The sequence below is a fragment of the Xiphophorus maculatus genome, chromosome 12 (assembly GCF_002775205.1).
Source record: "Xiphophorus maculatus strain JP 163 A chromosome 12, X_maculatus-5.0-male, whole genome shotgun sequence".
In the NCBI taxonomy this organism is placed as follows: Eukaryota; Metazoa; Chordata; class Actinopteri; order Cyprinodontiformes; family Poeciliidae; genus Xiphophorus; species Xiphophorus maculatus.
The window spans coordinates 4403781-4547959 of NC_036454.1; the positions used below are offsets into that span (position 1 = coordinate 4403781).

General features: G+C 36.3%; 5 protein-coding genes and 2 long non-coding RNA genes across 14 annotated transcripts; 2 read left to right on the forward strand and 5 right to left on the reverse strand.

The window, feature by feature from the left end:
• Positions 1-511: 511 nt before the first annotated feature.
• ppil2 (peptidylprolyl isomerase like 2) lies at positions 512-25564 on the forward strand. The gene is made up of 20 exons (XM_023343580.1): positions 512-661; positions 824-873; positions 1421-1466; positions 1811-1873; positions 2437-2488; positions 2876-2927; positions 3211-3302; positions 3649-3738; positions 3828-3903; positions 4793-4953; positions 8107-8182; positions 10829-10935; positions 13619-13708; positions 17493-17526; positions 21032-21149; positions 22134-22190; positions 23163-23235; positions 24311-24373; positions 24444-24586; positions 25345-25564. The coding sequence occupies exons 1-20, from the start codon at positions 630-632 to the stop codon at positions 25445-25447; spliced, it is 1578 nt and encodes a 525-aa protein (XP_023199348.1). The 5' UTR covers positions 512-629; the 3' UTR covers positions 25448-25564.
• Positions 25565-30529: 4965 nt separating this feature from the next.
• LOC111610302 lies at positions 30530-32206 on the reverse strand. Its single transcript, XR_002753576.1, has 2 exons — positions 32009-32206; positions 30530-30860 (listed from the first exon to the last, which is right to left on the reverse strand). It is a non-coding gene; the product is annotated as an uncharacterized LOC111610302 (long non-coding RNA).
• Positions 32207-40649: 8443 nt separating this feature from the next.
• ypel1 (yippee like 1) lies at positions 40650-73033 on the reverse strand. 3 transcript variants are annotated; one of them, XM_005813354.2, is made up of 5 exons: positions 72487-73033; positions 62202-62486; positions 47270-47313; positions 44718-44826; positions 40650-42273 (listed from the first exon to the last, which is right to left on the reverse strand). In XM_005813354.2, the coding sequence occupies exons 2-5, from the start codon at positions 62316-62318 to the stop codon at positions 42184-42186; spliced, it is 360 nt and encodes a 119-aa protein (XP_005813411.1). In that variant the 5' UTR covers positions 62319-62486; positions 72487-73033; the 3' UTR covers positions 40650-42183. The 3 variants fall into 3 exon arrangements, with proteins under 3 accessions (XP_005813411.1, XP_023199360.1, XP_023199359.1); XM_023343592.1 differs by lacking the exon at positions 72487-73033 and adding an exon at positions 71787-72480; XM_023343591.1 differs by lacking the exon at positions 72487-73033 and adding an exon at positions 68785-69135.
• On the reverse strand, positions 50536-51431 carry LOC111610303. The gene is made up of 2 exons (XR_002753577.1): positions 51152-51431; positions 50536-50824 (listed from the first exon to the last, which is right to left on the reverse strand). It is a non-coding gene; the product is annotated as an uncharacterized LOC111610303 (long non-coding RNA).
• Positions 73034-77020: 3987 nt separating the features above from the next.
• mapk1 (mitogen-activated protein kinase 1) lies at positions 77021-110691 on the reverse strand. Its single transcript, XM_005813353.2, has 9 exons — positions 110313-110691; positions 89702-89884; positions 88197-88386; positions 86833-86949; positions 85532-85646; positions 83985-84116; positions 82647-82756; positions 82436-82562; positions 77021-81027 (listed from the first exon to the last, which is right to left on the reverse strand). The coding sequence occupies exons 1-8, from the start codon at positions 110441-110443 to the stop codon at positions 82446-82448; spliced, it is 1095 nt and encodes a 364-aa protein (XP_005813410.1). The 5' UTR covers positions 110444-110691; the 3' UTR covers positions 77021-81027; positions 82436-82445.
• A 5869-nt stretch (positions 110692-116560) lies between these two features.
• On the forward strand, positions 116561-130838 carry LOC102235518 (heterogeneous nuclear ribonucleoprotein H2-like). 3 transcript variants are annotated; one of them, XM_023343587.1, is made up of 10 exons: positions 116561-116957; positions 117446-117590; positions 118283-118438; positions 119729-119863; positions 120650-120788; positions 120926-121062; positions 121824-121909; positions 121996-122131; positions 123323-123375; positions 130752-130838. In XM_023343587.1, exons 1-9 carry the CDS (start codon positions 116745-116747, stop codon positions 123367-123369), a joined length of 1194 nt encoding a protein of 397 aa, XP_023199355.1. In that variant the 5' UTR covers positions 116561-116744; the 3' UTR covers positions 123370-123375; positions 130752-130838. The 3 variants fall into 3 exon arrangements, with proteins under 3 accessions (XP_023199355.1, XP_023199354.1, XP_005813408.1); XM_023343586.1 differs by lacking the exon at positions 130752-130838 and adding an exon at positions 123606-124130; XM_005813351.3 differs by lacking the exon at positions 130752-130838 and having other exon boundaries at positions 123323-123687.
• rufy3 (RUN and FYVE domain containing 3) lies at positions 125403-142061 on the reverse strand. Of its 4 annotated transcripts, none has more exons than XM_023343575.1 (18): positions 141541-142061; positions 136092-136265; positions 135900-136017; positions 135710-135811; positions 134746-134869; positions 132815-132879; positions 132329-132394; positions 132176-132245; positions 131992-132081; positions 131703-131774; positions 130774-130941; positions 130060-130157; positions 129039-129158; positions 128170-128281; positions 128022-128101; positions 127913-127937; positions 127675-127752; positions 125403-127466 (listed from the first exon to the last, which is right to left on the reverse strand). In XM_023343575.1, the coding sequence occupies exons 1-18, from the start codon at positions 141812-141814 to the stop codon at positions 127323-127325; spliced, it is 1980 nt and encodes a 659-aa protein (XP_023199343.1). In that variant the 5' UTR covers positions 141815-142061; the 3' UTR covers positions 125403-127322. The 4 variants fall into 4 exon arrangements, with proteins under 4 accessions (XP_023199343.1, XP_023199344.1, XP_014329718.1 ...); XM_023343576.1 differs by lacking the exon at positions 141541-142061 and adding an exon at positions 138452-139270; XM_014474232.2 differs by lacking the exons at positions 125403-127466; positions 127675-127752; positions 127913-127937; ... (1 more) ...; positions 128170-128281; positions 129039-129158 and adding an exon at positions 129293-129918 and having other exon boundaries at positions 141541-142055.
• Positions 142062-144179: the final 2118 nt, after the last annotated feature.

Sequence of the window (144179 nt, forward strand, 5' to 3'; positions counted from 1 at the left end):
TTGAGTATGGAAGACCAATCTTGCCAAAACTGACAATTACAAGATAAATAAATGAGGAAATAACTACAACATATATTAATTAGTTTTTTCCTAATATATTTATTTATCTATTTTCAATTATATTTTGTCATTAATTTATTTCCTAATTAATTAATTTATTTCAAAATATATTACCTCATTTATTTTCTATTTTATTATTGCTTTATTTATTATTATTGATTTTTCCCAATTTTGTCATGTATTTATTTTCAGATGTATTTATTTATTTAATTTTGGCTGAAATGGCTCTCTGTAGTTACTATATTTCTTTATGGGATGCAGGAAATGTGAGAATTAGAGGAGAATATTGATCATGTAGTTGCGAAGTGCTGGTTAATCGAGTTTTATTATTTCAGTTAAAATTGAAATCAGTTTTTGTAGAATAAATATCCTTTTAAGAGGCTTGTGATGAATGACTGATCCGGAAGATGGCGCTAATAAAGATGACTCAAAAATCTAAAAAGAAGAAGAAGAAGAAGAACGACACCAAACAAGAAGTACAGAGAAGGCAAAGCGCTTGTATGATATACCGTTAAAGTTTGATATTTTTTTATTGTATTTAATAGTTCAGACCTGCTCATACAGTAAAGATGGGGAAGCGACAGCACCAAAAGGACAAAATGTAAGACTAAAACCTTTATGATGTCATAAAAATACGTTTTACCTCCACCGCTAGCATGCTAGCACCCGTTAGCTTGTTTGTGGTGTTTCTTTAAGTTAAAAGCTTTGTGAGTGTTTATTCTTTATTTTTTATTAATGTTTGTGTGTTTTTACATTATTACAGGTACATCACATGTACAGAATACACCAATTTTTATGGAGGGAAACGAGCAGGTGACTTTCAATTACGTTAATCCTTTATTTTAGATAACAGTTGTGACTGTCTTGTTTGTCTTGATCATGTTTTATGAAGGGCCTTTAAGTTGTCGATTTATTAGTGGTTTTATACGTCATTGTTTTATAATATATGGAGATAGGTGTAAATCTTATTATGAGACTTCCGGAAATGGGAGAATGTGTAAAAAATAAACGATGTAATTCATCTATATCTAGAGCAGAGATGGGAAGAGTACTTAAATATTGTATACTTTAAATAAGAATAGTATTACTTGAACATATATTTACTCAAGTTAAAGTAAAAGTTAGACATGGAGTTAGAAATTAACGTAAGTCACTGTATAGTAACTGGACAGAACATCAGGTTGAAAATATATTGTTGAAACTTAAAATATGTCTTAAAGGAATAGAGTTTTTGTTTGTGACAAATTCTTAAATTAAACTTAAGACAACAACTACAAAACCTGGACTTTAGCACAGCTTTGGGCTAACATAGTTGAACCCATAAGATGGTTGGATTTTCAGTTTTGGCTCTATTTTTCAGAAATCCCCCGATCAAACTTTAAACGGCTTCCGTTTGACCACTGCAGGTAAGAAGAAATCGCTTATCCTGCAGGAGACAAAAGCTGTTTTTATTCTGTGTTTCTGTTCTTTGTTTCATTTGTTCTGCCTGTCGGTCTTTTTACTAATCCAGCACTGTGATTATTATTATTATTACTGTTAAAGATCCAAAATCTTTAGCTGTTGCATAAAATATAACATTCCTTTCTTTATCAAGATTTCATGCAACTTCCTGGAACGTCCCCTAACATTTGTTTTTCGATGTTTTGTGAGGCGTTTGTTGACAGAAAACAATAAAAGGATGAATTCATAGTTCTCCATTTTGATTTTATTTAAATAACTCTATATTCTACCTTTCTTGGCTTCTTTTCAGCTTGTCCCTGCAGCCGTTTGAGTATCCCGTCTGCACTGAGGAGGGAGTCGTGTTTGACCTGCTGTGAGTAACTTGTACTGAATTTTAACTGGATAATTAATTATCACCCCTTTAAAAAGATGCAAGAATCTAACATACATTATCATTTCAATACAGTAGCATAATATTATATTGATTTATTTTTTTAAATTTTCCAGTTAGTGTTCAGTTGTTAAAAGAAATGAGTGGCTGTGTCACGTTTTATTTCTTCTGCAGGAAAACAGGCGTTGATTAGAAAGTAGACATTAATAGAAACCTAAAAACCCAGAAGAATTATTGAACAATTAGATTTTAATGTGGTACTTTTCCCCAATGAATAATATGCTCAAATTAATTATAGGTTGAAGTTTTCTAAAAATTTCAGTGCAAAATTAACAGTGAAATATATAATTTCAAGCGTCTTTTGAGTGTGGATGAACTGATTTGTCTCCTTTAGAATAACAGCTGTGTTGGTTTAGTTTTTACACAACTGTGATGAATATTTTGATAGATTATAAAACTGTTTTTGAAATAAAACAGCAGACTGTGAGAAATATGTATTTCTGCATTTACTCTCTTTCTCAGCTTTCCTCTCTCCTCTTTTTTAGGAGCATCGTTCCGTGGATTAAGAAGTATGGAACTAATCCGATCTCTGGAGAAGTAAGAAAATTTATTTTTCAGATATTGGTCGTGTTAACCGGGACTTTGAGGAAGATATTTAAGAATTAGGTCAAAATTTTAACATTTGTGTTTCATGTTTGCATATAAAGTTTTTTTTTGTATAAAAAGACGAAAACACAGGAGTGAAGCAGAAAGTGACTGTTTAGATGAACATTTACTCATTAAGACACTTGTCATAAGTAAACCGTTTTTCTTTAGAGAGAGAAATTTAGAAATAAGATTAGACATGTAAACATTTAGGAACTGAATTTTTATGGAGTGTTCTATATTTTCCATGTGATTGTTTTATTCTATATGTATATTTAAATTTCCAGAGCTCATTTTGAAGCATTAAGCCGTTTTTTAGTGGCTTTTGTTGTTTTGCAGAAACTGGAAGCAAAGTCTCTTATTAAGCTCAACTTCGCCAAGAACAATGACGGTAATTTTGTTTTTCTTAAATTAATAACAAATGTGAACATTTCCTTCATGTGATGAGGATTAACTTACTTTGTTTTTGTGAAATAAACATGCTTTAGAGTTGCTGTTTAGCTCTAATTATTTGATATTTGGTCATCCCATGTATCCTAACACATCCAGGCAATTGAGTGTTGAAAAAATTTTCAAGTTGTTGCTGCTGATCCCCATGATAAATGATCATATTTAGAGTAAGTCTTCCTTCAGCCAACTGTTTATTTCCTTTAATGTTTTCGTTGTTGTTGCAGGAAAGTATCACTGCCCCGTTCTGTACAACGTCTTCACAAATAACTCCCACATTGTTGCCATCAAGGTCACTGGAAATGTGTTTTCCTACGAGGTTTGTGACTTTTGCTCCACACATCTTCACTGAAAATAGTTTTCAAACACAAACTGATGACATAATAAAGAGATGATATTGATTTTGGTTTCAGTTTTAAACCAAACAGGATCAGCAACAATATATTTACAAAATACTATCGTATGTCACAGGGTTTTGTGTACTAGATGTTTCATTTTCCCAAAAAAGCTTCATTTTGCTTTTAACAAACTTTTTTTGGGTTGTTTATTCACAATTAAAACTAACTAATTAAATTCAAGACATTTTACTAATAAGCAAACCAATTAGCAACAGAACATAAAATAGATTTTTTGCTTTAATTTTAATTCATTCTGTTTCCCTTCAGGCTGTTGAGCAACTAAACATCAAGACCAAAAGTTATAAAGACCTGCTGACTGATGAACCCTTCAGTAGAAAGGACATCATAATGCTTCAGGTCGGTGGCAGACTCATTCCTTTAGTTTATTTAAGTTTTTATTCTGAAAAACTGGTGACGTTTCTGTCGTTTTTGTTTCGTCTTTGAAGGACCCCACCAACCTGGATAAGTTCAATGTGTCCAGCTTTTTCCATGTGCAGAACAACCTTAAGGTGCTCGATCCAGGTTAGTGACTAACAAATCGTTTCTCATCAGAGGTTGTTAGAGTAGACTAACATTTTACCCAAGTTGGAGTAGTGTCAGTGCTACTCCCCTACTTCAACGTCTCTTTGCCCGGATTTCTAACCATACAACCAGGCAGAAGTGTAAAAAGATGCAGCAAAAGCAAACGAGGTGGATTAGCACTTCTGATGGTGACATCAAGGATATTTTACTGTGGAATATTGTCTCTGCTTCTCTGAATTTGAGCTGTTAGCATGTCATGACAGTCTTCAGACTGTCATGCAGCAACAGACTTCAGTCAGAGGTCTCTTCTGATTCACTGCAAGACTGACTGCTACTGCCATAAATTGGCCTGTCACAAAAACAACTTCTGCTGGGCGATAAATTATCCAAAAAGTCATTGCGATTAACGATAACATTTTTGTTTTGAGACCATTTTCAAGTAATATGATGGTAATAATAACGCAAGAACACATTCTCAAAGATCAATAAACTTTAAATTCTGATGAACATTTAACACTGGAACTGGAAGGCATTATAATTATTCAAAATAAATAAAGACTACAGAAACAATAAATAAAATGAATTATGAAGTTTCTGTACTATCCTTAAATAAAAAGGCTAGTTGAGACCAAAACACCAAACTGAAGAGTTTAATCACCCAGTTTTTGGTAGAAAGAATGAAAAGAGTAAAGCAATAAATCATATATATGTAATAATCAATGTGATTAATTGGTTAATTGCTTATTCCAACAGGATTAGTTGCACTCATCTCTGTGTGCAGTTGGGGGAATGAAATTGTCTCAGAAAATGTCACTCAAACCTATAAATCTGTGTGAAAAGTGTTAAATTTCTGAGCCGTTTCCTCGATTCTGTCCCTGCGCCTGTTTAGATGAGGAAAAGGCCAAACAGGATCCAGCGTACCACCTGAAGAGCACCAACCTGGAAACCAGAGAGACCTTGGCGGAGCTCTACAAAGAGTACAAAGGGGATCAGCTGTTGGCCTCCACCATGAAGGAGCCTGAAGCCAAGAAGACAGACAAAATAAACGCTGTGAGTAAACACAAAACGCTGGACAGCGTAGACGCTCCGGTAAATTCAAGAAACCAAAGCTCTCCCAGGAGTCGTTAAAAAAATATCCCCTGCTGCAGAGACTTTCTGGACAAACATGAGCTTTTTTATGCAGACATGTTGTTTTATGTTTAATAGTCTCCCAGATTTCTGCCACATTTTAGGAGTCGCCTTTTCAAGACATGTAATGTTTACTTTATACACAAGAGGGAGACAAACGGTTTATTATGCAGTGAATTTAAAACGGACAGAGACAAATAACTGGTTAGTCACTGGAAAAAAACATATTTACAGTTAAGTGAAGGTGTGAGGTTGTATTTTCTATAAAGTACAGTGTTCTTCATATTTTGTCGCTTACTTCCTTTTTACATTTGTGATTTTAGCGATTATATCTAAGTTTAACCTGAAATAAGACCACTTTTTTAAACCGTTAATCATGTACAGCTGTGAATATTCAGAAATAGTTGGACCTCGTTTTTCTGCTGCTGCCTGTTCATAAAAGGTTTTCTTCTTCAAGCCGGAGCGTTTTTGTGAGTTCGCCGTCTGGTTTATATTTGGGGTGACAGGTTGATGGTCTCTGAGAAAACAGCGAATATAGGTCAGACTAAAAAAAAGACAAGGTGAAGTCTCAGCCTTCATAAGAATTGGAGCAGAAGATTGCTCTGGCTTTTCAGATGAAATTATACCTTTGAGCTTTTTTCTCTAGTGAGCTATCCTGTTGATTTAAGCAACTTCTTCACTCTTACATAATTGTTTATTCGATTTATCTGATATAATCTCAGTAGCTGTGCTCACTAATTTAAAGATTAAATAAATCTAAGTTTAGGTGAGGTTTAGTGTTTTGGTTTAGTGTTTGAACAAACTGCAGATCCTGCCATTAAACCTGTTTGTTCACCTGGCAGGCTGAACAAACAGCAAGAGGTTTGCTCTTGCAGAAAACAACTCAAGATACAGAGCAAAGTTTTGATATTTCACAACAAATTTGATCTTTATAAAAGTCCAGTTCAATAATTTTCCAATTGTGGGTGCAATAAATATTATTAAAAAATAATAATTCTCAAATAAGCTTAAATTTAAAAAACAACACTTTTTATATATCTTAATTTTTTTTCTTAAATTGTCTTAAATGATCATATTTTAAAATATTTTCTAAGATGATCTTAAGTGATCTCTTCTTAAACTATCTTAAATTATATTTTCTTAACATAGGTTTAAGTAAGTTAATATACCTTAAATAATCTTTTCTTAAATTGTCTTAGATATTCTTCTTAAATAATCTTGAATACACATTTACTTCAAATTAATTCAGCCTCCTAACCTGATCTCAGGTTTTATACGTCACAAGTGGATTAAATGTAAAGTGAGGCTTGGAGATTATTTAAATAAAAACATGGATAAACATGACTGAAATTTAGGCAGAAACATATAAACGATTCAGCCCTCTATAGGGGGTTAATTTATTGTTTTTGGCTTTTTTCATGACCCAACTACAGAAAAATTTAACAGGTTTTCTGACTTTAATCATAATTAAATAAACATTTGATTTAAAGCCATTTTACTCTTGAAAAGTCCCATAAATGTTTGCTGTGAGTCTGTCCCTGCTGCCAACACTGAAGCACTTCAGAGTCAAAGTAGGTTTAAGGCCTAATGGAGTTGGTATGAGGTGACGTCATTGCTTGTGTTTCACAATGACGTTACTGTGCGCTGGTGCGCCACCAAGTGGCGGACGTCGCCATGACATAAACATGGCAGGCAGCTCAGAAATGATGGAGAGCTGTTGTTCACTGAAATATGCAAACAGTAAATGATTTCTTTAAAAAGTCAAGACAAAGAAACTCAAATAAATTATTGAGTATTCATTAATAGGAAACATAAATATGAGTTTAAATGAAGAATTTATAAATGTTCTGTTTTTTAGTGGTGGTGCTGCACATTGTCCTTTCATCATGGAAATGCATGTTTTGTTTAGTTTTTTTGTGGAAAGCAGAAAGTAGTCAGGATCACTACTATAACAAATGTTACTGGACGATAAATTAACCCGGAAGTTATTAGAATAAAGGATAATATTGTTATTTTGAGACCATTTTCAAGTATTATAATGGTAACGGCATAGTGATGGAAGAACACGTTCTCAAAGATCAATAAACTTTAAATTCTAATGAACATTTAACCCTGGAACTGGAAGACATTGAAAATATATTAAAAATAAATAAACAAAACAACAGAAACAACAAATACATTGAACTATAAAGTCTCTGTAAACAAAATTGTCCTTAAAAAATAAGAGCTAATTGAGATTTTCATGAAAACTCCTTTCCCAGTTTTCTCTGGGAAGTTTCAGGAATGTCATTGGAAGCCAACAGCTTTTATGTTATGATAAAATGTATTTGTTTATATTTTTTATTTCAACCAGTATGAGTTGTAACTATGCTGAATTATTTGCCACAATCTGAGGTGTGTTACTCAGAAAGTCAATGCAGCTGTGTGACATTTAGACTGGAGGTGAAATAATTCAGAAGTTGATGATTTTTACTCCAAAATTTAATTTCTAGCTACTTACAAAACTCTTTTTGTTTACAGCTAATACCATATTTTATTCTATATGTAGCTTCTCTCTCTCTCTGCCGTTGTCTCTCTCTTCCTTTCTTCCTTTGTTATTTCTTTTTTCTCTCTCATTGTTTCTTTTTCTCTCTTTGTTTTTGTTTGTTTCCTTCTTTCTTTCTATCTTTGAAATAAACATTGATTATCAATGCCTAGATTTAATGATCAAACCCATAATCAAAGCTACGTCATGTTACAAAATGACTAAAATTAGTCGATTCAAATTCAGAAATACTTTATTGATCCCAAAGGGAAATTAAATGTTCTTGTAACTCATTAATTCAGATTCTTCTAATTGTTATTGTAGATGGTGTTTGCTGTTGGCAGGAAAGATCTCCTGTAGCAGTCTGTATTACAGCGAATCTGAAGAAGGCTCTGACTGAAGACACTCTGTATCCGACTAAAATCGGCCCATATGTTAAACCAGACATATCTTTGCATTTCTAATATCAACATTTTTAGCCACAAATTAAAAGTAAAAATTGATTGACCAGGTTATTTTAAATATTTTTCCTCCATCTTGTCCTCCTCCAGGCCCATTACTCCACTGGCCGAGTCTCCGCCTCCTTCACCTCCACCGCCATGACGCCGGCAACGACGCACGAAGCAGGCAAGCGATTCGCAGCAGCAGTGAAAACGAAACTCCTCTTGTTTTGGTTCCTCCATCCAAACGCATCCAACCAACAATACATCCAACCAGCAATACATCCAACCAGCAATACATCCAACCAGCAATACAACCAACCAGCAATACGTACATCCAACCAGCAATACGTACATCCAACCAGCAATACGTACATCCATCCATCAATACGTACATCCATCAATACATCCAACCAACAATACATCAAACCAACAATACATCCAACCAACAATGCATGCAACCAGCAATACATCCAGCCACCAATACATCCAACCACTAATGCGTCCAATCACCAATACATCCATCTATCAATACATCCAACCAACTATACATCCAACCAACTATACATCCAACCAACTATACATCCATCCATCCACCAATACATCCATCCGTCAATACATCCAACAAACTATACATCCAACCAACTATACATCCATCCATCCACCAATACATCCAACCATCAATACATCCAACCAACCATCAATACATCCATCCATCAATACATCCAACCATCAATACATCCAACCATCAATACATCCAACCAACCATCCACCAATACATCCAACCATCAATACATCCAACCAACCATCAATACATCCATCCATCAATACATCCAACCATCAATACATCCAACCATCAATACATCCAACCAACCAACCATCAATACATCCAGCCATCAATACATCCAGCCATCCCTCCTTCCTCTCTCTGCATTTATAAGTGTTTTGCTCATCAGTCAATATTTTTAGTAAATCCACAGTGAAATGTTTACTTACAGTCATATTGAAAAGTAACATAAAACTCAACAATAATCCTGAACAGTTTTCCTTATAATTGACTGGAATATTGAGTCATTTATTTGTTTCATCTTTCAGTTTAAGGCTGATTTTCTCTCGCATGAGTCCTGAGTTTTGTTCCATGATTTAAACGTAATTTCTCCTCCCTCTCTCTCTCTCTCTCTCTCTGAGCCTTTTATTTCTTTATCTTCTGACTAAAACTGACCACACCTGTGATTCACCGTTACCTTTACTGCGTGACGATCGTCATAGAAACGACCCGACAACGCTGGACCTTTTTCAGTTCTGAATCATATCTGCTTGGTTAAAAATGTCATGCCACGTTTTGAAAAATCTGAATCAGCAGCAGAAATTTGAAAGGACGGAGGAAGGCAGCTCCACCACTCAGGGCAGCAGAGGCTGTCGCTCTGAAATGATGCTGCAGCGTTCAATCTCACTCTGATAAATAGACAGGCGAGCGCTCCGGACCGGCGCAGAGGGGTTATCAATCGAAATCAGGGTTTCAAATGACAGTTCAGGCAGTCAGAAACACACCGCATCTCTGAGAAAAACTGAAACTCGCCTCTGTTTCCAACAAGAGTGGATGGAGAAGGTCAGAAACTTTTCAGGAAATGTTTCGGAAAAGCCAAAAACGCCTCAAGCGAACACATTAATTTTTTTTTATTTTTGTGAAATTGAGGAAATTGTTTTGAGTCTTACCACTTATATAAATCTTTTCTAGTCTGATATTTAAAAAAACAAAAAAGGTTGATAGTAACACAATTAGTGTCAGTCGAGAAGAGGAAAAGCTAAACTTAAAGCAGAGGAGAAGGAACGGCAATAAATCAATTAATCACATGATAAATTAAAATGAGCTCAATAATTTTCAGTATAATTTTTTCTGTTTTCTTTTGTGCATATACATATTTAAGCATAAATGTGTGTATAAATGGGATAGGCAAGTATAAGCCTTGGCATCAACCTGTTTATTAGTAAATAATTTGTTTGTAAAGTAGTTTTTTTCTCTTTTTTTTTGCAATGTTGTTAATTTACCAAAATAAAGTGAATCTGAATCCGAGACGTCAGCTAAAGAAAGAAAATAGAGCATGACAGCTGACGGTAGCTGCGCTTCAATTACAAATGAACGGAAAAACTTTGTCGATATTCCACTATGTAATGTAAAAAGAAACAAAAAAAACACAATTTTATAATTGTGGTGTTTTTATTAAATTGAAAAACACAATTAAAATCATGCTTCAATAAGTTTGCTTATGTGATAAATCATTAAAAAACATGCCACTCCATCATCCTCCAACTACTTCCTGTCATCATCTTCTTCGTAGTTTCCTCCAGTAGTAACATCTGGTTGTGACTCGTGATGAGAAAAAATGTTTCCATTGCAGTTTTGTGAAATTAACCATTTTTTTACAGTATACGTCCAAAAAAAACCCTCATCCCAGCGCAGTTTTTTTTTTCAAAAAACATGTTTGTTTTTATGTTCAAAATTGTTGTTTCCTTGTAGCAGATTTTTTTTGTGATTCCAATTTGCACAATTCTATGGCGCTACTATTCTTCATCCAGTAGAGACTCTGCTAAGCAGAGAGACTATGGACCTGAAAAACTTTCTGTTGCAAAGGAAAATATTAGGATGCATTGAGCCTGGCGTAGTTAATCAGAAAAAACTGAGGGAAAGCAAAGTTATTGACAGTTTTACTCGCAAATACAGAGTAGAGCGAAAAACAGTGAGGAAAACGGTTGTAGCTGCTTAGTGTGTTTGCTCTCACTTTGGTTATAAATTACTTCAGGTTTAGTTTAAACTACTGTGTTGTTTCTGCAGATGCAATTGCAGACGACATGGTGCGTTACCAGTACGTGAAGAAAAAAGGCTACGTCCGTCTGCACACAAACAGGGGAGACCTGAACCTGGAGTTGCACTGTGATAAGGTGGAAACACATTTTATTTTTTATTTATTATATGTCACAACATAAAATAAAGTTTTGTATATTATAGTACAAAAATACAGATGTGTATTTGGTGTCAAATCCAAAATGGCTGTAATTGCCCCCCCACTGTAAGTGCAGCCATTTTGTTCTGCAGATAGTAATTTGTTCACTATTTGCATGCAGTTTCTTTTGTTCTGTTTGCACATTGTCTTTTTAAATGTTATATAATTGTAAGGTTTGTGGTTTAAATGTAAAATAAGAAGAGAAAGGTTTTACACTCTGTTTGTACGTTGCAGAAATTACAAACAGCATAAATGGAAAATATGAATTTCACCTCTGTGACATTCAGCTTTTTTCATTTTATTTATTGGACTGCAACTTTATTATTGTTTATTTTACACAATTATTACAGAAATCAATTATTCTGATTATTAATGGAATAAAAATGTGGGAATATTTTGTAAATTTTTCTGCAGCGTGTTATGCTTATTTTATTCAATATTAGGAAAATACAAATAAACAATTTGATTCATTTTTTAAATAGCAAAATTAACTATTTTTGCTTGAAATGCGATAACAGCATTCTTATAGTGAATCTTTTTGCAGCAAAGGATTCTACGGGTAAAAAAATAATTGTACCGTTGATACATGAAAAGCTTATTAGCCTTTTCTGCTTGAGTTAACATTGTAGGGTTAATATGGTGACTATTTTTTTGATTAACAAATTAATAATTGAAGGAGTTTTTGGGAAGAACATAACGGGCAATGTTTTTTTTAAATCTTATATCTACATTTGTATACTAAATCCTATCCATATATTTTTGTACAGTTTTGGCTTAGTTACTTTAACGAGGGAGTTCTTTCTGCAAATTGCCTTTTTTGAGTCTATGAGTTAACAATTATTAAATGAATCACGATTAATCATTTAATATCTAATAGGATATTACTTTATTTTATGTTACTTCTCCTTAGTAAGAAGAAGTTCCTGCTTTCAAAAGATTAAAAATATTTTACAACAAATTCTAAACAATATGATGGATACCCAAATGGGTCTGTCGCAATAAATCAATCAGTTAATTGCACAATAAATTAAAACAAGCTCAATAATTTCCACTTGCATAATTCATAGTTTTATCTTTTCTCTCTTTCTACCAAAACTGGATAATAAAAGTTTTCAGTGTTTGGCCTCTTGTTTACAGAGACTTCATAACTCATTTTATTTGTTTCTGTTGTTTTGTTTATTTATTTTGGATATTTAAAATGTCTTCCAGTTCCACTGTTAAATGTTTATTAGAATGTAAAGTTTGAAAATGTGTTCTTGCTTTATGCCATTGTTAGCATTATATATTGTTTAAAAATGATCTCAAAACAACAATATTATTGTTTATTGCTATAACTTCTGTTACAATTTATCGTCCAGCAAAATTGGACCTATCCCTAGCAAACGTCACAGTGGGAATTATTTTGATGTAGATGAAAAAATACTAGGAAAACCTTTCCACTCATTCAGAAATATTGAGTAAAAATGGGTCGGACGGGTCAAGAGCATCTGATGGTTCTTGGAAACCATCATCAGTCGCTGAGAAAAGGCAATACTGCTAATTTCTCACACAGACGGCGAAGCAGAGGAGTCTTCCTCAAGGTTGTTGATATTAATAACCGTAGATTCGCTCAACGTCAGAGTGGAAGCCGTGCCTCGTGTTCGGAGAACAAACGCTGCATCGTTTCAGAACGAGCTTCTGTCTGCGTCTGTCATGATTTAAGCAAAAGCCTGGAGGCTTTTATAACCCTGCCTCAGTGCTCCAGACATCTCTTTGTGTTTTGTACACCAGCAGAGCACAGCTTTTCACCCAGCCTTGTCACGCAGACATGTGAAGCTGCCTCAGGCGCTGCATGAACTCAACTTCATCCTAAAGGTTTATTTAATCAAAATACTGCACTTTGCAGACGTTTTAGGATGTTTTTGCACCTGATAGTCCTGTAAATTCAGTTTGATTGGGAACCAAAATCACAACATTTGTTACATTTTCAGCTGCTGCTGTTCTCTTTCACACTGCTCGGTCAAACCATCCAAACTAATTGAGAAACCTGTTCCCCTCCTTACCTGTGGTGGCGCTGCACCAAGAACTGCTGAAGGAAACGACACAAAGAAGACATGAGTCCAACTTCCTTCTTCATGAAATGCAAAGATTGTAGTGGTTGAAGGATTTCTCTTTTGTCTGGTTAAACACCACGAGGCATTTCTCTCGCTATCAGTAAACTCAAATGCTTGTTTAGGTTTTATTTACCCAGAATGCTCTGCGCTATAATCCACTTCCTGCTTTTGGAGCAGTAGTCTCCGGTCCACTTGGTGTTCGCATATGCTTTGGAACCTCACCAGAGTTCACTTCAACCGAACCGAGACCTGCGTTTGTCAAAAATAAATAGTCTACAGTTTGTGGTTTATCAATATTATCCTTCCAAGTATTCAGATCTCTATTTAAGAGCAATGAGCTTATTGGTATATATATAAAATGTTTTTGTTTTACCCTCTTTGTTCTTTTTAAATGATAGTACTCATTTAGAGTTCTTATTTTATAACTCTGAACTGAAGACGACATAAACGTTATGAAATTGCTGCCTTTATTGGTCAATTCAGGTTGAGAAATCCTGCAAATTTCACTTATGACATATTTTCTCCCAGGTGCCCAAAGCTGGGGAGAATTTCATCCGTCTGTGTAAAAAAAACTACTATGATGGGACGATCTTCCACAGGTCCATCCGCAATTTCATGGTAAGAAGAACCTGGTTTCTCTTTTACCGTATTTCACACAATCCATCAGAATTATTTTTTATTTAAAACATGTTTAATGATTTCTGGTTAGGACTGCACAATTTCCTGATATTTTTAGCTACAAATTATATATTTTTTTGAGTTATCACAGTTTCAGGACACCTTTTCTTTCTTTATTATTACATATTGTCCCGAGCAGCCTATATAAACTGTGACATTTCAGCATTCGAAATCATCATAAGCATAACTGGAGTATTGCCTTGATTCTTTCAAATCCGTTAATCTTCATGGCAACCATTCTACTGTGAAAATCGCCTGGTTGGACCTAGCCCCGCTTTCATGACACAGCTCCTCCTTGGAGATGTAGTTTACAAGTTAATGAGATTCCCTTCACAGAGCAGATTTTGCCCTACTCCTTCAGACTAGCCAGCAGCAATTAGCAAACACCTGCTGGCTCTGACTAGCTGCTGAGCTCATTATAGGAGCTACTTCTCATTGCAATGCTAGTAAAAACGTTGTTAAAGGGTTAATAGAAGAGCCATGATAGGATGAGTTCCTGAAGGCGAAGCTTCAGAAAGAGCAGGGATTTCTTAAAGAAACAGAGGCCCAATTTCAAGGCGTCAAATTACAAAGTAAAATGTTTTTTTAACTCATATTTGATATATACAGCATTTCTATACATTTCTATAACTGAAGGTAACGGTAAAATACACAATACAGCCTCTTTAAACATATTCTATGTTTCTAATGTTTGGCTTTATCCCCACTCTCCAAGTAGGTCACATTTGACCTGAAACAGATTGTTTTCACCCGCATTCAGCGTTTGGTTTTGATATAGTTTTGTGTTTTGTTGATTAGCATTGCTTTTTGTTTTGCTCATTTTTCATCTGAAGCTTCTCAACAGAAACCCAGAATGAGATTTTCTCTGATCAGCTGTTCAAAGCTGCCGCTCCCATAATTCAAATGTCTCTCAAGTGGACATCTGGTCTTTAGAGGACCCTTGTCTTTTTCTTTGTGTGGTTTTCAGTCACACCGCCAATTGTTTATTCATGAGTTCAGATCACGTAGCAGTAAACTCAAGCCTGATTGTTTCTACTAAAACAACAGTAGATGGGAATTTTTATGTGCATCAAGCTGTTTCTTTTGGGGTATTTGACAATTTAAATTCTAAATTTAAGTGTGAGAAAAACAGAAGTCCAACAAATCTATAACGGAGAAAATACCTTTTCACTGATCTGAATTGGTAAAGGGGTTAAGCAGTGGCTATACACATATACACAGCAGCCTCAGAAATCGTCTCTAGTTTGTTAGCTTCATCTGAGATCCTTATTTTAAAAGGTAGATGGCGCTGTTCTCAACAACTGGTTGCAGAAATCTTTGAAGTTCATTCCTAATACTTCTAATTACAAAGTTTGGCCTAATACGTGTTACCATTCGGTCAAAAATAAGGCTGAGGATGCAGCGATATAAAAATATGGGCCGGTATTAGGGCTGGACAATAAATCAATAGCAATAAATATCCCGATAGACACGTGATCAATATCAATAGATGATGCATCTGATAAAATATTCAAAGTATAGAATATTTGCTGATCTCTGATCTAGAACTGCACAGCATTCTGGGAGATGTAGGCAGAACAAAGACTTTAGCTTCTCAACCTCTGAGCAAGGTTGTTGGTAATTTAGTTTAATTTCCCTTTGGGATCAAAAAAGTATTTTTGAATTTGAATCAACTAACTCATTCACTCTTTGGTTACCTAGCAACAACTTGCTGAGTAACAAGCAGGTTCACATCCCCCCCTCCTCTCTGCGGTTACCTAGCAACAACCCTGTTGAGTGACTGGCGCAGCAGCAGTTTAAGGTTTCTCCACTTTGCCTGATGAATGCCTAAAAACAAAAAGCAACGGCATGCAAAACAGGGAAGGTCTCACCACCAGTTTGGTAGTATTTCAGAAATGTTAAACAAAAAACTAATCAATAATTGTCAATATCAGCTGATATGAAATGGTTATATAAGTTTTTCAGTCATATTGTTGAACCCCAGCCGGTATCTGATACTCATCCTGCGGTTATGGTTGTATTTTTACTCTGTTTTGAATGAAAGCCGTTTCATCATGTTGTTTTGAGGTTTTGGGTAATTTCCACGACAGTTTCAGTCACGACATCGTCCTGTTAAAACCTCATTAAGGCTCATTCCTAGTGCCAGGATCGCAAACAGCTCCAAACTGCCTCATCTGTAGCGTAGATATAAACACACAACAGTAAATATTATTGAAACCATTGCAGCACATGTGGCCAATAACTCCTGGTTCTGTCGAACAAAAAGTCTAGGGAAAAAACCACAGAGCTAGAAGCTCTCATAGGAAGGTAGACAAAGAACAATGGAGGCCTTTTCAGTGGAAAAGCGTCACTCTGCTATTAATGATTACATGGAACATGACTGCAGGTTAGGAGGGGGAAAAGAGTTTGTTGGTTTCTGAAACCCTGAAAAGGAAGATTATAGAAGTCAAAGCAGGTTTAAAGGAAGATTTATAATTGTAGATTAATGCTAATAGCTGTTTGATTAGCTTACAATGCTAATAGAGTTAAGCCTGTCGCAATAAGCAATTAATTAATCGCATGATAAATTAAAGTAAACTTGATCATTTCCATTCTGATGATTTGTTTTGTATTTCCGTTTTCTTTATAATTTTTGTTTGTTTTTATTTTGGGTATTTAAAATGTTTTCCAGTTCCAGTGTGGAGTGTTCGGTACAAAATTAAAGTCTTTCAGTCTTACACAGCGCAAACTTGCATTATTGCTGAAACAATTAATTGTGATTAATCGACTTTTGAAATAATCAACTAATTTAGTAATTGATTAGTTGTTAACTAGAGTATACAGCCTCAAAAAAGACCACTTGCAGACAAAAACACATATTCAGAGCAATAAAATATATATTTTGTGTTTAAGATTAAAAACCACTGTCTATGTTTACCCAAAACTTCTCATTTTTCTATATTCATCTGTTATTATTATTGTAAAATGTTATTGCATTTTAGGCAATAAAACATTTTTCTTAGTTAAGAAAACAAATAAAAGTACTTATTTCCATCTTTTACTGTATTCCTAATATTTTATAAAAAGGGCTTAAGTAATTTAATGAAAAATCAGCAGAATGTGCCAATTTTTTTATTTGCTTCATTGATTAATTATTTTAGTAATCAATTAGTCAGTTACTAAAATAATTACTAGTTGCAGCTCTATCTCCATTTTTATACTATTATCATTATATTAGTTGAAAATGGTTTCAAAAAGACATTATTATTGTTTATCATAAGGCTGGACGAAATGGCTGATTATAAATGATTAGTATCAGTCAATATCAATAATTATTTAGTTTTTTGTTTTAAAAATACTGGCCCACTGGTGGCGTGACCTTTCCTGTTTTATCCACAGTTTTTTATTTTTAAGGTGTTATGAGGCATGGTGGCAAAACCTGAAACTGCTGCTGCGCATGTTACTCAACTGGTTGTTGCTAGGTAACCAAAGAGTGAGTGAGTTGCTAGGTAACCAAAGGGTGAGTTGGGTGATTCCACCAGTGTTTCTTAGCTAGCAGTGAGAGAATGAGCAACTCAATCATTTCCTTTGCCTACTTCTCCCAGAATGCTGTGCAGTTCAGTGAATATTTTATCAGATTTATTAGCTATTTATATTGATCAGGTGTTCATCACAATATATATTGTTATTGATTTATCGTCCAGCTCTTTTTTTATCGTAATAAAACTTGTCTCTGTGTTTCCAGATTCAGGGAGGGGATCCCACCGGTACAGGCACAGGTAGGACGATCTCTCTTCTCCCAAACTAAAATTCAAAGTTACGCAACTTTTCTGCTCAATAATTAACCGTTTCTTTTTTGGGGGGGAGCATTGCATCAACGCAGCGGAGTCAAGCCGAGTGTTTTCTAAAAATAAACTCTGTGAACGAACGTGGGAGTCCGTAGCAGATGATGTGACCGCAGCGCTGGGGAGCGACCCGTCATTGGGCGTGTGGTGTAATTTTCCTGCTCTTAAAGCAAAACGCCGCCGAGTGTAATCGACTGCTGGACCACATGCGGCTCGTTTCCTGCCGCTCCGACACAGTGAGCTCTGTGTCTCTGGGTTTGCTGTGGGAGATTTATGAAGGTGCAGAATTTCTGGCCTGTGGGTAAAACTCTCCTCATCGCCTGCGCTGAACAATATGTGCTCACAACCCAACAACACGGTTTTCCCGGCTCGTTAACGGACCGATAACTGGCCCACAACAGGCCCTGCTGTGGACTTTGGCACAGACATACTGTTCCTTTATGGCTCTTAGCATAGACTTCATTCTCATGTTTTCTTATACTAAAAATGTCTTCTGTGAACTTTGTACAGATCTTATGAAGTCATTTGACGCTCTTTGATGGCTGAATAGTTGTGGTGTTGTTGGACTTCTGTTTGACGAGCGGCTGACCTTTGCGTTTCTGTCCCACCCAGAGCTGTTGAGTGATTTATTTGAGGAATTGGGCTTTTAATTTTGGGCTGCTGGTTTCTCTTTCCACTCACACACACCAGGCTTTTGATGGACTCCTGTGAAATCTGTTTTATAACAACTTTTCAAACTCACAAGTTCTCTTGTTTTTTCTAGAAAATTTCTGAGATTAACCTCAAAATTAGATTCTTTTTTTCTTGCAAATTTTTTACCTTTCAATCTTAGAAATGTCTTTGTTTACAAGATGTTTTAACACTTTGTTTAAAAACTGTTTCCCCATAATATTTTTAAAATATTTAAGAGACGAATTAAGCTTATTTTAATAAATTGGGATAGGCATAGCTATGTACAAGATTTGCTAGAAAAACAGAAATATTCTAGAAAAAACAGGACAATCTCAGATTGAGAAGTTGAAAATATTTGACTTTTGAAATTCAGAAATTTCCTCTTTGTTTTCAAGAAAATAATTTTATCTATAAATTTCTGAATATTTGATCTACCAAACATGTTTCTATTCTACAAAATTTCTGAAATTAATCTCAAAATATATATTTTTTTGCAAATCTCTGACTTCAAACTCAGAACTTTCCAAGTTTTTTCCAGAAAACATCTGAGCTTTATCTCAAAATAAAGTTTTTTTTTTCTTGCAAATTTTTGACTTTTACATCTTAGAAATTTCAATGATTTTTTTCTAGAACTTTTCTGACATTTTTGTCAACATTTCTGAGTTTTCATTCTAGCTAAGTTGACTTTTTACACTTTTTCTAGAAAATTTCTAAGATTAATCTAAAAATGTAGTTTTTTTTCTATCAAATTTTTTTACTTCACAAACAGAAATATCCATGTTTTTTCTAGCAGATTTCTGAGATTTCAATGTTTGCATGATTTCTTGCAGATTTTCGACTTTCAAAACTCAGAAATCCCCTTTATTTTTCTAGAAAATGTTAGTTTTATCATCTACAATGGCCGTAATACGACTTCGTAGTTTTATAAATAAAACTCGTCTAAGTTTAGAGCGAGAGGCTCAGGATGTAACGTCTGGATTTGTGGGATGATCAGAGTCATTTGGAGCGAGTAATTAAAGGAAGATTCTGTTTGATGGACTGTTTAACTGTTTATATTTTATTCCCTCTCCTTCGTTCACAGCGCTGTCACAGTCTGTTAAAATGTCAGTTTGTTGATTAATTATGCAGGAAGGTCACCAGCCTGATGGCTGCAGAAGTCTCCCAGCACTTGTTAATGTGTTTGTGCTGCTGCAGACATAAACAAAGCGCGTATGGATATTGTGGCTGTATATTCACATGTCGGCTGATTGCTTGTGCTCCATCTGGAGGGACGACACCTCAGGGAAACGGATCCCTTCCCCGGTCGGGAGCCAAATCTCCTGCAGCGCCTATTCCTGCACACCCATCATGGCGACCCGTAATAACCGAGTCTGGAAAAAGATTTACACCTGGAGGCTCTCAACACGAGTCTGTAGGCAACAGCAAACACCGTTTTTATTACCTAAAAACAGAAAATCACCTCTTACCTCTCGGTGGATGTAACAAATGGGGCGAATTATTACTAGGATATTGTTTTTTCAGGACAGAAAATTTAAACGGCTTGAACTTTTAACACCCGAGTCACTAAAATTATAACTGTTGGAATTTTAATTACAAATCTCTTTGCAGACACTTTTATATCTGAAGATTCATGTTTCATCATTCAGAAGCTCAATTTTCATCAAAGTTTGAACACATATTTGCCTCCTTTTTTGTACATATTTGAATGTACAAAAAATTCAAATTTTTTGTACATCCAAGCAGTTTGTATATAAACAGCATATTAGAGCCATTGTAGTAAATTTCTGCTAAAAATAATCATAATTTCAGAAATTTTCTAGAAAAGTCTTGGGTATTTCAATTCAAAAAGTCAAAAATATACTATAAAAAGCTCAGGTTTTGAGATTAATCTCAGAAATTTTCTAGAAAAGACTCAAATTTCTCAATTTGAAAAGTTTTAGATTATTGTCAAAAAGTTTCTAGGAAAAAATGTAAACATTTCTGAGCTTGAAAAGTCAAAATTTGGTAGAAGAATCTCTGAAATTTTGAAGAAAAACTTGGACATTTCTGTCTGAAAGGTGAAAATTTTGCAACAAAAAAATTTTATTTTGAGATTCATTTCAAAATTGTTGAAAAATGTTTGAGTTTCAAAAGTTTAAAATTTTCTGTTAAGAAGTGCGACCCATGGTTCCCCTGAAAACGTACATGTTGACGTGAACTCTGGTGCTGTTCAAATGGATAATGTGAACTTCAGGCGGACCAGAGCCCGCTTCAAAACCAGGAAATGGACTACAGCACAGGGCATTCTGGGTAACTATAACCAAAACAAACGCTAGCTAGCTAGCGCTAGCGGCAGAAATTGCTCATTGTTTTTTACCAAAGACAAAAGAGAAATCCTACAACCGCTAAAATCTGACACCATTTTTGTTTATATTTCGTGAAAAAGGAAGTGGCGTTCAATGTCTTCTTCAGAGTTTTCCGTGTTGTTTTTGTCAGTGGTTCTTGTTGCAGCGCCCCCGCAGGTGAGGAGGGAAACAGGTTTTGACAATTCTGTGTGAAATCAAACCGCCTCAGCTCAAAATGTAACAAATGTTGCAACTATGGCCCCAAACCGAGCCGAGGTGTGAAAGAATCACACAGCCGTTTCAGGCAAACGTCATTAATCCACTAATGAACCGTCCAGCTCAACTTTGCTCCTGACCTACAGGAGGTGTTTTATCAGCACTGTTGTAATAATCAAATAAAACTGATTTGTTTCCAAATCTCAAATCATGTTTTTGTTCTTCAGGTGGCGAGTCGTTCTGGGGAAAACCGTTCAAAGACGAGTTTCGGCCCAACTTGTCTCACACGGGCCGGGGAGTTCTGAGCATGGCCAACTCCGGCCCAAACACCAACAAATCTCAGTTGTAAGAAATCGTTTCTAAGAACTAAATGCTTCGTTTCCACTGAAGGAAATACTTAATCTTTTAACACACAAACATCCAATTATTACCAGTTACAGAACTTTGAAACAAGTTTATTTTGAAGAAGATTGAGTCGGTCACGTCAGAACTTAATAAAGTGATAATATTTTCAGATTAATGTTTAAATAATACATGAATAAAGTTATACAAGAATAATTCAAAATGTGAGAATAAATATTGAGAAAAACTCAGTATTTTTAAAGGTTGTCATAATACTGCGAGAATAACAATAATGTAAGAATTAAATATTTGTAGAATGAAGTAGTAATTTTTTAACTCCTACACAAAAAATGTAAATAGTTTTTCCACATCATTTTTTAACTTTCTTCCAGTAAAAAGCGTCTTTATTTTCCTGATGTTATTATTTAATCTCGTAATTAAGCAAAAATGTTCAGTTTTTCTCTTCCGTCTCACAGAAGGATGATTGAAAAAGCTGCTTTTGTAATTTCCTATTTTTTTTATATATTTTTTAGAAAAAAAGAAAGCAAAAAAAATTAATTGAAATCTGATCTGATTTGAGAAAAAGTGGAAATGAGTGATTATTTAGCTAAATTTCAGTCAGAACAATAATAAGCTTTTTTTTCCTACGTCTTAATTTGTTAAAACTCCTCATGTAGAGAAGATCGAGTCGCTGGACAAGATAAACAGTTTATGTTTATGTTTAAGGACTAAAGTTTTGTGAAAGTTTTAAACCATTTTCTGAGCTGCTCATTCACAAATTATGATTTATAATGATTTTGCTTATATGAATATAAATCTTATCTGCTAGATACACGTTGGATATTTTCACTTTAAAAAAATATAGAAAGTTGTTGCACCTGACCTAGCATATCTGATATAATTAAGATATTTAATAATATTTAATGATTATCTGAAACAAATAATTGTCATGTTTTAATTCTGTTTCTACCTTTATTTTTTCCTCAGCTTCATCACGTTTCGGTCGTGCGCGTACCTCGACGGGAAGCACACGGTGTTTGGAAGGTAATTTTCTGTTTTCTGACTCTAAACTCTTATTTTTCTGTTTATTTCCCAGATTTTAGCTGAGTCAGTCTTTTTGTTTCTGGCTCAAATTGCTGCTCCGTTTTCTTTCCACAAGCAGATTATCTCTAATTTATTTCCATCAACGTCTCAAAGTGTTTGAAATGATCTGCAGTTTTGTGTCAAAGTGGGAGATTAAAGTTTGAGTCGATTCGCTAAACCAAAATATTTTTGTTTGTTCTGTTATGGATTTCTTTTTTAAGAATTTCAGTAAAAAAAATTCTTGTTCAATGGTTTTGTTTAGGCCTGTCACAATAACATGTTTAAGACAAAAATAGAACACGAGCAACTGGTTTCACTACTAAACCAATAAACAATCAATTAATCGCATGATAAATTAAAACAAGCTCAGTATTTTCTACTTGCATGATTTATCGTTTTTCTTCACTCAGGCTTCAGTCTGATGCTTTGGTCTAAACTAGCATGCAACTATAGAAAAAAGGAAAAATAAAGGAAACGCTTTACAAAATATAGACAAAAAGAGAAAAATACAGAAAAAAATAATCCAGAATATAGAGAAAAAAGAGAAACTACTGCAAAAAAAAGGAAATATAGGAAAAATTGAGAAAAAAAAATACTGTCACACAATATATTATAAAAATAAAAAACAGGCCTAAAACTTTTAACCAAAACTGTATAAATATGATAAAACAGATTCTTGGTATAAATTGTGTCCTCTAGCTGAACCTCCTCTCCCTTGAGAAAAAGGTCACTTCCTGTGTGAACAGGAAGTGAGACTTAAATTGCCTCACCCTGCGTCAGCTTCAGAGTCGGCTGATGACATCACTGGGATTCAGCCTCTAATTCAACTGGTTAAACTGGGAAATGTTGCAGCAGTCAGAATATTAACGGTTGTGTTTACTTTCCTGTAGAGAGAAAACAGATTCAACAGACTTATTTTGTTTTTGTTTCTAGGGTTGTTGGTGGGTTTGAGGCGCTCACAGCCATGGAGAATGTGGAGAGTGATACCAAAACAGACAAACCAAAGGTGCAAAATTATTATTTTATAAATTGTTTTTAGCGATGGGACTTGATCAATTGCAAGGTCTGTAATGAATTAACCACATTTTAATCAAAAACCATATATATCAATAAAATAAGCAACATTTTCAACCCTAAAACCAATTTTGCTGCTAAATATGTAAAAGATATTTATTGTTTTTAATTGGTTATTCAACCATCAGATTAAATGTGCTACTATGCTCTTTCAAATTCTGGATTTTCCTTTAGAAATATGGACTGCCAATGCTAACATTAGCATTAGCCACGTCTTTAGCATTGAGAATTTAGGCTGGAATAGCTTCGCTGATATGCTAACTGCCTTTAGCACAACCTGAACACAACAACAGTCTTTTCCATCGTCCAATCAGATCGTTTGTTAAATCAGAAATTAACCCCCTGTGGGCTGAGAGAAGTGGTTTTATCCTCCATTGCTGCTGTTTGAGGTTGCTGCGTATGCGTCAGATTAATGGGCATACCAGAAACATAATACAAAGGTTCCGGTTCTGGACTTTTTCATCAGAAAACAGAAAAATGTGGTTAATTTTGTTACATTGATTTTAACATGATAAAATCAACATGTTGGGGCCAGACTTTTCATCGTACTTTATTCTTGTAATACGAGTTATTCTTGTATTATTTTTATTATGTATTTTCTCTGTATTATGAGTTTATTTTCATATTATGACTTTTTTCTCGTATTGATACAAATATTCTCATAATATTATCTCACAATATCGTACGACTTTGTTCCTGTAATATTACAACTTTATGATCGTATTACGATTTTTTGTTCTCTTAAAAAAGACCTCGTAACATTACAAGTTTATTTTTGGATTATTCCAACTTTTTTTCTTGTATTATTTCGACCTACTGTTGTATAACCTTTTGCTTGAAGTTTTATGACTTTTTCCTCAAATTTTAACTTTTTTTCTTAGCCCTTTTCTGTTTTTGTCTGTTTTATCTGGTAATTCTCCGTTGTGTGAACTGTGGCTGACTGAGAAAGATGTAGATTTAATTTCCAGATATCAGACGGTTTCAGATTCTGTTGTTTCCGTTTGCAGTCGGAGATCAAGCTGATCAGCACTACCGTGTTCGTGGATCCGTACGAAGAGGCCGACGCTCAGGTGCGACTCTTTACTTGGAGTAAATAAAATCACACTGATTACAAATAAAGGAACTAAATTTTCCGCTCAGATTGCGGCGGAGAGAGAAAAGGAGCTGCAGAAACAGGAAGAGGAGAAGCAGCAGGCCAACATGGCGCTGAAGAAGGCCAAGGAGGATCAGGCGCCAAAAACCTTTAAGGAAGGCGTGGGGAAATACATCAACCCGGCCGCAGCGTGAGCGCACACACACACACACACACACACCTCCCCAAATACACACACACACTTTTTCTTTATTTTCTTTTTCTTTTTTTTCTTCTATCCCTTATTTTATTTTTTCTTTACCTCTTTTCTCTCCTTCTTTCCCCGTTTTTTCTCTTCTTTAACTTTTTTCTCTTTTCTGCCCCTTTGTTTTATTTCTATCCCCTCTTTCTTTTTCCTTTCCTTCTTTTTTCTTCGTTTCTTCTTTCTTTGTTTTGATCGTTCATTCCTTATTTCCATCCTTCAATTTATTCCATTCTTTCTTTTGTTCTCTATTTCATTTGTTCTTTTTTTCTTATTTTCTTTATTTTTTGATTGTTTTTTCTAAATCTTTTTCTTTGTTTTCTTTCTTTTTTCTTGTTTTCTTTATTTCTATCCCCCTTTTTGTTTTTCTTCTTTCCTTTCTTTTTTATGTCATTTGTTAGTTTTTCCTGTGATTCTGTCTTCTGTTCTTTTGGTTTTTTATTACTTTCCTTTGTTCTTTCACTTGCTTCCTCAGTTACTTAATCCTTTTTTGTCGTTTTATTCTGAACAGTTAAATGTTCATCAAAGCAAATATATAAAATAAACATAAAGTCTAAAAATTGATTCGATATAAACAGATGTAAACACACCCAGTGTGACGTCTCTCCAGCTGATATTTTTACCAATGCGCTGCCATCCCTTCAGATGATTTGCTGGTTAAAGGTTTTTAAACATCTAAAATGTTTTTTTTCTCCGTTATTTTCCAGAAAACGTCCGGCTGCTGAAGACGAGAGCGGCCCGTCCACCAGCGGACAAACGGCCAAAAAGTCCAAAGGAAAGACGAGTTTTGGAGATTTCAGCTCCTGGTAGCGCCGACGCTTCCAGCATTATGTAAATAACAAATCAAAGGTCAAAGTTCAAATTTTCTCATGTTTTTATTAAGTAGAATCGAGTGTCATATATGCAATAAAGATACTTTTTCATCACTGTTGTTCTAGCTTTGTTTTTACATTTGTTAACGCTTGTTAGTCAAATGGCGCTGAAACAATAAATCAGATTAACTTTAAGGTATTTTAGATGCATCCTTTGCTACAAATAAAAAAACATTCACTACGTGTGCATTTTAGGCAGTCAAATATTTATTTATCTAATTTAAAGATGGAATTGAACTATTTGCATCTTTAATGTACTTTTATTATTGTATGAACAATTTTAAACTTTTTATTTTTGGCTTTTATAAATAGGAGGATGAATAAATTTTCTTCAACTGGATGTTAATTTTTGTGGAAAATCATATTTAAAACAGTTTTCACCCTAATTACAAGATAAATTAATGTAAAAATATGTTGCTGGTACTTTTATTGTCGCTCTGTTGTGGAAATTTACAATTATTCATAACAGGTTTTATGAATAAAACTCATAAAACCTGTTTTTATTAAATCTATACTTAGCAATATTAGCTAGTTCTTTATAGTTTTTAGCCATGGTGAATGGAGTGTCAGAGGAAAAATAAAATCAAATAAAAATAGTCGTACGAGGAAGTCGAACTAATGAGAATAAAGTAATATTTCCAGAAGCCGTATTACGAGAATAATTTTTTTCCAAGAATCGTTTTAGAATTACAGAAAAGTCTTAAGATGACGAAAATAAAAGCTTATGAGAATAAAGTAATAAAATTAGGAAGGTCGTACAATAAGTCATATTACAAGAATAAATTTGTACAACGGTACAAAAAAGTCGTAATTATGAGAATTAAATCATACAGGAAGTCACAAAATTACGAGTTGTGTGAGAATAATCATGAGAATAAAGTCGTATGAGAAAGTTTAAATAACGAGAATAAAGTCGTAACGGTACGAGAATAAAGTTCAATAAAATCATATTTTGAGAATAATTAAAATATTTCCGGAATGCTATGACTTCATTTGCGCAGTTTTGTTTGTTTTTTACTTTGCTAGTGTTGCCATAATCCTCTGTCATCGTTCTAAAAGGCCCAAAGAGTTTTTGTGGTTTAAAGTGCATTCACATGTTGTCACGGTCTAGTCAAAGCCCAGGGGAGGCAAGACTTTTTGTTTGTGCAATCTGACTAAAATTGAATATTCTGATTTTTTTTATCTGAAGATCAATTCCCAAAAGTACTGGGAAGTTTATTGTTGCAAATGGATAAAAAAAAACAAGTTTTCTAAATAATTTGTGATATTTTTGATATATTGATTTAATATGCGTTTACTCTTTGGGGGAAAATGAGCCGTCTGGTTTGTTTTTAAGTTAAAAAATCTTCATTTGTTTGAAGAATGAAATCATAAATAAGTGATGTTGAAGACCGGTGAGGAAATCTGTTGCTTCTTTCAGGAAGGAAACATTTCAAGGTTAAGCTCGCTGTTATTAATGCTTTCTGTCTGCTTCTGCTGCAACAACTCTGCTTTTTATTTTTTCCTGGAAAGCTCATTCCTCTGCAGAAATATTTCCAAAGCAAACCCGACTTCCTGTTTCTGCCCCGGTTCGTTGCGCTGCACAAATGCGCCCCAGAGTGCCGTAAAACCTAATTTATTAGCCGCTTGGTTATGGCTGCTAATGGCCTCTAATGCTGCTCATTCTTTAGCAAAACACTTTGAGCATCTCTGGCATTCACAGGAAGTTCCAAGTCTGGACTTCCTGACCGCCATGTTGATCATTTTCACACCTGGGTGCTGAAATGTTCCTTCTGTGCCTCTGGATCTCAAGAAAATTAACTGAAATTAACTGTTTTACACAAAAAGGTCACATAATGTGAATGTGTAATGGGATTCATGCTCAAAATTTTAACTTCCTCTATATGTTTTCCTACTACTCTCCAATTTTGCATTATTAGAAGCTACATTTGGTTTGCCGTTTATATTCGATGCCTTCCTGGATCTGAAATATCAACAATATTGATACCAAGTCAGTACTTCAGGTTCAAATTTCAACTACAAAAGAAAAAGTTTTAAAATTGCAATTTGAGAGCAATCTTGTATTGTAAAGCATACAAAAAAAAGACACAAATAGTTTATTTTTTATATTTCTCCCTGAAAGGGGTGGTATTATGTATTCAAGTAACTTTGTTGCTTTCAGTTATTATTACAAAGTCAAATTACAAATATATGACTTTGTAATTTTACGCGTTGAAACTGGACCTCTGTCTCTTTAAGAAGCTCCTGCTCTCTCCGACACTCCGCCTTCAGGAAGTCATCACAACATGGCTCCTCTACTAGCCCTTTAACAATGTTTTTACCAGTGTTGCTCTGAGAAGTAGCTCCTATAATGAGCTCAGCTGATGCTAATTGCTTCTGGCTAGTCTGAAGGAGCTGAGTGGTTTCTATGGAGATTAAATAATTTCTCAAATATGCATGAAAGAATAAAAGCTCCAGGTATGTCTGATATGGGAATAAGATTATAACATGATGTAAAACTAAAAAAAGCTGATTTATTTATGATACTGCCCCTTTAAAAATGTTCAGAAACCAAACAAGCCTTTTGCTTCCAGATGTCAGACCATTCAGGCCCTTAAATATTCTCCCTCTTGCTCTAAATTACAACAACCCGTGATCTGTTCACTTTCATTTCACACTGAGCGACCCTCCATTTCCCTCCATTTCACAGCATTTGGTCTGTAAAGTGGAGTAGATCATTGGTAGCTTTTAGGGCGGAGGAAATGGATCAGTCATCCTGGGAAAAGAGACGATGCGTCCGTGACTCCCTGAACTCCCGGCTTCCTCTCTACAGAACCGGCAGGATTTTTAAATCTGAAATATTCATGATGTTGCAAAGTGAAGACACTGGTGCCAAAGTAAGTTCTCCCCATTTTAGTGCTTCTATTTTTGTTGTTTTTTAACTTGGTGCCCTAAAAGAGCAGAGGCGACCCCAAAAGGGGGATAAAAGAGGGCCATGGCCCCTCTTAGAAAATACTGCCTCCCAGAAAATCACACGATGGTGTATTAAAACCACTGCAGAAAGAAAGAAAAGGAGTTAATTTCCACCCAAAAATCTAGAAAAAACAAGAAAATGTCTTAGTTTGAAAAGTTGCAAATATGCTGGAAAAAACTCTGAAACTTTTAGATTAATTCCAGACATTTTCTAGAAAAAAACCCAGGAATGTCTGATTTTCAAAAGTTAAAAAATTGCTATGAAAAATCAAAAAAATTTAGGTTGACTTTAGAGACGTTGAGATTAATGGCAGAAATTTTTGAGAGAAAAAAATGAAATTTCAGATTTTGAAGTCAAAACTATGCTAAAAAAAAACTTAATTTCTTAGAATAGGAACTTTTCTAAAAAAATAAATCAGTGACTGTTAAAAGTCAAAAAAATTGTCAGTAAAACTGAAATTTTCAAGAAAAACTTGGACTTTTCTAGCTTTTCAGTTTGAAATTTTCAAGAAAAACTTGGACTTTTCAAACTTTTCAGTTTGAAAATTTCCGAGAGGAGCTCTCTTTTTTTCACAGATATGTCTCACACTATTCTGTCACAACATTGACAATTTCAACAAATTAGTAAAACATTTTCTTTGCATAAAAGTTGCAAACAGCAGTATTGAGTGCCTATTTTTTGTAAAATAAAACTGAAAAAATGTATTTTTTAAGACTATACATTTGTTGTTTTTTTAGTCCTGTTAAGATAGTAAATAGACAATATTTTAATAAAGCAAAGTAGCCTAATTTTGGTAGAAAAGGAATTTGTAAATCAATGTTGATCCAAAATATAAACAGCGTCTTACACTGTTGCTGTATTAAAAGACAGGTAAATATTTTCCAAATCTTTTTATGGGTTTATTAACCTATTTTTTATTTTAATTTTAATTGTTTGACAACAAAGGTTGTGCAGCATTTGCTGGTTTTAGCAAAAATGTAATTAATGGGAAAAGAAACATTGTTGATGAATGAAAAATACTTTGTCCTGTGCCTGAGTCAATAAACGTATAAGAAGATTTTATTCTTTATTCTTTTAAGGTAGTGTAGCTTCTACTGGCGTCCTCCCAGATTAAGTTCATGCATCAACATTAGATCTCTGATGCTCCGTTTAAATTACGTCACTCAGCTAATCTCCCATTGGTCGCAGGTTCTGCCACTTTGACTCGCCGACCAATAAGAGGCCGCCAATTCCGGGAAGGGGCGGAGCGTGTTGGCGCAGGGTGGTTGCCATGACGACAGCGTATGCCGATCGCTGCCACGACTTTTGTGTGGGCAGAGTCTGAATGGAAGGGGGGGCTGTGGGGGGGGGGGGGTGACGTCACTCGGGAAGACGGGAGGAAAACATCTCGTCCAGTTCCTCCGTCCGTTTGTCTGCCGATTATCATAACAACAACAAATGGCGCTGGGAGGCAGATACAAATAAATAAGGCTAATAATAATAATAACTTTACCCACTAAAATAGTGGGAAATTTTTGTCTTAAAATTATATGTAAAATTAAGATATAAATAAATTTGAGAAACTTGAGTAAAAAATAATTCTAAATAACTATAATTAAAAATTCAAGTTTGATTTTTTTTTCATTCAATAATGTAATTACAAATTTTAAAAAACTAATAATAATAATAATAAACCCCCATTTAATTTTTTTTTAGATATAATTACAAATCAATACAATTAGCAATATTAATAATAAATTCAATCCCCAAAATAACATGAAACAAACGTTTTATTAATAACCAAAATAAATAAATGACACAAATATTAAAAAAATTGAAGTAAAATAAATAAATAAATTTAGTAAAGACTATAATAAAATATTTGCTAGATTTTAATATAATCATTCTTAATTCTTAGTCGTATCTAGTTCTGTATATTTAAACCTTTTAAACGCTACACAATTATGAGATAGTATTATTACTGTATCAAGATATATTAGGATATTTTATGAAAAACTGAGCACATCATGCAAGTGACTAATAGGTGAGTCATGAATCAATACTGACGACAAAGAAAACAACACTGGCTGCTTACAAACACTTTAATTCTCAGGCGTTAAAAATGAAAGATGTGGATGTCACAGAGCAAACATAAGGCCAGTTAAATGGTTATTTTGGTCACTTGAGGTTGTTTTCCCTTTTCTCCATCCCTCTGGTGGCTCAGCGCGGTGGATGTTTGGATGCGCTCCCTCCCTGAGCGGCTCTCCGGTTGTGACTCACCACTCTGGGCTGGAGGACCGGCCCCTCCTCCAGATGACATCACAGGGATGGAAATAGCAGCGGCATTAAAGCCTCCTGTTATGGGAGCCTGCTGAAAGCCCTGCGACCCCGGGCGGCCACCTCAGCCCGAAGGGGGCGGCTGGGAAGGCGGAGGAGATAATGAAGTAAAGAGAGAGCAACAAGTCGGAGGCGATGCTAACGCAGAAAAGGTGCGAAACGCCCTGAATGTGAACCAAGTCTGACTTTATTTAACGTAGTGCGATAAAAGAGCAAACAAAGTTACATACAAAGAAATTTAAAGCAGAAGCAGGCAAAAGAAGAACAGTAGTGAAGCATAACAGCCATCTTGGTTGGCAGTTGCTATGGAGTAGCTATGACAACAACAACAAAACCCCCACATCTTAGCACTAGCTCTGGCCTCGGAAATGTCTAACTTATAAACAGTATAAGTACATTAAAACTATTACTGAATCTAATTTTTGAGGTGTATTACACAGTATTACACCTCCGTGTAATATCAGTGATATTTACTGTGGTACTTACTGCCGAACTAGCTAAATTAGCTTAGCTAATGTAGCTTTTACCTGCTAGCTAAAACGGACATGTAGCCTGGCTACGTGTTTGTTACTTTTTCTTGTTATATGTTTTTTATTAAACTTCTCAGTGTTAGATTCAGAGTTGGGTCCAATTACATTTACTCAATTACGTTTACTTGAGTAACGATTTAAAAAAATAATAATAATAATAATAATTCCGAGTAATTTTACTGTGCTGTACTTTTTATTTTTACTTCAGTATCTCTACTCTTATTTTCTACCCACTTTGTTGAAGAACAAACATGTTTCAATCACAAATTCATCAGACACAGACACAAACCAGTTTTTATCAAAGTTTTATGAGTTTTTTAGTGAAAGAAACTAATTTGGAGACTTTTTTTGTTGTTGTTATTTATATACATTATTGTAATTTTGGTCCTTAAAATGACCAAATTTTCATCAGATGATGTAATTTTTAAATATAAAATTATTGATAATTAGATCAGTTACTCAGTACTTGAGCTGACTTTTTATCCAATACTGTTTTTCTCTTACTTGAGTAAAACTTTTGGGTTCTCTCTGGTTAGACTATGCTATTTCAGTTGAAGATTAATATAATTTTTGCTTATCGGAGATGTGTGAAGGGTTGCTGTGAATATTGTATGAAATGAGGCCAGTTTGCATGGAGGCCATTGTCAGTTTCTCAGTTTACCACACACTCTTCATGCTTCCCTCACACACCAACACTTACCCCTATCTGCCTGCTTCCTGCCTCGCTCTGTCAAGCTGTCTGTGTTAATAGAGTGTGAGCTAAAGAAATCAGGCAGTACGTCCGCTCCGGACACCTGAGCCAAGTCACAACCAGCATACAAGCCGAGAGACGCTCGTACTTTAGCATCTCCACAGAAGTAGGTCATCAGGAGTATTAAAATAACTGCTTCCTGTCCGTCCTCTGCAGCCATCACAACAACATCAGCTAACCTTGCCTCACTCTGCACACAAAGTAAAGGTTAGATCTCATCCACACTGAAATATGCATGTGGTAAAAGTAAAAAGCATCCACTCTGCACTCACATATCTGCACTCATCAGTTTTGGCCATCAAATGTGTCTTTAAAATAAAAAGATGTAAATAAAACTTTACGTGGCACGAAAATCCAAATATATCATTGTACAAATCTTCAAAATTTAGAATTTTGCTTGTTTTATTCCAAGCTGAGATGTTTAAATTTGACGTGTTTTCATAAGATCTTTACCTGACTAAGTATATCTTATTTTGAGCTTATATTTGTGCAATTACAGAGAAAAAAGAGAATACATTTCCACCAATGGTAGGCAAGTAAGATTTGGCGTCAGCCTATTGGTGTTTTGGTAAATTATGGGTTTGGTTGTTATTATTATTATTTTCAACTAAAAGATTTTGAGAAAAAACAAGATAATTTCTAAATTTGAAAAGCTTAAAATTTGCTAGAAAAAATCTAAAATTTTGAGACCAAATTTCTGCATTTGAACAGATGAATATTTTCAACTTTTCAAACTCAAAAATTTATAATTTCTTTCCAGAATTTTCCATTAATCTAAACATTTTTTGATTTTTTTCTAGCAAATTTTAAACTTTTCAAACTCAGAAGAGTTTAATGTCCTTGTTTTTTCTTTAAAATTTCTGATATTAAACTCAATTGATTTCTGAGTTATTTGGTGGAAATTTACTCTTCCTTTCTTCCCATCTGCAGTAGCTTCTGAATGACAAACCAAAGGGCGTTTCAGCACCGTCGTACATTGAAGTAAAGGAGTAAATTTTCACAAAAAAACTCAGAAATATTTGAGAAACAACAAGGACATTTCTGAGTTTGAAAAGTTGAACATTTGCTAGAAAAAACTAAAATTTTTAGATTATTCTCAGAAATTTTCTAGAAGAAACTTGAACATTTCTGAGTTTGAAAAGTCAAGAATTTCCTAGGAAGAATTTTGAGATTAATCATGGAATTTTTCTAGAAAGAACTTTTGAATTTCTGACTTTCAAAAATATATTTGATGTACTTTTGCTTGATAATGGAATTTGATAAAATGTTATTTTTATTGGTTGTTTCACAATTAGTTACTGTATTTTTTTATGGTGTAAAGGGCTTTTAACTTCCTTGTTGCTACATAAATAAACTTGACTTATTTTAGCGTAACAGACGAGAGGAGTACCTGTAACATATTACTCATAAAAACAAGATATTTATACTTATGTATTGGAGTGAGTGACGATTTGCTCCTTTTAGCATTGATGAGTTTCTGTCTAAATTTGATCTACCTTCAGATCATGTCCTGTCAACGATAGAGTAGGAGTTTGTCATGTCCGTGTGAAAATGTTGAAGTTTAAAAGAAAAACGAGCAAAAAAAGAAACAGAGGGAAGGAGCGTGAGATAACTGGAAGCTGGCAGATTGTTTTTGTACTTGAAGTGAAGCCAGCCACCTCAAGGACATCGAAACATGGGGCTGTGTGGGCATCAGCGTCACAAGAAAGACGGATAAGAGAAGGCAGTGGAGAGAATATATGCACTACCATAGCAACTTATGAATAATGTACATGATGTCATTTTATCAAATGTTCATATCAAACCAGCTGTGAAACTCACAGATCTATTCAGCAAATCCCTTCTGCTTTGGATTTATATCAAACATGGACCCCATCCTTTCATCTAGTCAATTGAATCTATTTATACATAGCTAGCTACATAGTGAATCAGATAGCTGTTCAATATTTAGCTAGCTAGCAATTCAAAGGGTCACATATTTTATTTTTATTTAATTTTACCCCTCCAGGGAGTCTTTTGTGGGCTCTAGTGTCCCTTATATGACAGTGGGCTGACAGGAAACGGGGAAGGAGAGGGAGGAAGACATGCGGCAAATATCGTCGGGTCCGGGAGTCGAACCCGTGACGGCCGCGTTGAGGACTCAAGGCCTCCAAATATGGGTCGCGCTAACCACTATGCCACCACGGCACGCCCCCACATATTTTATTTTGCTAGCTAGCAAAATAAATGTATGTATTAAATAAATACAGCTAAACTAATATATTTATTTATCTATAACTAGCTGGCGAGTTAACTAGTTCACTCTCTAGTTAGCTAGCTAAATAAATGTGCTTATTTAGCTAGCTAGATTTATTTTAGTGGATTATAGAATTTTTTTTTGCACTGCTGGGAGATTTTAAGGGAAAAATGGAGTTTAAAGTGGTAATCGGGTAACTAGATAGGGAACTTGTTAGCTAACTACCTACATAGCTAAATATCTAGTTAGCTAAATAGTTCTTTATCTATATGAAGAGATGAGGTACAAATTAGTTAACTAGTTCCCTATCTACCTAGCTAAATAAAATATGTGACCCTTTGAATTTCCTTTTAGGGACTTCCCAAAGCATTCGTTTATGTTTGGTTGATCACTTGCACAATTTTGGTCGACCTGTAGCCTTTAACTGTGGAGGCGCTTACATCATGATGGACAGACGAGGTCAGAACGAGGAAGGAGAAAATAACAGGATTAAGCAATCACTTTGTCTAAGAGGAACCTTTTTTCCACTTTGAGTTTCAGGCTGTTTAATTTTCAACGCTTGTAAATTCAGAATGATTAACCAGCAAGTTAAATATATACACAACAGATCGAATAAATGTCACTGTGATTAAAATGGTATGTTTAAAAAATATCTGATACTAAAATTACATTCTGAAAATAACCTCTGGGTAGATATTAAAAATATTTTTCATCAAGCCCACATTTCTGTATTAAAAGTGTTTTTCTTGAAACAGTCTGTGTGTAATTTATCTATATAATGTGTTTCACTTTGTAAATTGAGTTTCTGAAAACAATGAGCTTTTCAATAATATTCTAATTTATTTACTGGATCTGTCAGCCGTCGGGCCTGGGAACTCATTAATCAGCAGAAAATAATCAATTGCTGGATAGGATCTTAAATGTTATTCACAAATTGAAGTTATTGCTTAAGAAAAACACAAAAACCAACTGCAAGTCCACAGTTTAATGCCATTGAAAATTTATTGTGATATCTGATAGTTTACAATAGAGTGAAAACAGACATGTGAAATGGCTTCACTAAGACAGAATGCAAAGCAATGTAGTCAAATAAAAGCATATATTTGTCTTTAAATTTAGAGGAAAAAAATAAAACAGGCACGACATAAAGCCATTATAAATACAACATGCTGTAGACCTTAAGCTGGAGTTTTAACAGTCCTAAGAAAAGATCCTGTGCAGACTTTGTCCCGCCTTTGATCGACATCCTTTCAGGCTTTTGGAGCTCAAAATGCAGGCGGCCAGCGTCACAGTAAAACAGTAAACAGTTTTCAGCAGCAGAAACCTTCGACTTTCAGCGTTTGATGATGTTCAGTTCAGAGAATCTAAACATTCTGCAGGACGGAGAAAACAAAACGCTTTCCCAGCCTTTAAATTTGGTATGGAAGTTGAATCTCCTGGATCGACTTTCGCTCAACAGAACCCGGTTCTTATTTGGTACACAATGGTGACGCTGGCTGCCGCTTTTTGTTGGCTCGCCTCTACGAAGCTCTTCGTTTAGATCGACCAATGCTGGAGAATCCTTCGGACAAACTGGCAGACTCGTGTGTAAATTCAGTTACAATTTGAGCTGGCATGAACAGTGAGAGGAAGATTAGCTTCCAAATTTAGCAAACAGTTGTCAGATCAGACTAAATTTTGAGATATTAGTCTCGAACTGGGCTGCTACATTCAAAGGAAGCCAGTAGGTTAGTCTTTAATGGTGCATTCAAGTACTCAAACTCAACAAAAATGATTCCAAATGTCAAGATTTTTGGAAATGTGAAGCTCCACAGATCCCGATAATTGGTCAATTTAATCAGAGATCAGCTTTCTCCTGGAAAAGGTCATATTCAACTATTTTTGACCTGTGGTTAGGGACAAAACAAAGTCATATAAAGGGCCACAAATAGCCCCGGGGCCACACTTTGGACACCCCTGCTAAATGGCTAAAGTTAATCTTGTAAAAGTCTCCAAAAAGGGGCGGAGCTAGTGGTGTCCAGGGTCAAATGGGTATAAAAACAACTTTTTCGTCTGAAGATGAAGAAGTTGTTTCTAAAGGAAGCCATTTCTCAACTGCCACACCTGATTGGACGAAATTAATGTCCGTCAGTCGACTTTCTTGTTAATGCTAACGTACTTTTCTAGCATCAGATTTTGATTTACAAGCTGTTACAAGTTGTAACCAAGGGTATCAAAAACTTAAATAAGCACTCAGATATGGTTGTATTAGCCGGTCCGACATTGGTGGCATCTCTGTAACTTCTCTTTTCAAAATAAGAGCATCAACATAAATCACACTGTTTCAATAACCGACGGTAGTGATTTTTCAGAGACGTTTATAAATGGGGAGGCATAAATGTTGATACCTTAGCATTACGTTAAAAAATAAAATCCATTTTGGTTACTGAAATTATGTGAAACAGGCGTAAGAAGTCAAAAACAAATACAAATAAAATCATTATTCAAAAAATAATGTTGCTCAAACTGGCCTTGAGACAAAGGATTGAACCCTGAACCTTCTATCTTTTGGTTAATTTTTGCATTTCCGTCACTTTCTGTAAAATTTCTACATCTGAAACTAATCAAACAGGGTTTGCCAACAGAAACGTTTTAATCAGTTTTGTCTTTTGTGAATTATTTAGAAAATTTGGATGTTGTGCTCTGAAGTTGCTTTGGCAACAATTTCCTTTTACATGTCACTACTATGAATACTTTGATTTTACTGAAACATTTTAAGAAGTAAGCTAAGAAATAAAGGCTCAAAATATTTCACCAGGTGCAGTGAATTTATGTAAATTTACCTTTCTGAAATAAGTGAAAACGTTGAATTGCTTTTTTTGTAAGAACAAAAACAAGTTTGCATAAGATGTTAAATATTTCCATCTCTGCCAGCAAACAGACCAAAAAGGTCAGAATATTCTGTTAAATACTGTTTCCAGGATGAAGAATATTAAACCTAAATTCAGGGAAAACTGCTTGAATGCACCATAAAAGGAGTAACTTAATGCTTTAACTGGGTTTATGTGAATTTTATGACACCTTTGGAGTTCATTTCTAGATCCCAGAGACTAAATTGTGCAGAGCTGCTCAAGAACAAGTCAAGACAACTGGCGAACTGTAAGGTAAAGCGTCTCTAAAAACAGAAAACGGCGAGATTACAGTCAACCATCGACCCAACCCACATCACATTAAATAGAACACAGAAGTTAACAGGTCATTTTTGAAAAAAAAAGTAAACATGAATGTGAAATACAATCAGATAAACAGCCAGCGTCGCTGTGAAGGACCTCCAACATATCCGCCGCCTGAAAGCGCTCGAGTGTAACACTAAGTGTGGTGGCAAAAGGGTCTCGATAAAGGCTTTCCCTGCGACACGGTGGGAGATTCCAGCTCGCCCTCGACGTCTACACGGCTCAGCAGAGACCTAAACACCGGCTCTCACCACACAAGCTAAAACAAACAAGCTAACCGAAAAAAAGGGGGGATAAATCACTTCCAAAGAAACTAAACTGGCTCTTGACCTCGGATCAGCGGGAGCAGCAGTGAAACCAGAGAGCTGCGACACAAAAAGTAATAATAGAAAAGGAACAAACAGAAAGAGAGGAGGAAAAAAACCCAAAGAGAAAGTAAACATTCACTTTCATGTGCAGCCATGCACGTGGGCTGAAACACATGCAAAGTATGCACACACTCACACACACACACACATTCATGCACTCTCAGACAGAGGTACAGTGAACAAAAGTGCTTCAAGTCGGGGAAGTAAAAGAACTAACCCAGTAGAAATACGTATAAAACCTTAAATATGTTACTTTATGTACAAAAACTATCACGGGCCAATATCTCAGCGGTTTCTGTAATTAAATTTTCAAGTAGGTATCATTGCTATCTATTAAGGGTTTGCATTGTCAACGTTTTTTTTTTTTTTTTAGTTTTTTTTTTTTTTTGAATAAAAGGTCAGAGTGATCTGACTGACCTTGCCGGCAAAGTAATCAATCACTGCTGATTTTTTTAAACTGCCATCCTTCAAACCAATAACATACGGCCAGTTCTCGATGGGCACAAAGGAAAAAACAAAACAAAACAAAAGCCTCTACGTTTACTCTGAGAAATAATGTACTCAATATCCATTCATTTGTGCACGTCTAATTATTATCGTAGAAAATATATGTAGACAAAAGAAAAAGGGCAGAGTTGTCTGAGGATCTTCTAGGGCCGTGTTGAACCAGGACAAGGGAAGACACATCGGTTCACATGAAAGTTTTCCAAGTTATGCACTGCACAACAGAAAAAAAAATAAATGGGGGAGGCTGTTCATGTTTTGAAGAGGCACGAAATTCATTCGGTTTGGAGGCAAAGAAATCCAAAACACATCAGACATGTTAGGGCAAGAAAAGAACAAAAAAAGTAAATTTTTTTAAACTAAGGGCTTGTACACACGTAGCTGAGTCTTTAAGAAAAACAAATATTTAACATTTAACATCAAATCTGCCGCTGAGCGTTGTTTTAAATATGCCAAATCCACAGGGGGCAGTGTAGCGCAAAGCTAAAACCTTAGTCAGCCAATCAAGACTGCTTCAACGCAACGACGACTTCCTGTTTGGAATTAAACATGGCGGCAGGAGGTTGAACTACTAGTGATGGGATTTTCGGCTCGTTTTCGAGATGCGGCTCTATTGGCTCTTCTTACTGTGGAGAGCCGGCTCTTTCGGCTCCGAAACGGCTCCCCATATATATTTTTGACATTATTAATTAATTAATTAATTAATTAATAGCTTAAACCTAATTTTATAATATTGTGTTTCATTATTGACATTGTTAAGCACTTATGATGAGTAAAAATGCCGCATAACAATGCTATAGCAATACCGATGCGTGTGATGTCCGCATGTGCCTGTGCAGGTTGTTTGTCGAGCCTGCAGATAGAAAATGCTGACTTTGCACAGTCTGCACTCTGCCCTGGAGCTTGATGTAGCATAAAATGAGTCCAAATCTTGCTCCGTTTTCTGTCACTCATTTATTTTCACCTATTCAGTTCTCACACTGACTCCCCTTCTTTCTGTCGTGCTTCTTGACCGCTGACTGAGTGTCTGTACATAAACACCTGCCGACGAACGCTATACAGCTTGGCCAACTGCCTGCCGTTTCCACAAAAAAAAGTGGAAATAAACTTTTTTTTTCAGTGTTTTCCCGCCACATTATTAATTGAAACTATGTGTGATTGGTCAGATGTGTGGAGCACACGCTTGACATGAGGGCAGTGGACCGACCGAGGGACAAAAACTCTCCGCTCTAGCGCTGGCAGAAGAGCAAAACGCGCAAGGAGAGGGAGAAGGGGCGGAGAGACAGCGAGGCACCGCAGGACAAAAAAAACGATGTGGGGAAAAACTATCGGCTCTGGCACTTGCAGAGCACAAGCACAACGACAGGAAGGCGGAGAGACAGCGATATACCGTAGAAAAAAACCCGGCTCCCAAATAGGATCCTAAAACGGCTCCCATTGTGGAGCCGGTTCCAATCGTTCACTTCAAAGAGCCGGCTCTTAGAGCCGGATCGTTCGCGACCGACACATCACTATGAACTACTTTCAGATAGTGGACTGGGAATCGTGTCAAAGCAAGTCTGTGGGTATACTGGTGCATCATTTGTCGCAGGACCCTGAGTCTGTTTCCCTGTTTAAACATGCACACACAAATACAGAGTTTTCTCAAATCTACACATTGGTGTGAGTTTTTCAAAAGAACCGTTTCTAGGGATCTTAAATGGTGTTTTCATGTTGAGGCCAAAACGCATAAAAACGTATTTATCATCATATTCTGTTTCTCTATGATGGCGTTCGTGGGCTCTTGGAGAGGAAGGGTGCATTTCTGGCAAAAAACTCGGAAATTTTAAGATTAATAACAGAAATTTTCTAGAAAAAAAAGTGAAAGTCAAAAATTTTATAAGTTGGAAAAGTGAGATTAATCTAATTTCTGTTTTCCAGAGTACACACAAACAAAAGCTTTGGTCAGTTTTTTAAATATAAATTGTTTTTTGTCATTATGACTGCATGTTAGGGCTATTGTAGATTTTAAAAAAATTTATCAAAAGTTACAAAAAAAAAAAAGAAGTTAATTCCCACCAAAAATCTCATAAATTTTCTAGGAAAACCTGGAAATTTCTGCATTGAAAAGTCAAAAAATTGCTAAAGAAAACAGACATTTTGGAACTCAGAAATTTTCAGGTAAAAAAACTTGAAAAGGTTAAAATTTTCAACTTTCAGAAATTATCAGTTTTAGATTAATCTCAAATCTCAATGTTTTCATGTACTCACAAAACACAAGTCCTTTGATCTGAGGTTTTTTTTTTTTAAATTAGTAGTTTTTGTGCGGATTAAAGCCCAAAGAATCTATTTGGCTATGCATGGACTAGGCCTAAAATCACGTTGTCATCAAAGATGGGACCAAAAACAGGAAAAGTCAGAATCTGACATTAAATTTGAACTAAAAATCCAATAAAATTTAGTGTATAAAAAAAAGTTTTGCCTCCAAACCGAGATGAAGCACGCGCCTCAGCAACGTGCAAAGGATGTAGCGTTGTTCAAGTACGTCACTGTGTAATGCGTGACCACGCGCGCGCACACTATGCATATACACACACAGTCATATGCATATACACATATGTGCATGACAGCAAATATATATATATATCGAAACCATGTTCCAATCAATTTCTACATACTACGTACAATATCACAGTATTGATGGATATGTAATCATAGTATGTGTATTTATATTAATATGTAGCAGTGACTTTCATTGTTTCATTACTAGACAATGGGATAATACAGTGAGGACACTGACGTCAGCTTCCCCTCTCTAAAAATGATTTCTGCTCCTTTTTCATGTCTCTTTCATTCATGGTGCTGTTGCAAAATGGGACCAGCCACAATCGCCTTTAGCCTTACACTACAAATATTTATATATCTATAAATTTATATATGTATTTATATATAATTTTATACCTTTTCATGTCAAACAAAATAGTACGTGTTGCTTTTGATGCTTTTTGGGTGCTGAAAAGTACCAGAAAGGGAGAATTAACGTGAAAGATAAAACATAAGGAAACGCCAGCTATAAAATCAAACATTACTGGAATCCCAGCTAAAAAAAGAAAAGGAAAAATAAAAGCTGTTTCATGTTTGTAACTATAATAAACTCCCTTTGCCCGTTTCTTCTCAACCCATCCCTGATTGCTCATTTGGACAATAGCGAAGAAAAAGAAAGAAAAAAAAAGCACGCTCAAAAGACAAATAAACCAAACAAAACTCATGGAAATAAAATGCTAACCAGTAACATCCATCTGCCATCAAGCCAAAGCTTCACCAAACCCGAAAGTTAAAACTATGGCAAATAACAATAAAATAATAATAATGATAATAAAGTCATTGCAGATGAGTGGAATAAAGAAAAAACAAGATGTCTTTTTTCAGTGAAGTCTCTCCGTTCACATAGCGGTCGCCACAACACCACAATCACTTGTAAGCGTGTTTCGGTGGAGCCGAGGCTAGGTGCGGGGTTGGGCGGCGGCGAGGGAACCCAAACGTTGAGCGGCGACGGAGAACACACAATCTTCAAGGTGGCGTAGGTGCCGTGGGTTTTTAACTCCACTTCCTAATGCATTCGCTCTGTCCGGTTTCACGATGAACAGGTGGGTGTGTGCACGTGACGGAGGCCGGCGAGTGGAGGTCTTTTAAAGGGAAGAAGGTGTAAGTAATGGGGGAGGCAGCGGGGAGGAACGGGGGAGGGAAGATGGTCGACGCTCCACTCAGTTCAGTAATTCCAAGGTCAGAAAAACAGATTTAAGTAGATGGGACGTGGCCTCGGTGTCACTCCCATCCGTTGTCCTTAATCATGTGAGCCAGCTCGATGATGAACTTTCCCTCTTTGTATTTTTGACTGCTCTCAAACGCATGTTCCTGCGAAAAATAAGCAAAAAAGGAAGAAAAATATGCTGGTTACTGGACTGGTGGATTTAACCCAACAACAGCATGTTATTGTTTACATCCGGAAATTTCAACGCTGGAGGGCAAAAAGGTGATCCTTCTACATACCACGCAGAAAAAACGTTGAAGAACAACTCAAAACCAATGTGTCAGACCCGTTGCCATAGCAACTGACTGACAACAGCTCCACTAATGCATCGGCACCAAACCAAAAACACTCAAAACATTTGCCACACAATGAACAGAACATTCAGCCCGTTACGGTATCATTTTTTATGTTTATTTTGCAATTATTAATAAGTGATTTTCTGATCACTGCAGTGGTTGATTAGCTAATTTAAACACCTGCTCTCCTGATGGTCTGTCAGAGATGGGGTGTGGGTCGCCCCCTTTGTTCTTTTTTCAACTGAACTGAAACAGAATTCCACAGCACATCTACGTGTTAAGGTTGTCAAAGTCAAGCTAGCATAACTGTCCTACTTCCCTATATCTTGCTCTGTTTATAATTGGAACTTTTTCCTGACCTTATTTTCTAGCGGGATTTTGTACATGTGAAGTAATGTTGCAACCTGTCAATAAAATTCAATTTCATGAGATATTTTAGGGTGCATCTACACCAGCCCTTTTCTTCTCAGAAAATTGAGATAATCATGTCAATGTAAAAATCAATCTATATAACTGCACATGAAATTAAAGAAATGACATTTGTGCAGTATAATTATAAAAAATATATATATTTGACTCAGGTAAGTCGTCACCAGTAAAGCCAGTCAAGCTGAAAATCTAGTGATTACTGGTCGCTATTTAAGCTATCAGTGCATCTCTAAAACAGTGTTTGTAATTGGATTTCACTCTGAATCTGATTAGTGGTCTCAGTTGTAAATGGATTAAACTGGATTGAACCGGATTACATGTATCTGGATTTCAATTGGTTCTATTGTGTATAACTTTTATTGTGGATGTACGCTTTAAATAACTGCATGTAATGTATAAATGTACATTAGCATGGCATATTAAGGCATACGAAAGGCGTACATGAGAGTGTAGACACAATATTGTTGATTTGGATGTTTAATACACAATTTCTGCTGTTTTCGGCAATTTGAAAATAACCGTTAGCATTGTTGGCTAGTTAGCAGTGCTGTTTTGTGCAGCAGTAAGCTGGTAACTTACTGGTAGTACTCACGACTCGCGTATGGTCGTTGCAAAAAAAGCGTAGATTTCTTTTAAACATTTTGTGGATATTTTTTTAAACTGCTAACGTATTGAAGATTTTTCTTAGCTTTCCCAGTAACATACATCCCATTTAAAAAAAAATGTAGCAAAGTTTGGCGCAATTTTTGAAATCTGACATTTTTAACGGCTAAAAACTATAAAACCCACTTTGTCTTTTTTCAAAGCACAAACACGAAGAGACACGTTTTTACATGGCCAGGCCTGTCACAACAGCAAATGTTGCTGAGCGATAAACAATAATATTGTTGTTTTGAGACCATTTTCAAGTAATATTATGGTAATGGCATAATAACGCAATAACACATTCTCAAAGATCATTCAACTTTAAATTATACTGAACATTTAACACTGGACTTGGAAAATGTTTTAAACATCCAAAATAAACAAAAACAAAATAAATTAATAAAGTCTCAACAAAATTGTCCTTCAAAAAAGAGCTAGTTGAGACCAAATCACCTGAATGAAGAGTTTTGTCATCCAGTTTTTGGTAGAAAGAAAAAAACCAATAAGTCATGCAAATAGAAATTATTGAGCTTGTTTTAATTTATCATGCGATTTATTGCGACTGCGACGCGTTTTTTTACACGGCCTCATTTTTGTCTGGGAACAGATAGGGAGCTTTTTGGTGACAACATGAAAACAGAAAATAGTTTCCGACAAAAATCATCTCTCGGATGTAACATCACATCTCATTAAGGACTGTGTGATTTCTGGCGGGCGCCACGGAGAGTCTCGTGCGTCAGCATCCTCGCTCTTCGTTCTGCTTCTCCTTGTAAAGCAGCTCTCCCCTGCCGCGATCTGATCGTTTCTGTCACTGAAGGAGTCCCCGTCTTGTACTTTGCTCGCTTATTTTACACTCCTCTTTCGTCTTTTCAGACAATTACCGGAACAGAGCTCTTCAAAACGGTGTGACATTTAATCACCGCAGACTCTCTGAGGAACCAGTCTGGCTGTCTGCAAGCCAACCTTTTTTGCTGCTGTAATTATGTTGTGTGCTGGGAAACCACAAAAGTGTTCAATCGCACAAACCTGAACAAAAGTGTCAGCATGGCGTTAAAGAGTGCTGCATTAATGGAGGTTAGTTTGCTCTTTTGACCTGTAACGTCATGATATTTTCCATCCTGACATCCAGAAAAGCCACGTTGTTGCTCAACAACATGGCGCAGCGATAAGGGACTTACGTATTTCCAGCCCAGGGTGGTTTTACAGTTTTCACAGTAGATATCAGCCACAGCATGTAAACCTGTGAGGAGAACCCGCTCCTCCGCTGGCCCGCAGCCCACATTCACCCTGAAAACAGGAAGAGAAAATTCAATTAAGGCATCTACTTTAGCAGAAAAATAAATATTTTGAAAAACTAATATTTCTAAAAGAATATTAATTATCTGTCTACTCCTCTGACGTTACATGTTATTAAAAACCCAACATTACAGGTTCTTTACGAAGGTTGGGTATTTCATTATTTATATAAAATGTTCCATTACCAATTCAAACCCAACATTTAGCACAAACATCGTTTTCCAGCACAACCAAACACAACCGTTGAACCAGAAGATCCGATAATCTCAGTGAGCTGAAATCTTAATATTTTCTCTGCAGTGTAGAAGGGGTAAATAATAATTATAAAAATAAAATAAAGTGAAGCTATTCCTCATGCAACATATGTAATTATATCTACAAAGAAATATGCTAAAACACCTACAATATCTATGTAAAAATAAAATTTGCACACCCTAACGTCTTATGAAAGGTTCTTAACGAGTTAATTGGAATAAATAAATCTCAAAGTCCAAGAAATTGTTTTTTTTCCCAAGCACTTTCAAGCTCTTTATATGCGTTTTCTGGGAAATAGATTTCTACTTTACTTTAAAAAAAGAAAACAGCTGATAAATCAGGGTTGCTAAGTAACGAGGCTGGGCTTCGCTAGGGTTGCTAGGTAACAGGCAGTGGTTTTTTTGGATTTCCAGATACCAAAAACCATAAACTTACTGCAAAAAACCAGCTGGGTGGTTTTCTTTAAGTGCTTGGGCTATTTTTAGAAGCAGTAGAAACCCGAATGGAAGTATAAAACGTGCAAAATGTATATTTTGCATAACACGCCCCCTTTAACTAAAGGCAGATCTACCATATTTCAGTTTATTTATATAGTTAGGATTACCAAAGTGGTATCAAGTTTAAATGAGAAAACTTTGCTGTTTAGACGAGGTACCAGTTGAATGCAACCAACTGAGAAATCTCTTGTTTAAACGAGAAAACGGTCCTGAATTTCTTTCCCAGCTCTGGCAGTTAAACACTTCTATAAAAACCAAGTTAAAGAAACTTTCCAACTCTCCTTCAACTTGGATCTACCAGCAAGGCTTTGAGACACTATTTCACTGAGATGAAACAACAAAAGACAAACAATATTTTATAGAATTAAGAGTAATTTATATATTTGGTGTGAACTTCAAAACCACCTTAACATTTTTCACGCTGTTCACATGTTGACTTTTAAAAGTGTGAGTGTTTGAATTGAGCTATTCGTCCCGTCAGGCCTCTGGAGTGCTTCTTTCATTCAATTCATTGCACCAGGTGAGAACAATGTAACTCAGAGTCTGCAGACACAAAGCTGTTGCATGGTGACACCTAAAAATGTCTTTGGCCTTTGGGGATCGACGTCTGTGTGTTTCATTAAGACTGAAGACCCAAACAGAAGTAAACCAAGTCATAAACCACTACAGGTTTTATTATTAGGTTTAAAAAGATGGATGATGTTTCTGCAGATTGGACAGAAAATCACCCGACAGAGAGCGCAGATAAATCTGGTATGTACACACAACTACAACAGCAATCCTACTCAGTCTTCAAAAGCCTGCTGCCAGCCCCAATAAAAAAAAAAAGATAAAGAAACCCTCAAGATTTCTGGAAATAATGTGGATTTTAAACTTAAATTGCATCATTTGTCCTCCAAATCTAACAAAGTTCAAACCACAGAACAAGTCTTCAAAAATTAACATCTCTGTTTGTGCCTTATGTTGGTTTCTTTGTTGCCGAGTGGCTTAGTTGGGATGCTTTCACACCAGCCGTTTAGTTTAATTTAAGTCAACTACAGTTCATTTGCCTAGAAAGTCCGGTTCATTTGGGGAAGTGAGAATGCAACCTGATCTGGGCAAAAAAGCAAACTCTGGTCCACCTAAAAACCAGGCAGTTGAAGTAAATGTTGGTGCGGTTCATATTCATATGTGAATGCTATGCGAACCGGAGACCGCTCCAAAAGCTGGACGTGGACTTCAGCGCAAGGCATTCTGGATAAATGCAACCAAAACAAACATGTGAGTCTAGGCTAGTGGGAGAAATGACCAGTTTCCTTTGACCAAAGACAAAAGAAAAGTCTGCTAAAATCTGAAGCCACTCCATTTTTGAAGAAGGAAGTTGTGCTCAGTGTCTTCTGAGGATTTTGTGTTGCCTCCTTTCATGATTCCTGGTACAGCATGAGGGTACAGGTTTTTCAAAGGATTTGGTTCGTTTGACAGTGCAGTGTGAAAGTGAACCGCAGCAACTGAACCAAACCTACTGGACTATCAGCTGTAAAAACACCTTTAGCTCCTCTTCTAAATAACAAATCGATTAGGGAATTCAAACAACCTAAACAACAAACTCAGCTCTAAATAAACCATTTGTGAGAGCAGTCAACTTTAACTAATCACGAATAAATCTGAAGATAAGTTTTTAAAGAATAAAGACAGATACTTACACTGAATTAAACAGGTAGGCTCTTCCTTGGCTGCCTTGAAATGACTGAAACAGAAAGAAAGAGAGGAAAGTTAGTTGACATTAAGGAGCTGAGCGCAGGAATGCCAGCAGATGATGCCCCGGGGTACGTTTTGCTCCTGCTGTGCATACTTGTTCCTCCACCTTGTCAAGGTTTCCACACAGAAGGCTGGCAGCAGATAAGAAATAAAACGAAGCTCAGAAATGCTGCAGGACGAGCAGGAACACATCAGAGAGCAAGCTTGGCAGTTTTTATAACACCCGATCTTTGTTTATTGGGAACTTGTTGTACAAGCTGTTACATGAGAGCAGAAAAACACATGCGATCTTTAAAATTCGACTAATTGTATCAGAAGACGCACTTCTGTAAGAGGATGGTACAAGCAGAGCATTCGGGAGCTGTGAGGAAACAGCTGGAAGTGTGTTTTGAATGAGGTTGCTTGGCAAGAACCCATTTAAAAAACCTAATAATAAAAAAGTCACATTTCACTTTAGCAAATTTAACATCTAAAGCTTTAGAGCGAGAAAGCTGCAAAGTAGATTTATCATTAGCAAACTGTTCTCAAGGTTTAATGGGAGTTTTCTCTGACTGTATGCTACAAAGCTTAATGCAAAGACGCCCCTCCCACACATATTGCTAACTGGTTGACAACACTTCTTTGTCTCACTGCCCCCCAAAAAACAACTGAAAATATCTATTTCTTTTCTTTTTTTATATATAAATTCACCAATCAGTGCATACAAGACTAACTTATTTTGATTTTCAAACTAACCAATTAGATAAGAGCAAAACAAAAACGGAGATTCTCATTGAAATTAATATGTTTAAAACAAAAACAGAACATTAAGCGAGTGGTGTCACAACTAGGCCTGTAGCACCAACTCAATTAATCGCATGACAAATTCAAACAAACTCACTAATTTCCATTTGGATGGTTTATTGTTTTTTTTCTGCCTTTTTACAAAAAACTGGATGACAAAAGTCTGGTGCTTTGTTCTCAACTAGCTCCTTTTGCTTACAAAATAATTCATTTTTCTTGTAGTTTCAGTTGTTTTATATATTTATTTGGGACATTTAAAATGACTTCCAGTTCCAGTGTTAAATTTCCTTTAAAAATTACGGTTTATTGATCTTTGAGAGTGTTTCTTGCATTATTATTGTGCCATTATATTACTTGAAAATGAGCTCAAAACAATATTATCATTTACTGCAAGAAATTCTGTTACAATTTATAAAATTCTTATTTTGACTGCAAGATAAAGGAGCTTGTTTTGTTTTAAGTAAATAATTCCTTAATATTGGTGAAAAAGTGATTTTACTAGGAACAAAATTCTTAAAAAATGTTCATATCTTGCTGAGAAGTAAACTAGTTTTGTCTTATTTCATTTCTAACTAAGATATTTGCACTAGAAATTAGACATAAAATTACCTTGTGAAACTTGGTGTTTTTGCAGTGCAGGTGTGATTAGTTATACTCAGCTTTAATAAAAATTTTAAATATAATTTTCTGAAACATTATCTTTGGGAGAAAAAAAGCAAAAACAAGAAATATTTTTTGCAGCATTTATTCTGGATTTACAGGGAAATAATTTGTTGTTTTCTCCTTTTTTCTCTGCACTGCAGGTGTTAATGTCCTACCTGTCACATCCTAGAGTTCAGTGTTTGTGTTTTTAAGTGTAATCTGCCCAGACGCAGGCAGTTCAGAGCACCAAGGCGCGACCTTTCCGCAGCATGGGGGAACTGGGTCAGTCCCTGCGGAGTCGACAACAAGACTTCAACAGCGTTTAGGCCAGAGCGGGTTGGGGGTTAGTCCATGTGACAAGAGCTGGGTGTCGTATCTGTTTTTCAGAAGGGTTCACACATCAACCCAACCATGGGCAAAAAGAGACCGCTCCGTCTCAAGCTCCCCTTATCTGTTTCCCATTTTCTATTTTAAATTTGCTGGCATTTCCTCCCCCTCTGCTGGAACCGGAGCACACTCTGTGGCCCTTAAAATGATTCAGTTCGGCCTCTGACTTCAAGTTCAAAGAAAGGTAAAAATTTGGTCAGCACAACCGGAAAAAATACAAAGTTCTCATGTCACACTTCCATAAACTTTGTAACTGACAGCCATCTTGGTGATCTGTTGCTATGGAGTTGCTATGACAACAACAAACCAGCCACAAGCTAAGAAGTCTAACTTATAAACAATATAAACATTACAACTATTACTCGATTACAATTCTTGAGTAATCTACCCACCTCTGTGTAACACTAAGATAAATATTAGTGATATTTACTGCAGTACTTACTGCCGAACTAGCAAAATTATCTTAGCTAATGTAGCTCTTATCTGTTAGCTAAAAGGGACATGTAGCATAAATGTTTGTTACTACATGTACTCACTCTGCTAGTCACCAGAACATTGTTATTCACATGAAGAGTTTGGACGTACTTTACAAGTCTGATAAGGCTGAAAAAAGTATTATCATATAAGGGTTTCATATCGGTCGATATCGAAATTATTAATTTATTTTTTTGTTTTAAATATCTAAAATAATGCCAAAATGGTGGTGTGACCTTTCCGGTTGATCCACAGTTTTCACTTCACAACGTTTTCATTTTTAAGCAGTTATGAGGCACTGTGGCGAAACGTAAAACTGCTGCTGCGCAAAATTTCTTGTTACTCAGCGGGTTGTTGCTAGGTAACCAAAGAATGACTGAGCTAGTTAGTTGATGCCCTAACTCACTCACTCACCCTGGATTGAGCTTTGACTGGTTTTAAACCTCATTAACTGGAATTTAGCATCTTAAATTAACATTTTTATCACAATAAATGATAAACGATACACCATTAGACTGCAGGAAAACACGGTCCTGAGAAAATCTGCTCCAAAACACAATCACACATTGGTATTTAGAGGTAAAATCTGTCTTCAGACGGTGTAATTATATAAATTAAAAGCAGTTCTTTTGAAAGAAAACCTGAGCCAAAGCTATTAAGGAACCTGCTGAGGTTGATTTTTACCATCTGTCTCAACAGATGTCGGCTGCAGTAAGCGAGGGTTCATCTTCTTCTGTAAGTTAAACCCCGAGGCTTTGATTTAATTCAGTTTAAGAGATGGCTTTCAAAGATTTGCACGTCTGTAATTTCACATTACATGAAGTAAAGCGTCTCTATTTACAGGAACTATGAGGCGATACATTAACAAAATCACGTTGAGTAATAAACGTTATTACTACAAATTGATGGAAAAGCTGCTTGAAGATAACTTTGAATCAAACCTTTATTGTCAATACAAACAACCTACATAGCAAAATTAGTCATTCATTGTGATCACATGGCGCAATGAAAAATACAATTTTTGCCCCATACAATTTAATGTTTGTAATATCAATAAAAGCACCATGTATATCAACACAATTATTTTATGACAACATTCTAATTTCAAACACAACAGTAAATACATATTGAAGAATCTGTTCTCCATCTCCGATGTCCGCCGTTCATTATGGCAGCTGTTCGGTAGGATTCCCCTCTGTGCTTACTTCACCGCACTTAAATATGGAAAATAAACAGAGGTGAATAAATAAACCTATACATCAGTATCAATCTCCTTTGTCAAAAATGCTATTTCAACCTGAACAATGAGGAACATCTGGAATCAATCTCACCGTTAGCCTTCGGGTCATGGCTAACAGTTAAGTCACCTTTAATACTAAATCGTTTTCATACTAATAGTTAAAAAGGACATTTTAAAAACTATAGATGCAACAGCAGCCAAACATTGTCAGTGAATAAATTTAGTTTGTAGAAAAATTGAAATGAATAATTTATCTGGACTAAAAAATGAAAAAACCCCAAAGAAGCCATGAAAAACTTACGGTTTGAGTTCAGTTCCACGTTCAACCGGATGCTAAACAAGCCATCGGCTCGTGAGTCCGTTACTATGGAGACCAGGACCCGACAGTCAGGCTCTTGAATATCTACATCCATGATACATGGGTGGTCATGTCCATTGAAAATATTAAATTCTTTTATTTAGACATTAAAATTAAATTATTAAGGACTAAAATAACAACAAAACCATGTTTACATTCAATAATCATATATATTTTGCCTGATTTTGTTATTTTTTGTTACTTAAATTAATTATTGTCATTTTCATCCTTAAAATACCAAAATTTCCACATAACTTTATAATTTGGTCCTTCTGATGATGTAATTTTTAAATATTAAATGAATGATAATTTGATCAGTTACTCAGTACTTGAGTAGATTGTTTACCAAATACTGTTTTACTCTTACTCGAGTAATTTTTTTATGGCTACTTTTATTTTTACTTGAGTAAAAATATGTTGAAGTACCACTACTCTTTCTTGAGTAAAAAGTTTGGACATGCTACCCACCTCTATGTTCAAAACCTCCAGACTATTCCTAAAAACAATGAATGGCTTCACTTAAGTGCTTAATGTGAAATTTTTGTTTGATTTGATTTCTTTCCCCTCCAGTTTGCTAACTGGTGTATTGCTTCATTTCGAGAGTAATTAGAGACCAAGATAGCAATGAAATTACATTATAATTAATGTACTTTCAAATATTTAGTGGTTAAATGCTTCCTATCTCCCTGATAACCAAAGGCAAACCAGGCTAAAAGTTTTGTTTAATTAAGACATTAACATTAGAGAGAAACGCAGCAGAGCTATATTGATGCTTTGGGTCACGGTCAATGTCTTGGAAAACTTCCCGGAGAGGCGGGAGCCTCGGATGGAGCTGCATCCATTATTGGGGAGAAATGAAGAGTGTGATCATCCCACAAATGGGCTTCCATCAGTTAGACGACGTGGGCCGAAGCCAAGGTGCCGAATAAAAACAGGCAGCCAGCTCGTCAGTATTCAGACCGCATCGCCCCGATCCAGAACCACGTTCGCACTGCGGGCCTTCACGCTCTGCTGACAAACCGCTTCTCCGGTTTCACAACGAGGCTCGGATCTGCTGCGACAGATCTGATTTTCTGTTTTCAGAAAGTCTACATGCCAAAGTTCTAGCTTAAAATGGAAAAAAACAAAGAAACTGATTACGTTTTGTCTCGTTATACTTCATGTAAATGGAGCTGTGTTTACCACATACTGTCCTATGGAAGCTGTTGGCACAGTGGGGGTGCTAATAACGTCGAGATGACAGATGCATCCTGGGTTACCCGATCACTAGAAGACATAATTAAACACAGGTCTAAACATAAAAGGCTACCTCAATATGAATCTGTCATCCGTAGCAGCAAACCGATACCAGAACCCTAAGAGATTCTCACAGCATGATTAAAAAAGTAGAAATAAAAGTACTTACAACTAAGTTTCCACCTTCCTAAAATAATGACCTAGTTGATTTTTTCCAGAAGTATTTTTTTTATTAAATCATCATCTAGCAATAAAAAGGAATTTTTTTTTTGTTGCTAAATTATTTTTTACAAAAAACGACTCATTATTTTTAGGGAGGTGGCGATTTTCTAACAGCTGCTAAAATAAAGATCTTGATTAAAACACAAAATATTACCAAGTATTTTTGGTCTACAGCAAATATATTAGTGCACTTGAAATAAATCAAAACTAACTTACAAGTAACTTTTTTTAACAAGAAATAGGAGCTTGTTTCAGTCAATAATTCCTTAATATAGATGAAAATTTCTTGTCCTACTGGCAGATTATTTCACTTATAGCAATACAGTTTTTAAATGGTAACAAATTTTACTCAACCATAAATTGTCCCAGGACTTATTGTGATAAAAAATAATATCTATGTGAGACAATTTTCATGTAATATAATAGTAATGACATAATAATAATTATACAAATTTGAATTATTGAGCTCATTTTTAATTTATCCTGTGATAAACTGAGTTTTACTGTGACAGTAACTATAGCAGTCATAATATATATATTTTTTATTAAACTATATAAAATTTGTAAGTACTTGTCCTGCAGAATAGCTTGACTTTTTGCTGTTCTGCTTTTCATATCATGAACCTGGATATAGAAAAAGCTGATTTTAGCTGGAGAATATTAATTAGACTGCAGTCCACTGGCCTTCAATACCAGAATACTGCAAGATTTATTTATTCTCATAAAACATGCATAAAGTGAAGTAGTGCAAAATTTCACATCCTTTTTTTTATTCATATTTTGAACGTAAATAAAGCTGCTAATTTCCGACCCGGTCAGTAAAAATTCTTCATGTTTTTCTGATATTGAAATATTTTAAAATTAATAATAAGAACCAAACATGGAGAGGCAGCATTCAGCTTCTATGTGCCACAAATCTGAACAAACTTCCAGAAAACTGCAAGTCAGCTGAAACACTGAGTGCTTTTAAATATAAACCCACCTGGTTAGAGTTGCGTCTGAAACATGTTAAATGGAAAATTGACCAAAATATTTGACCTGATTTTGATGATTTTGACGATTATCAAAATCGTTTGTTACTGGTTTCTCAATTTTTGGCCTCCTATCTTCTTATTTTTGTGTTTTTAAGATGTAAAGTAATTTGAACTACCTTGTTGATGAAATGTGTCATACCAATAAACTTGATTGATTATTAAAAAAAATAAAATAAAATCATAAGTTTAGGATTACGTCTTGATATTTTTTAAAAAGCGAAACGATCATTTCGTAACCTTTCATCTCCTCTAAAGGTTTAACAGAGAAGAAACAACATTTAAGTGGTTTGTGAAAGATCTTTACAATTAAACTAAAATGCCATGTTTTCCATATTTAGTTAAACAGCCGAGTGCAGGAGGGGCTGTGTGACCAGGCCTGACCCAGGCGCTCAGGTTAATCCTCTCCTTTGGGACGCTCCATCTGCATCTTTGATTGAGAGTTGGCAACCCTGGAGGTTCCAGTACATAACCTCATTGAGAGGAAACCAGTTTCTACAAATCATGCACTCAAACTATAGACAAATCAGTCAGTAAATTCAAAGATACTCCACCTATTTCTTGTACCGTCAGCAGGAATGTCTGACAAACACTTTAAAAGTGTATAAAAACGTATTCCTGCAGGAACGGTGGCTTCAAGTCAAACAAGGGGACGGTCACTTGGCAGCCTGCAGTGGAAAACGCCAGACAGCGGTGTCATCTTCTCTTAAGTAACATAATCAGCTTAGAAGGGTTGATGCAAAGCACTGAAGATGCTGCTTAGGGCAGTGAACTCACTTCCAGGTTTGCCAGTAAGTTTTGACAGAGATGACAGTCTCTGTCAATGTTGATAGTTCACAAACTATCACCATTCAATCTTCCCAGGCGGCCATGTTTGTTTACTGTAACTCCTAAACATTTAAGTTAAAAATTGCTTTGAAATATTGCTGCATTTACATTATGAATGCAGCTTTTCTAAAATTAGTGCTTCCTTGTTCTACACAACAGTAAATTAGTGAAGACGTCATAATTATAAGAAAGTTTTAGTGCGCCAGACACATTTTTATATATTTTGTTTTTACCATTTAAAAGAAAGATTTGCTGGGAATAAAGCTGCATGAATGAACAATTGTGGTATTATTTATTGTTAATGTGAAAAATGTCTTATCGTTAAAAGAATTTTGATTTGTTGTGGCGTTGATAAATCTCAATTAATCATATCTGAAAACCCGGAAAAACTTTACGTATTGTCAGGATTTTATATTTTCTCCACTGTTGGTTCAATGAAATCGTGAAAAATGTCAATAATTTCCTAAATATGATTAAATACAGTTCTGCGTACAGTTCGTTACAGTTTTATGTTTTCAGGCTTGATGTTTATTTTGTGATTATTAAAAAGTAATCGCTGGGGCGTGCCGTGGTGGCGGATCAGATAGCACGACCCACGTTTGGAGGCCTTGAGTTCTCGACGCGGCCGTCGCGGGTTCGACTCCCGGACCCGGCGACATTTGCCGCATGTGTTTCCCCCTTTCCTGTCAGCCTACTTTCAAAAAATAAGGGACACTAGAGCCCACAAAAAAGACCCCCTGGCAGGATACAAAAAAAAAAGTAATCGCTGCTGTAGCTAATTTAGCACAGGTGTTTGATTTAAACATCTGCTCCACTTTTGATCTGTCAAAGAGTTGGTGCGGATTTTTACTGAACCAAAGAACAAAATTCTGCAGCACATCTTCATGTTAAGGTTGTCAAAGTCAAGCTAGCATAACTGCACTACTTCAGTTATGCTTTTTTAAACTCAAACATTGTTATCCAGTTGTCTCAGGTTTTGAAAATCAGTCAAGAATTTTTAATTTTGCTGTGTAAGTCAGGCTTAATGTGAACTTTCGGCCCCCTGCTTCTCAGGATAAGCTGCTGTAATAATACAAATGTTTTCTCCTCTTTTATTGCTTTTGATTAAGATTGTTAGAAAAGTTATGTGGGCATCTACTTTTTTATTTTCCAAAATCAAGCTGGGAAAATTGAAGGCAATGTAAGCAAAAAAGCCTCAAGTAATCAAACTTATGTTTGTAACGAAGTCCTCCACTGGTTTTTGTATAATTAATGAAAATGAAACAGTTGAGAACATGTTCCAGCACTTCTAGGCCATATATCAATGATGCCTGCTTTATTTAACTTAGTTTAACAAAACTTTTCCTAATATTTCTGTCACAAATGCAGCCAAATGTTTATTAATGTGTTTTAGTTATGAAGTTACTGCTTCGTGCAACAAGTTGCACAGACACTTAAAGCAGGAAGATTCAGAAATGCAAATTAATTTTTGGTTTCAAGTTGTTAAATTTATTAAAGCTGAATTTAATGCACATATTTAAGTGTGAGGAAGTTATTTTTATAGTAGTTGATCTTTTTAGCTTGCCCTTTTTCTTGTTATTCTGTAGATTTTTTCTGCAACACACTGACAGTTTGAGACCGACAGGAGAAAGACAGACTGTCCGAGGAAGAGCTCTTCGTGAAATCCAATTATTACTAAAGTGGATAGTTTAGACTAATGAGGTCATTCGTCAACAGTCACTTTAGCCCGGTAAACAAGACAACACAGTCAATAGTTCACTCTTCACTTCACTGATTTCTTACAAGTGATCCGGATGAGCTCGCTTATCCTTTCACATCGAGGTCAGAGGTGAAATCAGGGACTCAACCTGACAGCGTACAGCATAGCAAAGGAGTCAATTTCCGCCAAAAAACTCAGAAATTTGCAAGAGGAATTTTGAGATTAATTTGAGAAATTTTCTAGAAAAAAATTTGGAAAATTTCTGAGTTTCGAAAATCCCAAAATTTTCTACTTTAACATTTTTTTTAAAATATGGAAAAAAAAATTCTTCTGAAACTCAAATTACAAAAGTCAAACGTTTGACTTTTGATGCTCAGAACATTTTTAAAAAGTAGAAATTTTTCAACTTGACACTCAAAACTTTCCACTTCTTTTTTTCACAGAACATTTTTGAGATTGATCTCAAAACTTTGTTGGCAGAAATTTACTTTATATTTGTTATAAATCTGCAGAAAATTTAAGCAGTGCCATTTGAGATACTACTCAAAAATCTGACATCCATTTTTCTTTTGTTAGTTTGAATTTACTGGTGTATAATGGAAAGAAAAACCTTCTGTATTATGCAACAGCTACGCAGAGTCATGGGTTACTATGGTGATTCCCGCCTTTTCTGCTGTTCCTGGGCGTACGTGGAGAAAGGGGGAGCCGTAACAACGGTTTTATTTTTTATTAATAAAGGACATGTAACAGATTAAAGTTAAAATGGCTGTGAAATACATGTCAGTTGTGCAGACCAGTTTGCCGTCTAGTTGCACAGGCAGCATTCCAATCCAGTTTATTTACTAGTTTTAACCATACCAGTGCCACTGGTGTTACTGGTTTCCTAGCATTCCTGCTAAGGTGATGAACCACGACAAACAACGCGGTGCTACTGTAAGAAACTGGAAAGACACAAATAACATGTTCTTATAGTTCAGATTCACAAATGTGTATATAAATATATGTAAATATAAATATATATATATTGTTTTCTATATACAAGTACATAGAAAACAAAACTGAGCATAAAATACTGTGTAATATGGGCAAAATTACAACATAAAACACAGTGCAGTTGTCAAAAATAGCACACTGCGGTGCGAGGAATGGGCAACTGAGTACGATTTTTAAAAAAATTTAATTAAATTAAAAACAACACGTGGAGTTTTTTTTCCTTTAGAGTCTCAAACAGCTAAACTTCCTTTGGCAGATGACATGAAGAGGAAACTAAACAAAATAATCACAACTGCCGCATTTTACTCTAACATTTTTCTTTGCATGTTCTTGATTTAAACAACAATTCATATATCAGAAATGCCTTTCTTCCTTTTTGAAGCCCAGTCTTGTACAGCTACATAATTTAGTTGAGATTTGCTGCAGCAACAATTTAATTTACCCTGAGGGGATCCAATAAATCTGTCCCTGCATAAAGCACCCTGCTGCAGCCCTGCCTCGGCTTATAGAGCAACAATAAATCCACGTACATCTGAACCTGGACAGGTTAATTGAGGCGTTGATAAACATGGATGGTCTCTTGCTTTGGGCCAAACACACATCACACTTATGACAAACAACAGACTTTAGAGATTAAGGGTGCATTCACACCAGCCTTGTTTAAAAAGAGATTTTTTAACTCAGTGAGATTCTGTTCCTGGTTCAGTAAAGGTTACAAACAATCAAACTCTAGTTTGTGTTGAAAATCTGGTTTGTTTGGGGAGTGAATGTGTGAACATGCAATCGAACGTAGAGCAAAAAGTGAACAGTAGCTGCATTTACATTACAAATCTATGCAAAACTTTGTTGATATTCTGCTAATTTCGAAACCCCACCGCAATTTCTCAATTGCGGTATTTCTATTAAATAAGAAAAACAATTAAAGTCAATTAAAGATAATACGTTTGTTCATGCGCTAAGTCATTGAAAAAAACATGCAGCGCCATCATCCTACAACCACTTCCTGTTCGTCTTCTTCGTCTTTTCCGCCAGTAGTAACATCCTGCTGTTGATCACATTACGAAAAACCATCACTTCCTAGCTCAAAACATGACGAATGTTTTTCAAAATTGCCATGTTTCCATTAAGCTAATTTATTTTGGGAATTCCAATTTGCGCAATTATTATTCAGCTTCTGATCCAGCTAAAAATCTGGGACTGTTTGGTTGAAATGAACGCTGGTGCGGTCCGAATGCATATGTCAACGCCAATTGGACCGGAGACCGCTCCACAGACACTCCACCAGAGTTCCGCTCGTTACCTAGCAACCCCAAAGGAGCTCCAGTACGTCAGCTGGTTTTACTGCTGTACAATGGCTGCTAGAAAAGACAAGGTTGTATAATCAAAACAGATGTGTATCTGTTTGCGCATCTGCAAACGGCTAATGTTTCTGGAAAATGAGCCGTTTCGAGTCTACCAGACAACCAGGTGTAAAAATGCCCTAAAACAACAACAATGGGTTCTAAACTTAGAGAGATTAGACCTCTGATCCTGCTGGAAGGTGAGACACCGTTGGGTTTTGGATGCATTTTCCTGCCAGCACCAACAATGTCTCTGAGTTCCAGCAGGGAAATGGATTCTGACACGGAGACGGCGAGCGCGCAGATTGATCAGCGTTGTCTTTTGAATAATCAGCTTAGAGCGTGGTGAGAGAGCAGCACTGGGGGTAGCGTGCCGTCAAGTTCCTATAATAACACAAAGGTCAGTGCTGCAGCTCCGTCTCAATCTGATCACCTAGAAACTTTACTCACTTTCCCTCCCCAGCTGCAGATTCTACCATCAACATCGACTAAAGCTTTTTTGGGTTTGCGGCTCCAAATGTCAGTGAGAGACCAACATTGTTTGGCCAATGGGAAATTCAATAATTCAAACGTCTTTAATAAACCGGGACACAGCAAAGGAAATTCAAAGACGCACCAACATTTGTGGTTCTCACCAGGCTGATTGATGACTGGGCCTGACGGGGCAATTTCTGCTTGGGGAACGCTCTGCATCTTCAGCATCCTGCTGCCGTGTGACCTGAATGTTCAATTTGTTGGGTTTGTTTTTTCTCTTAGCTAGAACTGATCACCAATACAGAGGGAGCCATTAACGATTGGGAATGGAAATTAATTGGCTATTTGAGGGTTTATTTTCTTCCCAGGAGTAATGTTTCATGAAAGGCCTGCAGAAATCTTTAAGTGGTGACAATTAGGGGCTGAAACAATTTGTGATTAATTGAAACAATTGGCAACTAATTTAGTAATTGATCAGTCGTTAAAGCCAGAGAGAAACATCAGGGCTGAAATTCCCTCCATCCAGGACTTGTACAAGTTTAACTAGGGTAGGGCTGAAAAGATTAATTGAATTATTCACAATTAATTCAATTAATGACGATTAATCGATTAGTTAAATAATCAACCAATTTAGTGATCAATTAATTGTTTACTGGAATTTACAGACTCGCAAAAAGGCTCTTTGCTGAAAGAACAATCAGTAATTAAGCCAAAACTGTGCAAAAAAATTATTTTTTCACTTAGCATAAAAAATTATATACTTTTATTAATAAGTATGTTCAACCTAAAACTGCTCTAGTGGCAGTTTTAGCTTCACCTGGCTCAAATTCTGTAAATAGATCTTCTGTTAAGCACTTTCTGCTCTCCAAACAATCGGTAAATCTAAGAGAACAATAAGACTGTACATGTTAGCTTCTGCTGACGGTTCTGACTGTGCGGGTTTGGAGCATATTAACGCATACTTGATGTTTAAACTAGCAGAATAGGAAGTTATGTGTGTGTTTAGTGGGGGTATCAAATATTTGTAGACTTTAGCTATTTTAGCTGTGCACACTAACTCTTGGAAATATTGTCAATCTGGCTTCTTCTGCACTGCAAACCACAAAATCTTACCAAGTATTTTAGTCTAGTTTCTAGTGCAAATATCTTAATACACTTGAATTAAGACAAAACTAACTTAGAGTAACTTTTCAACAAGACACAGGAGCTTGATTTAAGTCAATAATTCCTTGATATTGATCAAAAGAAAAGTATTTATTCCACTGGCAAATGATTTCACTTAAAACAAGACATTTTTCCCTTAAGTTAAATAATCTGGCAATGGAATAAGTACTTTTGTAAATCAATATAAATAAATTATTGACTTAAAACAAGCTTGTATAGCTGTGCTGAAATGTTACGTGTAAGTTAGTTTCGTCTTATTTCAAGGACAGTTTGTGTTTTTGCAGTGCGGTGCAGAATTGTCTCGCATCTAAAAGTCGGATAAAATTTCACACGATTGTTCAGACAGCAGAAACTCTGAAAACAATCCGATACGCATCCAAACTAGTTCCACATATGTAAGTGACTGAAATTGGATTATTTTTTGGGAAAAAGCTCTGATGGAAAAAGTTGAATATGGTTTGCATTTAGGCTAAATAAATAAATCAGAGCTACATTATGAAGACAATGACAGGGCCTGACACGTCGTGAAGCAACGGCCCTCATCAGTTTGACTCGCCTGCTGGACTCGACCTGCTCAGGTTCATTCATCGGTCCTCACATCACCACGTTTTAAATTTTAGCGCAGATAAAAACAGCTTAGTTGTGTCACAGTAACCTACATCTCCTAAATCTGCTACATCACACTTTCTGCTGTTATGTTTAGCCCGAAGGGAAGCGCCACCACAAACAGTTGACGAGTATTTGAAGAGCGTCACATGGATGTATTGTTGTTATTCCCCAGCTGAGCGACCCGAAGGGACCAAATGTGTCTGTGGTGAGAAGCAACAGACAGCTGCAAATTCCCTCAAGCTATTTTCCGTCAGTGTAAACGTTGATAGAGCAGTGGAAGACTCGCGAGGTTCTTTTCGGGTGCTGCATTCACACCAGCTCTGTTTAGTCCACTTTAATCAAACTCGTTCGTTTGTCTAGAAAGTTTGGTTCATTCATTGAATTCACAATCACCTACAAACTTCGACTTCGGTTTGATTGGAATGAACACTGGTGCCAGAGACCGCGCCAAAAGCAGGAGGCGGACTACAGCGCAATGCATTCTGGGTAAATCCAACCAAAGAAATGTGCCAGTCTAATGCCAGCAGGAGAAATGGAAATTTTATCAAGAAAAAAGAGAAATCCTACAACTGCTTAAATCTGACGCCACTCCAGTTTTGTTTACTTTTTTTTTTTTTATACCCCTCCAGGGGGTCTTTTGTGGGCTCTAGTGTCCCTTATATGACAGTAGGCTGACAGGAAACGGGGAAGACATGCGGCAAATATTGTCAGGTCCGGGAGTCGAACCCACGACGGCCGCGTCGAGGACTGAAGGCCTCCAAATACGGGTCGCGCTAACCACTACGCCACCACGGCACGCCCCATTTTTGTTTACATTTGATGAAGAAGGAAGTTGCGCTCGGTTTCTTAATCAGCTGAAAATGTAAGAAATGTTGCAACTTTGGTCTCCAATAGAACAGAGTGGCAGATGTGAAGATACCCTTAAAGGGTGAAAAATTAACCTTTTTGCAAATTTTTTACCTCTAAAAATAACCAAAGCACTTAAAAAAAACACCCAGTCATTTTTGGGCAAAAAGTTTAATGTCTTTTTGTGTCTGTAAATTGAACCGTTTCAAAAACCTTCCGCAATGTGACAACACAAACCAGCACCTTGCAATGGCTGCTGGACATAAGAAGGTTGTATAATTGCGTAAATGTTTGCAGCCATTTTCAAATGCGAGTGGAAATGTTGAGTTGGGAGGCGTGGCCAGCAGCAGCTTATTTGGATTTAAAGTGACAGGATCCCTAAAACAGCTCAGAATAGGCAGATCTCACTATGTATAAATGATATTATGCAAAAAAAATTATAAATTTTGTATATCCCGTAACTATTCGGGTTATACAAAATCCCTGTTTAAGGAAGCGCAACAAGTCACCTTTAAGTGGGCTGTCAATGAAGACGAACGGAGCAGGGTTACCTTGGAGATGAGCTCGTCGTGGTTGGCCAGGTGCGCTCGGCAGTGGATGCAGCTGTATGTGCGGTGGCAGGATGGCAGGTAGGCCTGGAAGGTCTTTGACTTGGTCATCTTCACCATGTCAGTGGGGCAGGGCTCCTCGCTGGTGTCAGGGCTGGCACTGGAAGAGTTGCAGCTCTGCTGGACTTGCTGACAGAAGAAACACTGGAAGATGCAAGCAAAAGCCGTCGTTGTTGTGGAGTGGGTGTGTGGGACGCTCCACACAGACACCACAGGAGAAAATCGAGCCTGCGGACGAGAAGCCACAGAGGTGAAGCGGTTAGTGGCACAGTCTGCATCGGCTATTTTTAGCAAACATGATCCTGATTATATTTCCAGTACGAACACGGCTCATTAGCTGGAGCAATCATTTGATTACAATCGTCTATTACATGATTACAATCGTGGGTTGTGCACAACGAATGTGTGGCAAAGTAACAAAGTATTCCAACAATCAAAACATCTCGTAATATGATTCACTTGGTTGCAAACTCACTTATTTGCAATTTGTGAGTGTTTTGTCCCAACGGACGGATAGTTGCAGGACAAACAAGTTTTGAGATGGTTGCTTCAGAGGTGAAGAATAAAAGTGAGCATGCATCAATTAATCCCTCAGACGTTAAACAGTCGACTGGGAATGATTTGAAATATAACAACAATAGACTTTAACAACAACAAATGTTACTGGTGGATAAATAAAAGTTATTGCGATAAACGATCATATTGTTGTTTTGAGAACATTTTCTAGTAATACAACGGCATTAACACAAGAACACATTCTTAAAGATCAATAAACTTTAAACACTAATGAATATTTAACACTGGAGCTGGAAGACATTTTAAATATCCAAGATATATAAACAACAGAAACAACAAATAAAAGGAATTATGAAATTTCTGTAAACAAAACTGTCCTCCAATAAAGGGAGATAACTGAGTGGAAGAAAAAAGTGTATTCATTTGAGGTGGAAGTCGAATTTTTTTAATTGTAGGGTTTGCATTTAATTAGTCAATAGTGATTTAGCTGAAAAATATATATGGACAAAACACGCAACATTTTCAATTCAAAAACAGTTTTTGTTGATAGATTATTGAGTAAATAAACACATGAGGTTGTTTTAAATCTGTTTTTTAGATTGTTCAACCATCACAGTTCAGCTTTCCAGTGTTTCAGGAACTTCTGATCAGTCATGGAGCTTCTTTAGAAATGTGGACGCTAACATTAGCGTTAGCGTCTGTGCTGCTGCTACATGTTTTGCATTCAGATGCTAATTCAGGTTTGAATAGCTTTGCTGATAAGCTAACTTCTTTCACCGCAACTTGAACATAACAATAATCTTTTCCAGCATCCAATCAGATCGATTTAGAAGCAGAAATTAACCTCAAATGGATGAAAAGAAGCAACTTTGTTTTTTGGGGATGTAGCTTGTTCGTCGGATTTACTGAGGTACCAGAAACAGAGGGCCGGATCAAAGGTTCCGGCCGTCAAAAAAATTTCATTGCATAAAGAATACTAATGACGTAATGAGTAATTAATAAATTAATGAAATATGAAACTTAATGAATATTTTAGGAGGAATTCAGAAGAAATGCGCCGTTGATTTGCTGAGTCATGTTATCTGCTGGTGTCAGCTTCCTGCTTCTCTTTGATGACAAGATTTATGGAGAAGCTGATTTCATTTTCCAGCAGAACTTGGCAGCTGTTCACTAAAAAGTACCGATAGCTGCTTTAATGACTATAAAAATCACTGTGGCAGACTCAAATATATGTGACGGCTACATACGAGTTTTACTTTTTGAACTAAGGAAGTCTTTTAATAATAATCCAAAATTGCACACATGTGCAGCTCTACTTTAAAAACATATAAAAAAAACTTCTTTAACAAGGAACTTTTGTTCTATTTTTAGGTCTGCAGAAACAATTGCACACCAGATGACGCTTTAAACAGGACAGACCAGAATAGTCGACGCATGCAGTTGTTAACAGAAAAACCTCTGCAGGTGTTCAACAGCAGCAAATATTCACACAAAATGAAAATCTGCTCCTACTGTGCTGCGGCACAAATCAAAGATGACATTAATGCCTTTTAAAAAAAGCATCAGTCCTCGCCAACTGATACCGAAAAGGTTTGTTCCTTTTCACCCTCTGGTCTGCTGCCTTTTATCAGCCTCTCATTCATCTTGTCAATGCAATTCTCTTTATTAATTGCTCTGAATGTGTCAGTGGTTTTACAGCCAGCATCTGCTAAAAGGATCATCTGTCAAAGAAAATACTTGTTTGTGTGAGCATTGTTGTCTGTGTGCAGGGAAACCGCGGCTGGTCCGGTTCTGTTACTGCAGGCTGAGCTTCAAGCTTCCAAAGAAAAGAGATTTGAAAATATTTTTTCAACGTTCAACAATTTGCATTTCAAACAGCGCAGGAAGTTCAATCATGCAACGGTGTATTACGGCCATTGGAGAAAAAAAAAAAGTAGAAATTGTTCAGTTTGAAAAGTTTAAGAAAGTTACTAAGGAGGAAAAAAGTTTCTGAATTTCAAACGACAAAAATTCTCAATATTTGAAACTCTGAAACTTCTTAAATGTTTTAAAATCACGACATTTCTTGTACGATGAAATCTTGTTGCACTCCAACTGCAATGTGATATTTTCATTGCTACTTTAGAGAAATATGGAAACAATAAATTCTGTGCAACCTGTACCGGGAAGTTGGTTTTTTGCCATTAGCACATTTGGCAGCAAGTACAAGAGGTTGATTGACACCAGTAAGAACCGCCTCCTGTCTGATTGGTTGTTTTTGTGCATTTGTTTAGGAGGCAATAGTAGCTTTTGAGATCTCATAAATGTTCTAAAAAGGAAAAAAAAAGGAAATTTATGAGTTTCAAATGTGAAAAAATTGACAGTTGAAACTCAGAAATGTTTTTTGGAGGAGATGGATCTTTTCACAGATTATCTGTCTTGTTACAAACTGTCATGACATGGTGACAGTTTTAAGACAAATGTGTAAAAATGATGCATCTTTTATAAAAGCTTCGTACTGCACTTTTAGACATACATGCTTATTTATTTTTTGCACAAGAAACACAATCTCCAGCTCCTTTCTTGCAAAGTAAAAGGATGTCAAGAGTTCACTTTCACACTTATTGTGTGTAAATGTCAGGGGCTGCACAAAGTGGAAAGGAAAACAATAACGATGCATTTAAAACACACTTCAGCGGCTCTGGAAGTTTCCAAACGAGCTGCGACAGGAAGAGAAGCGTCGAGACAGAAGTCGGCAGCCAGACGACAAACACAAAAAAAAAAAAAAAGAAAAAGGTCTCTTCCGCAGCCCAACAGGAAGCGGGTCGTGTTGGGCGGCTCTGCAAACACGCGTTGAGACGACAACATAAACACAGCGCTGGCCTCCCAGACGAGCCGTATTTACATACACCGCGCATAATCTGCACAGGTGCTGGAGGCATAATCCCTGCATGAAAAGGGCCAAATCCCCTCTGTGAATTAGCCCAGTTTAAACCCGCTGCCACGTGCACGGGGAGAGGCAACCACACACACACACACACACACACACACACACACACACACACACACACACACACACACACACACAGAGCTTTATAAATGTCACACCTCAGCATCATCAACATCACTAAATGAGCTTTGTGCAGAAAGGAAAGGTTGTCCACTGCACACGCGAACAATAGCAGGTTGTTTTTCCCTCAACGTGACGCAAACGCTCAAATATTTATTCAATTATACCAGCAGAGAGTTAAATACCGGCCGCAGAGCAGAAATTGAGTTCCTGCGTTTGTTTTGGCTTCTTCCCCAACAACAAACATTTTAACATCCAACGAGGCGCCAAGAGGCCTGGCACGGTGCATTTTACTGGACGATAAATTGTCCCAGAAGTTATTGCGATAAACGATAATATTGTTGTTTTGAAGTAACATAACAGTAATTACAGCATAATAACACATCATCAAAGATAGATAGCCTTAAAGTTTTAAAGGAAATTTAATGCCGTAAATATATAAACTAAATAAACAAACAACAGAAACAACAAATAAAGTGAATCATAAAGTCTCTATAAATGAAATTATCCCTGAATAAAAGGGCGAGGCGAGACCAAAACACCAAACTGAAGACAACAGGCCAAGTTTTTTTAAAAGTTGTGTTTTTAATTACTTCATACTGTTAAAAGTCCTTTTAATGAGGAGCTAGAGGAAGTACAAGAATATTTTCTCCAGTTCTGCCCCTCCCCCACCTGTTCCTGCATCTACATGTTGGAAAACTCAGAGACTTTTCCCTCGTTTACAACAAAAACACCAAAGGTCACATATAGGGATGCACCGATTGCACTTTTCTGACCGATCTTTAAAAAGCCTGAATGCCGATTGCGATTTCTATGTCTGAAAAGTTTATGTCCGTTGAGTATTACGAAATGCAGATGTGACCTGGTGGGGAGTAAAATGGGACAGTGGAAGATTTTCAGACCTTTGCGGAGAAAGGAAAGATCGATCTCCAAAATGAAGGATGTGGGTCCAATTTGTTGGTGCACCCCTAGTTGGGTGACAGATTTCCATTTGCCGATTTTATGGTTTTGATTCCAAGTTAGAGTTTCCTCCTTAAAGCTGCAGCATTTAACTTTCATGAAAACATTTCATATATTTGGTTGACCGTCACCATATAACAACAGTTTAATATGAGACAGATAACCTGTGAAAAGATCGATTTCCTCTGTGAGCTGAAGAAATGCATCGCTCCCGACCAAAACCAACAAATCAGAGCCAGGAGGCGGGTCTTAGCGCTGTCAATCATCTTGATGTATTCGCTGCTAAATGTGCTAAAGTTGAAGAAACAACTTATAGTTACAGGAGAACCGTTTATTTGTTGTCATCGGTTGCTATGCTAACTAGCCTTAGCATTCACGACATGCTAATGATGCTCTGATCTGATACGGATTTCAGGATTTAGATGATAAAACAAATTATTAAGGTCTCTTCCACATAGGGAATAATTTTCAACAGGACTGTCCCTCTTTGTTCATTAAAGTGAATGCAAACTTGTTTATGTTCGTATTTGTTTTAGCTACTAAGAAAAAAAAAGGTTTATGCACTTATAGACTAAAATTTATGAGAGTTCTTTGTTTTGATGCATTTAATGAACAAGAGGAAAAAAATCTGATTTTTATTCATTTGATCACTGGTGAAGAAAAAAAATCGTCCGATTCCAATCTGTGGCTGATTGATCGGTGCGCCGTTAAACACAAACAACGGCAGCTTGTTTTAATTTCCTCCCTGACTTCACCGCAGCCTGACTGGCTGATCTTTGTTCTCTCTCCTATTGGGTTACTTTAGTTTCTAACTGGACTCGGGTCAGTTTCCAGTTTCAAGGTTTTGAAACGTTTACCGTCTGATCAAAGCAGCAAACCTCAAACGTCTGGAGCAAAGACGCATTGATCAGCAGATTTCTGGCCTTTTTCCAACTTTCGCCAACATGGATTCAGTTTTTCACGGATTTCTTTTGTCCTAATGTCAATTAATAGTTTAAATGTCTTTAACAGGAGTCCGTAGAACATGAAAAACAATTTAAAAATTTCTGTTTTCACATAACTTTACATCACTAGCATTAAGTTCATTTTTATCTAGAAAAGAAAAAAGCTCATAAAGTCAGTTCATCATCCTGCTTTATGATGCATTTACAGGCCAAACGTTATATGGCTTCTTAGCCAATCAGAAAGACGGAACAAATATCAGCCAATTCCGGTCTCTGGATGATCGATCAGTGCAAATAATAGGTCGTTTGTTTTCCCCGATGACAGCTTGATATGACGCACACTTTATTCAATAATACCCAATATGGACAAGTCGACAGGGTTTTGGTGACTTCTGCGCATGTAATAAGTATCTCCTCTTTGTTTTTATCTTATTTTAATGATAATCTATGTTTTCCTACAACAAACAGATTAAATAAAAGACCGAATAAGCTTTTTAAAAGGTGATAAACTAGTCACTTGCTGCTCATCTTTTGTTTGAATCCACTTCCTCACCTTCTTATCAGGTCCGTTTTGTCTTTATATGGCGTTTTCTTTTGCAGAATGATTAAAAACTAAAGCTGACCAGCAGATAAGCGCTGAGAGGACTGAGGGATCCCAGCAGGATCAGCTGATTATTCGAAATGAAAACAAAGAAGCGGCGCACTGTGCGTCTCCGCGAACAGGAAGAGGTGTCCAGACAAAAGACTCGCTGTCCTCTTCTGTTAAACATGAAAAATAAATAAAAACAACGCATGCATCTTTTCACCACATCTACGTGGTTTAATCTCAACATTCCGGTCGTTTCCAATCTGCTTAATTCCCTGTTTTTTCCGCCTCCAAACGTGTTTATCCCCAACAAAAGAGCTCGACGAAGCGCAACAGTGTGGCTCAGCTGCTTTCGTTGTTTCCCTTCTTCTTCTTCTTCTTGTTTTTTGTTCTGACAGTGAACCCAACGCGGCACCAGAACCGAACCTTTCCTCACAGATTCATAATGAAAACAATGTTGGATCTACTCACCACCTGAGTCAAGATCTCGGTGGGGGAAACTGCATCCAGATGGATGTTGTTGTTGTTGTTGTTATTTTATGCTAATGTTGATGTTTTTTCTTTTCAGGGGTAACCGGTGATTGTCTCCGTCCAGATTCCGGTCCACGTGTGATGCGGCCAGGTGGGAACTTATTGTTGCGTCCACAAGGTGCTGACGGATCTCATTTTCCCAACACGGGCTTTTGTTGTGCCTTTTGTGTGCGTAATGGACTGGCCTGGTTACTTTGGAGAGGGGGGACGTCACCACGTGGGAGGAGAAGCGCGTTCCGATTGACGACCGAATCGACCAATGGGCGGCCGCGTTGCCTTCACGGACCCGTAGGATAGAAGACAACCGTTTTGAAACTTAAAAAAAACCCCGGTTCTTAAAGTTAGTTTTTAAAGATTTAATACTGATTTCTAGATGAGCGCAGAGGTTTGGTACAACTGTGATGACCAAATGTATTGTAAAAATATTTTCAACCAAAATTATTTGTTAATAAACCGCCGGTATTTACAGTATAAACAACAATAAGCTAGATAACTATAGAACTAAGCTAGTTAATGGAAACACGGAGAGTTATACACAGCAAACTAGTGTGAAAACCCCAATTTTCCTTCAGGGAGCTGCTTAAACCAAGAAAAGAAACTAAATAACTATTTAACCTAAAAGTAGTCTAGTCTAGCTGCTTTAATGAATGTATAAAATTATAGTAAATAAAAAAACAGCTAGCTAGAGTCCTCGAGGCAGGGAAGTTTGGTTCCTAACTAAATAAATGTTGTTTAACCTAAAGCAGTATTTAATATAACAGTATAACAGCACTTAGTGTGTTAACATCTCAACAGTTGAGCAACAAAAATAATCCGATTTATATTTAGAATAATGTAATGTTTTTGCCCACTCTTAGTGAACTAGCTAACTTAGCTGGCTAGTAAGCTAACTAGCTGGGAAGTTGTACACCAGTGTCGTATATAAGTTAGGAAACAGTCTTTTTTGTAAAAATAAAATAAAATAAAAAAATAAATAAAAATAATAAGTCAGTAATTAACATTGTTTTGTTTGTGCTCAAATTCCGCAGTTTATGACTTGAATGATCAAATTTCTCCAAAATTCCAGGTTTAGCAGTTCTTCAATTCTAGTTTGAATAACTTTTAAACAGATTTTTTGAGTTGTGAAGTGGAGCTGTTTGCTCTGGGACATTTAGTACTGATCATAACTCAGTTCATTCCCGCCTCAGGGAAGTTTTGTACTGCCTTTGACAACCAATGCTATACTCATGCTCTTCTGTAATTAGATAAGTTTTAGATAGATGCTTGTTCTTGCTTTGAGAGACCGTCTTGAATTGTCTTAGGGTGAAAATTTGTCAATTTATCAGACTGACAGGCTCAAACTGCGATCAGAAGCTAAATAAAAGGAGATGTTCTGTAAAACCAGGTCTTAAAATAAGGGTGCACTGATTGCAGATTTTTGGCCGATCACTGATGTTTAAACAACTTGACCAGCCAATTTACATTTTGGCCAATGCCGATTTTTTTTTTTCTTTAAAGTTGCTTAAGGTTGCAACAAGATGAATTTTAAAACTTAAAACTTATTTTTTTTTACTTAAACCACAAACCTCAATTAGTTTTTTTTTTTAGAAAGACAAAACAGTACTGAATAATTGTGCAGTGGGATGACAGATATAAATGGTTTTTCTATTTTTAAACATAAAAACCTCACGTTTGTATTCCATGGAAGCCCATTTCTGCTATTAAAGTAAAAATAAAAGCCAAACAGGAAGTCATAATGATGAGTTTCAAAGTAATAACTATGAGATTAAAAGACAAAATTTCAAGAATAAAAGTCCTAAATGTGAGTTTTTGTTATCGTAAACGAGAATAAAAGTAATAATTGAGTTTTACAGTTATAATTACTAATTTTAGTCATAATACCAACAATAAAAGTCACTTGTGAGTTTAGTCAAAATTTCAGTTTTAGTCCGAGTTAAAGAGACAATGTTAATTAAAAATGGTCCTGTAGCATGATGCTGCCACTACCGTGTTTCCTCAGCATCCTCAAATCTGTATAATCTGGTCTTTGCAGAACAACTGCGTTGATGTTGCGCTTAAATTACAATAAATTACAAATGAATTAAACAATTAACAGGACAGGACTTTGCTTAGGGGTATCAAGAGTACAGGAACACAAACGCACGCCACATTTTTCACATTTTTATTTGATAAAACCTTTTAAAAATGATAATATACCAACAAGTGGAAGTAAAATGTAATTAATTACATTATATCATGATGCAAGAGGACAAAATGTGAAATTGTTTAACTTTTGGCAGATACAATAAGTATAAATAGACAAATCTAACACATCCACAAAAACAGATTTAAAAAAAAAAACCTCACTGGCAAATCTCCACATCCTTCCAGACTCTGAACAAAGGGAAAAATATAAATATATAAATAACTGAAATGGTGTCGTTATTGCAGTGAAAATAATTTCCCATGCGGCGTGAACGCGCCACCAGCAGTAGGCGGCAGCGTGCAGATACCAGGATGTGTAAATAAATACAAGAAGTTCCTCATCATTTCACTGCTCGGTGAAAACATGAATATGAATCTGCTTCCGGGCTAACTGGTTCTTTTGGTTAAACCCCCCAAAAAGAACCAGTTTCCTGGGAATTGTATTAACCAGGAAATACAATTACTCTGGTTAATTTTTACTTAATTTGTTTAAAAAAATAAATAAAAAAAAGATCAGATTTTTGTTAATTCCTGCAGGAGACAGATTCAAGAATAAATTTTAAAAATAGAAAATGAAACAGAATAATTATCAAATATTTTCTAAAACGCAACATATCGTTTTATTTCAACCTCTTGGTTGTTTACTGCAGATCAGCGACATCCTGCCGTGACAGTTTTAAAATATGTAAAATATTCAGAAATCAACATAAATAATAAATAAAACCTTAAATGAAGCATGAACGTGACAGCCGACCTACCTCGTCCTGCGGATGACGTCGAGGACGCGCGTCAGCCAAAACAACAATTCACCAACTGCTGCTATTTATTTATTTACCGATTAATTCCCATATTTCTTTATTTATTACTTGAGCTATGTTGTACTTCGATATGTAAACGTTGTAATATCGGAGGCTAGATGTACGTAAACGCAACATTTGCTGCAGCTGCACGCCGCTGTGCGCGCGTGCGTTATGAAATCTGTGTTTTTGTCGCCGTGTGCACGTGACTTTATAATCCCCTCCACGTACCCCACCCCTCATGAAAGCACACAAAAACACACCAAAAACCTGAGATTCGCGTCTGCAGGACGCGATCTCCTGAAATGAGCCGCGCACTTGAACGCAACTCCCATCTCAAATTACAAAACGTGGCTCTTGGAAAGAAAGCGACGCTGCAACTTCACCATACAAGCTGCTCAAGGCTCAAAATGACATATAACAAAGGATAGAAACTGTTCTTCCACACTTTTGGGTTGTAAATTAGCAAAGAATTTGGAGAGTTTCACGCATCCAATCGTGCAGGATGCAGAAAGTAGCGCACAAATTTAGCAACCATATGAATATTTCAGCGCATTCCTGCGTTAATGTGACGCTAAAGCTGCAAAAGTCACATTTCAAAGCGGATTTGGTGCAAATACCGCCGCGTCCTCCAGTAGGTCACCCTGCGTTTTGCACTTACCCCAAAAGCCGCTTCGCCTTCCCCCCCTCTCCTCTCCTCTCCTCAGACCAAAACAACCCGGCGGAGGACGCGCGTTTCTCGGCTCTTCACGGTTCCATGAATCCAGATCGGATCAGTTTAAAAAACAAAACCAAAAAATAAAACCCTCCTCAAACATCCGCGCGTCCCGTCCTGAAGGGCGATCCGTGGAAATCTGCGGGAATCTTCTGTCCCGGCTGAAGAGTGGAGACCCATCCGTCAGAGAGGGATCATGTTGTTTTTGTTTTTAAAATCTCCTCTGGATACTTAAGCTGCAGAAATAAATGACGGCAAGCCGAGCGGTTCCGTCTGAGGCCTTATTTATAGCGACAATCCCGATAATCTGTGAAGCTGCGCGTTTTGGTCAAAACGCGAACAGATGCGCAGCCATGAATCCAACTATCCGGTCAGAGTCTCCGGTCTGGGTGGGGAGGCAGAGAGCGAGAGGACTGCGGAGTGAAACTTGTCTGAAAAGTGCAGAAAAAGCTGCGTTTTATTTCATCAACTGATGCTGCGTTCAAGAGCTGCGGGAGATGTGAGTGACAAGAACCGCAAACAAGCTAAAAATACAACAAAAAACAAACAAACAAAAAACTGAGTACAGAACTACGGAACCACTTGACTGGAAAACAAAAATCAGGAGAAAACTTTGTTGTTAAAACGATATTTATATTTTATTAAAACTGAAATATGTTATTTTAAATGAGAGGCTGTAGTGGTGAAACAGAAACCTGATATGTCACAATCAGACAGAGGAGAACATTTTATATTTCGCTAAAACAAGAAATTTTGTTGTCACAATGAGACGAGATTTGCATTTCCTTATAACAAGAAATGTTTCTATAAATAAGAAACTGTTATAACAACTTTCATAACAAAAATCTCGTTTTCTTGACAGAACTCAACTTCTTAAACGAGAAACTCAATCATCGTAGCAAGTTTTGCATCTCCTTGTTAAAATGAGAAAGTTTCCCATTACAACAAGATCCTGAATTTATTTCCCAGTTCTGACAGTTTAGTGCTCCTGTACGGAATCCCACAAGTGCCAATAGTTATATCATCACCTTACTAAAGTGATAGCCTGAGTCATTTTTTGACAAGTGATTTTTTTTTTTTTGCCCAATTCTTTTTTTTGCAGATGTACAAACACAAAACTAGTCCAGGTGGTTAGTAGACTGCAACTAAATTTAGTTTCCCTTTTGGATCAATAAAGTTAGTTTTTTTTTCACTGAATTGAATTAAAAATCTCACCTTTAAGTTCTCAAACATACTGAAAAAACTTCACTTTTATGTAAGCTGCTGGTGGCTTTTCTCTGGAGGTAATTATTGCTAAAAGAAGAAAACAAATTGAAGCACATCTGCTGCTTTTTTATAGCAGTTGGCTAATTAGATCAAGAGGGATTTCAGTTAGACTGAGCTGATTATATGAGTGTACAGAAATAAAGTTAGCTGATTAATCTGTCACCAGCAATATGGTGAAAATGGTTTTTGTTGGAGTGTTTATGGTAATTATTAGAATGACGTTCTTACTAAGAAGGTCTTATAGTAGTAATTAGGTTTTACACAGTCACGCAAATGCAATAAATAATTTGTGGTGAAAAGTAAATGGAGATATCTCACATTAAAACCTCTAAATGGTAAAGATCACACTAGATCTAAAATTAATGTGGAATTCATGAAGTATTTCTACAGAAAATGTTTAATAAGTGTTGGAAAATAAAACCAACTGCCAACATTTCAAACTATAAGATGATAAGTGAAGATTAATTAAGCAATTCTTTGCTCCATATATCCAAATCTAAACCTTTCTTTTGAATATTTAATTAAGTGCCTTACTTCTTTCTAAACTTGCTGTCGTCAATAAAAAAAACATAAGCACAGCAAAATACATTAATAAAGTATTAATAATTCAGTCAGTCTTTGTTAAATTCAAAACGTTTACAAACAAACCCCGGGGCGACATTTAGCTGCTTCTTTTCCAACCAAAACAACGTCTTTCGCTTTAAAAAACTGCTAGTTCCGACGCAGCGCGCGTTCCGTGAAGGCGGCAGCAGCAGCACAGTAGCCTAGTTACACAGCCGAAGCCACAAATAGCGTCCAATGAGAACGAAGCAGACCGTCCGCTCGACCAGTCAGCGACCGAAGGGGGCGGGGAAAGTTAAACACAGCCAATCAGCGCGAGGGAAGACTGTAATTTGCGCGCGTCCGCTTGTTGTTTTTGGCAGTGCGCGCCGCCACCTGTGACGCGTGCCAAATGTAAATGTAGCTGTTTATGGCGCATGCGTGGCCGCATTGCAGGCACGTGGTGGAACCACAGCAAGTAAACAAACTCGTGGCTAATCAATATATTTGATTGGTTTGTTTTCTCTTACGATTTAGCTTAATTGTTCTCGTATTCTTTATTTTTTAAAGCTAATTACAGCTTATTAATGACACTTAAATTTTCGGGTTTTATCGTTAGTTGTTGAATATAAACATTTTCACTCGTTATAAATCAGAGTAACTGTAATAAATGTCAAATGTCTATAAGATTGTGAACTTATTTTGCAAATTTGAGATATGAAAAAACATGACTTCCTGCCGTGACCCACAAACATAAATATTGAGTTTATGAATCAAATCTTATGTAATAGGTCTGGCGGTGCAGAATAAGACTGCAGAGGGATTTTAACTTGTACTACAGCGACCTCCAGAGTTCGTCAGGTTAATATCACCCTGTAAATTACATAATCCGGTGCATTCAAAGCAAATACTGGCTCCTGTACGAGGTTATTATGGTTCAATTTCCGAAAGCGGTCATATTTCAAAAATTTGAGATTAAAAGCCAGAGAAAAGGTCTTGTTTGTCAGATTTTTTTTAAATAAAGGCAAATTATATCCTAAATTTTTCATCTTTTCCTGAATTTTTTAATTGAATTTTTGTCTTTTTGAACAACAAAATAGGCGTGGCCAAGCTTAACTTTTAGTAAAAGGTTTTGGATTTTTGTTGTTGTTCCTTTTACCAATAAATTAAAATTAAAAAACCTGGATGAAGTCGTGTTGAACCTTACATTTTCATACTATAATTGTATAAGTTTTGAACATCAGTTAAGATTTTTACCTTTACTAATTTTTTTTCTCTTAGCAACAGGTCTCAGAGGTTAGCAGCGTCTTCCTTGACGTTTCCAGCAGCATTCTTCTAAATTCTTGCATTTTTCCACACTTTCACGCCATTTGCATTGCCAGACAAGATGATGCAGCAACCTCTAACTTCCTCCCAAGTCTGTTTAAAATGTTTCAGAGTGAAACATCTTGTATTTTATTTCTTAAATATGTCATTTTAGTCCTTTCGGAGCTGTGAGTAGCTGAAGGTAAATTTTTTTCAGCCATGATGTCTTACAAACCTGTTTAGTCAAAGTAAACAGCTGTTCCCAATTAATCAGGGCTAACTGGGAGCAACACCTAGCATTTGGACTGAAGCAGAGCTGTGAATTTGCAATGGAAATGCTGAAGGAACATTATAGCATCATTGTTGATTAATCCCAAAACAGGAAACGTGCTGATTAAGTTCAAGCAATCATGCTAAACAAATGCGACCGCAATCAAACTTCTGTGTGAACAGTTTATGGCCCCAAAGTGAGCCGCCTGCGCAGAAGAATGTTGACGTCACAAAGTAGCGCATTGTTTACGGAAGTAAGGGCCGCCGCCGATGGATCGATTTTAAAGTTGTTGAGCAATGAGAGCCAACAGTGTCGTCATAAAAATCATAACAAGGTGAAGGAAGCTAATAAAAAAAAGAAAAGCTAATAGCAACGGCCTTTGGTGGCTGTTGCTGAACGATCATGTCGCATTACGTAATTGACGTCATAATTATGCGTCGTTATTCTGCAACTGAAGAAGTCAGACGCGGTAAATCCGGACGTAAAGAGCGACAAAATAATAATGAACTCATGAAGGAAGTCTGCATCAGTAAAGCGCATTACATCACAATCCCTCCACAAACAGACTTATTTAGTCAGTGGTTCCCAAACACCTAATAGTTGTTTTTTTTTTTAGCTTCCTTCGTCTTGCTATGACGTCAACGTTCTTAATCTGCGAATGACGGTCGCAAACCAGTCACACACTTCATTTCCTTCGTCGTCTTGTAAAATCGATCCCCAGACGGCGGCATCCATTACTTCCGTAAACACCGCGCTGCTGTGACGTCAAAACGTTCTTCTGCGCATGCGGGTCGCTCCTTCACACAGAAAATGGGAGCAAAAAGATTTGCAAGCCAACTTGGAATGAATGAAGACTTAGACACACCACTGAAGGTATAGTATTTTTAATGAACGTCTATTGAAATGTCATGGCAGAGTTGTAAAAGACATCCCCACCCCCCAAAAAACACCCCCACCCCCCAAAAACATCCTCAACCCCCAAAAACATCCCCAACCCCCAAAAACACCCCCACCCCAAAGTAGCAGTCAGTCTGTAATAATAGCAAATGCTTCGTTCAAGTCAAATCCTTCACACGGCAGCGAAATAAAACCCACCAATCAACTCCAAACGATTTAATGGCAGCTCAAACAAACCTTTAAAAATACAAACCAATGGATCTTTTTTTTCTTTATTTAGTTTTCCTTTTTTAAAACTACACAGTTAAAGATTTATACTGATCAAAACATACAGAGTGAAGAAGTTCCACTGGAGACAACTCAAACAAGATTAGTGTCTGATAGAAACATTAATTTTACAATAAAAATATCTGCACAAAAACATCCCAAAAAAAAAATTAAAAAGGAAAATAAAGGGTAACGCAAAAAAATATATCGAAATGTTTGCTTTTCGTCTTTTATTACAGTCACAGATCACACAGCTGTTGCAACAAATCTCTTAAAATTTACAGAAATGATAAGGTCGCCCCCATCCCGTTCTCACCCCCCACCCACAGAGCTGACTGTGTTCATCTTTAAGAGCGTATACTGCGATTACAACGGATTCCCGACTAAACAAAAGCTGCACATCAAAATCTTGGATATCGAGACTATCAAAAAAGGCACAAACAGACAAGGTTGCACAAAGAACTCAGCTGAAGCTTTTTTTTTTATTTATCATTTTTAATTTGTCCTCTTTTTATACAACTAATCCCACTAAAAGGTTTCCAGTGCCCTTTAAAAGTTCCCATCCCCACTCCCTGCTCCGCTTCTCAAAGAAAGAAAGAAAACTATCTACAGGCATGTCAAGTCCTGGCAGGCACCTCGGATTACAAGTCCCATCCCAACCACCGGAGAAGCAAGTGCATTTCATCATAACGGAGACGGACGCGTGTGTGCAGCGAGCGTGACGAGCGCTGGGATTAAATCTGCAAAGTGCAAAAAAAACAAAAAAAGCAACGTTTTGGTCATCGTTTCGTGTCGACAGATGGGTTAAACCTCTGCTGGAGTCGAAATGTAGACATATATTTAAACTGGGAGTGAAGAGGTGGTTCATAGCATCAACTTTAAGGTTAAAATTTTAGCTAAAATTATTTTAAAGATAAATGTGTTGCAGGTTAGGTTTTTGATCTGTGCTAAATTTTCTGTTTTATTAAACCCAATCAGGGATTTTTGCAACCATCTCAGACCATAACTATAAGTTTTAAACTGATAACGATGTAAAGAGATTGAGTTTTTCCTAAAATGGTATATTACGGAAGTCCATTTGTGCCACTATTAAATCAAAACATTGACTAAATGCGATGCAGCTAGCCAAGATTGTGATCTGTGCTGCATTTTTTGTTTCATTAAACCCAATCAACCATTTTTATTTACATTTTAAACTGAATGTGGAGTTTTCCTAATATGGTATTACGGAAGCCCATTTGTGCCACTGTAATAATTGAATTCAAAGTTTTGACTAATTTATGACATAACTAGTTAGATTTTTAATATGTGATGCTTTTCTTTTCTTAAAACAGGAATTTTTATATAAGCTTTAAACTGAATGATTTAAAGAAATCGAGCTCTAATATGGTATATTACAGAAATCCATTTGTGCCATTATTAAATCCAAATTGTGGCCATTTACAATGCGTATGGTTAGATTTTTTTTTTATCTGTGCTCCATTTTTTGTTTTATTAAACTCAATCAGGCATTTTTATATCAGTTTTAAACTTATAATGATGTAAAGAAATTATGTTTTTTATAATATGCTATTACGGAAGCCCATCTGTGCCACTGTAATAGCAATTAAATCCAAATTTATCCAAATCACAGTTTTTGATCCGTGATGCATGTTTTGTTTTATTAAACCCATCAGCCATCTTTATCCAAGTTTTAAACAGATAATGACGTAAGAAAGTGGAGATTTTGCTAATATGGCATTACGGAAGCCCATTTGTGCCACTGTAATAACAATCATATCCAAATTTTGACTAATTATGCTGTTATGGTAGCATAAACAGGTTTCCATAATTCCCTTTAGTCCAGCGCCCCTTTGCGGTCGATCTGCAGCGGTTTAATTTCCAACATGGCTACTGTGATGTAGGCGCGTCCGGACGCGATGACATCACAACCGGGTGTGGCCAGAGGTGCGGCTGACCAGCTATGGCTTGAGTGCGTCTGAGCGGCACTTTTACGTCCTCTTGTAAAGAGGAGTCACCCACAAAAATACAGTAAAAACAACCGATATACTTGACTGTAAGCTGTGTGAAGAATCCGGCGTTTATTTACGCTGAAAACGTAATTCCTCCCAACTTTAAACAAAATACAGCAGCTTGGCTTTTTTTGTTTTCTCTACTAAAGTCAAATACAACTTGTGTTTATAATGAAGAGAAAAATCTCCCAAAAAGCTGCTGAGTTTAAGCTGGGAAGAAGCAAATTATCCATATTTTTCTTCCTCTACTAGGATTTTATCCAAATATCTTACATTTTGCTGCATAATCTAAGTTTTAAATCCATCTGTGCAGTTTGGAGGTAATTTAATGACTAAAATCTCAGCTGTTATTTAAATATTTCCATAGATGCCCTAAAAGTTCTAGATAAATTGAAGCGGTGCAATAGTAACCCGTTTTTCCCCCATCAAAATATAATATGTGAAATAAAAGTATTTAATTTAACAGTCTTCAATCTGATCAAACACAAACGGTAAAGATATTCTTGACTTCCGCTGCAGTTATGCATGTTTTTCCTCAGATGCAGTTACACATGAGGTCCAACTGTTTGTAGAACTAAAATGTGCGATTTAAACGTGACGCAGGAGTAATATGTCGTCATGCTGTGCTTTAAATATTTTCCCAACATTTTAAACACAGATTTATCGTTACTGAGCATGCAGAGATTAAAATCTGCTCGTCGGACGGAGGGCGGGTACGTGGAAATAAAAACAGGGGGCGGAAAGCACCGAGTGTTTGGAAACCATTTTTACCACGAAATGATGAGGCGGCGGCGGCGAACTGGGCCGGTTTGTGTGGCACTTTTAACGTCGCTGTCTTTGTATACGGAGCTTTTTATAACAGTCATGCAAAAGGGCACAGTTTTCTTCTAACAAGGCGAGAGAGAGATCCACAAACACCGAAGAGGACAACAAAAGAATAATAATAATCATAATAATAGGAAAACAGAGGAGGGGAGAGGTGGAGGATTCTACGTGTCCCACCTCCTGGAAAATATGAAAATATCATACAAACTTGTGTGAAATCAACTTTTCCTTTATTTCCTCGTGGCTAAGGCAGAAACTTCCAATAAACCATACATATCTACACGTTTTAATGCCAATAAGAAATAAAAAAAGGGACTTTTTTCCTTTAGAAACTCATTAAATTCACTTCACCCTAAACAATAAAACATCTTAAGACTCTTCAGGCTTCATATATATATTTATATTTAGTTATATGCGGTGCCTTCTGTGTGAGTATGTTTGAGATTAAAATACAAGGTTTGATAAAATATACATCCTCGTCAAGTGATGGCTTGTGGCCAGTTAAAGTCTGGCTCATTCTGTCATAATTGCATAAATCAGGCGAGTTAAGTCGAATTTTTCTAAACGAGAGAAAGAAAAGACAAAAATCACTGCATCCTGTTGCAACAGTGAGATAAAAGGTAGGAAAACTCGTTTTGTTTTAATGATGGATGATTTTTTGTGTGCAAAGCAGCTGCACCAAAACAAAAAGTATCATTAAAAAAAGGTTTTAACTCAAATGCCATTTGAGACACACACATAAACACAAAAAAGTTGTTTATCTTGGCTTCAAAAAACAAAATTCACCCCCAAACTATGAGCTGTGATGTGACTCCCACCCCTCCGGTCCCCTTACCTCGCCTCTCCGCCGAGAGAGAGAGAAAGAAAGGAGAGACGGAGAATGACTGATTGATTCCTGACGCCGTTCCTGAGCAAAGTGGACTTGACGAAAGAAAAAGAAAACTGAAAAGAGAAACCGGAGGAATCCAGGTGGTGTGGAGAGGAGAGTTAAAAAACAATAAACAGAGCAAACCAAAACCCCAAAACAAAACAAAAAAAAATCACAGCAACAGAGTGGAGGCGGGGAGGAGCAGTGGCGACGCAGAAGCCTGTCCGCAGAATCTCCTGGAGGACGAAACAAAAACATTTTGGTTTTTTTGATGCTTCGCAGTGAAACGAGGCTGAAAACACAAAAAAATAGCAGAAAGATGGAGATCTGGAAGAAAGTCTTGATTAGCGCTGAAACGATTAATCAAATTAATCATGATTAATCGATTATTGAAATAATTAATTTTGTAACTGATTAACTGGAGTGTGCAGACTCAAAAAGTAAATTTACTGAAAGAACAAGAAACTCTGAGCCAATTTTGTACCAAAACTTACGTCTTCATTTTGCATTTAGATAAAAAAAATAACTTCTTTGTAAACATGTTTTATCCAAAACATCCAGTTTTAGCTTCACCTATTAATCATATTTTGCTGTCCAATTATTGATTAGTTAACTGAAACAACACTCAGCAGATCAGACCTACACTGCACTGACGTTAAGTGAAGCAGAAATATATTGAGTATTTATTTTGTATTGTTTTTAGCTGCAGATGCATCCTTTGTATTAATAATCAGATGCTCTCTAAAAGAATGGTGTTTAAAAAAATTATTTAATCCAATATTCTAATGCATTTTTAATTTTATATAAAATGTAACTAGAATTTTGTGCTTTTTAATCCTCATTGATCTCGAAGGCTTTACAAATAAAATAAAATGGTCTTAAATGGTTAAATAAAAAATAAGCAGAATTTTTATTTGAATCGATTAATAAAAAGGTTCTTTATAAGAATTTTTATTTAGAGACAGAATGTGAATCAGGTGACTCTAAAATGCATAATGTCTATGGTTCCTGCACAGTTTTGGCCTGATTGCTGCTCTCAGTATTTTTAGCAAACTGGCCTTTATTCTGAGTCTGTTTACTCCAGTTAACGATTAATCGATTACTAAATACTCGATCCTCTCAATAACCGATTAATCGTTTCAGCCATATTTTCAAATTGAACCGAATCTTACTTCAGAAAGTTTTCATGCTCCACAAATCTGAAACAAACTTCCAGAAAACTTAGAAACTGCTGAAACACTGAGTTCCTTAGAATCAAGGCTAACAACCCAAATACTCAATCAATACCTTTGATTAGTAGAAAATTATCCACATATCTGATATGTGAATATCTGTCAATATATACATTTTTTTAACAGAATTTGAACAGGAGAAGCTCAACTTGTGTTCTGATTAGAACATTTTTACAGACACAGAAGGGTTTTATTATTATTTTCTTAAAAAAAAGGGTTTTATTTTATTTTCTTAAATAAAAGTGTTTTATTTTATTTTTTATCTTAAATGCATAATGTTTTCAGCTTTTGCACAGTTTTAATTAACTACAGCTCTGAGTGTTTTAGCCAACTGGCCTTTATTTTGAGTCTCAAACTGAACAGGCCTTCCTCCAGAGCTCCTTTCGGAGGCAACAAACCGGGTCTGCGGTACCTGAGAGCCGTTAGGACCTGAAGCCGGGCTGGAACCGAGCCGTTTCTTCGAAGATGAGCTCCTTCAGCGTCTCTTTGGGCAGGTCGTCCAGCTCCATGTCGAACTTGAACGGAGCCTCGGCGGTGGGCTTCGCGGGACAACAGAGGGGACGGCGTTAAAACCCGCGGGCGGTAACCATAGAAACAAAAGCGGCAGGGCGAGGGCGCCTCACCTCGTCCGTCGGGTCGTAATATTGCTCCAGGTAAGGGTGGGCCAGGGCCTCCTCCACCTCGATCCTCTTGTGAGGGTTAAAGGTCAGCATTCTGTCCAGAAGGTCCAGAGCTGCAGCACAAAGTCAGCATTTAACACCACGAGTTGATGCAGGGGAACACTAGAGGGCGCCATCACATCCTCAAACTAAACCGTTTATGTCGCTCAGCAGATAAACACAGATTTTGTTTGCAGGAAGCTGATGAGAAAACTGGATTTTCCTGCTGATTAGTTACTTTCTGCATCTGGCAGGAAGAGCTTCAGAGAATAAACTGAAAAACATCACAGAAAAATAATCTGAAGCACTGAAATGGTGAGGATGCAACTTTTATAGAGTTTTTCTAAAAATAAAAAAAATACGTTTAAATTTGTTATTTTAACATCAAAATCATAAGTTTTCCATAAAGATATCTGAGATTTCCTTTCAGCTCATACAGAAAAAAAACTGAATTAACTTAAAATGTTTATTTTTTGAAACAGACATTAATGTAATGAATTACAAATGTATTTAATAACTCTGCACCAGTACATACAAACAGCTTCACAAGCTTGGTCAAACATGTAAAACAACTTTAATCTGTTCAGTCGGTGCATTTAGAAATATAAAAACTAATAATTTAAAATAATAAAGAAACTGACAAAAACAACAAAGTGACTATCAATAAACTGCAACAAATAGGCCTGTCAAAAGAAGCAATAAATCAATGAATTGCATTATAAATTAAAAAACTAAATTTTTATTGCCACAAATTCTTATTTTTTTCTCTTTCTACCAAAAAGTGGATGATAAAAGTCTTCAGTCTGCTGTTTTGGTCTCAACTAAACCTTATTTTGAAGGACAGTTTTGTTCACAGAGACTTCATAATTAATTTTATTTGTTGTTTCTGTTTTGTTTATAAATGTCTTCCAGTGCTAAATGTTCATTAGAATTTAAAGTTTACTAATCTTTGAAAATGTGTTCTTGCATTATTATGTCAATACCATCATATAACCTGGGAACGGTCTCAAAAGAACCGTTTTCAGAACCTTTATCGTGGTAAGTTCTGGGACAATTTATTGTGACCAGATGAGCAACAAATCTTCTTTCAAATGTTTCAGAAATAAATAAGAAAACATAGAATTAGACTGAATAGATCTGTCCCTATGTCACCAAAACCAGACAGATTTTTTTCAGTATCTGGACGGATAAAGATATTAACGTGGGATTGGTGCAGCTCTAGTTTTCCAGTGCCTGGTTTATTTGTCAACATTTCTGATTAATTTGTTAAAATCTTGTGGACAAAGCGGCGCGCCCTCTGACCTTTACTGTCGGCGTTGGGGAACAGGCGGTTCCACGGCACTTTGCAGCGCACCGGCAGCGACAGCAGGTAGTTCCTGGCCTTGAGGTTGATGATGCAGTTGAGGTCTTCCTGGCTGGGGGAGCCCAGGATCCCTGAACGCAAACGTTTGTTTTAAAGATGGACGCTACATCAAAGATGTCCGACTCAAACTTTTCAACTTTCTAAGAGGAGAAAAGACAGATGGCTGAAGCCGTATTTGGTCTAACACAGAGAGACTCAGAGTCTGACTGGATAAGGGCAGCATTGTCCGACCAGCTGCTCCTGGTGACAGAGTGTGAAACCCTGAATGTTGGAGCTTTTTAGAAGGATTAAAGATTAAACTATTGGATTAATTCAGCTGAAATATTCTTCATTTGCAACAAAACGAAAACACCATCACTTCTTTTCCAGTTAGAAACAAATGATCAGGTGATGGACCTGAACCTTCAGAGCCACATAAAGACAGTTACAAAATCAGCCTTCTGTCACCTGAGGAACATTTCCTGGATTAAAGATCTAGAGAAACTCATCCATGTGTTAATCTTTAAAATACTGTTAGTTTATAAATCACAGAACGGCTTAGCACTAAAAAACATAACATAAATTACAGGTAACTTTTCAGCAAAATATAGGAGCTTGTTTTAAGTCAATAATTCTTTAATATTGATACAAAAAGTCCTTGTTCCATTTGCAGATTATTTCACCTGTAACAAGACATTTTCAAAGTACTTTTTCATAAATACTAAGGAATTATTGACTTAAAGAAGCTCATATTTAAAAGTTGATTGTACGTTAGTACACTTGAAATGAGACAAAACTAAGATATTTGTACAAGAACTAGACAGAAAAATACTTGGTAAGATTTTGTATTTTTCCAGTGAAGCTCAACTATGCCATAAGTTCTGGATAGAAAATATTTACAAAGATGATTTTTTTCATCTAAAATATAAAATTAATATATTTTTTGTATAGATTTTTCTTAATTACTACTCTGAGTGTGTTGTTACTTTAGCAAATTACATGTTTTAGAGTCTGTACTCTTAGAGATTATTCGATTACTAGATTAGTTGGCAAATATTTCAGTATTTGAATAATCGCGATTAATCGGTTCAGACAGACTGTCTTCTGAAATGTACATATTGAGCAACATTTCATTGCCAGGCTCCAATAATAATGAAGTAAATACAAATAAAAGTGTTCATGTAAATATGTATAATAAAAAGATAGCAAAAGATAATAAAAAGACAGTCCTAAAACATTATAACAGCCATCGACAGCCATTTTTATATTTTCCAGCATGTAAAACATAAAACCAGTTTCATTTTAACAGCCTGAATATAAAATTTTAAGCCTAAAGCAAAATTTCTTCACAGGTTTGTGGAGCCGACTGAACCTCTGGAGGTAAAGACGCACAATCAAGCCAACAACCAGTCTTTGTTTAGGTTTGAAAACTGTTAAACCATCACAAAAGAGAACGAAATAATTCAGTGATCCAGTTTTTGAGGCTGGATGTAGGAAGCATATTTACCCAGGATGTGGTTGAGCTGATCCAGGTAGTGCTTCCCAGGGAAGATTGGCCTGTTTGACAGCATCTCAGCCAGGATGCAGCCCACCGACCAGATGTCTATGGACTTGGTGTAGCCCTGAAAACGACACCGTCAAGATCAAAATATTTACAATCCGTTTACTAAAAACATATGGAACAACACTCCGCTTTGTAACCATCAATGCAGTGATTAAAAAAAAAATTACATTTACGCTACATTAATGCACAGATTAATAACAGCAAAGTGACAAAAAATTAAAAATTCAAAAGTCAAAAACAGCGACAATATTTTTTACATTTTTAATGTAAGTTTTACATTTTCTTCCAGAACCAAAGTTTTTAGTTAAAGAAAACCTAAATTTATAATTGTAGTTAATAATGTCTTATCGTATTCTACATTCAACAGCAAAGGTGTATAAACTTAAATAAAATGTCTCTCACACCTCATATACCTGACTGCTCAGAGAACAAAACATTTAAAAAATCCCACAATTTCAATAACTTTGCTTAAAGTATGAAATAAAAGCCAATCTTTATCTCAGTTAAACAAATCAATAAGTTAGCAATAATAGATATTAATTACATTTAAACAATCCAAACAAATTGTAGGTAAATGACTCTCCTGCTTAAATTAAATGCTTAGAAAGTAAAACAAAAATCTCAAAATGTTCTAGTCAAGTTTTCCGTGAAATATTCACCAAAAGTTAGAATGTTTTGGTGATTCTAACTGAGCTAAAACAAGAAAAGTTTAGTCTGGTTTAACTTCATACAGCAAAAAAGTGTCTTTTTGTCAGGAGTATAAAAATATCTGGTTTCTACTATAAACAATGTTTTCCAAATTTAGCGTTTTAGTCAAACATTTGATTACACTTCAACACAAAACTGTGTAGTTTGAACATCAAGCACTTTCAAGGACTTTCCAAACCTAAAACTCAAGCAGTCGTATGAACACTGTTATTAAAACATATGGAATAAAATTCAGCTTCTTCACCATTTTTTAAATGGTTTTAAAATTAAAAAGGTGAATTTCTCTGTGAAACCTCACTCTGTTGCTCAAAAATAACTGCGCATTTGGTTTTGTTGAAACTAAAGTTTACTTCTCCATTTCTCTACAGTAGCATTACAAAACAAACAGTGAACACATCAGGGTGACGAAACAGCAGCCACATTATCATTATTATGAAAAATAAGCAGCTCAGACTCATCCTGCATGCTTCCTAACCGTGGAGGGAGAGTGAGCTGCGCGGTATTTTGAGTGTAGAAGAAGAAATCCGGCGGCTCACCTTGGAGTTGAGCATGATCTCTGGAGCTCTGTACCAACGCGTGGCGACATACTCTGTTAGGAAGCCGGTGTGGTCGTGGTCAGGATCCGCCACGCGAGCCAGACCGAAGTCACAGATCTGACAGGAAGACAACAGGACGCATGAAAATCAGCAGAAACAGAACCTTTGTTTAAATAAAACAAAATTATATTTGGATGTGTTCAAGTTTGACATCTTGTTTGAATTCACTGGATTTTATTATTTCATCTACAAATGTTTTTCTAGTTCAACTTTATTCCATCTTATATCTAGATGGAGTCAGAAGTTTATATTCCGGTGTGTCTCAAAACATTAGAATACTGCATAAAAGTGCAACACTTCTTGCCAGGCATCCCAGAAAGTGAAATTTTATGAAGAGATTCATTAAGCCTAGTGTACAATTATTTAACATGTTATTTGAAGGGGTGTGCATAAGACTGATAACGCCGCCATAAACATGAAGGAGTCTTCATATTTCTGTCTGTTGTCATCAAGTGTCATTTAGTAAATAATGAGATTTTTTCTGCAAAGTTGCATTAAAAGTAATTTAAAAGAGTCAACTTTACATTTGCATTTAAAGCTGTAAGTACTGCAATAAATATCCCTGATATTTATCTTAGATCCACACAGAGTTGGGTAGAGTACTCAAGTAGCTGTAATGTACTTATATTGATTACAAGTTAGACGGGAATGAGGTGAGAACTAGTTCTAGGCTTGTGGTTTGTTTATTGTCATCATAGCAACTCCATAGAAACTGTCTACCAAAATGGCTGCCAGTTACAAAGTTCAGAGAAGTGTAACGTCACATGAGAGCTATGTATTGGAGCTTTTATTTATCAAATTTGAACCAGGAGAAACTAAAAGCGAAACTTGACGGGTTCTGGTAAAAGTATTTTTTTTAATCTTAAATGCTAATTTTATTTTATTTTTTATATAGTTTTGACTTAATTACTGGGGTTAGTGTGTTCTTTCAGCAATTAGCCATTATATTTGAGTCTGTGTATTGTAGTTAAGGATGAATCAATAACTAAATTAGTTGACTATTACTTCAATTATTGATTAATCGCTTCAGGCCTAGCTTAAATACATTGGATTCAAATGTGTGGATCATTAAGGAGTTTCTGAAACATGCATGACAAAGTTTTTGATGTAATCCAGGTGTGTATTGACACAGCGACACGTAAAACACACACAGTTCAGCGAGGGTTTATGGAAACGGGTTTAGGAAGCCAGGAGAAGCTCGTAAGCGGCTTACTGACCAATTACCGGCAAGTTACGTCAGAGAGAAAGAAGAAGTCAGGACGTCTTTTCCGGTTTGTCTGGCGCTTAAAACGTCAGAGACCAACCTTGAGATCGCAGGTGGTGTTGAGGAGGAGGTTGGAGGGCTTCAGGTCGCGGTGCAGCACGTTGGCAGAGTGGATGTACTTGAGCCCTCGGAGGATCTGGTAGAGGAAGTAGCAGATGTGGTCGTTGCTCAGGTGTTGGGTCTTCAGGAGCTTGTAGAGGTCCGTCTCCATGAGATCCTGGACAATGTATCTGCACCGACCCAGGTTAAAGACTTTAAACATGTTTGGATTGTGGAAACTAAATGCTTTTCTGCAGGGAAAAGACAAAGAGTAAATTTCCACCAAAAAACCCTGAAATTTTGAGGATAATCAAGGAAGAAATTTTCAGGAACAAGAAAACTTCTGAGTTCCCAAAGATGAAAATGTGCAAAAAAACAACCTCAGACATTTTTAATATCAAACTCAGAAAATTTCAGCATGTTAAAAATTTATGACTTTTCAAATTTCAAAGTTTTCTCCTAGATTAATCTCAAAATAAATTTTTTTCTAAGTAAATGTTCAACTTTTCAAACTCAGAAAGTTTTTGTTTACAAAATTTCTCAGATTGATCTCCAAATGTCTGCAATTTTTCTAGCAATTTTTTTTTACTTTTTAACTGAAATTTCCACATTTTCTAGAAGATTTCTGAGTATATCAAAATTTCTGAGCTATTTGGCTTTAATTTACTCCTTTTTTGTGTCTACAACAACCTTGTCGACATGAAGATCATGTCTACGAACGGTCTCTGTCAGTCGAATTTATCAAGCTAATTTCCTTCTAATGTTAAAATGGAAAAGTTTGACCAGAAGAAGGCCGAAGGAAACGTCCTGCTGTGGAGGAGTTAGTTTTTATACTAAATGGATGTAATTATTATGAAATGGAGACTGAGAAAAAAAACTTTCTAAAAGTGGATGTTTTTGTAGAATCATCTGTGGGTTTGTAAAGGAGTTCTCCGTCCAGACGGTGTTTGGACTAGCCAGACATGAACCTAATAGAGAATCACTGAAGGAAGCTGAAAATCTGAATAAAACCTGAAACATCTGTTATAGATCTGAGTGGAATATCGGCCAAATCCCTGATGCAGCGTGGAAGAATTACATCTGTAAACAAAAGTTCCTGTACCAAATATTAGGCTCTGCTTTTCTATTGCATTAAATACTTATTTCATGCAAGTATTAAAACAAATATACATTATACAATGTGGTTTTCTGGGTCTGTTTTCTGATTTGATGCAAGTTACAGACCATTCTTTTTAAGTTCTGTGATTCCTCATTGATGCAGGATCACACAGTCTGCAAAGTGGACTGTTTTACTGCGGCTGTTGGGAAACAGTGAAGAGCATCTGAGGCAAATACATGGCGACAGGTGGCCATTATGTAATAAAAACACAAATGAACATCCCTGCTCAAACAAAAAGCCGGCCGAAGCTCGCCACTCTCCACGTTTCCTTAGAAAAACAGAAACGTAATAAACATCTTCAAAACGTGAGATTAGCATCGTAAAGTTCACAGCGGGCGCCAGGATACACGTCCTTCATCTGCTCGATGGACGGCGCCCGGATGATGTCGTTGATGCCGATGATGTTCTCGTGCTTGAAGCGCAGCAGGATTTTGATTTCTCTCAGGGTGCGCTGGCAGTAGGTCTGGTGCTCAAACGGGCTGATCTTTTTGATGGCCACGCGGAGCTTGTTGTCCCGGTCATAAGCAGAGCTGGATAAAAAAAAAAAAAGAAGAGAAAAGGAGAAAAGCCAAAGGTTAGATTAAAAGAAAATGAAAGAAAAAACATTTCATCCATCAAGTCATGTCAGGTTCAGCATCTTTACTCCTCCCACAATGACCCATTAAACTCATCTATATTATCAGCCTGGCAGGCCACCAGGCTTTATTTGCTCCACCAGGCTGAACGTCAATTTTAAGTCAGGGGTGTTTTAACTTTTTGCAAAGGGGGCCAAAAATTTCTAAGCTGAAAGTATTAACAATAAATAAAGCACATATTTTACATTTGCCTAAATATTTACAGTCATTTACCTTTTTGCGTTTATTATTTTCAGCTTTTTAAAAGTCTATAAAATGTTTTTAGTTTATTCCAAGCAACAAAAGTAAACATTTTCTTCTACAACAACCTTCGCTGTAATTGGCCACATGTAATGGTTGGGTGTGCCAAAGTTTGTTTTTGAGTAAAAACTTCCTGGATTATGAAATAAAAAAAAATTAAATGAATGCTAAGGGTCTAAAGGTCTTTGTGCTGAACTTAACATTTTCAAAATATAAACTTTCCACGGAAAATCTCATCCGGATGGCAATATTTGTGCCATTCTTGAATTGCAGTGAGGGGCCAAACAAAATGAATCCCAGGGCCGCAAATGGCCCCCGGGCTGCAGGTTGAACATCCATGTTTTAAGTCTTTTTTTTTTTTTTAAATATGCACCAGTAGCAGTTATAGCTGGTATATTTAATAAGATTTAAAAAACAAAACTTTAAAGGACTTTTTTCTTTAAATAGTAATTTCTGTATGTTTGTACTTTTGTAATGTAAACAAAATGTAGATTTTACTGTTTTCATGATGACCTACATAGAGAATATCTCCTACATCAATAATGACGTCTAAATTGGGGAATGAAATATGTTGGACTGATTAGTGACAGGAGAAATGTGAGTTTTGTGCAGAGGCAGCAGCGAGTCGCTGAGCTGCGAGACCAACGCCGCTTCCTTCCTGTGGTTTCCTGCTGGAAAGCTTTTAAACGAAAAACCAAATAGAACAGGAAATGTCAGGCTTCAATGTGCAGTTTACAAAAGCTAGTTAAGAGCTGATAACTAGTTCTTAACAATATTGACCTAAAGAAAAACCCAGCAAGTACAGCAATTCATTTTTTAAAGCATAATTTCATCCCCTCTACCTAAATAAAATAGCTTAAAATGATTTTAAATGTTACAGCTAGAGGAGTTTGAATGATATAAAAAAAGAAAGGAAAGGTGTGTGTGTTCTTTACAGGCCATGTTGAGTTCAGGCATTATCCTCTGGGAGATCTTTGATTTTCTGCTTACTCTGCATGCTTTTTGCCTTCTGTTGCAAAACTCTGCAGCAGCAACAGGATTTTTCTTCCCCAAAACGGGTACAGCTTGCATTTTTAAATGACTTCAAGTCAAGCTTATTGTAAAAGCAGCAAGTCACTATTTTACGTGCGTTTATTCGGGAACTAATGGAGATTTCACTGATCTGATCCCTGCAGGCTTGAACTTGTTCAGAGCAACTTACTTTTGAATTTTCACACAATTGCTTTACCAGAAATTTAAACAAAAGCTTCAGAATATTTTATTATTAAAAGAAAATTAATTTCCACATTTTTGGAGTCTTGAGGTTAGGGGCCGAACAAAATCATTTCAAGAGCCACACATGGCCCCCGAGCCACACTTTGGACAGCCCTGATTTAAGCCAAGGTACAACAATCTCAGTACTTTAATTTGAAATGCACAGCTGAGTTAGAGTAACATTGAAAAATTTGTAATTCAGTTCCAAATGTTATTGTGTAACAAAACTAAATATTATTTAAGGCAAACAAAAAGTATCTTTAATATGAATGCAGTAGTGTACTGAAGTATTTTCATGTAGTTTGTATCTAAAGCATTTCATTCGGGTGTTTGAATGATTTATTGCATCAGTGCAGCATGGCGTGGAGGCGACAGCTCTAGGCTTGTTACGATAAATTGTCCCAGAAGTTATTGCGATAAATGATAATATTGTTTTGAGACCATTTTCAAGTAACATAATGATAATGGCACAATAACACAAGCTTTCCCTTAAAGATCAATAAACTTTAATTTTTTAAAGAACAAACTCTAGGCTCATCATGAAAAGCAATAAGTCAATTAATCGAATGCTAAATTAAAACAAGCTCAATAATTTCCATTTGTATGATTTATCGTTTCCTTCTACCAGAAACTGGATGATAAAAATCTTCAGTCTGGTGTTTTGGTCTCATTTAGCTCCTTTATTTGAAGGACAGTTTTGTTTACAGAAACTTTATAATGCATTTTATTTGTTTCCGTTTTATTTATTTTGGATATTTAAAATGTCTTTCAGTTCTTTAATGTTTTTGTTAAGATTTTTTAAGAAGTTATTTTTCTATGAAAGATTAAACATCTATTTTTGTACGTATTGTGTTAATTTCGGAGAAGCTAGAACCACAAACGGCAGCTTACTTTTGATTTTAATAAAATGTACTTAAAAAAAAAATTTGGTTAATGAGCAGATGAAATTTTAAAAAAGACACAAAAATATCACTTTAATAATGTAAAACATGTCAATATTTGTTGCCCCAAAATGCTTCCAGCTCAGCCTCTTTGTCTCTTGTCAAGAAGTTTGGACACTGCCGCCATGCAGGGTTCATTTAAACCGAACTACAGAAACAAACTAACTTTTTGTGTTTTAATTTCCTGCATCTTCACACATTTTATTAGCTGATAAGTTTCATATAATTATAGTTTTTTTTGCATCATGCAAGCAGAAAATGCTCCTTCAACATGTTCAGTGCTGAAACTGCTGACCTCCTGGTACCGCCTCTGAATTTAAATGCCTGCTGAATCCAGACTCTAATGCGGCGCAGACATTTGGTGCAGTCAGTAAACCAAAAGAAATTGTGCAACACTGCTGCACTTCAAGATAACAGACAGAAAAAGTGTTGCAATATTTCTCTTGTCGCCCGACATCCCAGAATCTCTCCGTTTACATCCGAGCCAAGCACATTACAAGCGACGCTAATGTCTGCAAAAAAAGAAGAAGAAAAAGAGAACACCCACACAATGGGACCAAATAAGAAACGAGTTGCTATAGTGACGGGGGTGTAAGGACTAAAATGTAAACACAAGTGTGCCAGCCTTCTGCGAGGGGAAATATGAGTGACCTTCCTTTCTACTCGCTCTGGAGGAATGTGTGTGTGCATGGCTGCGTGGGAGGAAAGTAAATAGTTTTCCATGTTACTGTTCTTCTACTCCACAAGACACTGTGGTTTGTAACAGGCTGCAGCTCAAACCTGGAGCCTGACTGGCATCATTTACTAGCAGCCATCCGTGTTTTTTAAAAACGCAATGCAAGCACAATCTGCATAAGACGGGTGCTAATTTATTTCTGTATAATTTAAATGAGATTGTTTGCATATTTTGAGTTTTTCCTTCTTTTTTCTAAAAACAAAAAAGGACTGAAAAAAGCCAAATAATTAGCTTACGAATGTATTTTTTCCAATTACACCAAAATTTTATTTTGCATCTTTAAACTACGAGAAAATGAACTAAAGAACACATTATAAGCACAAGTTGGCGATCGGCATTAAATATAGAAAAATCTGGACTTTTTCCTGCCATCAAATGAAATGGATTAGAACAGAGAAATCATTTCTTTGGTCTGTATGCAGATAAACAACCTGAATGTTTTATGATTTGCTTTATTGGGTTGCAAAGCTTTAATAAGTCAGTAAAAAAAAAAAAAAGCACTGTTGAAAATATGGGCATTTATTGTGTTGTTTTATCATTTGTCGCGATAAAATTATATTTAGTTCCGCAATAAATTCCAATTGATGTTTAAATGCCCCCAAACAGTCAACATTGTTGGGTTTTTTATTTATTTATTTACAATTTTTCCACCATTTTCTCATTAAATATATCAAGAAACATGAAAATAAGATTAAATGCCATTGCTGTGTGCAGTTTAGTGATAAATCGCAATTCTTTCTGTGACTGTCGTCCTGAAGAAGTGCATTAAATTTTATTTTTCAAAAACAGTATGATTGATGTGCCATTCATAAAACAATCTTCAGTCAGAAGCTTCTTTATTTTTACTGTAACACAAACTGCTACGGGAGATTCTTAACTCTTGAATACTGTTCATTGATCAACTCAAAAACGTCTGAATAAAGTTAATTTGTATGATACTCATGATCTGCCACTATAATCCAAACATCACTGAGAAATGACTAAAACCAAACCCAGTTCAACCCATAACATTTTATGAAATAAAGAAATGAAACCTGTTGATTAATTTGGCAACAAACAGTTTAGTTTCATAACACATAACGAGTGAGATCAGTTTACTCTCAGTTTGTTCAGCAGTAAACTAGAAGGAAGTTCTTGAGGAAGTGGAAAGTACAAAGAGTCGAGTGTTTTATGATGGCGCCAGTAAACCGAAGGGATTCTGGATCACTCCGCCTTATCAGAAACGTCTTCACAGAACCGAGGACTCCAGAACTGGAGTCTGTGGGTTTGGTTTAAATAAAATGATGGGCAGCTTAATCCTCAGCTGTCTGACAGATTCAAATAAATGCACTGTCCGATGGTTTTATTTGTTTAGTTTACAGTGCAGCTAAAAACTACTGTTGAATGAAAAAGAAAATCTTAGGGTGCATTCACGCCAGCCCTGTTTAGTCCAATTTAATTCAATTCCACTTTGTTTGCCCAGAAAGTTTGGTTCATTTGCCTAAAATTCTCGCTCCAAAAATCATGAAGTGGACTGCGACGCAAGGGATTCTGGGTAAAAGCAACCAAAACAAACGTGCCAACTACCGCTAGCGGAAAAAATAGCTTGTAGTCTTTTACTAAAGACAAAGAGAGAAATCCTACGGCTGCTAAAATCTGATGCCACTTCACTTTTTTATCCCCATTCTGTGAAGAAGAAAGTTGGACTCAGTGTCTTCTTTAGAGGTTTTAAAGTCGTTTCCTTCAGTACTTTTTAATGGAGCGCCTCCACAGGCATGGAGGGGAACAGGTTTTTTGATTAGTCTGGATCAGTGGTGCTCAAGTCCAGCTCTCAAGAGCCTACAACTTTCAGATGTATCCCTGCTCCAACACACCTGAATCAAATGAATGGCTCGTTACCAGGCCTGTTCAGAGCTGATCCCGGTCGGTTGGAGCAAGGATGCATCTAAAAGTTGCAGAATGGTTGCTCTCAAGGTTTGGACTTGAGCACCCATGGTCTGGATAGTTTTATGCAGTGCTGTGTGAACGCGAACCACAGCCGCTGAAAATGCAACGTAGGTTTCAATTTTGGCTCCAAACTGAACTGAATCTACCTGACTATCAGGTGTGAAAACACCTTTAATCTTTTGAACAAGTTTCCAAGAAATTGTGGTATAATTTTTTTTTTTATCTAAGAAGGTTTCGGTGAACAACTTGGCAGGAAAGTATATTTATCTTATTTACTGTCTCCGTCTATAAACCATCCAGGACATTTTTAATCCATTTTCACGCTCAAGTGTCTTTTTTCTCCTACTTACACAGATCTGAAAAATAAAAGTTAATACTTATTTTTAAATTTTCCAGATGGAAACATGAATGCTTGAGACGTTGTTCTCCTTTAAAAGCAGCTAAAATACAAGCAGCTACTTATTTTGGTGCAAATTTTCGCCCATTCGTTCTTTACAGAGACAAAAGGATTTTAAACATTTTAAAGAGATTATACTCTGGATGCTTTTCCTGTTTCCTTTGCATGTCGATTTCAAATTTCATCTGAGCATGCTCGGTGCCGGGTAGAAGGGGGTTAGAAGGCGTTTCCACGGCAACAAGAACACAAGGCTTTTTCTCTGCTGCAGCAGCAGCAGCAGCGTTATGCAACAGGACTGTAACCAGGATGATGTTAAAGAGGAAGGGGAGAAACTCGCCGATATCAACAGTCAGGCTTCACATTCAGATCGGAGGCTGAAAAATCTGATAAAACATCCTGACTGGCATCAAGTGTGAGCAAACGCACAATCTAGACATTTATGGAGTAGCAATAAACGTTCATAGAGAGATAAGTGCTTTCATTCCTCTGCCAATGTTTAACAGGAATCCAGAATTTTACAAACACACAGCATAATGAATGTAAGATAAAATCTGATGGTCCTATTTGAGGTTTTTCCTCCTGCTACATTTGCATGCAGCAGAAGATTGTTGTATTCTTTTTAAACCTTAGTAAAACATAAACTTTAACACCGTAAAGCTTACATTTTAAAACAACTCACTCTGTACGTTTTTAATTTCCCCGATACAAAAAAGAAATCACCAAATCATTGTGGTGAGAAAAGACCCAGCTGCGAGGAAACTTTTGAGGAAGTGACTGATGCAGAGACTTTCCCTTCTCGCGCCGTGCACAGACTCGGTTATCGCTGCGTTGTGGTGCGGTTTGTTCTGTTTCAGGTCAAAGTCCACTTTTACATTAGGGTCAGACAGAGTGTGTATTTACAGACCCAAACGATCCTAATAAATATTAACCACATTAGCAATTTCAGAAAAAGCAGAAGAGGAGGTGATATGCCGATATTTGTCTGTGGAAGTCCTCAGTATTTATGTGTATAAAGGGATAACACTGTTTATTTTAGAAATGCAATGATTATTTGTGGTGCTGCTTTTAATCTACTTTGCTAAACAGTCCAGAATATATAAAGTTTTCTGCTACTCTCAGATGAAAGTTCAAAAGTTACTAGATGAAATAAAAATTTAAACTAAATTGTCAGGACAGGCTTTGCTATCTGGATTTAGAAAACATCAATCCACGTTTTCTGTTGGCCATCTATTAAAAACAAGAAAAAAAGTGGGGGGGATTGGTGTAGCGTTTCTCGATAAAAGGTAAACGTTTGATGGTTTTAATCACACCTACATTAACTTGTTTCAGTTTTTCTGTGAACTCATTAACCTGGAATTATTTTAACAATCTCAACTGGTTTCGGTTTCACTCATTCTACACAGGAATCTGTAGGATGGCAGATCAAAACACAAAGTTAATCAATCTCAGAATAAAAAACTAGCTTGATAGTGTGCAGGCTGAAAGTGGAGATACCAATTGGTAAAACCATCACTATAATAAAATTAAATTAATTAATTTGTTCAACAACAACAACAACAAAAAAAACCAAGCTCAGCAGAGTCAGCCAGAAAAGATTTGTTTGTAAGAACAGTTAGTTAAATCCAAAAGCAATGAAAAATGTTTTTACAAATTATCGCCTCAACTGTATGGTGAAGGCAATGATTGACATAACTGTTTCAAGAAATTATGTCATTTTACTAGAGTTATTCTGGTAAAATGGTTGACAAATATAACCACTAATAACTAAATGTTTGTCCGCTTTCTGAACAAAATGATCACTCAATTAATCAAGTTTATATCTATAGCACATTTCAGCAACAAGGCAGTTCAAAGTGCTTTACATCATAAAAACAAAAAGTCATAAAAACATCATACAGTTAACTAAGAAGCCAGTAACAAACATTACGTTTCGTTTAGTCGAGTGCCATCATTAACACACACCAACTATATTAGTCAATATTCCATTTATTATGGTTCAAAAGAAACTAAATAGGTGGACGTTTAGTCCAGATTTAAAGGAACTGTGTTTTAGCTGATTTGCAGTTTCATAGAAGTTTGTTTCAGATCTGTGGTGCATAGAAGCTGAATGCTGTAACAATTAAGACTGCTTGCTCATGTGAAAGGATGAAAGGACTCCAAGGTGTATGAATGTGCAAAGGTGTTTTTTAAAATTTTACTTTAAGCCTTTAAATAAAACTACTGAGCAGCAGAAGTAGGAAGATTTTCAAGAACATTTGCACGACTCTTGTCTGTGCTTAAAGTTGACTGAAATGAGGAAGTTGTCAGGAGGAACACACACGCAGATTTGCCACACTCTGCCAAAGAAAACAAGGCCACAAATGATAAGATCAAAGCCGACGGACCAATTGTGCAAATTTTTACTTTGCATCACTAAACAGCCTCCGTTTGTTCCCCTTGACGACGCGAAAGCGGAGCAGTTCGCATTCGTTTTGGCTGAGCTCTAGAACCGTTAGCGTTAAAAACTCCAATGTTATAAAATCCATCTGTCTGAGCGCAGCGACGTGTTGCGGCGCACCAGAGCAGCCGGCCGCCTGATTGGTCGGTGCGTTTAACTGGCGACTCGTCCTGGCAGCTGCGAGCGCCCAAATTACATCCCCTCCTGAATCACACAACAGGATTTCGGTGTCAAGGCTCTTGTTCTCTCGCCCTCCTTCGTTGGCTGCGGAGTGCTGGTACTGATGTCAGAGGCAGAAGGGTTGCCATGGAGACGGGCGCCACGGTGGCATTTCGAGAGGACAGATCAAATGGCAGAATGAACCAGAGCATCCGCCGTGGCAAAAAAATAAATAAAAAGATAAATAAATAAAAAAATAGGCAAGTCTAGATCAGAGGGAGAACAAAAACAAAAAATGAAAAAAATCTGGATTTGGACTCGCTAAACCAAAAAATAATTTTTATACCTGAACTTAAATAAAAACTGGAGATAATATAAGCAACATTATTTCTCCCCCCATTGAACGTATTAAAACAAATGTAAACAAACTGATGGCACCTTTAATTTGTAAACTGCAGAAATGTTTACATATTTATGATTGAGGTTACTTTAAAATGTAACCATTTTCTGCTTTAGGATGGGCCAAACTGCCCGTCATCTGGAACAACATCAGCCTTAAAATACAGTCAGCATATCAGCTGTACTGTAGCCAGACTATTAAATATGGAAAATAATATTTTCTATAATAGACAATCAAATTTTACAAGTTTATTTTTGCACAACAGTGGTGAAAAATAGCTGGACTTAGAATTTAACCACAATATTTTGTGTTACTGAGGTGATAAAAAACTATTACTGTGTTTTTTGGCAACTGTGATTGCATAACGCAGCATTAACAAATGCTGCTCTTAAAAACCACTCCTGTTTGAAATATGCTTCTTCAGGACATAACATAAGTGCAATTTAGATCAATAAACTGCACCCAGTAACTGCATTTCATCATGTTCTCAATATTTATCAATGATATGTCTGATAATATGGTCAACTGAATTTTAATTGAGACTACAGAAGAAAATTATTAAATTTTTCACAATAGATGAACAAAAATGCCCACCCCAATGCATAATATTTGTCTTTTACAAAAATAAAGGTAGAAAGGGTTAAGAAAATACAATAGGGTCCAAGATGTTAGAACATCATCTTGTCACCTCCAAACATTTTGTTCAAGTCCCAATGAAATTGGCTTGAAAAATCAAAATTTTTCTTCATTTATGTTTTAACAAGAACCAAAATGTTTGATTTTAATATGATTGTCTAATTAATAAAAGTCAAACTCCACTGCAAATTAACCAAAATGTGATCAAAATGAAGCAATCTAATGTTTTGTTAGGATGCATGTTTTGCTCCCCAGAATCTCTGGAGGAAGAAGAAATAAACAACATTTAGAGCTGAGGTTAAACATTTAAAACCAGTTCACTTGCTGAACAATTGATTTGCAAAGTGTATATTCAAATAAATCAATAAAATAAATTAAATTAAGTGTCTACTTCTGCTTTTAACCTGCAGAGGCTGAAGGGGGGAAAGTTTTCAACAAAGCCATTTTTATAAACCTCTAAATCTCTTCCACCGTACAACAAACAACCAAACAACTTTTTGTTGTTTGGTCTTTAGTGCTACCCAACACTCCCAAGTCTACAAAAACTGCTGACCAGTCTGAAGGACAGGACGATATGGCTGAAAAAAAAAAGATACAAATGTTTCATATCAGTCAACATCAATAATTATTGATTCGTTTTAAATATCTGAAATACTGCCAAGCTTGTGGTGCGACCTTTCCTGTTGGATCCACAGTTTGTACTCCATGATTTTTATTTTTAAGCAGTTACAAGGAATAGTGGCCAAACCTGAAACTGCTGCTGCGCAAGTTACTCAGATTGTTGCTAGGTAACCACAGAGTGAGTTAGCCGATTCCACCAACCTTGTTGAGCAATTACTGTCCTTCCTCTGCCTACATCTCCCAGAATGCTGAGCGGTTCTGGGCTGGAGTTCAGTGAATATTGCATCAGATGGATGATCTATTGGTTTTGATGCACATTAAAAATGTATTGTCCAGGTCCAGCTGTTTGATGGCAGATTCTTGTATCAAAGTTACAGGACTTATTTCCCCCAAACACAATGTTCTTGTTTTTGTTAAAAAGTGATCAAAGTTATCCAAGAATGAAGCCTAAAATGTGGCACTACTTGAGAAACAAATGCAAATTTTAAAAAAAATATTAGGAAGGATAGGTTGTGACATGTGTGTAAAAGGAAGCAGCGGTTTTAGTTCAGTAACAAGTCAGAAGCTGTTCATAAGTATTCACTAAAAAAACCCCAATCTTGCACGAACAAAAGAAACAACCAGAGAACGGCTTTAGATGTATAACTTTCCATAAGCACAGGCCACTTGAGCAGCACTCCCCAGTGATCTAACTGTTCCCGTGGGCGGGTTGAAAAGGCAGAGCATGCTACGGCGGATCCTGAATATCATCACAGACGGTAATGTGGTGTCCTGCGATTGTGTGTGTGAACTGCGGCTTTTGTTAAGAGGCTCAGAGCATTGCCAATCTGAAACGTCAGCCACTGAAAAGCCTCAACATGAGCATCCTCAGCTGTTAGCAAGAGGTTATTAAACTAAAATAGGCCTGCTGTGAGATCCTGACAGTAAAATCAGATATATATAGTTATACTGCATTTACAAAAGAGAGCAAATATATTCTTTATAGTTTTAAGATTGTACAATAAGATTTTTCTTACAAATGACTAAATGGCTGCTGGTTCTTAAACAGTAATTTTAAGTCAATAGAAATACAAAATCACCATTTACAAACCAAAACGGTTCCCATAACAATCATAAAACTTTATTTAACTTCAAAAACTGCACCAAAGTTCAACATTTTTGATGACAAGTTAAGAGATCAACAAAAGCAACATTTCTTCAGCTAATGCAAAACAAAACTGTTTTATCTGCAGAGCTGATCATACGAAAAATAAGAAATGCACCAATTTGAAATTTTGAGCGGATATCGATGTCCGATGTTAAAATAACCAACATTACATATATTTTCCTACACTATCTACACTGTTTCAGTTAAACACACTAACTCCAGAGTTGCATCACCATCATCATCACATGACCAAAAAATAAATAAAAATACTACGTGCCCAATTCCTTCCCTTTCCTGGAACACAAAAAGCAACGAGACAGAAATAAACATTGGCTGTTATCAGCATAGCTTTGTTTATCGAACTGATAAATATGTTAGAAAATCAACAAAAAAAGATCCTAAAAATCATCCCAATCTGATGTTGAAGCCGTATCAGACAACTGTTTTAAAAACACCGGCTGACTAATTGTTTCGTTATTGTGTTGAATTGTACCTACTGACAGAAGCAGCTGCTTGTTAGCTAATTAAGTACAGCTGCACAATATATCACAAAATTATTCATTACAATATCACTATATGGAATATCAGGGTTTCCTCCAGGGTATTATAAACCTGACGGGCTGCCAGGCTTTACTTGCCCCCCCACCACCCCAAGAGACATTTCTTTACCTTAAATTATATGTTTTTATACATTAGTAAGAGTGGTAGCAAAGAGTTAAGCTAGTTTTATCTATAATAAATCAGTCATTCTTAATAGACATTTAAAAAGATAATAGCATTTGATTATCCATACACAACCTGCAGAAAGAAGTTTTATTTAATCCACGTCTGTATTTTCATTGTTGTTGATTTATTATTTCAAAAATTTCTTGTCCATTTATAAAAAAATACAAAAACACAATGGGGCAAATAGTGAACTGCCCAAGCGCCCTACCACCGGGGTTAGCCAGATTTCTGGGGGAAACCTTGAATATGAACATCGGCCCAGAATGCAGCAAATATTAAAGTCCCATGCATTCAAGCTCTCTGTGGCTGTGAACCTTATTTCAGTGACAAAACAGTGAGATTTTTTTTAATATAAAATCTTGTTGTCTAAACAGAAATATTGTATTTAATATTTTTCAGCAGCTGGATTGGCTACTCGTTATCTGGGCCCTTTGTTTGCTAAAGAAGAAGAAGAAAGCTGCAGTCTTTTCAGGAACACCAACAAGCCTTCCAGCATCACGTTAGCACCCATCACTCAATATTACATTTATTGTTTCCACGTACCAGAGAAAATAAAAGCTGCAGAACTGCACGCAGGTTGTCATGACAACGCAGACAGCATCTCAGCGTATGGGTTTAGGGACGTGTGCAGACAAAATGCTGTTCTCCAGCAGAAAAGGGCCTGATTCCTTTCATAAAGCTGATTTTTCTCCCACTTATCCATCTAATCTAGAAATTGTTTAATACTCTGTTTTCCTCTGTCATCTGGACCAAATGGACACACTGTCCTTAATACTAAAAAGGACAGATTTGGCATAACTTGACTTCACAGCTTTAGTGAAACTAATAACTATTTTGAATTTTACTGTTTCCATCAACCTTTGCTAATGCGATAATTCAAACTGCTTGTAAAAAATAAAAGGTTGATGGAAACACGGTGACTGTTTCAAATGTTATCAGTAAGAAAGAGAACGGTCCATCTTGCATTCTGATGATCCCAAATCCTTTTGGAAAATTATTTACTGGATATACAAGACAAAAATGTAACTTCTAGGAAGGTGTGCATCCTGCTACAGCAACAGTGTTTCAGACAAAATCCATGAAACCTTCAGCTAAAAGCCACTGAGGCTATTTTCACACCTGATAGTCTGGAAGTTAGTTGACTGAGGACCAAAACTGGAACATTGGTTACATTTTCACTGTGTCAAACGATCAAAACTCATTAAAAAACCTATTCCCCTCCTTGCCTCCAAGGAGGAAACGATACCGAGTGCAACTTCCTTCTTCACAAAATGTAAACAAAAATGGAGAGGTGTCAGATTTTAGCGGTTGTAGGATTTCTATTTTGCATTTGGTAAAAGACCACAAGACATTTCTTGGCTAGTATTAGATTCACATTTGTTTTGATTGTATTTACCCAGAATGCCCTGTAGCAGTATCTGGCCCACTTGGCATTCACATTCGAACCGTAACAAAGTTCACTACCAACTGAACAGAGACCAAGGTTTGTAGGTGGACCAGAGTTTGCTTTCGGGCCAAATCAGAGTTCGATTACGCATTCACACCTTTCCAAATGAACCAGATTTTAAGTAAATTAACTGGGCTTTTTAAAAATTTGTATAACAAACCCATACATTATACAGCAGGAAAATTATCTGAAGCACACCCACAAATAAAGAGGTGCAACCAAAATTAAGTTATGATAAAAATCATTCAATGAGGCCAAGTTACAAAAATTCAGCAAGGAAGAGTTAGTCAAAACATCCCGACTCCCACGCAAAAGACTCAGAGTGAGATTCATTTCTTCATATTCCTTTATTTAAAACTAGGGCTGAAACATTTAATCGGATTAACTGTGATTAATCGATTATTGAAATAAAGTAATACATTTATCATTCAATATAAAAACATTTGTAAATATGTTTTACCCAGAATTCCTCAAGTCTCACAGTTTTAGCTACACACGATTAAAATCTGTAAAATAAATCTCCAATGGTGAAGGAATCTTTTGTTGTTGCATTTTAGGTAATGAAATGGTTCTGTTCTTTTTTTTAATTTTTTTTAAATAGTTTTTGAATCTTTTAATGCATTTCTAATATATAAAAAGGTGAAAATAGTTAATGAAAAATCTGCAGAATGTGCCAAAATTTTTTATCAGATAAATCAACAAAATAATCATTAGTTGTGGCCCAAAATGCATAACCTGAGCAAATCATGTCATTTTCATCAACACAGCTAGTCGAGCAAAAAACAAAAAAAGGTCCAGCAATCTTAAGAACCGAACCTATAAGAAGACAAAAGTTCTGCAGAGTATTTTTGTCCGCTCTGCTAACCAAATCCATTTCTGTCTAATACACGGCACTCAGAGAAACCCAGCATGATAAACAGACAAGGTGAGAACAAAAGTTTGGGTCCCATTTTCCTAGTTACCATGGTACCCATTTCTACTCTAATTATTGGTTATCAACAAAGAGAGAAGGGGGTGGGGGGAAAGCAGCACCTCCAATACGGGACTGAAACCTTGAGAGATTTTCCAGGAAAAGCACTCAAAGGTTCATGGGGGAAAGAAAAAGCATTGTTGAAAGGCCAAGCAAAATGAAAGGCGCTTTTCATCCACTGGGAGGATCTGAAGGATAAAACATATCACTCATAAGAAAATGTTGCATAAACACCCACCCTACTGGTACATTTATATTCTATAAACCTCTCAGATTATGTTTTTAATCTGATCTATGCATGTTTTGCTAAAACAGCAGAACCACTGGTTGATCTCCAGGCGCCCCTATAATGTGAGACAGACATGGTTCAGCAGAATGGCATCAACTTCTGGTAGTTGAAGCATTGAATGCATTTAAAGAACTAGCAACAAAGCTAATGTTGACCAACAAGCAACAATCCCAGCTGGACGTGATCCGAAAATAAATGGAAAATATGGTTTAACTACTGAGGAGAAAATAAAAACATCCACTTTTACTATATAAACATGTCAACTTGGAGCAAGCAAGCTTAACTAAGGCTGCAACTAACAAATATTTATCTATAAAATACTTTTAAAATTGGCACAATTGTGCCAATACAAAGGATAGCAACGTTGTTTTAGTTGTACAACGCCTGTACAGACTGTGTGCTGCTTCTCTTTAATTTTTTAATAGGACATTTGAAAAAATATCAACTTTGGATGGTGCATTTTATGCAGAAAAAAAGTGTTTCTCCTGCTTGAATTTGATATTTTGTAAACATTTTACTATTTTTTCTTTTCAGTTTTAATTTGACTAGTTCAATATTTTTCTCAAAATTATGAAAGTATTTGTTGCATTGGCAGATTATTTTACTTATGACATAGGAAAAATCTCTTGTTACAAACAAAATAATCTGCTGTTGGAATTAGTACTTTTTCATCAAAAATAAGAAATGGACTTAAAACAAACTCCTATTTCTTGCTGAAAATTTACTAGTGAGAGTTTTGTCTCATTTCAAGTGTACAAAGATACTTGCACTAAAAACCAGACTAAAAATACTTGGCGAGATTTAGTGTTTTTGCAGTGTGTTCTTTACAAAGTTGAGATAATTTACAAGCAGTGCTGCATAATCTGGTGTAAAATAAAAGAGGCGCTCCAAGGCAGCATGCAAGCCAAGGCAAGTTAATTAGGAAGAGCTTGTGGATCCCATCAGAAAGCACTGCTGCAATCAAAACATGGATACAAGAAAGAATTAAACTGCATTATATAAAAGTCACATGTCTGTTGCTTTACAATTTCTGCACATCATTGCTTACTTGTGTTTTTTTTTTCACCCCACTGCACCCAACCACATCCAGCCTTTGATGACAAAGTTTCCACCTTTCCAAACTAGACTAAAGGGGCTTAATGGAAATGCAACCGGTGAAACCTGACAGAAGAAAGTTCTCATGCTATTTAAAAGGTATTTCCGAGTCTAACCAGGGGACGTCTGTGAAATACCTGCTGCACCACTTTTGCAGAGCGCTGCACATCAAAGCTAAAGCTAAAATGTCCCAAGTGCTTTAAAACCACAGGTTTCTACAAGAACAGAGCAAGAAAAGTGCAAGGAGGCCGAGACCTCAGAGCACGCCAAAACGCTCCAACGACACAGAAACAACGCTTTTTCATAACAAGCATGGAAAATGTTTCTAAAATGGTCTGCATTTACCAAACCTACAAAACAACAGAAAGTTTGTCGTCTCAAACATTTTAACAGATTATCGATTGCATGAGCAGGAATTTCAATGCAACTTCAACTTCATAGTCACGTTTTCAGAAAGTACAGCTTATGGACAATAGAAACTTTTTTAAAAAGCGTATTTATACACATTTGGGTTGCAAGGAATTCTTCACACGTGCCCAGACGAGATCCACGAATGGATTAAAACATTCCAGACATGCACTAGAGTGGCCACAACACGCCTAACCTAAAAAGGCTATTTCAAACCAGAAATATTTAAATTCAACCCCAAAAAACTGTTTCCACTCATGTGAGCTCCACAGAAAGAACAATCCCACTTTACTTGTTCATAACAACATGGAGGGAAATGTAACAATACGTAAAATAAGCAGAACATCTTAAACCATCTGCTGTAGGGTTTGGAAAATCTCTGTCTTGTGCTGCAGTGATGATGAAAAGTTGACACAAACAGAAACTTCATTAAATGAGTTTTCAAAAGCTAAAAACGTCAGAGTTTGGTCAACAAAAGAAGGAGATGCAGAAAGAAATTCCCCAGCTGCTCAGAAAACCACAAGCCATGTGGCTGATGTTTATGTGTGAACAGAGGAAGTTTAGGTAACGCCAGGCAGACTATACTTGTGGATCATTTTGAAGTTAAAGGTTAAAACAAATGGAAAAAGTTTAAAAAAAACTTTTCCACAAACAAAATTGATGCTCACTTTGAGCTCCAGTTTAGTTTCCGTCGCTAACTAGCATCCAATTGTCATCGCTCGTTGAGCATTTTTGTGAAAAAGTGATAGACATACATTTACTTTAGGGATGCGCGATTCATCAGCACTAACTGATATTAGTCATTTCTTTACAGCCAAATAAACTGAGCCCATATAAACAACCGATATTTGTTTGTGTCTTGCAATCAGTTTCTGGTCTTTTTTTCACAAAAGTGTCAAAACTGTATTGAAATATAATATCAGCACATGTCAGTTATTGGCCATAACAGCAATATTAATATCTTCCAGTTCCAGTATTTAATGTTCACTAGAATTTAAAGTATGGCATTTGAGAATGTTTTCTTGCATTATTATTATTCCATTACCATAACAATACTTGAAAATGGTCTCAAAACAACAATATTATCGTTAATCACAATAACTTCTGGGACAATTTATGGTCTAGAAAAATGTGTTATTGTGACAGGTCTACGTCAAACATGAGTTCAAAGTAAACAAACATGGACAAAAATCCACCTACAAATCTTGCTGTAAAACTCTAAAATAAAAGTTTGAGTCGTATTTTATTAGAACCTTGGGATACCAGTAACCAGTAACCAGTCCATACTGGAGGTGGGATAACTCTGTTGGTTGAAAAGGAGCTACCCATAAGGCCTGTTTCCTCACTATTACAGCCAAAATCCAATGAAATATGATGAAGAATAAACAGATATGCTTGTTCTTTAATGATCTTATAGTATTAAAAATAAACTAGATGATTCTTCCTTTTGCTTGGTTATTTAATTTAAACTTCCTTTGCTTTGCATGAACATGCACCCATCCTGACGCACAACTCCTTGGTTGACTTACCAAGAAAACAGTCAGGCGTTTTGCTAATTCATATGCTGATTACCCTTCAATGCAAACAGTCACATTTATATGGCAAGTTCTTACCAGTTTATGTGTTTTTTACCACTACTTGGACCAAAAACTACAAAAAAATCCTAATCAACTTGCCTTGCAGATATCAGGGCGGGGAGCTGCAGTTCAAAGAAAGCAGAGCTAGTATTGCAAAGGAAGACAAAAGAATGACTGCTGCTGTTTGACACAAGGATCTATGATGTAATCCAATACAGTGTGTTCAGTTTAAGGTTGAATGCAGCGCCGCAGTCTAAAAAAAACAAATCTGAAAATGTAAAACAGCCCAAATGTGTTAATGCATCCGAAAGCAAATTTTGATCTTTTATTGTTTGGGTCGATTTTTTTTTCCCTTTTTTAGGGGTGCACCGATTTCAGTTTTCTGGCCAATACCAGTCTTTACATGCCGATTCTGATTATTTTTTTAAGCAAGTCAGGTGTTATACAAGTAATTTTAATGTTCAAATATTATTTTACAATACTCCAGAAACAATACAGACTGGCTTTAACTGCACATTAGGTAGTGCTCTCAAATGTGAATGAAAATCTTAAGAGCAGCAATGTCCAAATTATCAAATTAACTCATCTAAAAAATGTATTCATTAATTTAATTATCAGAACTTGTACTACAGGTTAGATTACAAACCTGTTTGGAGCCTCTTGCTTAAATTACCTTGGAGGTAGATAAAATTGGTATGAAGATGTCGACCAAAATTAAAGCCAGTCAGTCAATGCATCCCTATTTTTTAATAAAATATTTTAATGTAAATTAAGACCAACTTAATATAAACTAGAGATTGTTAGATACAGCTCAGCGGCTGGGGGGTTTAATGCTCCAAAACTGCTTTAAACTCTTCACACCAGTTAAGATCTTTACCACAGATTAGATCGTTTTCACCCATGTAAATAATCTGTTTTCGCTCTCAGTCACCTGTATACCAAAAATCAACTGATATGATGCGCAAACAAAAGAGGCAGATAACACAAAGCATGGGAATGGATTTATATCTCCATTTCAGGTTGTAGCTGTAGGTTTTACCTGGACATAGTTTGGATTCAAAGCAAAAATATTATTGGTTGTTTTTTAAATACTACATGTCAATTATTTCAACCAATAAATAATGCAGAACATTAAAGCATCATTTGTTGGAAAAAAATTAAATATTTCTTTTGTATTTTGGGTCACAATCTGGTTTTAATGTCAACTGTGGGACAACTCTAGAATTTCTATTAATCTAATTTGTTTTTTGGTTGTTTTTTTTAAGGTTTATTTAATAATTTTTCAGATGGAATAATTAGTTTGGACGTAATTTAGGGCCCCAAACCATAAGAGGCCTCCCATAAATGCCAGACTTTTAACACAGATCTAAAATGTTCATATCTTTTATTGAGAACGACAATATTGTTAAATTTAATTTGATGGTTTCAGCATAGATTAAAAAAATACTTTAAATTGTTTAAAATCTTTAAGATTTAATAAAATTGGCAAGTTTACTTTGTGAAAGTGCAAAGAAAAATCTACAAACTAAATCTGTACTGGGAACACAGTTAGTGGTGGACCCCAAATTAAATTCTGCTCAAGGCCCCATGCTACTTTGGTCCGGCCCTGCCCCAGAGCAAATCTCTCTCTGCATCGAATAAAAACCACATTTTTATAAAACATGACATTTACATGTTTTGTTTTTTAGTTTAAGTTTTCTTTTCCATTTTCTTTGGACTTGTCATTCCCTCGTTCTGATATAGACCAGTACTGTATGTTTTGCTTGTTTTCTCATCTCTTTCAAATAAAATTTTGTTTTCACATATTATAGCTCTTCAAAGACATTGCTGATGTAAGGACATCCCTTTCAGATACTCCTAATAGTTAATTTTCCAGCAGAGAGGTAATGTTGTTCCTGGTGGATACCAACTTCTGGTTTTCTTTGAGATTGAGGCTGATTGGGGTTATAACCAATTCATATTGTTTTCTGAAAATACTTATATAAATAGCAGGAGGTTTTGTTTAATCAAAACAGAAAAAAAGGGATTGCAATATTGTTACCATTTATCCAAAGAATCTGTCTTTAACTGTAATCTGATTTTCATTATAGGAAAGAAAGTCTGGTAAATGCTGTGGATTGATGCATCTAAGCACAAATGTGTTAATGCATTTAGGAAAAAATCTGATCCCAGATCAGAACCAGTCAATAGAAAATTGGCAAACAGATTGGTGCATCACTACTTTTAATGCATTTTTCTGTAAATTACAGACCATCAAATACCCAATAATGTTTCATCTCAACATCCTATAACTTTCTAAACTCGCTTTTACTTGAAATGATGTGTTTTGAAGTATTTTAACCCTTTTTGGAAATTTTGCAGGTACAAAAAAATCCCCTTGAGATCCTCCCACAGCACATTTTCAGGCACATTATGCAACCACATCCAAACAGTGCACAGGTAGCATGAGTGGGAACACGCTCAATTTGAGTGAAAGTGATTAAAAATCTACAAATTAAAACAGATAAGCATGTATTATGAGGTAAACAGTTTCTACACTGCTGCAAATGTAAAGACGTGGAACCTGCACAGCGTGACAAGTCCACATAAACGCTGCGGATATTAGCTTTATGTGTATTTCTTAAGCTTAGGGATCAATAAAAGCAAATATTTAGTATTTTTTGGGTGGATTTTGCAACAGTGTAGCTGGAAAACCTCCAGGTTGTGCGTTTGAATCCGTCTCCGGTGGTCACACACCGTGATTTTAATCCGTTTTCGCCCCAACTGCCGTCTGCCCGACACCGCTCGCTAGCTAAAACATGACAAGCGAAGTTGTGTTTAAAAGATTTAAAATAGTAAATAATACAACTGCTTCGACGATAAAACGGAAAATTTTCGAGTAAAGAAATAAATATTAGGATAAAAGAAAAGCACTCACCACACCATCCCGTAGGCGCCCTCCCCGATGTAGGAGAGGTTGCTGTACCGAGGCCCGACGTCGAAGGCCTGTCCGCGGATGAGCTCCGTTCCCGGTCCGGGGCTGGAGCCAGCAGGGCAAGCTGTCGCCATTATAGGGATTGGCTTTTTCTGATTTAAAAAAAAGCAAATTAAAGTCGACAAAAGCCTCTCTGTGGGTGTTTATATGCTGTACCCGGCGTCGGAGTGACTGTAGCTGGGTCTGCAGTGAGGTGGAGGCCTTTCAGTGCGGAGCGGAGCGGGTTTTTTTCTCCTTTCCGTTAGCGCTCGTTAGAAGCGACCACACCGCTGCTGAGCTGTCGCAGGCGGGGAGCAGCCGAGGAGAGGAGTCGATAGGGGAGGCTGCTGCAGGAAATAAAGGAGGTGGTCATGTGATGCACTTTTCCTTTTTTTTTTTTACTCCCCCTCCATGCTGAGACGAACACGTTTCATTTTATATAACTTTCATTTTCTTTTAAGATTCAAGCATAACATTAGAAAAAGGTAAGCTATACAAAGAAAAGCAGGAGGAAATACAGGTTTAAACGAATCTCTTAAAGTAATTGGAAAACATGTAACAGGTCTTTGTGGTAAATGAAACTGCATGTTTTTATGGAATGCTCTGGTAATGAATCATAAAGAAGGCATTTCTAAAAAGAAATAGATAAAATCTACAGTGTGTAACATTTAGTAGTGATGTTAGTAAAGTAAAAGATCAAATTGAGTTTGTTTTTTTAAATACAAATTTACCAGAAAGAATGTAGTTTAATTATTAAGATGATTTCACAGCATTAGTTGTTTTTTTTATGTTTACCTCCTGTCCATACTCCAGTTCAGTAGGTGGCAGTAATGCACCTTCACAGCTGGTGTATCAATCGCCATAAAACATAACAAGAAGAAGAAGAAGAAGACGCTCCACCCATGAACCCACATACTGTTTTTAGAAAACATTATTAACTCACGCATATTTTTTTCATTAAATTGATTAAACAACTGACAGCTCCACCTTTTAATAAAACCTAAATTATATAAATGTCATGTTTTTGTAGGGGTGAGGGCAAACCCAAGCCTTTTTGGGGCCCTAACCATATTTTCATTTGGGACCCCCCACACACACACACCAATATGAACACCAGATGCCTTATCATTCCTGAGCTACTCATATCAGTGCTATTATGGCAACTGATTTTAACCTTAAAGGAGTAGTAAACTAAAAAAAAATGTTTTTTGAAATGCAGAGTGGTATTAAAGTGCGCCATATTATTTTAACTATTTAAAAGTAATATCAGCTGATAAACACTACATTTGGTTACATTATGGTCAACAAGTTTGATATCTTATATTTCCCCCAAAGTGACAGCAGCCAGTAGCAGGAAGATATTAAATTATTTGTGTAATAACTATAAAAATAATACAGAAATTGTTTTTTGATGTGTAATAGCATTTAGTTCTTCATACATTTTAGAAATTATACAGTAAAAATAGTACTATGTAATTATTTAAAGGAGTAGTAAACAAAAAAACCCAATAGATTTTGAAATTCAATGCAAAATTCAGAATACGGGTGCTCAGTATGAACAAAAAAAGCTCCCATATAAAGTAAAAAAGGGGAAACAGTGCCTCTAGTGGTCACTGAATGCCATACGTTTTGGATGTAAACAACCAATTCCTCATATATATGAGAAACATTAATGACAAACATTAAAGAAAAGACAAACAGGAAAAACTACAGACACAAATACAAACAAATGAAGACACTTGAAATTTCTATGATGAGCTACTCAAATAACATCAGAGATGCCAAAATTCTACCACAAACACAACAAAATTTACAAAATGAAATCAGAATATTACCTTTCACAATACATTTTAAATATTATGCTTGTGAAACCTTTGATGAAGCTGATGACTTAAAGTTTGCACATTCTAAAGGTGCATTTTAGTCTAAATGTGAGAAATATTGAACGTACACGTTAGTGATGAGGATGTTTTTAAGATGGTGAGGCAAATACATAATTTCCCATTAATCTCCCTGGAGATAAGGCCGCATGTAAAAGAATACCCATTGTGTTTCACCCAGGGGTCAGTTTTCCCCTCCATTGTATCCCAAACACATCAGTGTGTACAGGAAATGTGAAATGTTCTAAAGGTGAGGGTATATTTCTTCGAACAGAAACGTAATCTGATGACACAGCATGCTTTCACGTTTGTGCACAGCCAACAGCTACTGAACAGAAGTCTATATGGAGGTCGAATGATCAGCTTCAGAGACACAAATGGCTGACATTTCATCATCAGGGTGAGTAATGAGAGCTGGGTTGAGCAAGCAGTTCCTATAAAGCATCGTCATGCAGCACTTGTGCCCTTCTTTAAGATGGATGGAGCTCACTTCCTGTTTAGGCTAAAGCTTCGTCTGACTCCAGGAAAATCAATTCAGCAAAGCTAGAGAGAACTATTCAGGATTCTGGCAGCAACACTTTGAATTAGTCTTTTTTCACACAAACAATCTGAAAAGTGTGGTGTGCATTAATATATCCAGTCACCTTTCCTGTTATTCCTAAATAACATCCAGAGACTTGATTGAAATAAATTAAAAGTTTAGCAAAAAAAAAAATCCCCAACTCAACTTGACTCTGTAATTTTCTTGTTACTTTGACTCAGTTAAATTGTATCAAATTTAACTATCAAGCAAAAAAAAAAATGAAAAAAGTTATTTCTATAACGTCAGTTAAATTGACTTAATTGTCTTCACCAATTATATTAAACTAAAAATAATTAGTTAGGAGATATTTTTAAAATGTTATCCCAACTTATTTAATTAAGCTTATATATTAAAACATCAAGTTGAGTTAACATAAAATATTTTTTTAAATAACTTTTTAACAAATTTCTAAGTCAAGTCAACTTTGCAATATTAATATATTACTCCGATGTTTTTTTTTAACTTTAAAATGTCATTTATTTTATTATAAATGAAGTTAGTAAGTCTAATTGAGAAACATAAAGTTTCATGGATATTATTTTATTCAAATCAGGAAAAATTTTCAAAACTCATACACAATTAAAATTTTACAAATTTCCACCAAAAGTCAGAAACAAAAATAAATTTCTAACTTTTTAAAATGCATGCCTTCAAATATGTTTTAATTTCTCCAAAGGAAAATAATTAGAAAAAGAATATACAATTGTATTAACTCATAACTACTCAAGTATGTACAGTTTGATTATACTATCTTAATTAATTTGTTACAAATTTAATTAGACAGATACAAATATAAATATGAGCAAAGTTTAGTATTTTAAAGAAACAGGACAAAGAAATTATTAAAATAAATATCAAAACAACAGATTCGGCGACTTAAACAGTAATCTTTTTCATTGTTGTGGACATTAATCATTAGTGAATTATTTGCAGCCAACATTTGTTTTAATAAACAGTAGGGTTTGTTTTACAAAAATTTTATCAGTGCTGAAAGTACTGCAAAGACAGGAAAAGCAGCTAAGAAAATAAATGTTGATATTTATTTTAAAGGAGATTGACTGCAGAATATGGAGAGCCATTTCAGCTAAAATTAAATAAATAAATATAGAGAGAAAATAAATGTATAAATAAATAAATATAAATGGGAATAAAAATGCCAATTACTAATTTATTTATTTTACCAATTTATTTACTTATTTATTTATTTATTTATTTTACTCATTTATTTATTCATTTTCTCTAAATATTTATTTATTTAATTTAGGCTGAAATGGCTCTCCATACTCCATAGCAGAATACTGTCTGCATTGAGATTATTATTCCAATGCGAACCGCTAGATGGCAGCATTCACATTAATTTAACAACTGAAGAAGATGTGAGTTGTGACATTTTTTAAATTAATATCATCACATAGAACAAATATGAAATCGGTATTAGATGTTCTCAAATCTGAGAAAGTCAGCGCAGGCTGCTTCCAAACATACAAAATCTCCAAAATAATACAACTTGCTGGTGAAAGAGGGGAAGTTTTAAAGGCAGTTTTTCAATCTCAAAGTCACATCTAACAAGGAAAGTAATTCCACCCAGACTTGAAAATATTTTACTTGGAATATGGAACCATAAGGCATTTTGATTTGTTAAAACTGACAACGCCAGTTCATTTTTAAGGTGCCATTCTTGCTGAAATTCAGTAGCTTGCAGTATGGAAACATCTTTGTTTGATTAAATTACCCTTTCTGATATAGTGTGTTTTTTGTTTCCACATGAAATCAAATGTGCACGGTAGATAAGCCTGGAAATACTTTCCATTTTCATGAGAAATATTCTTCCCAGAGTAGAAACATCTTTGTGTGTCCACTTATATAAATGAGTTTTACATTTTTGAAGTTTTTCCAAAATATTCAAATTTTCTAATCCGGATTTATCTTTATTTATATGCACACCCAGATACTTCACATTGGATTTTCAGTCTTTTAGAGGCAAAATTTCGCATTTGTTTAAATTTAATTTAAGCTCTGAAGTCTTTGAAAATGTTTTAATGAATTTGAGAAATTGGGAAATTTTCTTCAGGTTATTTAAGAAGATGGCTGTCAGCTAAGTGCAAGGCAAATGTCAACAGGCCACATGGCAACAACTTAACCATGCACCATTAGACTTTCCCTTAGTCTATTGTGTTCCAAGTCTCCTTAAATGCCCCATTTCTAAAACACTTAGACTTTACTAAGACATGTAATTGTGTCAAAGATTATTGTGCGATTAAAATGTCACATTAATAAGTTTTATTTGTGTGCCGGACTGCAGCGGTAGCAGCAGTCTGGCTGCTGCTTGGCCTTTTAGTGTCTGTTGAAAGAAGAAGAGAAAATCAAATGAGCTTTTCATGTTGTAACAGCCAATGTAAATACACTGTAAAACATTTGAGTAGCATTTAGTTGTGTCTACTATCTCCTACTCTTATAGTCATATAAATTTAGCGTGTTTTAGATTTTGAACCTAAATCTGTGAGTTTGTGAAAGATAAGCTTACATTAGTAAGTTGTGTTAACTTTTTAGTAATTTTCTTAAACCTCCAAGAGTTGAATTAACTAGAGTTTTTAGGTTAACACTTAAAAAACTGAAAGAAGAGATAGAGTGGAACTATTTCCCAGAATTCCCAGATTTTGGCCCACGTGACAAAAGGTTTCAACACCCCTGCACTAGAGTCTTGAGGGCCACATAAATAGTTGCCATGGACCAACTATAGGTTGGATTTGGCCCACGGGTTTGAGTTTGACACGTGTCACAGAAGGTTAGGGGTAATTTTCAAAAATGTACATTTGTGTAAATAATATTTGGCCATAAAAATCAGATTATTAATTATAAAGTCCAAATTTGTGTCCAAAATATAAATGCCAAATTCCAAATTTAATACTGATGTAAGAATTATGAAAATCCTCCCAAAATTTAGATGTATAACTACAAGAAAAGAATAAATAAATTTCTACATCAGATTTACAAAAAGAACAATCATTTTAGTCTTAAGTATTCTTTACATGGATAGATATTATTTAATATTGTAAAATGAACTTCTTTACATAAAAGAAGGACATTTTAAGTATCTGCATCTAATTTGCTCACATACATTTTTAAAATTATATTATTGGAAATTTCTAAGTAATAAGTCGGATAAATGAGTCTTGATAGACTTCCCATTTTTGAAAGTAATATTCTTTCAAACATCGAGAGGTCTCTTTGTAGCCATGTGTTTAAAATAGTTTTATTTTTTAATAAATTATTCTCTATGTTAGAGGAAAAGTTACAGTTTTCGAAACAGTGACCCCTAGATATTTCACCTCATTTTTTAAAGGTATTCCATAAAAAGATGTTATAATGTGAGCATGTAGAGCCATAAGTTCACAATTATGTAAATTTAGATGAAACCCTGAAGCCTTTGAGAACATTGAGACATTTAAAGCTTTAGGTATTATATTCCTGGTTTTTAAGGTCAGCTTATAACTGATTGACTTCCGCCTATGTCACATTGTATCTTTCAAGATATTAATTCACTCAGAGCTTCACATTTATAGCATGTAAATAAAGTCCACTTACCTGATATGTTAATATCTATCTGAAAAATAACTTCTATAATTTTTAACGCCTAAATATGACTGAAAGCATTTCGGAAGCTATAATAATTTATATGAAGAAGCTCTATGTATTTAAATTATACGCCTTTATTTTGAAATTACAAACCGGATGAAGATAGTTGGCTAGAGTTCACTTGACCGTCAAAGAGCTCGTGCGTTGCCCTTGACTGTCATAGACCCACGTGACTTTTAGCTAATAGGAAGCTAACAGCTAGCTAGCTAGTCCAGGTGGTTGAGGAGAGCCCGGGGCAGAGAAACTGTCCTGAAGTCGTTTAGTTTACTTTTTAACCATCGGCTGCGTTGGGACAAGATGTCCGCCAACTGTAAGTCCCTCCTGCCTCTACTCCAGCGGTGTGTCGCAGTTAGACAGCTGCCTGTAACGGCAGCCATCAAAACAAGAAGCAGCGTGCTGTCCCGCGCCTGGTGGAACCAAAATCAGCAGCGAGCATGGATTTCTGATACAACCACGGTCCGTCACCTCCAGCCCGGCCTGAGAATCATTCAGCACCGGTTCTGCACGAAGGTCAGGCCCGTAATTCCTCCTGGAAACGCAGGGAGTCGGTCTGTGGAGTCAGTTTCTCTCTGAAAATAAAGATAATTTGTCAGTAAAGCATCATAAATCAGCTCCGAATTTTGTATTTAAATTGATCATATTCTTAACATCTGGTCGCTTTTTAGCTGTGCTCAGTGGAGATGCGAGTCGTTTGACTAAGGGAAAGTCAATCGTTGGGATCAATCATTATGAGACAGAGAATGGGGCTTGATTATTGCTGTCATAGTAACAGTGCTTCATTCAATATCCAACAGTTTGACTTTTCAAAGAGTTTTCAATATAGTCTAAATATACAAAGGTATCAGTTTTGTATAATAATAAAGACATTAACAAGTTTGCGTTTTCAGTTAAAACACTCAGTCCTGGCTAAAATCTTCTAAAGTTGAGGAGTTTCTATTGTTTTTTTGTTTTAATGCAACAAAAAAATTTTTTCAAAAAATTTAATTTGTGTCTTCCAGGCTGGGTCGCCATGTGAAGAGGACTACCCTCCTCTGCCAGACTACCAGACCAATTCGCAGCCACAAACCAAAGAGGTTTACCTGGTGCAGGTGAAGGGTCTCCTCTGGTCCTGCACGGCGCAGGACCTGCTGCAGTTCTTCTCAGGTAACCAGCTTTAGAAATGCTGAAACTTGTGTAAAGTGTCAACATATTTCATTAATATCTGAAAATTCCTGGAAAGGAGGAATATGGTGATATTATTGAGAAGTGTCGCAATCTGGGCTGAAACGATTAATTGTGATTAATAGATTAATCGTTAACTGGAGTATTCATACTCAAAAAAGGCCATTTGCTGTAACAACAACTCATTCAGAGCAGTAATAAAGACAAAACTATAAAAAACAAATACAGTTTGCATTTAAGACAAAAGAATTGTGGCTTTATTTATTTTCCATTATATTTAGAATTCCTGATTTCACTTTTTGAACCATTTGAACGGGTTGTTCCAGTTTATTTTAGGTAGTCAACCTATTGCTTTTGTCAGTTATTATTTATTTTATAGCATTGGCTGATATACTCCTAAATGCACTGACTGAAAAAAATTAAAGTTGTTTTTACATGTTTGACCAAGAAGGTGAAGCTACTGGTGCATTTAAGTGTGCTGTACTGGTGCAAAGTTAGCAGATAAATTTGTAATTAAGTACATTTATGTCTGTGTTTTTTATTGGGTTTTTAAAAAGTCAATTCAGCTGTTTTTCTGTGTCATGTGATGCTAAGCTTCAGATATTGGTATTGGTATCAGAGGTGAAAAAAGAAGATTGGTGCACCCGTAGTGAAAAAATTGAACTGTGCTTCAGACTGCAGGATCCGTGATGGGGAGAACGGGATCCACCTGCCTCTGGACCGGCTGGGAAGGCCGTCGGGACGCGCCTTCATCGAGATGGAGCATGAGGAAGACGTCAGAAAGGCTCTGGAGAAGCACAGGCAGTACCTCGGCCCACGCTACGTTGAAGGTCTGTTTCTCTGCTCAGGGACAGAAAACCTGCTAAGCCTGGGGGTCAAGGCGCTAGCATAGCGCGGTCCACCAGCGGCCCATCGTGTTTTTGTTGTTAAGAAACGTTAAAAGTTGACAGGAATCTGGGGGATTTGACGGGGTTATTATGCAGTATTTACAATGCTTAAACACCAACTATATAGTCTTAAAAAAGGCAACGCAATGAAATACAATTAAAATAAACAATACGACTGTCTCACTTCAATAAAATCCTAATGAAGTAATCAGCCGGTGGATCTAAGTAACGCTAGTCACATTAAAAAGTAAATAAATAAATAAAAATATTATTGAAAATGGACAATGATGAGTCAGCATATTTGTTTGCTTAACTAAATATTCTTATAAATTAAAGGATTTATTGTATTTTCTAGATCCTCTCATTTTATTTAGTAATGTCTGTAGCTTGGTGCAGGATTTTGATCTGCTGGTTCAAAGTAGGAATTCAATGATGTGAAAATATCCAATGTTAATGTTGCTGTTATGGCTGATTATTGATATTCACCAATATTATGGATTTCACTACCGTTTCTGCACTTTTGGAAAATAAAATACCAGAAACAGATGGCAACAAGATAAAAATAAATATCGGCTGTTCATATCGGCCCAGCTTTATTTATCGGACTGATGCCAATATGTTAAAAAATGTCTAATATTTTACGATATTGGTGTTAGAGTTGCTATATTTTGCATCCTCAGTTCAAATGGTTCAACTTGTCTAATGTAAACCTAGCTTAACTCGTCTTTGTGTATATAAAATAAAAGAATCTTGTTTAAACTTTCAGTCTGGTGGGGGGAAAGTAAAGCCTGGCGGTCTGTCAGGCTAATGATCCACTGGGGAAAATCCTCCTGGAAGTTGATATTTAAATTTCTGGATGTTTTCTGTTGATTCTTTATTATAGCTGAGGGATATATTTGATTTAATTTAACAGAGTGGGTATAAAGTGTATAAACTCCTGATAAAATTGCAGATGTTTGTGATGCTAAAACTTTTAATGTTTATAGGTTAATAGGTTTTGAGTTAGTCTTTAAAAAAAATCAAAACGGGAGGAAAAGATACAAAAGTGAAATGATTTCCAAGACAAGCTTTAAAAGTTCAAAGAAAACATTGAACAGTGCCGTCTTTGCAAAAAGGCGTGACAGTAACATTAGATTCTGTTGAAACAAAATTATCCCTCTTTACGGCTGTAAAATGATTGAAAGGGTCTCCATTTTATTTGAAGAAAGATGGGAGTTTCTGTTGCGTTTTCAGTGTATGAGGTGACAAACAGCGACGCTGAGGAGATCCTGCAGAAATCAACTGAGCCGCGGAGTGAAGACGACGCGGTGCTGCTCAGAGGGCTGCCCTTCTCCTGCAACGAGGACGACGTCGCTCGCTTCTTCTCAGGTGAAGAATTTATTCAGAGACCTTAAAAATGAACCAGAGGATCAACAGGGCTGAAATTCCTCCATCCAGGATTTGCACCGGTCTAGCTAGGCTAGGATTGAATCGATTAATTAAATTATTTGCAATTAATTGTGATTAATCGTGATTATTTGCGATTAATTGATTATAAAATAATGATCATCAACCGATTTAGTAATGGATGCTGAAAGAACAACATTCTCAGAGCAGTAATTAATCAAAAAATATAAATATTTAGCATTTAAGATAAAAACAACGAAACCTTCGTCTGTGATTGTGTTTTACCCCAACTCTTCAAAGAGGATAGTTTTAGTTTCACCTAGTTAAAATTGTGTAAAAAAAAAAAAAAAAATCTAATCTAAAGCACTTTAAAAAAAAACAAAAACTTTTCAAACTTACATTTCCTTGTGTTTCTTTAAAATTTCTGAGTTTTTTCTGGCAATTTTGTGACTTTTGGAGCTCAGAAATTTTATTTTATTTTCTAGAAAATGTAAAAATGTTTGGCAGAAATTTTATTTATTTATTTTTTTTTTTAATCTACTTAAGCCCTAATACACTGTTGTAGTTAAGTGATAGTGTTTTTAACTTTTAGGGACCATTTTCTCTAAAAAAAAAAAAATATATATATATAAAAAATAAAAATTTCTCATTGCCCCCATGAGAATATGGCAGCCATGTTTCTTTTACATATCTATCAGTCCAAAATGGGTTTTTATGCTTTGTGCGCAACACGAATTTGACGTTAGTTTTTTTGTTTTGTTGACGTAGGTTTCAATATAGCTGAGGACGGGATCACCATGGTTACCAACTCCAGGGGGAGAAACTCTGGACAAGCGTACGTACAGTTTTCCTCTCAGCAGGAAGCCAAGAGAGCTCTGCAGAAAGACAGAGAGCTTATTGGACACAGGTAAGGCTCTGCAGCTGCCGGTCCAGTTACTGGTCCGGTTACTGGTCCAGTTGCTGGTTCGGTTTTTGTCGCGTAAGTATTCCTCTTGCCGACAAAAAGATGTAAAAGTGTCGGTTTTATTGCGACTGTTTCTGCAGATACATCGAGGTGTTTCCCAGCAGTAGGAAAGAAGTCCAGACCGCCTTGAGGAAAATGAGGACGATTCCAAATCCAAATCCGCCCCAGTATGCAAACTGGAGACCAGTTCCTGACTCCCAGCCCAACTACAGAGCTGGTGACTGAATTCAGTTCATTCTTTTTGAGAATCATAGTGGCAGCAAGTTAGAGCAGCTCTACTAAGTCAATTCGGACTTGTTCCGTTTCTAGACTTTTTGTTTGTCACTTCTTTGGTTAATGTTATCACTATGATGTGTTACCGTGGCAACAAAGTGTTGTTTTTTTACAACTGGAAGCAACTGATTAGCATTTCAAAAGCTCAAATAATACTTGAACTATGAAAAGGAGGTTTTCACAGAGCAGGGAGATACTGAAGAGATTTAGTGTCAAAGAGAATAATTTTTTTTCCAAATTTTTGCTTTTCTCATAATTTTTACTTTTTTCTCAGAATTCTCTTTTCTAAAAATTCTCACCTTTTTTTCCAAAATGTTGACTTTAATCTCAGAATTCTGACTTTTTTTCTCAGAACTCTGACATTAAAGTCAGATTTAATCTTTATTCGTAGAGAAAGGAGAAAGTTTAAATAATTTCTTTCAACGGCCATAATGAGGCAGAATAATAATAATAATAATGATAATAATTGACTCGGTCGTCTCTCTTCTGCTTTCTAACCATGCTAGAAGGTAGAGATTTAAAGAGGAGGAGCAAAAGCAAAGGAAGTGGATTAGAAGTGCTTTCCAACTACTGACAGGCTACGTTTACGTGCCAATAATCTAAAGCATTATATCTGTGACCCAGAATTAGAATTTGATTTATTATTTAGCACCACATTTAAACATCAGTTCACAAATTAATTCTAAGTTATTTGTGCCACTTCAGCATCCCACCAGATGTCGCATGCGCCGACGCATTACATCCATGTGCGAGGGCTTCCCTTCCACGTCACTGGAGAAGACATCGTGAAGGTACGGCCCAGGAAACAGGAAGTAGTAGCGTTACGTTGCCCGTTTGACCCGACAGAACCTCAGCGTTTCTGCTCCTCCTCCTGCAGTTCTTCTCACCCCTGGTCGTGTCGAAGATCCTGGTGGAGTTCGGACCCAGCGGGCGGCCAAGCGGCGAGGCCGACGTCTTCTTCCGCTGCCACAGGGACGCGCTGGACGCCATGTCTAGGGACCGCATGAACATGGGTAGGAGCTTCGCCGCTGGTAGAACAGCAACAAGGCTATCATAGCTAACTGGAACTAGCGCAATAATGGAAATTGGAATAAATAAAAACATGTCTGTTAACTGAAATAAATAAAAATGGTAATTAATGGCGAAAAACTGTAATCACTAACTATATTGTGCATTTATAATCAAAATCTAAGATGTAATTTCCTTTGTTTCACGACTATAACCAAAGATTCAGTGAGTGGATGGGGAAAAACGATTTGGAACTGGAACTATGTCGCGCGATTATAAAACAAACGCATACTGAAATTATAGATACATCCTTCATTTTTGTGTTTATTAATCTATTTATTAGATTTTCAAACTGATGTTAAATTGATTTTCTTTTCTCCCATCCAAGAAGTATGTGTCAAATTGCGGTACTCCACAATCATCCTGGCGCCGCTTACGCTAGTTTGCAAAATGGCGACAGGAAAAGTTGGTTGTTCAACAATAATTGAATACATTTTTTGAAAATGATACTTTCTGTTTAGTATTCATTACCCAAACAATGTAAACATAATTACAACACAATACTTTGACCCTTTTTTTAATTCTCCATCTAAAAATTAACCAAAGTCCAAAATCCATACTGCAATAACTAATAAAACTGAACAATATTTAACTAATAAAAACTAGCAAACACACTAAAAATTCACTGAAATTCACTGAAATAGACAAGCAAAAAGCCACAACGAAATAAAACTAAACTACAACGAAAAACCCAAAATTCTAATCCTGGTTTGCAGCTTATTCCAATTATTTATTTTTGAAACTCAAAAATGTATTTCAGACATGAGAAAAACAGAAACAAACATATGAACAAATGAATAAATAAAAACAAATTAAAGCAGGAATCAAAATAGTCCAACCAAGAGTAATGTCAACATTAAAATGTCTGAAAAGGACATGCATATGTAATTCTTTTTTTTTTTTTTTTAACTGCTATTTTCCTGTTGATTTTTCGTAACTTGTCTCTTGAACAAATAACCAAAGCCTTCTGAAAATATGCATTAGATACATATGTATATTTTCAGTCAAAACAAAACATAAATAAGTGAACAAATGATCTGAAATTTTTTAAGTTTGGTGTTTTTTTTAAATTTTCCTAGGCTAAAGTTTATCCGGTTGATGCCAAAATGTCTCTTTAAATTTTCATTTTTTTTCAGGGCAAAGATACATCGAGTTGTTCCTGAACTCTGTGCCAGATTCTTGACTGACGGTGAGAAAATCCAGAAGTTTTATGTTTCTCTACAGAAGAAGAAATCCTCAAGTGTTTCAGCTGTAAAGTTCAATAAAGTTCCTTCTTGGAAGATTTTTCTAAACAACCCAATTCTGGCAATATGCAGTATGGAACAACAATAATGTCTACATTCTGTTTGCCATGCTATATTCACTGTAAATGTAAAATAATCAACCTCTAAACTAACACTGACTGAATATATTTTTTAGGTGAATGTCGACACTCAGCCTTGGAGTTAATAATCAAGATCATCATATTTATTCTTTAAACAATAAAATATGAAAAAATAAACATTCCTGGTGTCAAAGAAATGTGAGCTTAATTTGAATGTATAATTGTGCTGAGAAACTGTTAAACATCATCAAACAGTTTTTTATTTTAAAATTGCACATTTTAAAATTTTATTTTACTTTGTGATAGAAGATTTTTAGCTTCCAAAGATGGGAAATACATTGAAGCGCAGAATCTTTTCTGCTATAGCGACTTATGAAAGTTGTTATAACATGATTTATATCTTGTTGAAACCAGAATATGTTCTAGTTTAAAGGAGAAATGTCGTGGGATGTTTTGATAGTCGAAGGTAACTCTTTATGCTTTTTTATAAAGTCATATTCTGTCAGAAGAACATATTTTTATATCTCAAATTTATTTCTGAGCTCTGGCAGTTAAACGCTTTTTCATTTCTTGATTAAAATATTTTCTGGAATATTATGGTGGAGAGTAAAAGGTGCTAAATCAAAAATAAATGAATAACTTATAAAATAATTACTTAATGGTAATTAATTTCTTTAAACTGGAAATAAATACAAAAATAAGTTCTTCAGTATAAATTGATGTACCTCAAATGTTTATTTCGTTTTAAAAACTATATATAATTTCATTATTTACTTAATTATTTCATGTTGCTGTACTGTCAACTTCACCCATTAAACTCAGTGGGCGGGATTAGGACAGACTCTTACATCTTGACTCTTGAGGCCGATATGTTCGCTAGAATGAGCACAAATAACTTTAAAAAGATAATTCAATTATTACAATTTATTTACTAAAACTTTGGGTGAAGAATTCCACCCTCTATTTCTCTAGTTTGGACTGAAATATCTGTAAAGGCCCCAACATACTCGGGCGTACTGGACCATTCCATGGTCCTCCGCGGACTGAAGTGTGCCGCGTACGTTGAGACCGTTAGCCGCTGTTAGCTAGTGGGCGGAGCTAACATTGACCATCATGTGACCTGTGGCAGCTTCTTCCATGCTATTAGTGATATATCAGACCAAACTAGAAATATATAGGCTCGAGTTGGTCACCCGGAGTTAGTAGTAAATACATTACAACAATTTTAAGTTATTTTACCTTTCTAGAGAAAATATTGACATCAGAGTCAAAATCCGAAAAGGTTATCTTCGCTCACTATTTGAAGCAGCCAATCACACATCAGGGTCTCTTCAAAAGCAGCCAATCACACGTCATGGTCTCTTCACAAGCAGCCAATCACACGTCAGGGTCTCTTCAAAAGCAGCCAATCACATGTCATGGTCTCTTCACAAGCAGCCAATCACACGTCATGGTCTCTTCAGAAGCAGCCAATCACACGTCATGGTCTCTTCAGAAGCAGCCAATCACACGTCAGGGTCTCTTCAGAAGCAGCCAATCACACATCAGGGTATCTTCAGAAGCAGCCAATCACACATCAGGGTATCTTCAGAAGCAGCCAATCACACGTCAGGGTCTCTTCAGAAGCCCACCCACTGAGTTTGATGGGTGAAGTTGACAGTTTAAATTAATTCATGATGTACGTCAGGACAGGAAATTAACATTAAATAATAAAATAATTACACATTGATTTTGAAATGACATCAGAACATCAAGTATTTTCAACTTTTATTATTTTATAAGTTATTGTAATTTGTCACTCTCCATACATTAGCCCTGTTTAATGAAGTTAGCTGGATTTCATGGGTTTCACTTTGTTGTACAAGATGAAAAATAATGCAACAGTACAGTAATAATTGGATACCAGTTTATTATTTACCTTTAAAGCAGCTTCAGCTCACATGTACATTTGCAATAACACAATAAACCAAATGCTAAATTCCTGCTGGCTCATTTAGATTGCTCCATCTAGCATATTTACTTGTCAATGCACTTTGGTTTGGTGACAGCTGAAAAAAAGCCAGTAAGGAATAAATTCTAAAAAAGGAGATGTTTATAACCATAAACTCAGATCTCCCGCCTAACTTAACCCTGTTCCAGTTAGCAACATAAGCTCGTGGTTGACATGTTTTTCTGTATTTATGTTTTCAAACCCTAAAAATCACTTTCACTTCAACAATACTGTAGGTGACGGATTTAATGAAGCCCAGACGGAGGTACTAACCATTTATTACCTCTGCTTTTACCATGTTTTATTCAGACAGCAGCCATTTTGGTAGAGTATACCTTTATATTATAAAACACACTATTATTCCTTGCATTAGCAGATGTAGCACCTACAATGTACCAGTCATCATAAGTATGTGGGCCCCATAAGGATTTGTGGGCGTTACCTGGACAATGGGAGCCAATGCAGTGCGTCTCATAATGGCGAAACCAGATGGAGTGTCTTATGAATGTCTTTCTTTGTTCTGAATTTGGTACTAGGATAGTTATAACTGTGTGCCCACATGGGTCACAGATCAAACCTATAAGAACCCATATGGTGTCCATTATTTAACCCATGTGAATGATAGTTAATGTTAATATGAATTTTATTAACTTGATTAGTTAAATGTCAAAATGAAATCTGGTGTTGGCATAAGAAATATCAAGAAAACCATGGAGTCGGACTAGTCAGCTTCTAGGTGTCTATGAAGATCCTTTTTGGGTCATAATTTGGTATTTGGTTAAAATCAAACGCCCAAATGGGCCCCACACCAAACCTATATAAACATTTAATCTGGAGTCATTGCCAAACCATTTGACAAGGCCAAGTGGTGCCCATTATTTAACCATTTTTTGTCCATGTGGGCCCTATATGTGATATATTCATGAGGAAAACCATTGAGTTGGACTAATTGGTTTTACGTGTATTGGCTCGATGATAGAGAACCCTATAAAGGTCTTTTTGGGTCTCACATCAAATCTAGATGAGCATTTAATCTGGCGTCATAGTGCAACCATTGCACATGTAGGATCCATTATTTAACCAATGTTTTGTCCTTATGAGCTCCATATGTGGACTAATCGGCTTCTACGTGCTGGTTTGGTGAAACAGCTAACAAGGCAGTTAACTGGAATCTATCTCCACTTTATGCTAAGATTTGCTGCGCTTATGGGCTAACCCTAGCCACCAAATACTAAATATTGCATAAAAATACATATAAGGCTAATGCAATTTCTCAAAATAAGGAGAAATGAGAAGCATGTGGCCACTTTTTTCACGTTTAAAATAAACATTTTAGGCCAAATTTGTTTCCATTCTCATAACGGATTGTCCCCACTTGGCACCAGCGGAAATCTGATGCAGAGACCAAAACTGTGAAACTGTGATCTGCTATCAACACTACAAAAAGCAAAGCAGAAGCTCAAAATACAAGCATAACATCCAGTTTCTCCATTTTTATTAATTAAAAACATAAATATCTGTTGAAATATGCAGCAATATATATTTTTATATTAAGAAACAATGAGAGAGATTATATAAATGTATTTTAAATCCAGTTTGGTGCCTTTGTCAGCTACGCTGCAGCCGATTTTCCCTCAAGTTGAAGTGGAAGTGACCAGCAATACCAAATAAAGGTGTTACTGGTTGGAAACCTGCATGGCAAACATTTGAATGTTTAAAAAAAATACACCCCAGAGAGGATCTTTCATGACATTTTGAGGGGGAAAGTGCTTCCTGCAGTGCCGGTTTTTTCGGTCTTAATGCCTCTGATTGTTCTGCGAGTTCATGTTGGCGCCGACGAGTACTGCTGCAGCAACTGCGAGTAGCAGGACGCGCACACCGTCTCCGGGAGGATGGAGGAAGGCAGCGGCAGCTCATGAGAGACGCAGCTCTCGCAGAAAAAGTTTAAGCAGTTCTTGCATTGTTTCTAGGAGAGAAAGGAAAGAAAGCTGCCACATTTAGCTTGAAAAATACATTAAAAATAAAAAAGATTGATTAAAATTGTAGCTGCTAAATATGAACTGGAAGATGTATTTTTTCTCACTTCTTATTTGCAGTCTTTATACTATCAATAGCATGCAGGGATTTTAGCTGATTTCTGTTTTTGGTCCCGGACGGTCTCCTGCAGTTTGTACCTTTGTCCTCAAGAGGGAGTCGTCCTGTTTACACAGGTTGCAAACGTAAGGCTGGGGGCCCTCAGGGAGCTTCTCTTCCTGAAGCAACACCAAACAGAAAGGTTTCCGTTTAAATGAATTCTGGATATTTGAGTCTCAAATCTGATTTTAGTCTCAGAATGTCAGGATTAAATTCAGAATAGTTATTTTTTCAGAAGCCTTAATCCTAATTCCTCCATAGATCTCATAAAAGCCTCACCTGCTCATCCTCAGTATGTGACGAGCTTAAAAAAGGAGACATAAGTCAGAAAAAATGAGTTAAATTTTCTTTAATATTAAAAACAGAGAGTGTAGATCTGTAGACTCACAGACTGGAGCTCAGACTGGTTTTCTCCTCCAGTTCTCCCAGTGGCTGGGCCGTCTTGGTTGGTGTGGATTGTGAAAGAAGCTGTTGTGGAAGGAAAAACTTGAGATTTCTGTCATCTCCTGGTGGGACTGTTGACGTTTTGGACTCACCTTTGGAGGACTCTCTGGATGCTTGATCTTCCTCGGAGCAGAAGCTCTGGCTGCGGCGCTCAGATTTTGCTTCTGCTCTCGTTCTCTCCTCAGCTCCTGCTCCAGACCAAATCTGAAACAGAAAACTGGATCTAAATACAGACTAAAAAAAACAACGACAACCGTTTGCTTAGCATTGATGGTAATCGAGAATTTTAGATGATTAGAGTACAGATGTAAATTTGGTTTGTGGATCTTGAAGGGAGAGGCTTGTGTGGAAGAGGATTAGAGCCAGAGGGATGGAAAAAATTTGGTTTTAATCTCAAAATTCTGACTTTTTTCTTAAAATTCTGGTTTTAATCTAAAAAATTGTATTTTAATCTCAAAACCCTGAGATTAAAAACGAAATTCTAACTCATCTCAAAATTCTGGCATTAATATTTGAGTTCTGATTTTAATCACACAAATGTGATTTTAATCTCAGAATTCTAAGATTAAGGACAAAATGCTGGCTTTAATCTCAAAACATTTGCTATAATCTCAAAATTGACTAATCTCAGAATTCCCACTGATACTTTAATCTCAGAATTCTGATGTTAATCTGAAAATTTTGACTTTAATCTCGGAAAAAATTCAGAATTCTGAGAATAAAATCAGAATTTTTTTTCAGTGCCTCTAGTCCTGTTCTGTAAAACAGTTCATCTTGGTTTACATCTAAAGATTCATGTTTATGTATCGCTGTTGGTCGTGGAGTTCCTCAGTGCTCAGTGCTTGGACCAGAACTCTTCACACAGATTCAGTCAAAAGTTATGGACCATTTAAACCATTTCAGAACCTAAAGAACTTTTAATAAAAAAAAAAAAACACAAAAAAAACCCTTTTATATTCACCTTTGTCTGCGCAGCTGCTCCACCTCCGCCTGCAGACCCTCAATTTTGTCTCCAAAGTCCTGCTTGAAGAGCCGGTTGGCCTCTAAGGCCAGATCCCTCTCCCTCTCGGCCTGTTTGCATCTGAATGTGGGGTGATCGGGTTAAAACAAACTCATGGCGAAACAAAAATGAAGAGGAGATGCAACTAAAATTAAACAGAGAGACGGGAAGAGGAGAACTAAAGCCTGAAAACAGAGAGGAAGAAGCAGGCTGCGTTTTGTTCAATCTTTTATTTCCCTAGTGGTTACTACAGTTTACAGCAATGTTATGTTCACACACAGTTCAAAATTAATTCATTTTGCTCTTTTTCTATTGTCATGTTGACCCTTGACCCTTGCATGCAGCTCACTGAATGAAAGCAAAACCTGTCAGATATCAGAAAAACATCAGTTTCTCTCTCCGTTTCCGCCAAAAAGAATAAAAAAATAATAATCCAAGAACATCAGAGTTCTTTGGAATAAAACTACAACCAAGCAAATATCCGGGTCTGCTGACACACTCATCCTCCATCAGTCCATCAGCTCTTTGAAACACGGCGGCGTTCACTTGCCAAAAAATAAACGGTTAACGCAGAGCTGTGAAGAAGTCGGACGCTGCAAACACGTCTGCTGGGGGCGCTATAATGAAAGCCGGAGAGCCACTGCAGGGAAGATGTGGGGTTTTAAATCATCAACAACAAACGAGCGTCGTACAGAAAAGGTAACATCCTAGTTTGGTTATGTCTATAGTAGGCAGGGTTGCATTTTTGGACGCATGTTTCTGAGAGAGCTGCTACTGCTGCTGCAGCAGCTTCCCTGCTGCGGCGCTCAGGGTTCTGGCCTGCTTCACCAAGTCTTTATCGCTGAGTTAGGAAGTGAAGGGAGGAAGAAATGGATAAAAAAAATATAAAATGGAAATGGAGAGAGAAGGAAGCGAGAGGTTTGAGTAGGTGGAAGATTCAGAGGAGGAACGCATCCTGTGGGAAACGTCCAGGTGTTCTCACCTGTTCTCCAGCTGGTTCACGGTGCCAGACATCTGGCTGATTTTCTCCTCCAGCCGAGCGATGGCTTCACTTTTCTGTTTCGAGCTCAAATCTGCGCTCTGAGGAAGATCCGACAGTCACATGGTGTGGGAACGTAAACGATTATTCTGAACATTTAGAAAATGTTGCTCCTATGAAGTAGCAACACAAAATCTTACAAAGTATTTTCAGTCTAGTTTGTAGTGCAAATATCTTAATACAAACAAAACAAACTTAGAAGTAACTTCACAGCAACATATAGAAACTATTTTTAAGTCAATATTTCCTTAATATTGGTGAAAACGTTCTAGTTCAGTTGGTGGATTATTTCACTTATTAGATGGTAAAAATGTCTTGTTATAAGTGAAATACTCTGCCAGTGAACAGAGTATTAAACAAGCTGAGATGTATGGTTGTATAATTGCTAATCAGACGTTTTTTTTGTGAGTTGGGGGCGTGGCCAGCAGCAACCTGTTTGGATTTAAAGTGACAGAGGCCCTAAAACAGCTCATTCTGAAAGGAGATCAAGATACACTAATCTCAAAAAAGTTTTAAACGTTTTGTAACGCCCCTAGACCGATCCTACCCTCTTCAAGGAAGCATAATAGGTCACCTTTAATGACTGGAGTCCCCCCTCTGTTCCTCTCACTGTATAAAAATAAATGTTCACACAGATTTTTCCGGACGCAGCCTGACCTGTGACTTGTGGCTGAGCTGTTGGTTGATGGCACGAAGGTCTTCCAGCTGCTGCCGGAGCTCCACCAGAGCGTCCTGCTTCTCACAGATGTCCTTCTCCAGCATCTTCATGGACAGCTCCATCTCCTGCTTCATCCCGATCTGCACCTCCAGCTCCCGCTCCACGTCCTGCAGATCGGCTTCAACGTCAGATGCACAAACCAGACTCACCCAAAACTTTATACACAGTTCCCACAAGTCTGAACCGGAAGTGACCCGCGCCGTCTTGGTAGGCAAGTACAGCGCACAACAAAATGGCTGCTGTTGGGACCGATCCGTATAAAATGGAGAATAAAAAGACGATGCGGACAAGCTGCTTCCGACGACATAGTTCACTAGTGAACATGAAGAAAACATGGAGGAGGAGCTTCGCCTGAAATCCATGACCACATACAATCACAGTTTAAATGGATTTGTAGATTTGTAAAGGATGTATGAGCTCTGTATATGAATAACAAGGTTCTGGCAGAGTAAGTACATGTAGTAAACATGTAGGCTAGATGTCCATCTTAGCTTAGATAAAAGCTACGTTAGTAAAGCTAACTTTGCTAGTTCTGCAGTAAGTGCTACAGTAAATATCCCTGACATTTATCTTAGTATTACACAAAGGGGAATAGAGTACTGAAATATAATATCGAGTAACAGCTGTAAAGTACTTATACTGTTTGTAAATTATACAGGAACGAGGTGAGAGGTGGTTCTAAGCTTGTGGCTTGTTTACTGTTGTCATAGCAACTGTGACGACAATTAGTTACGCATACCTACCAAGATGGCTGTCAGCTACAACGTTCCCGGAAGTGTGATGTCAGATGTGAATGATGTATTTGAAATATTTTTACTGTTCTAACAGCAACAGAAAGGGTGAAAGTTTAAAAGCAAAAGAAACGCACCAGTCGAAGCTGAGTTTCCTCTCTGAGCTGCTTCCGGGTTTCACCCAGCACCTGTCCGTCCGCTGACGACGCCTGGCGAAAACAGGAATTTATTTATTTTTCCCAACTCTTGTGATTGTGATCTTGCACTATTGCCCTGATTCCTATTAAAACCTGAGAAAAAGTTTGAGCAATTTTTACGGAATTGATTTACTGATGATGGGTGAGAAATGATCAGAGAAAATTGATCGACTGATTGGTGGATCAGAGCTACTAATAATTATTATTCATGAGGAATAAATGTGTTCACCTTCCTGGACTCCTGCTGAAATGAGCTCTCTTCCTTTACTCTCTCCACATCCTCTTGTAAAGTGATGATCCTGTTGTTTGCCACTGCAAGCTGCGAAGACACACAGACACAACAAACTGTTACATTTTTTAAAAAAAAGATTTTTTTTCACTCTGCAGCTGAAACAATAAGGCTGAACTTTCACCTCTTCCGTTAGCTTTGTGTTGGACTTTTCCAGAGCGTCTACTTTGGCCTGGAGGTTATTTACCGATGCACTGTAAATAGAAACAATCAGGAAACAGAGTGGTGTGAGCCGTGAAGCCTAATAGAGCAACGCGATCAGTTTATCCGGGCTAACCTCAAGTGTCTGTTCAGCTCTTCAACGTAATTCTTCTGATCGAGGATCGCAGTGATCTGACCGTCACTGGAAGGAGGTAAAAACAGCGATTTAATCGATGTGAAGATGATAAGAAAGCAGCAACTTCCGATTAGATATTGATTGCTATTAAGCTCACATCAGAACCCCGTTTTAAAAATTCTCCACTATCCCTTTAAAACATCAACAATGGTTAAAATGTATCAGCAATCATTGTTCTGGTTACGGTCATTAAAATTTCCAGGAAAGGTCAGAAGTTTACGTATAATCACCATGAAGAGGGTTATAATAATTTTGGGTTTTTCATTATAGTTTAGTTTTATATCATTTTTTGTTTTCGATAACAGATTTGAACTATTTCCACACCAGATAATGTTAATAAATGAAAACAACTAAGTTTGAATTTATTGTCAGTTCTCTCTAATCTACAGAAAACCTGAAGGTCATAGGTCAGGCAGCGACACTCACCCCTCTGCACTCTTGCTGCTGTGTCCTCCATCTTTCAGGTACATGGAGAAGTCGATGACGCCGACCTGGACGTGTGGCGCAAAAAGAAAGAAAGGTTCAATTCCCAAAGTCAAAAAAAGCAAAGAACACATCCTAACAACAGTTTCTCTCCTGTTTCGAAGGTTTCTTGTTATATTGGCAGCCTCAACGTTTTATGTTTTTTTCTATATTTTATTTTTTTAAATGTTTTTCTTCTGTATAGCACTTTGATCTTCTGTATATTTCCAAAAGTACTTTATAAATAAAATTAAATTAGCTTGGAAAAGCAACATTGTGATTTTAAATCTTTGAAATAAAAAAAATAGAAACTGGAACAGCTGGATAGAAACAGCTGTGTCGTCAGATTTAGGGGCGTACCAGAAACACGCAAATACAAAGGTTCCGGCTCAAGACATTTGTATGTAAAAAAATAATAATTTAACAAGCTAAAATCTATGCATTTAATCAAAATTAACACGGAAAAGCCCCAAGCCTGGAAAAAAGCACTGAAAATAATTTTTGGTAACACTTCATTTGACGCGTTGTGAATAAGACTGTCATGACATCGTCATAAACATGACATAACACCTGTCATGAACATGAGTAAGTCTTCATGAATATTTATGACTGTTGTCATAAAGTGTTATTTGATAAATTATGACACATTTATTACAAAGTTGACATTATTCAAAATGTCTTTGTTATGACAACTTGACATTAACCAAGAAATTATGATCTGACATAAATTTGTTATAAAAGTATTACTGATTACACTTTAGCTTTAATAACATAAAGCTACACAATTTTTAAAGTTTAATCAGTAATAAGTGTCAAATAAAGTGTTACCTAATTTTTTTGCGTTCCACAAATATAATAAAGGAGTCATAGATCTCCAACTGTGCTTTAAATAATCTCTCATTAAACTGGTCAATCCAGGAAATTATTGAATGCCAACCCAATTCTTTAGAAAGAGGAACCTTTAAATGTTATTTCACGCAGTATATTGCAAAAAACACAAAATCGTACCAAATATTTTTGGTCTAATTTCTAGAGCAAATATCTAAGCACCGTTAAAATAAGACAAAACTAACTTATAAGGAACATTTAAGCAAGATATAGGAACTTGTTTTAAGCCAATAATTCCCTAATGTTGATGAAAAACTATTAGTTCAGTTGGCAGATTATTTCACTTATAAACAGACATTTTACAAGTGAAATTATCTGATTATGGAACAATCAGATAAAAAAGAACATTTTTCATGAATATTAAGGAATTGTTTACTTAAAACAAGCTCCTATATCTTGCTGAAAAGTTACCTTTGAATTAGTTTTGTCTTATTTTAACTGTATTAAGATATTTGCACTAGAAACTGGACCAAATATACTTAGTAAGCTTTTATTTTACCAAATAAAATACAAACATCTCCAGTTGTATACAAGCAGCAATACAGCAATACTAGCCACACATTCACTGGACATGTGTGTAAGCTGCAGGAACCCCGCTGTAATGGCGCCCTGGGTGATGTGCCGTTACACTCGTAGCAAAATTAGGAACAGGGTGAAATAAGGAAGCGTGAAAGTTTATGTAAATACTGTAGCAGCCCCAAATTAGAAAGAGGTTTGTACTCTGAGAGGTTTCACTTCACTGTTTAAAAATATTTCTTTAGAAATCTGAAGTGAAACTGCGTCCCTCCGAGTCAACAGGCTGTCGGATTAGAAAAGTGACATCAGATTCTTCAGCGGTTTTGAGTTACTGAAGCTTCACTGTGGGACATTTCAATGTAAAGAACTGACAACACACGGTGATGTGCGTAAAGTAAAGTAATTTTGGTTTCTTAAGTTTGGTTTGTGCCATTCTACTCTAATCTTTTATGAGTTTCAGCAGCTGTAAGGTGAAGCGGAGGCTAATCGACCTGCGAGTCCAAGTCCTCCCCCTTCATGCACAGATTGGCGTCGATGACGTTCAGGCCGACGAGCAGCCCGGCGATGACGGCGCCCTCCTCCTCCATCATCAGGGCGTTTGGCTCGTAAAACTCACTGCAAGGCACAAACAAGAGGCAATTTTAGAAAAAGATATTTCTCATGCAAACATTGTAAGAAACTCCACAGAATAAAAACAAAACTACTGTCATCAAGTCTTCAAAGAAAAGATTAGGGACACTGAAAAAATGTAAAATGTAGATTCTGTGTCAATTTATATCAAATAAATCCAATAAAGTAAATAGCCAAAGATTTTCAGGTGTGTCAATTATGTAATTAATATATGAAAATGTTCACATAATAGATTCTTCTTTTGTTATCTGATTTGTAAAGACACACTTTATACACACAAAATGTTTCCCAAATTAGATTAGATTTGAGTTTTGCATAAATAATTTAAACAATTCTCATTCTGAGATTAAAGTCAGAATTCTGAGAAAGAAATATTCTGAGAAAAGTCGGTATTTTGAAAAAGAAAATCAGAATTGTGAATGAGAATCGTGAAGATTTAAAAAAAAGCACAAAGAAAGAAAGTTACATTTCTGAGATCAGTCTGAATTATTATTAAAAAATGTCAGAAATCTTGAGAAAAAAATTCAGAATTCTGGGATTAGTTTGAATTCTGAGAAAATAAATCAGAATTCAGGGTTTAAATTCAAAATTCAGAAAAAAAGTCAGAATTGAGAAACAAGTCTGAATTCTGAGATTAAAGTCAAAATGTTTTTTTTTTCTTTTCTGAAGGTCATAAAATGAGAAAAACAAAAACTTAGAGGAAAACCAATCAAGACGACCTAAAACGATCACAAGCCAGCCAGACTGCTCTGAGTGGAAAACAAAGCTTGATTGAAGGATCCATTTCCTGACAGCTGGCTGCAGGATGTGACAACATGACCCCACCTCAGCAGGTCCTTCCTGTTGATGATGGTCTTCATGTAGTCTGAGAGCTTCTTCTGCATCAGGGCCAGGCGCAGCCAGGCCCGGCCTCTTCCCAACGGGGTTCTGGGGTCAGACACACAGACATTGGGTTTTATGCTTCGGTTCATCAGCTGATCGTCAGGGTCTGATTGGAACCAGCAAACAGACTCACCTTAACCCAGGCAGGTCTTTCACGCTGGCAGTGATCTCTCCGGCCTCAGGGGTCAGCTTCTCCACCAGCTCCAGGGGCCCCCAGAACGACTTGTTCTGCCCCAGGAACGTCTTCTTACCTGGTGACCGACCCACAGCGTCAGTTCATTCAGCCTTTAGCTTCCCTTTACATGGTTATGACGACAATACCTACTTTTTAGTCCGTGTTTAAGGCAGTGCTCCATGACGACAAAGAACTGCTGGAGCGGCGCGTAGTCGGAGTCCAGCGTGCGTCCAAGGTTGAGCGCCGACTCGATCAGACCCTTGATGCTCAGCTTGGCCATGTTCATCAAGTTGAGCCTTTCAATGGCAATCGGGTCTTTGGGATCTAAAATGGAGAAAGAAAAAATAATAGGCAGAATTGAGAAAGAAAAGTCAGAATTCTGAGAAAAACATTCAGAATTTAGAGGAAAAAAGTCAGAATTCTGAGATTAACGTTAGAATTCTGAGATAAATGTCAGAATTATGAGAAAATAGAATTCTGGGATTAGTCTGAAATCTGAGAAAATATGTCAGAGTTGACAAAAAAAGTGAGAATTCAAAGAAAAAAAATCAGAATTTTGGGGAAAAAAGTCAAAATTCTGAGAAAACTGGAACTCTCTTTTCAATTTGACCACATACATTTCTGTTTTAAAGTAATTTTATTATATTCCAACTGTTTTTCTCAGTATTGTTCCATCTAGTTTGACCCGTTTTGAATCAATTATTCATATCAGCACTTCACAGTGAAATACTTGTAGTGCCGTTTATTGTTGTTCAGTCATGTCACAATTGTTTGTGGTATTAAAGATTTATAAACTGTTTACGTCATTACATTTACTTTGGACTAAATCATGAAAGCACACTGATATTAACATCCAGGATGTAGGAAAACCCAGTGGTATATGTCCAGATTTACTCTGTCTCAGTTAATAAAGCAGCTTACAAACAAGAATTCAAGAGAAAAAAAACCAATTACCACAAAAAAATGCAAGAAATTCGTCCATTGCTGTTTATAGATGTCGCTTGTGCATCAGATTTATGGATGTACCAGAAACATGCAAATACAAAGGTTCCAATGAGATTAATTGTGTTAAAATATTTAATTTTTAAAGTCCCGGCCCTGACTAAGAACCTGTAAATTACACACACTGCTAAAAGTTGTTCACATTATCTCTGCTGGGCTATATTTGAGTGTGTAAGAGTTTCATAAATAAATCTAAAGTGTAGCCGTGTTGAATCTGAACTGCCCGTTTCTGCGTAGCAAAGTTCAGTTAATAAAATTTATTGGTGGTTTTACAGAAACATGAGACGATCTGCTGACAGCTCATTCTGAGACACGGTCACAAGTTTAAAATCAGGTGACACAGATCTGGTCACTTAGGTTGAATTATAACACCAATGTGAACAGCTGTGCTTAAAATGCACTGAACAATCCCTGTTAAAATGCAAAAGCATCAATTGTTGGTGTCGCTCCACCATTCTGCAGATTTTTCATTTATCCTCTTAAGCCTTTTTACACAATATTAGAAATATATTAGAAGATGCAAATAAACATTTTAAATTCCATTTTTAAAATAAGAAAATAAAAAATGTATTACCTAAAATGCAATAACATCATTACTCTGGGGAATGTTTGATCATTGGTAGCAAAGGATGCAGCTGAAGCTAAAAAAAATAACATCAACATGAGGAAAGCTCAGTCCTTCTGCTTCACTTATTATCAATACATCACAGGGCTGATCTGATGACTAATTTTGATTAATTGATTAATAATTGTTTAGCAAAAGGTGCAATTTCTTTACCGGATTTGAACCAGGCGCAGCTAAATCTGACACAAGTTCTGTGTAGAACATATCTATAGACAAAAGTTTTGTTTTTTTATCTTAAATGCTAAATGGATTTACATTTTTATGCAGTCTTGGCTTTACTATTGCTGGGAGTGTGTTGTTTTTTCAGAAAATTGTCTTTTTGTGAGTACATATACTCTAGTTAACAATTAATCAATTACTAAATTAGTTGACAGTTATTTCAAATAATTGATTAATCACAATTAATCATTTTAGCCCTAAATGATTGACCTGTTTTGTATTTTATCACCTTCCAAAAATAAAGGTGCAAGTTATTTTTTTCCTAAAGTGATTTATGCAACAACAACAAAAAAAATCACCACATGTTTATTACCAAAAGATAATTGATGATTTAAGCAAAAAACAAAAACAAAAATCACCTTTGTCAAAAAATGACATAGGCCATTATTTTAATAAGATGATAATTTGGTATTTATAACGTTTGGTGTCATGTTTTGCCAAAAGATCTGCATTTAAAATGGTCTGCCCAGAGGAAGTTGGTCCTGCTTTGTTTTTATTCTGGACAACGATGGCAGCACTTCCTGGTGGCGTCATCCTGCTGTGTAACGCTCAGGAAGCCCATGATGACACAGCTCAAACACGCAGCGTCTCCGCTCTTTGTGAAAACGCCACGCCCTGGCGGAGGGCTGGGGAGTAATCAGCAGGAGCCCGTCCGCCTCGTTACCTTCGTGGTCCAGCTCAGGGTCCGGCGTGAGCGAGATGTCGTTGAGCTCGCGCAGGCAGAGCCACTCGCCGTCGACGGAGACGCGAAAGTTGCAGAGATAGATGGTCTCCCGTGCGGCCTGGGTGATCTTGTCTGTGGTGGGGGTCGGGGTCTCGCTCTGAGGCGTCAGGTCCGACATGATGACTCAGCGATCGCCGGGCCAAAAAACACGGCAGCGGCGAGGAGAAAAGGAGAAAGGAAAACGGCCTTTGTTCCAGAGAGGATGAAGACCGAGAGAAAGAGAGGAGGCGATGAAGAGGCAGGTGTCGGGGGGGAGAGCTGCTCCTCTTCCTCTTTAGGTCTGCATCCTCCCCTCCTCTTCGATACAACTGGATGAAATAAGCTGCTGTCTGGAGAGGGGCCTCCGCTCTTCCTCCTTCTCCTCTTCAGCCTCTGATTCTCCCTTCTGTGCAGACCGGCCGTTTAAAATGCAACAGAGCACAGTGTGGTGAAAAAAAAACACACCATTACAAAACAAACAAACAAAAAAATCCCAGCCCCTCTGCCAGTCAGCTCAGCATCGGCCGTCTCTGATTGGGCTGCCTGTGCACCGCAGTGACTCCAGTAGGTGGGTGTAGACCAAGATGGCCGACAGCGGTGCTGGGCACGGCGACACGCTCGTCATGTGAGCAGATGGTGCATGCGTAAAGAAAGAGAGGAGAGCAGGGGAGACGGGGGTCTCTGGAGCAACAAAGCAATGCTAATGATTCAGCTGAGCATTAACAGCCGCCTGTCGTCGTGGCAACGCAATTACAGAACCGGCTGCAGCGGAGAGCAGCAGGGTTCATTAGTCTACAACGAATTACATTTCATAACCGATGCTCGTAATACATGTTTTATGATGTATGACAGCGTATTGAGGCGTCTGTAGATAGAAAAAAAAAAAAAGAGTAGATACCTGCCGAAAAAAATAATCTGAAATTTAGAGATTAAAAGATTTTCTAGAAAAAAAAACTTGGAAATTTCTGTGCTTCAAAAGTAAAAATTTTTTTTTTAAATGCTTGAAAAACTCTGAAATTTTGAGATTTATTGCAGAAATTTTCTAAAATTAACCTTGGACATATCTGACCTAGAAAAGTCAAAGAATATGCTAGAAAAAACTGACAATATTTTAGATAAATCTCGGAAAATTTCTTTTAAAAAAAGTGGGAAATTGCTTGGATTGAAGTCAAATATTTGCAATCAAACATTCAAAAATTTTGATATTGATCTCAGAAATCTTCCAGAAATCTTCTAGAAAAGAAAAACAGTTTTGAGCTCCAAGTGTTGCTGAAAAAAAAAACCCTCAATCAAAACAAATGATCCCGACCCCCAAAAGTCTGCTTTTGAGATCAGATGTCTGACTAAATGTATCTTGAGTAGGGACAAGACTTTAACGCTTTAATCTTGATTAACTATTTAAATAGATTTTGACATGTTAACATTTTTTTATTGATGGTTCTGCCCATGACCTCTGTATTTCTGCTACACTTGTAAATCTGATGTACAAGCAACATCTGCAAACTGCAGCAATGGACGACAAAACTGCTTCTCTTGGCCCACAGGGTGTTAAAACAATCTGATGAGACACAGGAAAACACTAATGCTGTTTTCAAGTTGTGCTAATAGGAGTTAGCCTATCAGAGAAGCTATTCAAGCCTAAAATAGCATCTGAATGCTAAACATGTAACAGCAGCACAGACGCTAACGCTAATGTCAGCGCTGACGTTTCTAAAGAAAAAATATCTGAAATTTTTAGATCAATCTCAGAAATCTATTAAAAAACAATTAATTTTCTGAGTGTAAGAAGTCAAAAAATTACTTGAAAAAACTCAGAAATCTTGGGATTAATTTCAGAAATTTTTGAGAAAAAAAAAAGGAAATTTCTGAGTTACAAAAATTTCCGACTTTTGGGCATTTTCTCAGTTGAGTAGTATTGTAAAACTACTAAATAACATTATGATTTAAAATGGACATAGAGCCACAGAAAACTCATTTTGTTCAGAGTTAAGACCTTTACAGAGTCAATTGGACCTGGTTCTGATCAGAATACAACACAGGTGAGTAGAGAACCCAAAAATTGTACTCTAGTAGGAGTAGCACAACTTCAACACATTTTTACTCAAGTAAAAGTAAAAAGTAGCCGTTCAAGAAATTACTCAAGTAAGAGTAAAAAAGTGTTGTTAAAAAAGTCTACTCAAGTACTGAGTAATAATAATATGATAATGATAATTATCAATCATTTAATATTTAAAAATTACATCGTCAGACTGACAAAAATATAAAGTTAAGTGGAAATGTTGGTATTTTAATGACAAAAATGATAATAATTCATATCAGTAACATGAAATGACAAAGTCAGGCAAAAGAACATTTTTCCAAATCAGTTATTACCAATAAAAAACTTATGAGACTTTAACAAACACTGCAGATGTGTGTCTGTGTCTGGTGAATTTTTGGTTAAAACATGTTTTTCATTCAGTGGTAGAAAATCCAAAATTTTACTCAAGTAAGGGTAACAATACTTCATAATGAAATTACTCAAGTAAAAAATACAGCACTATAAAAATACTCCTAAAGTACACTTAAAGTACAGTTTTGTTTTTTTAAAAAGGGTTACTCAAGTAAATGTAACTAGCTACAACCCAACTGTGTAATACAATAAAGTATAACAAGAAATGTAGTAAATTGGGCCGGCTGTTTGGAGTTGGGCGGGTTTTACGTTGTGTTTGGGACTGAAACTGTCAGATCTGGCAACCCTGACTAAAAAAAATAATTAAAACTGAATCAAGAGGTGGTTCATATTATTAATAACACAATAATAATATGTTATTCTTTCCATTTGAATCGAACATTTTTGAAAATGCTAGAGGAAAATGTCTTCAACTGTGCATCTTTGAGAGTCACTTAATCATCATAAAGGACGTGATTTATCCGCCTGTGACTCAGTTCCAATATTAGCAACGTCTCATGTTTGTTTAGGGAAGTGAGGTGACGTCGGGTCACAACAGAGGAGCTCATGCTACCTACGGCTCCACTCTGGAGCTTTAATAAAGTTTTTAAGCACTCACTTCTTCGCTTTGAGTCGATTCTTTCGATCCTGAAGTCATACTGCCGAAGCGGTGCTGGTGAAACGGGCGCTGCCTTCCCAAACTTCACGTTGGACGAGTTCAGAGCTTCCTTGAAGTAAATCACCGAGGTCGGGGACAGAGTCTCGTCGTCCGGACTCTCAACAACATGTCCGTTTTCATCCGAGGAGTTCTGTCTGCTCGTCCCAGAACTTTGTGAGACCTCTGCAGCTGACTGCGGAGGCAAATCTCCCGTCGGCTGACCCCGCTCCGCCATCCTCTGCGTTCGGTCAGACCCTCTTCATGTGACCGGCGGCTGGGCTGTCCGTCTGCGGTTGTCAGTGAATCATTCACCCGCCGCGGTTAGCTAAGCAATCGATAACTCTATCAATCGGTGTGCTCTTAGAAGCTCCACAGTAATCATTCCACCTTCCGTCCTGTTCTCCAGAACCTCCTCCTGACCCGGAAACAGCTGTGTGTTGGCATTTTGGTCAAATCTGCAAATTTTCGCGAGACTTTCCTCTCTTCCGCTGGTTGCCGCCACTTTGAGGTTTTTTTTGAGACAGCGCATGCGCAAAGAGAATCAGCAGTTTAATATTTCAGGTCTTCTAAAGTATTTTTTGGTCAGGGGTAAGGTTTGGGGTAAGAAATGAGGGGTTAGAGTTATATTTAGTTTTGAGGATAAGGGTGTGAGAGCAAATATTTCGGAGCATGTGGGAACCGGGGAAGGTTTGAGATTAGCGGGGCCTGAGAGCGACACCGAGCGGACGCCCCGTGGACAGACGATACGTCAGGGTGTCGGCCATCTTGTGAGTGGCAAGTTTAACGAGATTCGAAAACGGCACTACTGTTATCCTGAGTAATTTGTATAAGTCATTTTTAGATACGGAATATATGTTCGTTTCAGTCATAATAACAATGGCAAAGCTTTTGTCTTAAAATTAAGAACAGGGCTTTTTTTTGCGTGCTAAACTTGTAGTACCTAAACTGTACAGCAGGAGGAGACACGTGACTTTTAAAAAGAAGTAGATTTTGTGAAAATTGCATTTTTCCCCCCTTATATTTAATTGAGCAAAAAAATTTTAACATAATCGTTACACAGTGATGTGACGATCCTTCCTCATTGTCTATTTTTTGGCATGTATGTCACATTTCACTGTTTCAAAACATCAATCGAAGTAAATTGGTTTGTTGTTTTTAAATTAAGGTGTTTATTATAAAGGGAGAAGAAAATTCCAAACCTATATTGTCCTATGTTAAAAAGTGATTTAAATCTAAATCTAATAACTGGTTAAATAATCCTTAGCAGCAACAACTGCAGTCAAGCGTTTTCAATAACTTTGCAGTCTTCAGAGGAATTTATTCATCTTTTCACAATTGTTGTAATTCAGCCACATTGGATGGTTTTCAAGCATGGACAAACTTTTTAAGGTTATGGCACAACATCGCATTAGGATTTGACTAGGCCACGCCAAAGTCTTCATTTTGTTTTTGTCAGCCAAATAGTGCTGCTGCTATGTTTTGAAACCAAGTTGGTTTAAACTTGAGGTCACCAACAGACTGCCGTATTTTGTGGTCCACAGCAGATTGGATGGTTTCTATTTATCACAACAAGTCTTCCAAGTCCCGAAGCAGCAAACCATCACACTACCACCACCGTGTTTTACTGCTACTTTAGCAAAATTATAGATATGAAGTTTGTCAAAATTGGTTTATTTATTCTTCTAAATTATTTTGAATCAAAAAGTTATTCCTCCTCACATTTACTTGTGTATAAGTTATGTTGTGCCGCTCTTGACGATTGGTGGTCACCATAACAACCAGCAACCGTTAGCGTGTCCTCTTTTTCTGTTTCCGTCTATGACTGTGGTATGAAAGGATCAGCTCTGTGTTTCCACTTTTTCACACAGGGACATGTAATAAACATCTTCATTTAAAAACGGTTTTGTGTTCACTTATGTTGTCTTTGTCTAATATTTACTTTGTTTTGATGTTCTAACACACCAGTGTGACAGACATGTAGGGGGCAAACACTTTCTCACACCATTGTACAAAGAAAGAGCTCGTAAACCCTTGACCTCCCTGAAATATTCATTGGAAAACTGCTTTGCTGTTCCACAACAGTCTTAAAGCAAAGCTAAGAGTTACCAGTAGACAAAAAGTCGGGGACTTTTTCTTCAAACACAGACGAATCAGAGACATAGCTGGCTGATCACTGTGTGAGTCCTGATTTGTTACAGACCAAAAAAGTTTGTCAAAATTGACAGGAGGGTTCAGCTGTGAAAAATAATGGTGGAGCTGTTGTGGGTGTCTGGGTATTCATCTCCCTCAGGCCGAGCTTGGAGTCGTTGGTTTAACAATGAATTCTCCATCCAGTTAAAGACACTCAAAGTCATGTCAAGTTTATTTGTATTTCAGCAGCAAGACAGTTCATATGCCTTACAAGATAAAGCAATACAGAGAGCAATTATGAAACAGTAATAAACACTACATTTTGTCAAAAAACATAATCAAAATGATCAAATGTGTTGGTCAATGTTCCAGTTATTATTAATCAAAAGCAGCTCTAAACATCTGGGTTTTTAGCCTAGATTTAAAGTAACTCAGTGTTTCAGCAGTTTTGCAGTTTTCTGAACTTTGTG

Excerpts from the sequence above, each read along its gene's own strand:
- LOC102235518 (XM_023343587.1), top strand. The coding sequence starts at position 116,745 with ATGTCCGCCAACTGTAAGTCCCTCCTGCCTCTACTCCAGCGGTGTGTC. Across the intron at positions 116,958-117,445 it reads AGCACCGGTTCTGCACGAAG|GCTGGGTCGCCATGTGAAGA; the intron begins GTCAGGCCCGTA and ends TGTGTCTTCCAG. Across the intron at positions 118,439-119,728 it reads CGGCCCACGCTACGTTGAAG|TGTATGAGGTGACAAACAGC; the intron begins GTCTGTTTCTCT and ends TTGCGTTTTCAG.
- ppil2 (XM_023343580.1), top strand. The coding sequence starts at position 630 with ATGGGGAAGCGACAGCACCAAAAGGACAAAAT. Across the intron at positions 4,954-8,106 it reads AGACAGACAAAATAAACGCT|GCCCATTACTCCACTGGCCG; the intron begins GTGAGTAAACAC and ends GTCCTCCTCCAG. Across the intron at positions 10,936-13,618 it reads TGGAGTTGCACTGTGATAAG|GTGCCCAAAGCTGGGGAGAA; the intron begins GTGGAAACACAT and ends ATTTTCTCCCAG.
- ypel1 (XM_005813354.2), bottom strand. The coding sequence starts at position 62,318 with ATGGTGAAGATGACCAAGTCAAAGACCTTCCAGGCCTACCTGCCATCC. Across the intron at positions 47,314-62,201 it reads ACGACGAGCTCATCTCCAAG|TCATTTCAAGGCAGCCAAGG; the intron begins GTAACCCTGCTC and ends TTTCTGTTTCAG. Across the intron at positions 44,827-47,269 it reads GCCTACCTGTTTAATTCAGT|GGTGAATGTGGGCTGCGGGC; the intron begins GTAAGTATCTGT and ends TCCTGTTTTCAG.
- rufy3 (XM_023343575.1), bottom strand. The coding sequence starts at position 141,814 with ATGGCGGAGCGGGGTCAGCCGACGGGAGATTTGCCTCCGCAGTCAGCT. Across the intron at positions 136,266-141,540 it reads AATCGACTCAAAGCGAAGAA|ATCCCAAAGACCCGATTGCC; the intron begins GTGAGTGCTTAA and ends TCTCCATTTTAG. Across the intron at positions 135,812-135,899 it reads AAAGACCTGCCTGGGTTAAG|AACCCCGTTGGGAAGAGGCC; the intron begins GTGAGTCTGTTT and ends GTCTGACCCCAG.
- mapk1 (XM_005813353.2), bottom strand. The coding sequence starts at position 110,443 with ATGGCGACAGCTTGCCCTGCTGGCTCCAGCCCCGGACCGGGAACGGAG. Across the intron at positions 85,647-86,832 it reads AGATCATGCTCAACTCCAAG|GGCTACACCAAGTCCATAGA; the intron begins GTGAGCCGCCGG and ends TGTCGTTTTCAG. Across the intron at positions 84,117-85,531 it reads TCAGCTCAACCACATCCTGG|GGATCCTGGGCTCCCCCAGC; the intron begins GTAAATATGCTT and ends GTTTGCGTTCAG.